The following is a 106354-nucleotide window of genomic DNA, read 5'->3' as shown; positions in this document are numbered from 1 at the left end:
AACCATGTACATGAGATGTTCCCAATGCACGATGAGATATGCATGTGAGGGGCACCTTTGGGGCGTGCTATGTGGGGCGCCGATGTGAACTCCCTTAAAACAGCTATCAAGTTGAACTAATCTGTTCTCCATGGTATGTCTGCACCTCTCTTGAACACAAATAACAGAGGAAAACAATATCATGAAAGGTGACTTCTTTTGGGCTTTGTTTCCACGTCCACAAATCCCTGTGTGGAAAATAAAGAGTTAGCATTTGGCACTAACATTTCTATGGTGGCATGCTATGATAGAAATCCTTGGTTTTGAGGGAACCGTTTTAAATCCCACATCCATTATGCAATAAACATGCGATTTGGTATTATTATTTACAAAATACTTTACATTGTATAGAGAAACATGCAACTTTTTTGTTTCTCACTTTCTCCTCTTTTGCAAAGAGAAATATATTTTATTTTTCCTTCGTTGCAGAGAGAAAAATATAACTATAGGTGAATAATCTCATCTTCTTAACAATTTGGTTAATCGTCGTCAGTGAAAACGGAAGAGTTTTTTCTTGTATTTTTTTCTCTTTTTTTAATCTATTTTAAAATAAGAAAAACAAAAATATGTAAGAACCTTCAACTCATATAAGGCTGACGTGGACATACTAAAATGTGAGCCTGCCCGAACACTGGCGTACTGTGAACTTGTGATTGATTACGTAGGTTTTTCTCTCAATTTTTTTTTCTTTTTTCGTTAAAGATCTGGAAAGATTGTCTGGTAAGGGATGACCGGGTAATCATTAATAATTGACCGTTGCTAATGGACAATTTAGTTCGTCCACGTCCTGTATTTTAGTTCGAGTAACATTTTGGTCTCTCACTTTAAAATGTGATAATTTATTTTTCTTATTTTTAAAACATGACAATGTTGTTGCTAATGGACCGTCATTTATGTATATCACATGATTTTATGTACGATTTATAATTTTTAAAAATATCAAAATTATTCTTAAAAATATCACACTGCTCATTATCTTCTTCCGCATAAAATGAAAAAACCCAAATTCTCTGTCACCAAGAGAGAGAAAAAAAAAATCCATCGAAAAACTAAATTGAGAGAAAGCTTTGGGGCATCAGCCCTGAAAGCCCAGTCTTGGATCAAATTGTCACTCGAGCCAAAAAAATTTTGCTTTCCAGGTTTTCCACTTGTATTACTATTACATCAAGGCAACCTCTGCAAGCGTGGGGCATCAGTCCTGAAAGCCCAGAAAGCAGAAAGCTTCCTAGCTAGTTCCCTCACGCTGATTGTCGATGGACAATAGCTTCAATGTGCGTATCGAGTGTCAACTTCACGTGGAGTCCCAAGTGGTCAGTACGTCATATGCAACATTTGCTGCTGCCCGAAATATTCTCTCATCTTTTGCAAATATTCTCTCATCTTTTGCACGGTTCAGCTGCAACAAGCAAGAAGCAAATGTGCTTAATTTCTTCACAGCTCCAGAGCTCTACTCTCCAATGTATCTCTCCCTGTATTTATGTGTCTCTGTCATTATCTCCCTTCAATTACTCTATTCTGTTCTAAAATGCAAAACCATTTTTTTTTATGAATTCAAACATCTTAACTGGGTTTCATCAGGTGACCTGTGTTTTCTTTTTAACTTCACTGGATGAATTCCAAGCTTAACACTTGGGAAGAGTTCATCTCTAATTCTAATGATGAAGAGAACTAATATAATGAAAATGCCATTAGCTTTTTTTCTCAGCAGTTTTTATAGTTTACACTCAACATGTACATGGCCTTTAAGAAAATATCAATTTTTATAAAAAGTTGTGAAGTGCAAGGAACGATCGGACTCTGTACAGTCTGCTTGAAAGTTGAATTTTAGCCCTTCTGGAGCCAGTTTTGTTTCCCCATTTTTTGTTTTGCTTCTTTCTGTAACATGATACATGGAATGGGTGGTTGTTGTCGTTGCAGTTATCCGCCTCTTCTTTCCTTACCATTAACTTTAACTTTTGAGATTCCTTCTTATTCAATTTGCTATTTGGTTGATTATCTCTTAAAGGAAAAATTATAAGAGATAAGAAATTTGATAATTGATTTTGATTCTAATGGATAATTGATAAAAAAATTAAATGATATATAAAAGATATTTGTATTTTTTCATATATCACTTAACGCTGGTTAACAATAAGTACCGAATCGTTGCATTTCGAAAAATAAAGTACTAGATTGTCGCATTTTTTAAATTCGAGGACCAAATTATAACTGGAGCCAAAATGCAGGATACATCGGAAACTTTTCCCATTTATTAGCAACAATTGTGTCGCACAGGGTAGTTGTATCCATCAACAGCACGTCTCATCCCCCCTCGATCGTGTGTATATAATAATTATGATGAACTTCACGAAATAAAGAGGTTTCCCTTGTATTATCTTCTCCTGTCTCTCGTGTATACTCCAGGAAGCAACAATGTCGAGCCCCAGCACGCTCAAATCCGCTACGCTACTGGAGCAGATGAAGCTCCATCTCGCCGCCGACGCCGGTAAAGAGCTTACCAAGAAGGTCGGCCTTGTTTATCAGATAAACATCGCTCCAAAGGTCCTTCTGCATTCTCTCTCTCTCTCTCTCTCTCTCTCTCTCTCTCTCTCTCTCTCTGATCTAAATTCTAACACAAGTAATTTTTGTGGTTCGTTTTAATTTTTTCCTGCGTCACTAGAAATTGGGAGTCGATGAAGAGATTTATATCGTTGACCTCAAGAAAGGGGAGGTTACCAAAGGTTAGGGCTTTTCTCTCTGTTCCTTTTTTCCTTCTAATTTGGTAAAAGTAATCGAACAAAAATTACAAAAGAAAGAGGCTTGATATTGACTCTCGTCTTTGTTATGTTGTTTTTGCCTTTTTGTTTGTTTTATTTAATCACTTAACTGGGACAATAGAATTGATTTTAGCCCCAATCATACGAACCCAATAAGAAAAGGGTAAATATTATTTTTTCTTTTAATCCATCTAGCTTGGATTCTGCTTACTTTTCTTTTTAAGATAAGATTTTGTATTAGTATTAGATCAGTCGATGTGAAAACAATATTGGTTTGGTTAAGTAATCAGATTCGGATATTCAAAGTTTGCATTTTTCTGCCTCTGTCAATCTTTTGTGCTTTAGGTTCGTACGAAGGGAAGCCCGATGCCACGTTTTCCTTCAAGGACGACGATTTTGTTAAGGTTGCCACTGGGAAAATGAACCCACAAATTGCTTTCATGAGGTAAAGATATTTCCTGAAATATCAATCCTTACTTGAGAGTTTCAATGAAGCTTGGTTATTCTATTTCATGTTTGCTCTTTGATGAATGCAGAGGCGCTATGAAGATTAAGGGTAGTTTGAGTGCAGCACAGAAGTTCACTCCTGACATTTTCCCGAAACCTTCAAAACTGTAGATAGAACCATAAGAAGAGATATTCCTGTTAGAACTATTTCCGTTGAATCTGTATCTCTAAAGATATATTCTTAGACTGAATTTTCTTTTTATTATGCAGAAAAGTAGTGGTAGGCCATAATTGCTAAACACCTCGTTTTTCCATATGTATTGTGACAACAAAAACAGTTCTTCCAGCCAAAAGCATATTGGAATATAAATTTAGGTGATCTTAAACATTGTCATCTCTCTCTGGTGGGTATGTGATTGTGTGTGTGTTTCTTTGGGTTTTTTTACCATCCATCTAGTCTTCCAATAAAAAAAAAAAAATCATACAAGGGAGAGATTGAGGAATGAAGATAATGTTGCCCATAGAACTATAGCAAGATGGGTAAATTGAGTGGTGCATCCATAAATATTATGTGATGGACAAATACCACTTAGATTAACCAAAAAATTTTATAAATTTGTCATAAAGTCAACTATGTTGTATGGTATAGAGTATTGGGCAGTTAAGAAACATGTCCAAAAATTGAGTGGTAGAAATGTGTGTGATAGGATGGATGAGTGGTAAAACTAGAGAGAAGAGGGTCAAAAAATTGATTCATCAAAAAAAAGGGTAAAAAATGGAGTATTTTTTTTTACCCCAAAGCAATATTCCTAGAGAAAATTTACGGATAATACATCAATCTCCTTTTGACCAAAGCATACAGATGTAGCCAGTTTATGGGCCATTTGATTGTTAGCTCTGCGTATATATTTAGTTATTTACGAAGTAGAAGCATGTAAAAAACGCAATATATTATTCATCTATGAAGCTTTGTTGAGACCATGATCCTTCTACTTTCCTATCTTGAAGCTTCAAAACTTGTTCCTTTGCATCAGAAACTGAATTAGCCTTTTAATACCACAATCAATTGCAGCCCATAAGCCTAGATTTATTGCCTAGAGTTCAGCTGAAAGACAGATTTTGAGCATTAGTCATTTGAATGAACCTAGGAATAACTCTAATAGGTGATAACATGAGAGGAAAGTAGACTAAGATGGTTCGATCACATTCATACAAGACCACCTATAGGCTACAACATCTTAAGAAGAAGTGATCCGTTACAAGTTGAAGGAGCTAGAAGGGCAATGGACAGGCCAAGGACATGGATCAAAGTAGTAAAAAATGATTTAATTGCCCATAATTTAACAATGAACATGGCAATAAACAGAGTAGAATGGATCCCATATGGTTGGAATAAGGCTTAGATGATGATGATAATATTCAGTTCAACATTTTACTCCTATGAAAAGAATTGGAGTGAGTAGAGTCAGCTTCTATGAAAAGAATTGCTATTTCCTGAACAATTGGGTAAAGAACAAATTAGGTGTATATTTGAAAACCAAAAAGTTCAGAGGAAGTAGTTACAGGCTTACAGCAAAAGTCTGTGGCTGATCTTGGATTCCAATTTGTCAGCACTATTCTTTTGTTTTTATATTTTGTTAATTTGAACCCATTATATCTAGATATGCTAAATCCACTTTTACATGATGTTCGGAAGCGTGGGTCTTTTTGACTGATTTCAACAATTTGAAGCTATTTCCGATGCCTCTAATCATTGGCTTTACCCAACCTTTTCGGCTAAGCTATTCATACATGATCCAAAGTTGTTAATTTCTGTTTTTGGAAATTATGGATTTTCTGCATTTTCTTGCTATGTTAAGCAAGCTTTTGAGTCTTGATATCTGGTCTTCCATCTTAGTGGATTTTATAGGATTTGGCTTTCACCATTTTATAGTGATGGACTAATGGGCTACCCTCCTGCACCATAGTTGGAGGGGTCATGGGGGGATGGGCTACCCCCATTGAATAGCCCTATGGAGCAAAAATAAATAAATACAATCATGTACTTTGCCTAGAAATAGTGAATAAGGGATGCTTTTGGGTTAAATTAGTAGTAACAGTAATTAACCCGAAAGACTTGCATCAGCCTATGGAGCAAAAATAAATAAATATAATCATGTGCTTTGCCTAGAAATAGTGAATAAGACTTAGTTTGGAAAGAGTACAAATTCAAATATGTACAGTGCAAATACATACAAAATATAAGGTCATGTTTGGTTTATTGCTCTAGGCCTCATTCTTTTAATTCTTGCTCATTTTAGGTAAGAATGGGCAAGAATAACATTAGAGTGTTTGGTTACAAAATTCTTGCCATGGGCTACATTTATTTTAGAATGAAAAGTCAGCCCCATAGCATAAAAATTGAGTAGCCTGCAGCATGAAAAATAGTCCTGCCCCATCTTGTTCATCTTCATTCTTTGAGGAAACTTTGCCTATAAAATTGTTGCCATAGATGTTTATTTTTGCGAAAGCACTTTTATGAAAGTATTTTTACAAAAGCATTTTATAGAAGTGTTTTTACAAAAGCACTTTTACGAAAGTAATTTTATAAAAGCATTTTACAAAAGTTCTTTTATTAAAGCACTTTACAAAAGTACTTTTATGAAAATACTTTTATAAAAGCATTTTTACAAAGGTACTTTTATAAAAACACTTTATGGAAGTAGTTTTACAAAAGCACTTTTATGAAAGTACTTTTATGAACATATTTTTACAAAAGCACTTTATGAAAAGTACTTGTATAAATGCACTTTTAATAAAGTACTTTTACAAAAACATCTACACCAACTTGTAAACATTGACAGTTTGAGACGTAGGCTTGTAGTTTATGAATTCTGGCAATCTTTTTTGAAGAATAAAAATGAGTAACATAGGACACTTGTTAGTCTGAAAAGAATTCATTTTTAAGAAAAAAGTGTTTGGTTCATAGCAATATTTTCTCATTTTGTCTATTTTTATTCATTTTTTGTCCATTTTAGAATTTCATCTTGGATAAGAATGAGAAAGAGTAAGAATTGAACCAAACATGACCTAAATTTTTGCATTCTACAAATTTGTATTTGTATTCCTTTCAAATTAAGCCTAAGGGATGCTTTCGGGTTAAATTGGTAGTAACTGTTGAGCAAGAGCAAGAGAAGAGATGAGAGAAGAGAGAAGAGAGGAGAGTCGAGTGGACTGAAAACCCTCCAGAATATTGGAGGCGAATGTAAGAGTTATTATTTATACTGGCCCAATCATACAATATAAACAAGAGATAAATTACAATAGTACCCTTGGTACTAAACAATACACACAACAACTGTCAACACTCCCCCTCAAGTTGGAGCATAGATATCAATCATGCCCAACTTGCCACAAAGATCATGATGTATGGAAAAGTTTAAACCCTTTGTAAAGATGTCTGCAATCTGGTTCTCAGAAGTGACAAGGAGTACACACTTCGCCTATGATAACTTTGTGTTTTGTTCTATCATGAAGCATCGGATTGGCAACAATGCTTATAGCTGCTTTGTTATCACAGAATAGAGTTATAGGTTTGGCCACTAGGAAACCCAACTCACCCAACGAATTCTTTATCCACATACCTTCAGCAACCCTATGGGCCATAGCACGATGTTCAGCTTCAGCACTGGATCTAGCCACCACATTTTGCATTTTACTCTTTCATGTAACAAGGTTCCCTCCTATAAAGGTGCAATAGCCACTGGTAGACTTTCTGTCACTTTGGGATTCAGCCCAATTTGCATTTGTATAAACTTCAACTTTCAAATGTCCGTGCTTTTGAAATAACAAGTTAGTACCCGGATACTTCTTTAGATATCGGAGGATTCTCTCTACTGCTTCAAGATGAGAGGACCTAGGATCATGCATGAACTGACTAAGGACACCAATAGCATATGCAATGTCTGGGCGAGTCATAGAAAAGTATAGCAATCTCCCCACAAGCCTCTGAAACTGTTTCACATCCTTGAGAGGTTCACCATGACTATCACCTAATTTATGTTTGGGGTCAATAGGAGAGTTAATTGACTTCACCCCCATCTTCCCAGTGTCTTGAAGTAAATCTATGATATATTTTCTTTGAGAAATGAAGATATACTTTTTGAGCGGGCGACTTCAATTCCAAGGAAGTACCTAATAGGTCCTAGATCCTTCACTTCAAACTGAGTGGCAAGAAAAAACTTCAACCTCTGAATCTCATCCTCCCAGTCACCAGTAACAATTATGTCATTCACATGTACAATTAGATCAGCAATTTTACCTTCTCTTTTCACAAACAGTGTGTGATCTGATTGACATTGCCTATATCCTTTCTGCTGAACTGCCACATGGAATTTGCTGAACCAAGCTCTTGGTGATGGTTTCAACCCGTATAAGGATTTCTTCAACTTGCACACTTTCTGTTCATTGCTTTGAGCCAAAAAACCAGGAGGTTGAATCATGTAAACTTCCTCTTCAAGGTCACCATTCAAGAATGCATTCTTGATGTCAAGCTGGTGTAAATCCCAAACCAGATTAGCCGCAAGAGAGAAAATGACTCTAATGGAGTTCATCTTGGCAACAGTGGCAAAAGTTTATACATAATCAACTCCATACATTTGAGTAATCCCTTTGCCACTAAGCGAGCTTTATACCTTTCCACTGTTCCATCAGCCTTATGCTTGACTTTAAACACCCATTTACATCCAACTGGAACCTTTCCCTTAGAAAAATCAACAAGTTTCCATGTGCCATTTTTGTGAAGGGCATTAATTTCTTTCTTCATGGCATTTGTCCATTCAGGAACTGAAAGAGCTTCTGCCACATTCTTAGGGATAGGGACACTGTCAATAGAGGTAAGGAAAGCACGAAATGAGGGTGAAATGTTCTCATAGGAGACAAAGTTGGAAATGGGATGTTTAGTGGTGCACAATCTAACACCCTTCCTGTGAGCAATAAGGTGGTCAAGATCATTAGCTGTAAATGAATCATTTTCAATAGATTCAAGGACATCATTGGGAGCCAAAATACCTGAGTGAGTTTGATCCTCCCCCGAGGAGTCTGGTGGCACTGGAGGTACAGCTTCCGAATTCTCTATAGCTCTTGAATTTGGTTGGCCTTTGCGACGACGAGAAAAAACTCGAAAAGGCAGAGGGTCGGGGAGAGAGGGAAGCTGAACCATTTTCTCCTCATGCCTACACTCCCCCTGAGGAGAAACGGGATAGAAAGGCTCATCTTCAAAGAAAGAAACATCCATGGAGACATAGAATTTACGAGAAACATGATCAAAACAACGGTATCCCTTTTGAGTGAAGGAGTAACCAAGAAATATGCAAGGGATAGCACGAGAATCCAATTTCCCACGAGTGGGAGACAAATTTTGGACAAAACATCGGCAACTAAGGACACGAGGAGGAATAGAAAGAAGAGCCTTAGGAAAGAGAAGTTGATGTGAGGCTTTGTACTCTAACCGACGAGAGGGCATACAATTTATAAGGTAAGTGGAACAAAGAACAGCTTCAAGCCAAAACCATTTGGGAACATTCATATGAAGTAGTAAACCTCGAGCCACTTCAAAGAGATATTGGTTCTTTCGTTCGGCCACACCATTTTGTTGTGGTGTGCGGGCACAAGAGCTACGGTGAAGGGAACCACGCAAAGCAAAAAACTCCATGAGGTCACTATGAAAAAATTCTTTTGTATTGTCAGATTGAAAAAGTTGGATTTCAGTTTGAAATTGAGAGACCATCCGCTGGAAATCTTGAATGATTTTTGGTACTTCTTCCCTGGTTCGCATCGGGTATACCCAAGTATATCTAGAATAATCATCAATGAGGGTAATGAAATACTTGTAGTCACTCTCAGATGGTAAAGTAACAGAGCCCCATACATCAGAATGAACAATGTGAAACGGAGATTCAAATTTACTATTTCTTTGAAGAAAATGAGTTCTATAATGCTTACTTAACTGACACGTTTGACAAGAAAAATCAGAAACAGACATTGACTTAAACAGTTCTGAGAATACAACTTTCAAAGACTTAAAAGGCAAACGACCAAGACGATAATGCCATAAATAGACTTTTTTCTTACAGGACTGACTCATAGACTCTATAACATGTAGACCAGCCTTATTCTCCAGCATATAAAGTCCATCAGCCATACGTCCCCTACCAATTGTCCTCCCCGAGGCTAGGTCCTGAATCACACAATGAGAAGGGAAAAAAGTCACTGAGCAATTCAAGGAATTAGTAACATTATTAACAGAGAACAAATTAATGGGAAATTTTGGAACATGAAAGACATCAAAAAGGGTAAGACCAAGAGGAAGAGAGAGAACTCCTTGACCAGCTATAGAAGTGTACAATCCATCGGCTAGTCTCACCTTATCTCTTCCAGAAAGAGGGTGATAGGTTTGAAAGTAAGAGGACGTACCAGTCATGTGTTTAAATGCTCCAGAATCAATGATCCATGGAGAGTCAAGGGTGTGAGAAGCAACATGGAAAGCAGTGGCAGGGTTACCTGACTTAGATGCAAAAGAGGTTGAGGGAGTAGCATCCATCTGACGAATTGCTCTACCATAGAGCTCTAAATGGTCACGAAAGGAATTCATAATATCCTCCCTCGGGTCAGGTCTAGTGAGATGTTTCTGAATCACAGTAGAAATGTGGGGCTGATTCTCCCGAGTAGCCATGTTGGCCGTATGATGTTTCTTTGTACCTTGCTGTCCGGACCTCTTATTTACCTCTGAACCTTGCTTCTTAGTCAGATCTTGAGCCCATTTTGGTTTCCCATGAAGATCCCAACAGGTATCTTTGGTGTGTCGGGGTTTCTGACAATGAGTGCACCACAACTTTTCTTTATCTTCTGTTTTTTTCTGGAGATCTCCTTTCCTAGAAGAAGATCCCACACCAGTAAAGACACCCCCTTTTGCAACCAATGCAACAGCATCCCCACTAGGGTTGTTCATCAAATTTCTTCTGCTTTCGTCAGACTATACAAGAGCATAGACTTCCTGAACAGATGGGAGATCCTTAGAGCTGAGAATCTGAACCCTGATAGATTCATACATAGGATTCAGACCATGTAAGAATGCAAACACCCTTTGTTGGGAGACAAGTTGCTTGTACTTTTTAGCATCCTCATCACACTTCCAATCCACACTCTGGTAATGATCCAACTCCTTCCAAACAGAGGTCAAGTCAGAGTAATAAACTGATAAGCATCTCTCCCCCTGTCTACAAGTAGATGATGTTGTCTGCAGTTGATAAATTTTGGCATAGTGTCGCAATTCCGAATATGTAGACCTTACTTGTTCCCAGATTTCATTTGCAGTTTCAGCCCACATGAAATTCTTCCTTATTTGAGGTTGCATGGAAACCAAGAGCCAAGACATAACAATATTATTCTCCTGATTCCATCTATCATATTCAGCACTCCCAAAGGATGGTTCTTTTATCCTCCCATTAACATAGCCTATCTTCTCCCTTGCAGTGATGTATAATTTGATCCCTCTTGACCACTCTAGGTAATTTAAACCATCAAGAGGGACAACAGCCATAGGAAAGGATAGATAACCCCCGCCTATTTCATTCAACATTGAGGAAACTCCAGATGTGACTGAATCCTCACTGCCTATGATATCAGAACACTACTGTTGCAGTACTAGAACAGGTCCTTCTGACCTACGGTTTCACTGAGAACAAAAATAAATATGAACACTGTTGTTGCAGTACTGAAACAGGTCCTTCTGACCTACGGTTTCACTGAGAACAAAGTCTGAACACTGCTGTTGCAGCACAAGAACAGGTCTGAATGACCTACGATTTTGTAGGAATCAAAAAAGAAACACTGCAGTTGCAGTACATAACTAGGTCTGAATGACCTAACTAGTAGGCCTGATAGCCAATCAGTCAATGAGATCAACAGGGTAGCCGAACAATCATTTAATGAGATTAATACAATATCAGCTTTAGGGCATCAACAGTCCATAATACCAAAAGCAAACAGCTGAATGCATTTACTCTTGTCAAGAAATACAATCAATCAACAGTTCTCAATCGGCTGAACAGACAATCAGTAGGGCAACCGAACAGGAAAAAAAATGACCAGTACCTCTTTTAGTTTCAGATGATAGCCTCTCTGTAAGCCAGAACTCCCTCTACGAACCTCAAACAATAGCTTCTCTACAGTCGAGTAGACAAGAGGTACAACTTCTGGGTTGGAAGATGAAAAGGCATTGTAACTTCTGGGTCGAACTAAGTACACCAGATCAGGAGTTCGATGGAGACAGCTTTGGGAGATGAAAAGTCACTACAACTTCTGGGTCGAACTAGATGCAACAGCTTAGCATTTCGAGAGATGCAGCTCTGGGAAATAGAGAGACCATCTGCAAGACATTGAACAGCAGGTTTGCTTGACACCATCCTTCAGGCCTGGACGACTTACTCTGATACCATGTTGAGCAAGAGCAAGAGAAGAGAGGAGAGGAGAAGAGAAAAGAGAGGAGAGTCGAGTGGACTGAAAACCCTCCAGAATACTGGAAGCGAGTGTAAGAGTTATTATTTATACTGGCCCAGTCATACAATATAAATAAGAGAGAAATTACAACAGTACCCTTGGTACTAAACAATACACACAACTGTCAACAGTAACATTTAATTAACCCGAAAGACTTGCTTTAGGGCCACACTTCAAACTTTTTAAGTGCATGATTGTAGTTTTCTTTTTTTCAACGCCAATCCAGCCCTTCAGGTAGTTTCTAGTATGTTAAGGTCCGATAATCCACTCCAGCGAATGCTGGTTTTTCTGTAAGATTTAACTTTTTTGTTTTTGTTTTCCTTTATATATATATATATATATATATATATATATGAGTAGTAGTGAATCTTAGACTTCCAAAATGTGACGACTTAGTGGCCATTTGGTGGTGTGTCATGATCCAGGTCGTACATGTATAATGATAATAAGATCATTTAACTTTTACCGGGATAGTGAGGCTGGCAAAGGCTGCAGATTGGTGGTAGAGCTGCAACAACAATTTCATCCAAATGCTTAGGTAACAAGATGTCATTGTCAAATTTGACACTGGTTCAATTCAAAATTAGATAGAAATCAGGCTGAACCTGTTGCAGCTGTGGTTTCAACCTTCAAATGGAGGCTGGGCCGGAGGCCCAAATTATTTCAGAGGGGTAGGAGACCAATCCAGCCCTTCAGGTAGTTTCCAGTATGTTAAGGTCCGATAATCCACTCCAGCGAATGCTGGTTTTTTTATAAGATTTAACTTTTTTGTTTTTCTTTTTCTTTTTTTTTTTATATATGAGGAGTAGTGAATCTTAGACTTCCAAAATGTGATGACTTAGTGGCCATTTGGTGGTGTGTCATGTTCCAGGTCGTACATGTATAATGATAATAAGATCTTTTGACTTTTACCCGGATAGTGAGACTGGCAAAGGCTGTAGATTGGTGGTGGAGCTGTAACAACAATTTCATCCAAATGTTTGGGTAACAGGATGTCATTATCAAATTTGACACTGGTTCAATTCAAAGTTAGATAGCAATCAGGCTGAACTTGTTGCCGCTGTGGTTTCAACCTTCAAATGGAGGCTGAACTTGTTGCCGCTGTGGTTTCAACCTCCAAATGGAGGCTGAGCCAGAGGCCCTAATTATTTCAGAGGGGTAGGAGACGAACAATGAGAACAATTGAAGGATACTATAATTTGGTAGAGACCCATTACAAGTTTACAACTACAATCACGTAAAGAGATTATTTCAGGCCTTTTGCATGAGTAATGCTTTATTGTGGTCGTGCATGGTGAGTGTGGAACATTTAGAACTACTGAAACTGGTTATCAGGAAAACATTGAGAAAGTGATTGAGGAAAAGAATGTTTGGTTGCTAAATAATTTCATGTAGAACGGCTATGATTTCATGGTGTCATTTTACAGAGAAAAAAAAAAAAAAAAAAGCATGTTGTGGACTTGAGAAGAGAGAAGAGTAGAGATGGTTCAGATTTCTCAAAAGAAGGGCATTTGGATGATTGATAAAAAAAATTAGATGACACCTGATCGGTATTTCTGTTATTTCACTTATCTATCGACGTCTGTGACCTATTAGATACATTCTGAAAGTTTGGGTATTTTGGAGACTGATTTGAGAGAATCCCGAAAGTTTAGGCCCTTTTTTTAACACTTTGGTAAATGCACCTGGGTTTTTTTGTCAGAAAATGCTAATAATTTTTTAGAAAAATCTTAATTTTTGTGTGTTGGTAAGGATATTTTAGTCTCATAATAGTTTGGGCAACTTTCCCCTTCCAAGAAATTGATCAATTCATCCGGAATAAAAGTAGCACTTATCTAATAAAATGACCAAAATTTTACACCAAAGGAAAAATGCACTTTGATAATGGAATATTTTTGACCAATTCGTGAGTGAGGATGAATGCCACTTGATTGATTACCATTTTAATGAGTTGCAAGATTTTTCCGGTATGATGCCTTCCAAGTATCATAATCGAAGCCTATTTTCAAACACATGATACAGATGCATTTCTCTCACACTTGTAAAATAACTTATATAATCTTTTTACGTTACTATAGATTATTTTATTAATAAGTGCTTAATACAAGGCGGAATAACATCAGTCCAAACTCCAAACTAACTTCTCCGGTCCACACAACTAACATGACACTCGACTAAATTATGAGGTAAGGCCATTGAAATGCATTAACATAAAGAAAATAAGCTTTATAGTGTAAAGATGTTATTTATGCCAATGTTTTAAAACCTGGTTTGGACGTTGAACCGTTTTTGCATATAAGTGAATGGGTTATGGTTCAACCATTTGAATAAATGGGATGTCATGATAATTAAAAAATTAAAAAAAATGCAAAATTTAGTAATCGGGTGAATGGGTTGTATGAATCAGTGTTTAGGAACCGTTGTTGACCTAGATGATCGGACCATTTGGCTCAGAAACATCCAGTCAACCGGTTTCATTTCACCCTAAACTTGTTCTTCGGCTAAAAATGTTGACTTGGCCCGACTCATTGACTGGGTGATTGAGCCATCTACCCATTCGACTCAAATAACGGTTTTGGCCTTTTTATTTTAATTATTTTTTTAAATTGGAATGGGCCATCCATGCAAATCAGATGATCGAACCACTGAACCAGAAACCGGTGGCCAAAATGGTTTTGGTTTCACGTCAATTTTTAAAACATTGGTATGAATCATTGGTTCAACCATTTAGTTCATTGGATGGATTGTTGAATTAGTCAATGGTTTTTGCAATATGAGGGGTTAGAAGTTGACTATACTTAGTGACTGGGTCAATGAATTGCTAGTCGAACCAGCCAAGTCAAGGATGGATTGAAAATATTGCTTTATAATGTTTTATAATGCTATTAACCTATTAATATGCACATTCATATTATAATTTATACATTATCCAACCACACTTTAAATTGTATACTTCTCCAACTGATGGTTTGATCTTTGCCACCTTAGATGTTAATGCTTCTCTTCAACGAGCTCAGATTTGCTAAGTACAGCCTAGGGGTGCAAGTCGGGTTGGCCTGACTTAACAGTGTAAATGGCTCAGGTTTTGGATTGAATCCATTGATATTTTGATAAAATCTCAACCTAACCCCCAAAAAAATGCACCCAAGGTTCAAAGTTTTGATACAGTCCGATATGCCAAATTGAATGTATCGGACTTTGTATGGACACTCTTATATATATATATTTCAAATTATGTTTAGGGGATCAGTTAAAGGCCTGGTTACCCCTGAAACAGGTCGTACCCCAAAACTCCTTACATTTTGCGTATTGGTAAATTTTGAACCTTGGTTGCACCCTAGTACAGCCAGGAACATATTCATGAGGAGATACTTCCCATTTGCAACCATAATGCTAGGCACAAGTCCCGATTGTCTTCCCATAAAGCACTCCCCACACCAATCCAATAGAACATTGCAGCTGCACATAACATATCCTATACTTGCATGGGGAGATGTTCCCACTGCTAGGATGCAATGTGCTATGAGGAGCCATTTGTCTTCAATACATGAGAAAATGCCTTTCTGCAGAGTCCGGCTTCAGTTAGGGCAAAGACCATTCCAACAGTCTTTACAGCCTTGCATTGAGAATTTCTCCTTACTTATATGATTTATTTCATGAAAGATATTTTCAATGCAAGATTGTAAGGGGCTATTCGAACAGTGCCAGTACCGACTTGCCCTGACAGAAGTCGAACTCCTTTCTGCAGCTCTGTGCATTCTGTTTTTTCCCCCTTCTCATGGGGCCACACAAGAGGGTAACTGTCCCCTGGAACACACAATCTCCCCTGTCCTTAGTGAAGGCGGGATCCAATCCCAGGTCTCCCCCTACAACCACCAGAGGGTTTACTAATGAGGTCAGAACCTTTAACTCATCTATTTTATATACTTAAAATGCAGCTGTTTGGATCAGTTTATTCTCTCTCATATTTCTTTCCAACTCCTTAGAATTTTGTGGTTATCTCGATTAAAAAGTAAAAAAGAAACTCAAATATGGGGATATTGAAATGAGTTGACATTCATTACAATAAATTCAAATACGGCATCAACTGCTTTTTTTCTATTTCAAGAACTGGTGTGTCTGCACTTAATAGGGGATGGCAAGGAAGTGCTAGGACAGATATGCAATTCAGATTTTGTCCTCACAGCCCTTACAGCCATGCATTCAGAACATCTCTGTGTTTGTATCTTTCTATTCATGGAGTTATTTTCCTTTTTGGTGGTGAGTTAACAATTCAACCTTTTGGGCCAAAATGTATTAACCCTATATGTCATAATTAAATAATAATGAAAATTAAAAAAGATTAAAACACATAAATGTAAAAAATACAAAAAAAAACATTGTAGAAAACATTTAAGCAAATCTCTAGTATTGTATATCCACCATGTTAAACAAAAAACATGTGTGACAAATATGAATAATTAATATAAACATAGAAATATAAAAAAATATATAGAAAATTTTGAAAATATATTATTCACTATCATCACCATGATTCTCACGTGCAAAGCACATGCACAAGTACTAGTAATTTTAAAGGTATATAAAACTATATTTTTTAATTTGACTTGGAAATGAAACCAATTTGTTTAGGTGGTGAGTAAGCAATTCAACCTTTTGGGTCAAACAAGTGAATCTCAACTCATGGAGCCATAATTAAATATAAAATTTTAAAATAGACAAAAACACAAATAAGAAAACAGAAATTTATAAAAAATTTTGGACACATCTCTAATATTATATATTCATCATATTAAATAAAAACGTAAGTATAATAAATAAGAAATATTTTTATTAATGATAGAAATAGAATACAAAATTTAAAACCGGCCTAGTAGTTAAATCATTTTTCTATTTGAGAAACAGGTTAATAGTTCAGAAATAAAATTATTTTTGTTAATGATGTACATGAATGCAAAATTTAAAACTGATCTAGAAATAAAATTGTTTCCTTGTCTAGGTGGAAGGTCAATGGTCCAACCTTTTATTAATGATGTACATGAATGCAAAATTTTTATTAAAAACTGATCATAAATAAAATTGTTTTTATTACACCTATTATTATTATTTAATATGATTAATATTTTATTAAAAACAATTATTTTTATTAATGATGTACATGAATGCAAAATTTAAAACTGATCTAGAAATAAAATTGTTTCCTTGTCTAGGTGGAAGGTCAATGGTCCAACCTTCTAGATTATTTTTTCTGAGGTAAATTGTTGAAACCTCTCTTGAAGTTTGGTAATTGCAATCACTTCCCTTAAACTTTCTAACACTACTGCAATTAGAACCCCTTTGTTAGAATCCTCTAACAAAATGCATGAAAATGTCCAAAATACCCATGCAGTTACTATTAAGGTTGATTTCTACAAGAAAAAAAACAATACAAACTTTATAAAACAACAAAAAAAAGAAAGTTTAAATTAGCAGATTTACCTTTGAGTGATTGATGTGAAGGACAAATTTAGAAAATAAATCAATTTTTAGAAAAGAGATTGGAAGGGTTTGGGGTAACAATTGATATGAAGAGAAATTTTCAAAAGTAAAAAATTTGGTCTAAAGCAATAACATGAGTATTTTGGACATTTTCATACATCTTTTCAGAGGATTCTAATAAAGGGGGACTACTTGCAATTGTGTTAGAAAGTTTAGGGGAGGTAATTGCAATTACCAAACTATAGGGGAGGTTTTAGAAACAGTCAGAAACTTTAGGGAATATTTCAGCAATTTATCTTTTTTTCTACATAGCGAGGGTAGCCCATTCAAGATGGCAATTTCTACCCTAGCCCCTACCTACCTCAATGGGGTAGGTTCTTTTGCTTGAAAAAATAGATTTTGGGGTAGGTTCGGGTTTTAGGACTTTATAACCCATATGGATTGGATACAGGTATAGTATTGTATTAAGATAAACCCAATCCTCTCCAACCTACATATTGTTGGAAGGCATGTGAATTTATGTATTAGGTGTTGAATTTTATATGAAGGATAATTGATAGGTTATGTGTTTTCTACATATTTTAATCAAATAATTAGAAATTTTGATGCTTGTTCATGTTATTTTACTTGTTTATAACTTGTATATAATAGGAAATTATATGTAGATTCTAAACACAGCCCATCAACCAGACCCATGTACTCTCAAATGTAGGGAGGGTAGGATTAGGGAAGATTTTGCATTCATGTGTTGGGAGGGTTTGGATTTTGAAAATCAAACCCACTATAGTTTTGGGAGGGTATGGTAAACGAGGTCTAGGGAGGCAAGTAGGGTCTAAAATTTACAAAACCTTCCCAAATCCGCCCAATTGCCATCCCTACCCATATTTTTAACCCCCCAACCTTGGTGATAATAGGATTTGATCCCAAGTCTTTGCTTTAATGAGTCAAAAATCCTAGCAATTAAGCCATGATTAGTTGGTGTCCAACCTTCTAAATCAAATGGATAAACCCATGATGTCACAATTAAATAAAAAATTTAAAAAAGATAGAAACACACAATACAAAAAAGTAAGTGTGAAAACAAAGTAAGTTGTAAAAATAAGCCATGATTAGTTGGTATTCATCATTTTAAAAAGTAAGTGTGAAAACAAAGGCGTGTTTTTTACTAATATGGAAATGAAACACAAAATTTAGAATTAACCCAAAAACATATTGAATTTTCCATCCATGTGGTGCATGAGTAGTTTAATTGTCTAGGTTAAATGGATTACTCCATGATGGCATAATTAAATTATAGAAATCTAAAAATATACAAAAAAAATAAGTTGTAAAAATATAAAAGTTTTGTAGAAAAATATGACCACACATCTAATATTATATGATGAAGGAAAATTTGGCCCTTCATTGACATCATGACACATGGCATCTTAGAACAATTGGACAACACCTCGGCATCACCTAGGTGATGACTTGCCTTAGCTAAAATGATGGAGTCCCAGCCGGCGACCTACCTGCCTCTGCCGTCAACCTAGCGACATGCCTCTACTGCCAACCTGGTGACCTCATCTACAATTCAGGCACCCTGACATGCACGACTAGCAGCACCTCGTCCAGGGCCGACCTGTGATACCTCATCAGTACTGATCAAAGTGACCTCGACGTGATGAGAGACCTACGAGACGTGCTCACCGACCAACTCTACATGCATCTTATCACTCTCGGGTCTCTCGGAAGTCAGCTCTCACACCAAATGTTTCAGAGGAAATCGAGTAAGGCGCAAAGATTGGCATACATGCACGACTACCTCCGAGGACTTCAAACTAGTTAAGCACGTCTTACCGGAGATCCCGAACGCGGTGCGTGATGCCCACACCAAACAATGCCTATATAAATGCCTTACCTCCAACCTCAGAAAGGTAGATGCATAATTTAGCTCTAGTAGCTCTCTAAAAAAATCTCCAGCTCATTGAATTAAGCATCAAAATGCCCACCCCGGGTAAAGCAACTCAAGCACTCTAACACTATTTCCTTGTAGGTCGCCCCAATAAGCTATACAGCTCGTCACCATTCAGCTAGGCATCCGAGCCACATTCCAGCTAGGAACCATTCAGCTAGGCGTCAAGCCACATTCCAACTAGGAACCATTCAGCTAGGCGTCCGAGCCACATTCCAAGTAAGGACTATTCAGCTAGGCATCCGAGCTACATTCCAGGTAGGGACTGTTCAGCTAGGCGTCCGAGCCACATTCCAGGTAGGGACTGTTCAACTAGGCATTCGAGCCATATTCCAAGTAGGGACTGTTCAGATAGGCATCTGAGTCACCTGCCAGGGTTAATCGTTGAGGCCCCATGCAGCACTCAAATGGGGCGAGTAAGCCTAGGCAACAAAGAAAACACACACAAAAAAGGCAACAAGATGGCACACAAATTAGCAAAAGGTTATTTGTATTGCATTAATAGATGGCAAGCACAAGCACATAGTTCAATGTCGAGGGGATCTCGTGCTTAACCTTTACATGCTATTGATTCACTCGACTACCTACCTCCCATCAAAGAGTATGTTAAGCTTTTGGGCGAGTGACAAAAAAAAACATCAAAAGAGTGGAAAATCATACTAAGTAATTACAATAACACCATTGGAGGTCCCCCCTTACAAGATACATACATAGCCCACCTAGTAGATGTGGGGCAAAATTGAACACGGCCTTGGGTCTTCTATTGGGCCCATCAGTTAGGGCATATGAGGCTTCTGCTGTGGATGTGGCTTCCGTTGATGTCGTTGCTGCTATAGCACTATCTTCTTGTTGGAGTTGGCACGATCGCATTTGGTGGTAGTGTCCTTGGTTGTTGCTGTCGAGTCCTTTGACGTCTCTTGATGTGTGGTTGGATGATGGATCTGAAGGACTGGGACTTGTTTCTTCTTGGTGTCAGCTAAAACAATCATTTCGACCATACAGGGTGATGACTCGTCCATGATTAGCAAGGTGTTTAGATGAGGTGTTGGTGCAACTCTTGCCTGTGTCAAAAAATCCATGCCCAGAACAACAATAAAGTCATCCATGGATACTACGGAGAGATCATTCTCCTTCTCCCATGTGCCGACTCGAAGTCTTACTCGACGAGCCATGCCTTCAATGGGTTTTGCACCTGTGTTAACAGCTTTGAGCCAGCCAGGCTCTTTTGAAATGGCCAAGTTAAGTCTCTTGGCCTCTGTAGTGGAGATAAAGTTGTGAGTGGCCCCTGTGTCAAATAGGGCCTTGGTTGGCCTCCCTCCAAGACATATGTCAACATACCTCAGTCCTCTCTTGACTGAGGCGGGTTGCTTCGAAGTAGCCCCCTTCTTCATCATAACATTGAAAAGTTGGAGGGCGCCCACTCTTGGCGCCTATGTACTCCATTCCCCATCACTTTGCTCATCATCACTTAGCTTGGCAATGAGGGCATTCAACTTCGCTTGCTTTGGGCAATTCCTGGTCAAGTGCTCCTCTCCACAAATGTAGCAAGTGGGAGGACGGCTGGGTCTCCCTTGATATCTGTTGTTGTAGTAGCTTCGACTTCCTTGTGGTGCTCAACTGGTTTGTGGTTGAAGGACTGCTTCTCCTTTGGGGGACTTGGTTATCTATCTCCCCCACTCGAATGTGTGGTACGCGGGCTGGCTGGTTTGCTTCCTTCATCATCCGATAGTCTCAGTTCACTAAGTTGTTCGGCCACAGCCATGACGAAGGCAAGGTCCTAAACATTACATCGTTGGAGCTTGAGCTCAGCCCAAGCTTTAGGCTATCCATGAAGTTGAACAATAAGTCATTGTCTGACATATCGGTGACTTCTAATGTGAGGGTTGAAAATTCTTTGACATATTCATGGAGCGAGTCACCATGCTTGAGAGTCTTCATCTTGCGACGAGCGAGGTACTCCACGTTCTCTAGGTAGAACTGTCTCTTCAGCTCTCGTTTAAAGTCAGCCTAGGTATGAATAACACACATACCATGTTTTATGTCAACACACCTTCTGCGCCACCACAACATAGCGACATCAATCAAATACATAGTAGCAGTACACACTTAAGTCGTTTCATCAGTCACATTGGTTGTGGCAAGGTACTGTTCCATTTGCCACAAGAAATTGTCAAGCACTCGTGCGTTGCAGGTACCTGAATAGGGTGTTGGCTCCCTAATCTTGATGTGGGATAGAGTATGTGCAAATGAGGTGTTGGCTCTCTTCAGGATTACACATTCAGCTTTGAGTTCCTCTAGTTGAGCTTGGATGTCGGAGGAGGCACATGCGTCTGACTTCATTGAGGCCCACTCCGCTTTCATTTCATCTAATTGGGCCTGGACATCCATTGATGTGGAGATGGTTCTTCTCCACGTTGCACAATCTTTCTTCATCTCATCGAGTTGGGCTTGAAAACTGTCAAGCTTGTCTTAGACCTGCGAGTTGGATGAGCTTGCTTCTTGTTGGCGCGCAGTGCTACAGATTTCCTTGAGTGTGCCATTGATTATGTCACGGACCTCGTCCACGACTCCACTCAGGCGACCTTCCATCTCGACCAGTGTACTATCCATGGTTTCCATGTTTTGATGCAGCTCGTCTATTGAGTCTTGTATCTCACCTACAGTGGCTTTGCAATGTAGCATGCGCAAGTCAATGGTTGCAAGCTTTGTGGAAGATTTCTCACATTTGTTGGGCTTCAGTGCCTTGTCCTTGCCAATGTCATCGATGGGTGCATCGTCGGGATCATGGGATGTGGAGAGTCCATGCTCAATCTCCTCCATGATGTCCTTGTTGTGCTTCATGTTGTCACTTGCATCACAGGTCGAATAGCTAGGAAATAACTTGGCTCTGATACCAACTATCACGGGGTTAATCATTGAGGCCTCGTGTGGCACTCGAATGGAACGAGTAAGCCTAAGCAACAAAGCAAACACACACAAAAAGGCAACAAGATGGCACACGAATTAGCAAAAGGCTATTTGTATTGCATTAATAGATGATAAGCACAAGCACACAGTTCAGTGTCGAGGGGATCTTGTGCTTAACCTTTATATGCCACTGATTCACTCGACTACCTACCTCTCCTCAAAGAGTACATTAAGATTTTGGGGGAGTGACAAAAGAAAACATCAAAAGAGTGGAAAATCATATTAACTAATTACAATAATGCCATTGGAGGTCCTCCCTTACAAGATACATACATAGCCCACCCATGACACACATGATGACACCATGAAGGCATGCTGTAGGCACTCTGATGGACGATGGTAGGTGCTTGATGGCGCGGTGAAGGAGTCACTTGTGACACTTGGGGATCGAGCCTTTCAAGGTTCCCATGTGAGTTGGCAAACTGCAGTTAGTAGAGCTTCCCCCGCAGGTTGAGCTCCCTATGGCTTATCGTAGGAGTAGACGACCAACAACTTCGAGGACTGATAGAGTGCAGTCGTGACACCAACCCGCTGTTTAAATTCCAACAGCGATGCACATATCACAAGGGGAAGCCAAACTGCTTTTAGCATTAATGACCCTAAGCCGACTTCGAAATATGTTGGTAACAGGCCAAAGGACCTACAGTGAAGCACAAAGCTACTCCCTTTGCTAAGATGACCTCAGCTCGGGAGTGGGGGGCAATTGATGAGGGCAGATTTGTCCCTCCACTGACATCATGACAAATGGCATCTCAGAATAGTTGGATGACACCCCGACATCACCTAGGCGATGGCTTTCTTTAGCCAAAATGATGGAGTCCCAGTTGGCGACCTACCTACCTCTGTTGTCAACCTGGTGAATTGCCTCCGCCAACCTAGCAACTTACCTTTGCCACCGAGCTGGTAACCTGCCTCTACTGCTGACCTGGCGACCTGCCTTTACTGCTGACCTGGCGACCTCGTCTACAACTCAAGCACCCTAACATGCACGACTAGCAGCACCTCGTCTAGGGCCAATTTGTAGTACCTCATCAGTACCGATCAAAGTGACCTCGACGTAAGGAGCGACCTCCCTTGAGGACTTGCCGACCTGATTGAGGTCCAGGTGACAACCTACGAGATGAGCTCACTCAAACTCTACATGCATCCTGTTACTCCCAAGTCTCTCAGAAGTTAACTCTCACACCAAAACCGAGTAAGGAGCAAAGATTGGCCTATGTGTACGACTACCTCCGAGGAATTCAGACTAGTTAGGCACGTCTTCCCAGAGATCCCAGATGCGGTGCGTGATGCCCATGCCAAACAATGCCTAAGGCCTTTACCTCCAGCCTCAGAAGGTAGATGCACAATTTTGCTCTCGTAACTCTTTATCTCGCTTTTAGCTCTCTCAAAAAATCCCTAGCTCGTTGACTTAAGCATCGAAGTGCCCACCCTGGGTAAAGCAACCTGGGCACTATAACATTATTTCCTTGCAGGTCACCCCGATAAGCTATATAACTCGCCACCATTCAGCTAGGCGTCTGAGCCACCTTCTAGCAAGGAACCATTCAGCCAGGTCCGAGCCACCTTCCAGCTAAGGACTGCTTAGCTAGGCGTCCGAGCCATATTCCAGGTATGGATTGTTCAGCTAGGTGTCTGAGCCACATTCTAGGTAGGAACTGTTCAGCTAGGCATTTGAGCCACATTCAAAGTAGGGACTATTCATCTAGGCATCCAAGTCACCTGCCAACTAGGAGCGCTGAAACGTGCATCATCATTATATATTCATTGTATTAAAAAAATAAATGTAATAAATAAAAATCATTTTTATTATTGATAGAAAAGAAATACCATAATTAAGAAATAATAGAATTAATGTTTGACATGTGACCCCACTATCGAGTCAATATGGTTCAATGGCTCAATATAAGTCACCTTGTTGTTAACTAGGGGGTGTTCTTTTTGTTGAATTCATGCTCCATGTTGTTCATAAGCACAACCAACATTTTTGTTTTTTTTTTTTTGTTGGTTATAAAACTAGTAAACCATGATTCCATAACTAACAAAATCCTCATTTTTTTTAACATTAGCTCAATCACATGTTCAAAAAAAGGCTGACATGGCCAAGTAATTTTGTGCATCTTAGGACATATTTCTATATTATATAAAATGAAATATACATGTTTTATATATGTGACAAAATATATAATTATATTTTTTTTAACACATTATATCTATTTTCAATTAGTTGATTATTTGACTATAAAGCCAAAAACATTATAAAAAAACAATGTTCTAAAAATTGATTGGAACCATATTTCTATCTTAGTAAAACAAGTTAACTTGTGATGTTGTTGATTAAATAATAAAAAAATGTATAAAAATATTATAAGTTTTATGAAAAAAGTTGGACATGTATTTAATATTATATATTTATCATACTAATGATGGAATGGATAGAATGAAAAAGAAAGAAAATTAATTTATCCATGACTTGACTTAGGTGGCGTTTGATAAATCTAAAATCTGAAATCTAAAAAGTTAAAAAGATATTAAAAGTGTCTGAAATCTGAAAAGAGCTATAGTTGCTTTTCGAATTTTTAGAGGCTCTAAATAAAGAAGGTTGTTTGAGTTGGATCAAACCTTTAGTATTTGAAATTCATTGATTTTACTATTTTGCCCCTAAAATAGTAAATTTTGGTATTTCTGAGTTCAATTTGCATTATTTTATAAAAATAATTTATTAAATTCAAAATAATATTGAAAAATATGAGTAAATTATAAAAAATAAAAAATAATTTATTAAAATGAGAATAAAATTGAAAAATACATATAAATTTGTAAGTGAAAAATAAATTATTAAGAGTTAAAACAATAATGAAAATAGTAACGAAGACCATGAAGCAATAAACTATTATTAATTATTAAATTAATATCTTTTAGTAAATTCATGCTTCCAAAACCATATAAACAATCAAAATAATTGAAGAGGAGATATATATTTATTTCCTTGCATTTCTCCTCTTCGAGGAACTAAAGTATCAGAATCACAAGTTCTCTGCTAAGAGAAGACATCTCTTTGTCCTTGGACAACAATCCCTACCAAACCAGAAACAATCAAAATAGGGCTGCCACTTTGAAAAATTCAGTCCTCTGAAACCAATCAACCGACCATCTCTACAACAGGCAGACCTGAGGCAAAAAGAAAACCAAATTAAATAAATAAAACAAAAAAGTGATGAGAGAAGAGAACGTGATTTATATACTTCTCTTCAATTGACTGAGAGAGAAAGACAGAGACCAGATCGGAATAAGATTTGGAGATGAAGAGCAGCACGATGACGACGATGAGCGGTCTCATTTCGTGAGTTTTTTCTTTGCACTTTCTCTCTCCTCAAGACGAAAACATATTTGCAGGGGGAAAGGTTTGACAAGGAGAAGAGAGAGATATATACTACAAAGCGAACAAACAAAACTAATGTTGAGATGAAGGTTCTGTCAAAGTCTCCGATGGAGGTGAATCTGTCAAAGTCAGATTTTGTTAATGTGTTTTAATGAGATGAATTTATAGTCTCCGATAACTCCTTCAATAACCTTCAATGGCTACAAATCTTTATATACAAGGGGAGTACAGGGAGGGGGATGGTCCTGTATTTCAATGAGTGAAATTTTTAGGCCTCTAAAGTACAAAAATTTAGGGATTCCTTGTCTTGATCTGCCTATTCACATGTCAGTCGATCTGCCTTCCTTTTCCCATAAGTTTGCAAAATCAATCTCATCGGAATTTGACTTCGCCTATCCGCCCTCAACAGATTCACCTCTCATTAAAACCTATAGAGCCCCCCATGCTCAGTAGTGGCAGTGGTGGGAAAGAAGAAGAAGAAGAAGAAGATCTAAAGACATTCTCTTTGGACAAATTTGTAGAAGAAGAAGAAGAAGAAAGACAAAGGAGATGAAGAACTTCCCAATGACGAATCTCTTTTCTCGAATGAGGGGAGGAGTTGAATGACCAAATTTTGGCTTATATGAAGGGCATTACAAGTCATTTTAAAATTTTTATGGGGCTCTTTTATCTTTTGCCCACATCTGAAATACCTCTTAGCGCATTAAGCACCTAAGGAGGCTCTTTTCTATTTAGATCTGAAATTAGGTTTTAGATCTGAAAATCAGACCCAACCCATACGAAATAGGCATCTAAAAAGCAACTATTTCAGACTTCAGACATCTGAACAATGCAATCAAACGCCACCTTAGTCAAATAAGTTAGTGGCTCAACCAATAAGGTCATTTAGTTGTTGGCCAAGTGTGTATGTGTGTGTGTGGAGAAGTCCACTAATAAACTGTTATTATATTATTATTATTATTATTATTATTATTATTATTATTATTATTATTATTATTATCATCATCATCATCATCATCATCATCATCATCATCATTCAAAATTATTACGTACAACGCACATGTATATTTACTACTAAGTGCTAAAAGGAAGAAAAGTAGATTGAGATAATTTGGTTAAGGTCCTCCACAATGCCACAAAACATTCATTCATTATTTTACTAATATTAAACTTTTTAAAAGTTGCAATCATTAATAGCCATCATACTATCTAATAATGTTAATTTGTAAAAACATAAGAATTTTGATCAAGATTTAAAAATTTGATACAATACACCTGATACGGGACATATTATATCATATCTTTGAAAAATAGATACGGGATATGCATGGAAATTGGGTGTCTCATCTTTTTTCATGCGTACCAGACCTGTATTGAGGGTGTATCAGGGGCGTATCAAGAGTGTATAAGGGCATATCAGGGGTGTATCGGTAGTATATAAACGAAAAAGGTTCAACAAAAAATTAAAAAAAAATACAAGGGGAAATCAAGCTTATTTTCCTTGAAATAAGACTTCTTTCACCCCCAAATGACATTAAAACTCCAAACCTCATTTCTAGAGTGCTAGGTTTGCAAAAATTTGCAAGAAACAAGTGTTAGTCGTTAATTTTTTAAGATTTTTCAAAATTTGAAAAAATAGGTAATTTTTTTCAATTTTTTATAATATCTTGTGATTTCTTTTTTCTTGAATGTTTAAATTTATGATAATCTACATTTCTTACATTCAAAATCACAATTTTTATTTTGTGTTATCAATAGATTTGTGGAAATTTCATGAAGATATTTGGGGAAAATATAAATTAACAAAAAAATTGAAAATATAATTTTTTTCTCTGCATATAAAGACTAAATATGTTTTAGATCTATGGATTTATCTATCATATCCATAGAGCAATTGAAATTACTTCTTTATTTTTTTGATTCTTTATATTTTTAGAATTAAAAATAAATAATAATTAGTTATATTTGATCATTTAATCACAACAACTGAATATATTATAATTCTATGAATGATCTATCATATCCACAAACCAATTGAAATTTCTTCTTTAATAATTATTTTTTACTTTAAATTTTTAGAATTAAAAAATAATGAATGAATGAATTAATTATATTTGATCATTTGATCACAATGATTGAATATATTATAAATCTATAGATGATCTATCATATCCACAAAGCAATTGAAATTTCTTCTTTAATAATTATTTTTTGAATATATTATATAATGTTTATTTGTTGTTTACAAATTTTGGAAATAAATAATAATTATTTAAATAATAAATAATTATTACTTTTATTTTCACTTAGAAGTTGTGCCAATGCATGTTTTATGGTTGGATAGGAGAGTTGGGTTTTTCCCATCCCATAAAATATTAAAACCTATGAATTATAATTTATAAATTATAGTTAAGCATAGGATTTTTAATGAAATTATAATTAACTAAAATATATTTCTTCATAAAATCATTAAAATATATTAATTTAATGTATATACATCTCATTGAAGTTTTATGTTTAGTGTTGTTGATGTATTTTTATGATTATTAAAGTATTTATAGTGTTTCCAAGCATATCTATGTGTATCTTAGTTTTTCTCCTATACACATGCATATCCAAGGCATATCCTGATATGTCTCTTAAAATTGCCTTTTCGATACACTTGGTGTTTCTAGTACTTTGAACATTGATTTTGATACAATCAACATTTTACTAATGGTAAAAATTAATGGAACACAAAATTTAAATTTAATCCAAAAGCATAACAAATTTTTAATTGGAGGGTGAGTAGTTTTAGGTCAAATGGGTTAATCCATGATGTCATAATTAAATAACAGAAATATAAATATAAAGATATACAAAAAACAACAAGTTGTGAAAAATAATAGTTCTATATAAAAATATGACCACATATCTAATGTTATATATTCATTGTACTAAAAAATAAATATAACAAATAAATTTATTTTAGATAGGCCACCATGTTATTGATTAGGGGGCTTCTTTTTTATAGTTTTGTTATTGTAAATGTGTTCTAGTCCATAGTGTTTTCAACCTGCCTTTGACCTGGCTAGTTGAACGGTTCAAACCATCATCTAGCCATGATTCTAGGTCTAGTTCTGTTAAAACCCATCATTTAAAATAACATTGACTTGGTAAAAAACCATCTGACCTAGGCAATTCAACCGTCAGCTCGTTCAACCTAGTCATTGGGTCGTGGGTTGCACACTCATTGTATATGCAAACTTTTGGAGCCCATAACTTTACACTCCAATGTCCGATTAGGGTGATCTATTTTTTGCTTTTGGGTAACTTTTTGAGATCTATGGATCCCATGGTGCCTTGCCCCACTACTATTGTGATCCCCCCTTTCTGGCCTCAAACCACAATTTTTAATATTTAAAAAAAATTGAATTTAAAGACAAATTAAATACAAAATAATATATATTATACACTATTTATTAACATATAAAAGGGCTAACATGGCACGGTCTGACCCATTCAACCCAGATAGTTAAACCGGTGATCTGCACCCTTGGAGGCAAAATTGACCGGCCTTTGGGTTGGTTTTTAAAACATTGGTGTTCCATTTGATTTATGGACACAACAATTGTTCTAAAGGTCATTTCCACTTTGTTATTGGTTTTAGAACCAACAAACCATAGTTCTAGATCTAACAAAATCTCTATTTTTTAACACTATAGAATAATAGTTTTGTGAATACAACCACATGGGTCAAAAAGAAGGCTTACATGCCAAGTGATTTTGTGCATTTTAGGCCATATTTATATATTATATAAAAAACTAGTATGAGGAAACCTATTATCCATATGTGTAAGTAAAGGTAAAGATATAAGTTAATGACATGCTATAAAATTTGATTTATATCCTACACAAAGCCTAAGGCAAGTGTTTGCTTTATAATAGTATAGATGAAATATATATTTGATATGTTTGACAGAATATATAACTATATATTTTTCACTTATTTTAACACATGATAAATAAAAGGCTTTACAATTAAAGTTGAATGATGATAGATGAATTTTTTCTATACATGTGAGCTACGACTGATGATGTGCTGAATCCTAAAAAAATTGAACCACAGATAGAATGGTGGTTATGGTTCTATGTAATTCAAAACACAACCACAACTATACATAGTAGAGTTCTTATGATGGTTCAAAACAATGTTTTCATTTTCAAAAAGATATGAAATGGTTCTAGAACATAATCACCATTTTTTTTAATCACAACCAAATACGAGGTCGGATCTGCTCCTCACACATGGTGCCTCACACCGACCTCACAAGCACATCCCACTCTGCATTGGGGGAGATTTTTGGGAGATTTTCTCAATGCATTGTGGGATGTGCTTGTGAGGTTGTTGTGAGGCACCTTGTGTGAGTAGCAGATCCCACCTCACCAAATACCACCAAAAATCCAAGTTGAGTGATGAAGTTAACCAATCAGATCAATTGATTTGGCTATAATAACATTATAAAAAACAACGTTTTCAAAATTGATTGGAACCACATTTCACAACAACAATAACAACATGATGATCATCATCATGATCATCATGATGATGATCATCATCATCACCATCATCATCATCATCATCATCATCATCATCATCATCATTATTATTATTATTATTATTATTATTATTATTTGAAATTATTCCTACAATGCACATGCACATTTTAGTTGATAAGAGGAGATAAAGTAAATTAAGATGATTTAGTTAAGGTTTAAAATGATAAATGCATCAGGGCATATCACATGGCATAAATCAATTTCAAGGTTCCCATTATGTGTTTCTTAAAATGGTAAACTATTTAAAAGTTTCAGTCATTAAGACTTTGCGTTCTATGCACCCATGGATGCATTGGACGAGTGCACCCACCAATGAGAGGCGAACACGTCATGTCATCAGTCTTAATCATGAATTAATGGAGACTTTCTCTGCTATCAGTGGTTTGGCTGGTTGAACCAGCCACAAAACACAAATTGGCCTTCCCTCTCATGTTAGAACTCAACTCAAACCCCCTTTGACTTCCGAACCTAGCCCTGTTACCAGATCATTGGCAACCAACATCAACCAACGTCGGTGGCAAAGGATCAACTGGTGATCAACGGTAAGCTGTTGCTCTTCCTCCTCCTTCCCTACAAATCTAGTAAAGAAGAGTGACTTATGATGCAACATATGAACTCCCAGTTGCAGACGAGCAGCCCTGCTGACATCCCTGCAATTGGTTTCTCCACCATGAAGTCCACATGGTTTATACCACTCTCTCCCATTTCAATATTTCAATGGTGATTCCCTGTGTCTGGCAAGGGCCAATGGCTATGGATGCGGGAGTAAGTTGCTTGGGACCCACACTATGCTCAGGAGTAGATATAGGAAAGTTATCAATGGCGTTAACAGCTTCAGCATTGGCAACCACCAAATCCACCGATTGTTTTTTTTTCATCGCACAAATCTCTTTCCTTTGGTTCCACACCCCTATCCCGCAATAACGAATTGTGGGAAACGTCTCATTCTTCTTGTTCTTCTTCGGTCATGTAGTCGAATCCATGATTGCTTCGTTGGATATGTGAAGAATGCAACGACGGGAGTTGGCTTGGTTGTTTGACACCTTGAACGTGTTACAAGTGGTGAGATTGTTAGGGACTAGGGGTCACTACACGATCGACTTGGACGTCGGGTCGGTGCGGGCTCATTGTTAGATTCTTTAGCCAACAAGTATGAAGAGGACAGAAAGAGGAGAAGAGCAACAACAACTCATCGGATCTTATTTTAATTTATTTAACCGATTCTTTTGCAGTAGAAAACTGTAAAGTGAAGGAGGGGGTTCATATGCAACATATGTTGTATCAGGTCCAAGCATGCAGAGCATATGAAAAGGAGGGAGAGGAAGAAGAAGAAGACGTATGGACGCTTGTTCGGACGATTTGTCCCTCACGGCTGGTGGCTTTGTCATTCATGGTGGTGCCGGATGGAGTGAAGGCACCGGTGAGCTTGGGGGTGCTAGGGTTTCAAAATGAAAAGAGGGAGGGGGAGTTCAAACTCGTGAAGACAGATGAATGGGTTTTGTTTTTTTTGCATCCAATTGAACCAAATAGAATCGATTAACGGACCTCCAAACTCGACCGTTACACATTCAATGCCAAGTTCGACATGGCCGAATGTGATTGGCGGTGCACTTGCCATGGGTGCACAGAATGTGGACTCGGTCATTAATAGCTATCATACTATCTTATATAGGCTTATTTTGGAAGGTGCAAATATATACAAAATAATACAAAATACAAGGTTTTACACTCCACAAATTTGCATTTATACTCCTTCCAAACTGAGCCATAGGGTAAATTACAAATACCCTCCTTTACTATGGGGTCTGTGAAAAAGACCCCCTATACTTTGGTCATGAAAGACCTTGCTCCGTTTGTCATCCGTCCAAAAAGATTATGATTCTGCCATTGCAACAAATTTTAATCCCCATACTATAATTATTCAGACAATTTTACCCCTCTTTTCATTTTTATATGTTGCGTTAACCTTTCTTTATTTCTCCCTCGCAATCAAGTTTTAGTGGCAAAGGCTTCCCCTTAGATATAGAGTGTGAGTTACGAGCAAGCAACCTCAACGTTTCTTTCTTCTCTCACTCACTCTCTCCGATCTCAGTTCAAGATGGATTCTTAGGTGATACTTGCCATCGTGGTGAAGGTAATGGGACGAACAAGGTCAAGGCTCAAGGGGGCAGGTGACTCAGGTTAGAGTCAAGTTTATGGATAACCAGAACAGGCTTATCATGAGGAACGTCAAGGGGCTTGTTAGGGAGGGTGATATCCTCACCTTTCTTGAATCCGAAAGGGAAGCCAGGAGGTTGCGTTGAGGCCATGGGCATATTCCCCTCTGAAAGAGTTTTTTTTTTTCAAGGTCTATCTCCATTTCAATGCAAATTTTGAATTTACACTAGTGCATTTCTTGTTCTCGTTCGAAATTGGATTGGAGTCTGATCTACTGGATTATTTATTTGGTTGAGCTTTAGAGAGTGAAGCGAGAGTTTGTTTAGAGCAAAAAAAGAAAAAGAAAAAAAGTTTCAGTGGCAAGGGATTCTTCATAGTGAAGCTAGCTAGCTACAATGGTGATCACTAAGGGGTGGCAATTTTTCACCCAACCCACTGAACCCACCCAACTCACCCAGAATCTAATCCGTCCAATCCGCCCATTTACTTGGCGAGTTGTGTTGACTAAATTTAGTTTTGTTTTGAATCAACACACTTTACCCAACATAAATTCAAATCAATTTCACCCAAGTCCGGTTCAGTTCAACGCAGTCTGACCCGATCCAACATATACCGATCTGGGTCAACTCGAATTTGAAATAGACCTCAAATAGGATGGCTTGGTATTGCTTGCTTTGCCCGGTTTGGGTTGTCCAGTCCAAACATTATTCACACAGCTCGGCCCGACGGTTTGAACCTAAGTGGTTCATCAAATCCAAAGCCCGAACATAGTTAAATGGCTTTGCTGCTTATGTAAAAGTAATGCATGTAATGTGATTTGAACCTTCACCACTTGTGTAAATAACAACTACTATTACCACTAAGCTATAACCAATTTATTTATTAGGATGGAGTTAATTTTTGGTTTTAAGTACATAAATATAAGATTAATGGGTTTGAACGGATTGGATTGAGTTAAAGCGGGTTTGAGTTGAACCCAACCCATTTAATTTTACATAATTGGGTCATAACAGGTTGGTGGGTTAAATGGATTGAGTTGAAACTCAAACCAAACCAAACCAAACCCAACCCTACCCGCCCAATTGCCACCACTACTGGGCAGAGGCCAGGCAAAGGTAACCATAATTACCATAATATGGATACTAAGCCATGGTTATCTCTTGCCGTTTCAAAACTTGTTCAATGAGACCCAATTGTTTTGGTTGATGCCCAAATTGCAGGAAAAAAGAAATTGATTGATCATTCTGAATGGTGATCTTTCTCTGTGAATTTTGAAAACCTGAGTACTGTATGTTTCCAAAAAGATATGTGGGATTCCAACAATTATCTACAAGAAATGAGATGTATCATATGTTCATTAACTGTCTACAAAAAATTTCAGCACTTAACCACTGCCTACAAAAAAAAATTCAACAACCTGACCCTATGTGCTTCTGTCGGATTGGGTGATATTCCAACCTGTATCATATGCTCATGAAAATAAACAAAGAAAAAGGGTTCAAATTGATCCATAAGTTCTTCCATCATTCCAACCCCATGAATATCAATGGCTACAACGTAGCTTCATTCAAATTCAATGATCCTTGTTCAAATTTTGATGAACTCTATAGAATGTTTCTTTGAGAAAAACTAATGTTAGGGAATGATTATATTTTCATATAACTCACCATATAGATCCAACTAACATGATGTACTGACAAATCATCTCACCTAAACTATAAAACAAATCAGTATATGATTTACTGACACATTAAACCTGATTATGAAAGGACCTAAAATACAAGTGGTTTGAATAACCTCACTATTTGAGAAACTTCAAAAGATCAGCCATAGAATTGTTTTTGTATTACTTTATTCATCAGGCTGAGTTTGGAAAGAGTACAAATGCAAATTTCAATAAGAAACTTCAGTTGATTATCAAACCATTATCAATGTTTGCTTGGGTTTTAGATGGTGCAACCATGTATAATTTCAATGAGTTAGATACTGTTCAATACCTCAATCTAGACATCTCATGACTCAACTGGTGCCCATGTCCAAAACAGGTCCGCTGCTATACATTGGGCTTGAGTGTTGAGGTTTGAATACAAAGGACTTTACACTGATTGTAAAGCCATGCTTAAGACAGTCAATATTCAATTAATGTTGGACTCAATTCATGTTTATGGTCTCGATTGGCTTGGTACTGGGGTCTTTGTCACAGACACCATAATATGTGAGGTTCTTTATAATTTTCCCTAATTATTAAAAAAGTACACCAATTTCGATGGTCCAAAAAAAATGTAACCATGTGTAAAGTAAAGAAACTAAAAAAGCTTCTATATGTTACAAGTAAAAGGGGCCAGAAGAAAGGCGAATGCAATTACAAAAAGACATGGATTACACTAATAGAAGAACAACTTGAGGACCCATAATTTATTTATTCTTTTATTTTTTTTTAGCAAATACCCCTAATTTATTTTATTTTATGCTTTTTTTCCATTACTTATTAGAGTGGACTTCAACAGACGTATGACTCGAGTTGACCTATACATGAAAAGCCGGTGATGACATGTTGTTTCAATTCATAATTTTTATACTTTAATACATGTCAAGGGCTTGTTTGTTGCTGAGCCTCAGCTGAATTGCTCCACTCATGACTCATGCATTACTTATTTCCTACCAAAAACAAAAGTAAATAAATAGAGGAGCAAGTTCTCAACCTCCCCCCTTTTCATCTTAGTTTCGGACTTCGGAGTCATTTTCTTTTCGTTGCATTTCGCTGCCTTTTTCTTTTTTTCTCTCCTTCCAACTGGCAACAGCCCCCACCCTTTGGCCTTGACCATCCCCTGTCCCTTCGCTCCCTTTCCTTCTCACTCAAATGCCGCTTAGGGTGGACAAGATCTCGTGCAATGCTCGTAGCTTCGAATGGAAGATCGGAACATACATCTTTGTAGGATATAATTATTGAGCTCGGACGCGATTGATCCACCAGTTGATGCTTCTCTCCCAATTCTGGCGCCATTTCTCCAATGGACTCGATCTGGAGTCACAATGGCGTGCCTGACGCTTGGCACTTCTTCATTGCTATCTACTTTGCCTTTGGTTTTGTTGCAGCTAGGTTCTTCTTGGACACCTTCATCTATCGCGTAAGAATCCACTGTCATTTCCTTGTTTTTCTTTTTTTCTACATCCCGTAGGTGTGCTGATGTAGGTTCTTAGTAACCTTTGTTTGATCTTTTTTGGGCTTTACGGATAAAGAATCACATTTTGGTTCAAAAGATGTGTTTTTTTTTTTTCTTCTGGTTCTTTGGTCGAGGAGGGACCAGTTCAAGACCTGATGATATCTGCCCAATTAACTTCAACCCAGAAGGTGCATGCTTGCTTTCTAATTGGGGTTCTTCAATTGTATATATCACATGCGACAAATGTGCTCGATTCAGAGAGTATAGTCAATCTTTCCACCAAAGGAAGAAGAAATGGGATGATACGAAAGAGAATGGTTCTGTTATTCAGTCGCTCTCCCTTTCAATCTAACATACTGCTTAGAACTATTTCACATAATGGCTATCTTTGGTTTTAATTATTCGCTCTTTTAAACTGATTTTACCGTGAAGGAAATCATCGCTAATGTCATTGGTAAGAGCTCCTGTCGGGGAGCTTTCTTGGTTGCTTTAGTTGCTTTCTATTTCATGTATGCTCTGATAAACTTGAGCTTGTTATTTCCGTTGCCATTCATGAAACTGCCACCTATAGGCCATATCTAGCTTTTTCTTGTTTGCTTTTACGACTTCCATTATGTGGTTGAACACGTCATTTACATTGTATTGATAGCTTGTCATTAGTGACTGTTGTTGCGTCCTTCCTTAACGGAGAATACAGATAAGGTCGAGCTTGCATGCATAAGGTATTTATAGCATCAAAAAAATTAAATATCCAACCGAATCAATTATAAGTTTACCATAAGAAAAATTACTTGTTCAAGAATCTCGACAGCAGTTCTTGTTATACTGTTAGGTTAGTAGGTCAAAGTGAAGCATGGAAGAAACCAAATCAATGGAGGTATTCTTCACCAAATGCTCCATGATACAAAACCAGAAGGGTGTCATTGGTCCACATGATTGGTATTACATCTCGAACAAACTCGACAAAATCTAATCCCAAAAATCTGGGAATTTTGTTTTTCCTGTCCTTCTAATTAAGGACCATAACCTGGTCAGTATAATCTTCCAAATTACTTTTGAGTTGCAAAATCATAAAATCAGCATTTAGCTCGGACAGCCATCCTTAACAGATGACTGACTATAGACAACTTGTGGAGAGGGAGTATTGGTGTAAATCTTTGTGTTCTGGGCTTGGAGTGCACTGAAACAGTCAATACATTTATTTCTTCACTGCAGACTATCAGAGCGGTTATGGGGATGTGGTAGAAACATCTTTTGGGTGGAAGGGTCTGCTCCTGAAATTTTGGAAGCTTTCTTCCGTAGCTGGAAGCTAAAAGACTTGAGTAGGGAAGGAAAATGCTATGGAAGTTAGCTCCTCCTGCGGTGGTTTGGACTTTGGAGTATTTGGACTGAATGAAACTCCAGAATTTTTTAAAATAAAGGAGAAATAGTGGATAGATTAGTTAGTAATTTAAAAGCATGGATGATTTCATGGGTGGGTGTGGAAAGCAATTTTAACTTTTTTTTTGACAAAGGCTTACTTTTAGAATAAGTAATTTTAGTTTCATGTACTTTGGAGTATATTCCAAGTGTACATGAGCTGCTGTATTGTTTCCTTTTCATTTGAATATACTTAATCTTAAAAAAAGAGAAAAAGAAAAACCCAAGGAGGATATTGTAGGCCATGCATCCATTGAGATATTTTGCATTTCTTTCTTTTTCTCTTGACTGCTTCCCAAATTTGTGATTATCCTCATTATAGGTTGGCCGGAGAGGATTAAATTTTAGTCCAAGAGGCTTACCATTTTTTTTTCTATTTCTAGCGAGTGTACCATTAGGATTAGTGAACAGAAGATACCAAAAAATTCATCATTGTTGCTACTTTGGTGAAGTACATCTCTGTTTTGTCCACCCTACTTTGATTTTATTGAAACTGAACTAAGATACCAACATTGATACCTTTGAAGAATCTATAAGCCATTAGTCCCATTTATTAAAATCACAGGCTATGTATTCTTAGTTATACTTATTCTGATATGTCCAGGATTTAACACTAACATATGGCTTTAAACCTCCTGTATTCAAGATATAAGCTCAAAGCTTATCTTTGTTGTTGGCCCAAAAGAACATGTGTTCCAAATAAGCTTTCTGTTCCAGGAAAATTTGAATTTAAAAAATGAAGAAAAAGTCATCGTTAATCTAACAAAGCTCTAATTCAAAGTTGGAATAGGGCTGTCCTGGACTATAGGAGTCAAGTAATACCAAAGGAGACTGTAGGAGTCAATGCAAGCCCAAATTAACGGTCATGTATTTCTTCAGTTTTATTCCCTTGGCACTCATTTTATTTTATTTTATTTTTATTTTTTTTGGGGGGGGGGGATCAGTAACTGTTAGCTTTTACTTATTGATGAAAATTGAAGGTTTCTATATCAGAGGTCTTGCAGCCACTAAGATAGCTAGCCTTCTTGCACCCACTTTTAATAAATGGGTTATTAAAAGATCGATAAGCCTAGGGCTGTCAATTCACTCTGAAAGATTGATACCCAATTCAACACTGAATCCGATTATCGTCCCAGATTTGGATATCAGACCTTGCATCTGATTAATAATTGGATTGGATGTAGATTTAACCCCATCTAATCCGATTAAAATCTGGGTCCAATTAAAAATATTATTTTATGTATATATGCAGTATAAATATGTATGTATATGTGTGCATGTCTATATATTATATGCAATTATATAAAGTTTAGAATTGATGAATTTAATATTTATATTTATATACATTTGTTAAACATGTATAAGTTAAAAGTAATTGGTCTTTTTAACTTTTTAAGCTTTTTGGTCATTTTAAGCACAATAAGTTGGATGTGGATTAAATCTGAATCTGGTCTGAAATTTAATATGTCAGACTTGGATTGGATGTGGATTCAAAGGTTTAATAATCGGGTTGGATGTGGATGTAGCTGGATCCGATCCGATTACAGCCCTACATAAGCCTATCTTGTTTTCATGTTGGCAAACTTCACCTAAGGTCACACTATGTATGGGCCAGTTGCATCTTCAGAATTTATCTCTTCTGGGATGTGTGCAGATTCCCTTCTGACTAGCTTTAGCATCGTGTTATTAGAAACATCAATGTCTTCAGAATTTATCTCTTCTGGGATGTGTGCAGATTCCCTTCTGACTAGCTTTAGCATCATGTTATTAGAAACATCAATGGTTTTGACTTTTGATGCTAATGGGTGCTACTAAGACCATAGTTGCCAAGGCGATGCCTAGGCAACAAGGCACCCTTTGAGGCTCGCCTCTCGCCAAACAGTTTTGTACTATGTATTATAAAATACTTTTTTATTCTTTATTTTTTGACATTATAATTATAAAATAGGCACTATTAAACTAAAATATTCATTTTGTGTGTTTATATACTAATTTCTTTTTATTATTTTCTTATTTGTTAGGGTTTAATCAATATAAACATTGCTAAATACTATATTGAACCCCCACAGACTACTACTACTACTACTACTACACATTTTCTAATCAACACATTTTCTTTTCTTCTTTTCCTATAATAGAAATTAGGGTTCAGCCCCTATATTTTTTGAATTTTCTTTTCCTTCTTCTTTTTCTTCTCATGAATATGTTGATTTTCTATACTTTAACATCAACTCTATACTTTTCTTATGAAAATTATGAATAATTCTTAAGGAGATATGGTTATGGTACCTAGGGAACTACCCTATCGCCTTGAAAAATGAAATGTTGAAAATTTGGCCAATATTATTTACCTTTTTCAAAAAAAAAAAAGGAAGCCAAAATTCTATACTGACTCATGGCTGCCAACCTGACACAAATCAAGTCGTGGAACATGAAATGCCAAGTAAAGATCAATGGTGGAGTCATAAAACCATTATCTTCTTGTGAGAAATTTCTATGAGGTTAACTTTAATATGAATGTGTAATTGATGCATCTTTATCTTCTCCTAATACTGCTTAGACGTGCACCAAAAATTAAAATTTCAACACCATTGTCCTTTTGTTTTGGGAAGAATATTTATTCTTGATTTAGCTGGCTCTGGAAAGTGTTACATTGCAATCTATTTTGCTACTCATGAATAATATTACATTTTATTCAGGTAATTTTTGCCATTTATATTTTGTTACTTGATTCCATTCCACTTTCTTATGACCGTACAAAGCATAGACAGCATTGTTTAAAGTAGTTTAGCAGCTTCATAAAACAGCATTGTTCAAAGCATAGCATATATACAACTCAACTAGACTCAACCTTAATCCTAACTATCAGGGGTCAGCTACATGAATCCTGTCCTGCTGTTGTGTTCCATATATACCTCAATATGAGCTACTCTGATTTTATAAACAAATTGATTTCTGCAATTGAAGAACATGTCAAGCTTTTCTTTGAGAGATGGTGTCAAATCCAAGAACCTAATAGTGCTTCTATTGATATGCCTGCATATCTTAACTTTTTAATCAACATAAATTCTGTCTTTTTTTATCACTCTAGTTTTATTGTGGTTACTTTACCCCTTTGGGTAATGTAATGTTTTCTTTAAACTTAGGTGCAACCCATGTAAGCACTTTCAATTTGTTTATCTATACTATTGGGTAGCCGAGGCTACTCTCTGCTGTAAATTCTGTTATTCTTTATTAATACAACACTCCTCTTTTTACTGATAAAAAAAAAGAAATTGTTTGTCTATACTACTGCTTTTGACTTTTGTAATTTGATACACCAAGAACTGATCCTTTAATCATAAATTTTGATAATACTTCCTTACAATATTCTTTATTTTCCCAGAGGCTGGCTATTTGGTTGTTAAATGATGGTGTTTCTCCAGTAAAGATTAATGAAGCTAAGCGGGCAAAGATTGCAAAGTGTTCAGAGTCTATGTGGAAGCTAACATACTATGCTACTGTCCAAGCATGTGTTCTTATGATTATCTACCATGAACCCTGGTTCAGGGACACAAAAGAATATTTCAGAGGCTGGCCAAATCAAGAGCTTAAGTAAGTGTAAATTTTCATGTTTTTTTTTTTTCTCCAAATGCTGGATAGACACATCTTATTTCTTGAGTCCATATGTAACTTTTAAATACTTGCTGTGTTATCCCATACAAATTTGGGTTTAGAATAATGGAGGTCACTGGCTCTGTGACATGTTAATACCATATGTTCTAACTATACTCTTGAATCATCAACTTCATATTCAAACAATCACAAAAATTGATTAATTTTGTGTTGCTCTATTTCTTCTGCCTGCAGTAATCATATCATCCACATACTGATTCTCACTTGTGTCATCAAAGTGTTAAAATTTTCTTTTACATTTATTGGGCTGTCTAGCAATATTTTGCCTGTGTAAAATGATCAATTTTTTAATTAAAAACCAAAAATACTCACTTGTTTAATTATCAATTCTAAGCAGAGCATATTGAAGTGACTGAGTTAGGGTGAATAAGAGGAAAAAGATAAGGCAGGAGAAGCTCATTGTATGTTAGGCGTTGAAGCATACTGTCATTCAGTGTGTGCTGTAAAGTCTAGCCTGTCTAGGAGCTGCTTGGGGATTGGTTTCCAATTCCAAACAGAGTATATTAGAGTGACGGAGTCGGGGTGAGAAGAGGTAAAAGATAAGACAGGGGAAATTCATTATATATTACGCATTGAAGCATATCATCATTCTATATCTGCTATAAATTCTAGGTGCTTCTTGGGGATTTGCTACCATGTGAATATATTAATCATCCCGAGTGAAAATAACAAAAGACTAGGTTCTAACAGTCAATTGTTTTGGAACCAGTTGCAAATACCCCTTGAGCTTGCTTCTTGTGTAGGGAGCTTCAACTTTTCATATCAATTGGTCCATATTTAAAACTAGAACCTTGGGTTTGATCTTCTCTAAGTAGAAATCACTAATTGCAGATTTAGTCGAGTTTTTTGTGAAAGGAAAGAGGGGGAAGATGAAGATTTCAGTAGTAGGGAAGAAAGGAGAAGAAGAAAAGAGTAGGAAGTCAACCAGGATTGTAAAATTAACCCCAGCCGCCTACCTCTCATTATATTTATACTTAACTTAAAGGATGAGATATTACAAGGATGCCCTTAGTAGGGCGGCTACTAATATAGCTGAACAGTCACGACTTAAAAAAAACATAAACTAATGGGCCTAAAGCCCAACAACTTCCTAACTAAATAAAAAACAAACCGGACCAACTCAACACTCCCCCTCAAGTTGGGAGTAAATGTCACACATTCCCAACTTGCGTAGATCATGCTCCAACTTGTTCTTTGCAACACCTTTTGTGAGAACATCAGCGAGCTGCAGATTAGAAGCAATGTATGGAAGACAAATTTCTCAAGAAGTTACCTTTTCTCTGATAAAATGTCTATCCACTTCAATGTGCTTAGTTCGGTCATGCTGGACTGGGTTATGGGCAATGTTAATTGCTGCCTGGTTATCACAGCATAGCATCATAGGTTCTTCTACCTGTACACCAATTTCTTCTAACAGGGAACGGATCCAGAGAAGTTTTGAAACTCCATGTGCCATGGCCCTGTATTCGGCTTCAACACGTGATCTTGCCACCACTGTTTGTTTCTTACTCTTCCATGAGACAAGGTTACCCCCAACAAGGGTGCACACTCCTGAAGTTGATCTCCTGTCATCAAGGCATCCTGCCCAATCTACATCTGTATAAGCCTCTAGTTTCAACTGTCCATGATCAGTAAACAATATGCCTCTGCCCCTGTGTCCCTTCAGATAAGCAAGAATCCTGTCAACTGCCTCCCAATGCTGAACTCATGGAGCATGCATGTATTGACTTACTATACTTACTGGATAGGAAATGTCTGGTCTTGTCATACACAAGTATAGCAGCCGACCCACAAGTCTCTGATATCTCCCAATGTCCTTTACTGGTTCACCTTCTGATGCATTGATTTTATGGTTTTGATCAATAGGGGTGTTGATTGCCTCTGTTCCAAGCTTCCCTGTCTCTTGAAGAAGATCCAAGACATATTTCCTTTGAGAGATAAAAATTCCATATTTTGATCTTGCAATTTCAATGCCTAAGAAGTATCTCAGTTCTTCAAGATCCTTAATTTCAAATTCTTTATGTAGGTTCTTTTTCAGATCATCAATCTCACTCAGATCATTCCCGGTGACAACAATATCATCCACATAAACAATTAGGATTGACACCAAAGATCCCCTTCGCTTCACAAACAAGGTGTGATCGGATTGAGTCTGAGTGTAGCCAAAAGCAATCAAGGCCTTTCTAAATTTGTCAAACCATGCTCTGGGAGATTATTTCAAGCCATAAAGTGACTTCTTAAGCCTACATACCTTTTTCTTTTCAGTATCATTGTAAAAGCCAACAGGAAGATCCATATACACTTCTTCTTGCAGATCCCCATTTAGGAAAGCATTATTCACATCAAGTTGAAACAAGGGCCAAGAGTATGAGGCAACAAGGGAAAGAAGTATTCGAACAGAGGTCATCTTTGCAACTGGTGCAAAGGTCTCTAAGTAATCAATGCCATAGGTCTGTGTGTACCCTTTTGCAACAAGTCTTGCCTTGTACCTTTCTATACTTCCATCTGCCTTATATTTTACTGTGTAAACCCATCTGCATCCAACTGTCTCCTTGCCTTCTGGTAGATCCACAATGTCCCATATCTGATTCTTAATCAAAGCTGCCATCTCTTCTTGCATAGCTGTCTTTCACTCAGGTTTGGAGAGAGCCTCACTAACACCCTTGGGATAGACACTGAATCAAGAGAGGAAAGAAAAACACGGTAGGAAGGAGAAAGTCCACTGTAGGATAAGTACTGTGAAATAAAATGAGTAGTATACTTTCTCTACCCTTTTCTGAGAGCAATAAGGAGATCAAGGTTATCTGTAACAGTGTTAGTAGGATCAATGGGAACTGAAATAGTAGCGGGACCAAGAGGAATACCTGAGTTCTGCTGTAGTGGAATCAACCTCCTTGTGAAGTCTCTGTCGTAAGTAATGTTGAGAAGCAAAACGCAAAGGAGGTGGCAAGGTAGGTGACACAGGGTGGTGGTCAAGCACAGGAGTAGACACAGGAACTGGAACTGGGAGATGAATAGATTGCTGACTCACTTCTCCAAAACACTCCCCCTGAGAAGGATTCTTTGAGAAGAAGTACGTGGATTCAAAAAAGGTGACATCCATGGTAACATACCAGCTTCCAAAGACTGGATCATAGCAGCAATACCCTTTTTGATTCTCTGCATATCCAAGGAAGATACACTTCTTTGCCTTGGGATCAAGCTTCGAGTGGTGAGGACCAAGGATATGTGCAAAGCAGACACACCTAAACACCTTGAGAGGAATATGAAACATCTCCCCTTGAGGAAAAAGGAGACTGAATGGGGTGCTGAATCCAAGTATACGAGAGGGCACCCTGTTAATCAGATATACTGTTGTGAGAATTGCATCACCCCAAAACCGAACTGGAACTGTAGATGTGATCATCATGCTTCTTGCAATCTCAACAATGTGTCTGTTCTTCCTTTCTACAACACCATTCTGCTGTAGACTGTAGGGACAACTGCTCTGATGGACAAAATCATATTCTAACAGATATGAGGCAAGGTATCTTTCAAAATATTCCCTGGCATTGTCGGATCTGAACACCTTTATTCTTGTTCCAAATTGTGTTATTACCATCTGATGAAATTGCCTCACCAAGGATGGTACTTCATCGCGGGATCTCATCAGGTAAATCCAAGAGTATTGTGAGAAAGCATCCACAAATAAGAGAAAATAACGATAGCCTCCCATAGAAGGAACATGGTAAGGGCCCCACACATCCGAATGAATAACATCAAAAGAATAACATCTTTTATTACTAGGTTTAAATGAATGCCTACAATGCTTTCAAAGTTGACAACCTTCACACTCCAGATTTGACAAACTAATAGACTCAAAAAGTTTTGGAAATAAAGAACTCAAAGAAGAAAAAGGTAAATGGCCCAAATGATTATGCTAAATCATAATTTGACCCACAGACCCCGACTCACTATCCCTGTTGACATGATGACTCTGATGAGGAGGAAGTACATCCAGGAGGTAGATTCCATTCACTTCAAGATCACTCCCAATCGTTCTCTTTGAATCCAGATCCTGCAAAATACAATGACCAGGAGAAAACATTACTGAGCAGTTCAGGTTTTTAGTCAAACTACTAACAGATAACAAATTAGTGCTCAATCTGGGAACATGAAGGACAGAGCGTAGAGAAATAGAATCACTAATCTTGACAGATCCCTTCCAAGCAATAGGAACATGGGATCCATCAGCTATGGAGACCCTATCTCTGCCAGAACAGAGCTGGTAAGTTGAAAAAATAGTAGAGCTCTGGGTCATGTGCTATGAGGCTCCAGAATCTATAATCCAAGGAGGTCCCTCCTTACCTGAAGTAGAAACATAATTTGCAGTGACGTGCGAACTACCTGTGTGAGCAAAGGAAGTAGAGTGGACTCCACCAGTGCCACCTGTACCTTGCTGTCCGCTTGCGGCTGAATTGAAACTGGCTGTGTCTTGCTGGTTCAGAAGTAACCCATACCTCTCAAGTTCGGCCCTTACTATAGCAGCTACAACAGACTCCAGAGTAGCTGTAGTAGGGCTGGAATGTCACTAGTAACTGCCATGTGTGCATTTCCCTTCTTATTTTTCAATCTAGTCGGCACAAGATGTGGGTCAAGCTTCCAACAAGTATCTCTTGTGTGTTTAGGCTCTTCTTATAGTAGTCACAGATCAAATCTCTTTTATCTTCTTGATTTCGCTGCCACCCCGATCTCCACTTTGTTTAGGTTTCACAACACTTACCATGGCAGACTGATCAGGAATAAGGTTTTTCATCATCACATCTCTCCTACACTCCTCCCCTGACACGAAGGCATATGCCTGGGAGAGAGCAACACTGTCCCTGGAAAGAAGGTGCTGTCGTGCAATATCATATTCAGGATTAATGCCAGCAAGAAATTCAAACACCCTATACTTCTCTAGATGTTTTTGATAGGTAGTTGCATCCTTAGTGGTTTCCCAAGCAAATGTCCCTAAATGGTCAATCTCCTGCCACAGGGTTTTAAGGGCTGAAAAATAGGCTGCAACAAATCTATCTCCCTGCCTTGTAGAAATAATCTGATTTCTCAACTGATAAGCCCTAGCAACATTTTCCCTCTGTGAATAGGTTTTTGCAACCCTATCCCATATTTCCTTAGCTGTATTTGCCCATAAAATATTTTTACTTATATGGGGCAACATGGAATTACACAACTAAGTCATCACCATATAATTCTCCTGTACCCATCGGGAGTTGCTAGTTTCGGGTTTCACCTCTTCACTAGTGATATACCCTAATTTCCCACGAGCACCAATGGCAATATTTGCAGATTGTGACCATTCTAAGTAATTTGCACCATCCAACCTAACTATAGTAATGGTCCCAACCCCAAAAGGGTCTCCAGCACCTCCTCCCACTGGTTCCATTTCACTTCCGGGCTTATTTTCAACTCCGTGGCCCTCCATGCTTCTCAAAAAATGTAAAGAAAATAACTGAAATTTGCAACGAGATCAAACAAAACACTTTTTGGAACCAACAACACCTTTCTGGTGTCCTAAACTTTCTTCCCACATAAGGTTCCTTTTCTGTGGGACGAGAGAAGAGAGAAGAGGTAGCCACTCTCTCTAGAAGCCTCCAAATTTGGCAGGACTTGAATCGCCCCTTACAAAAAACTCCAAGGAACCTTAAAAAATTAGAGCGCCACTTCCTAGGTCAAGATTGAAGAGTCCAACAGAAATAGGACTCTTCCCCTTTCTCCAGTTTTTCCTGATTTTGATGAGAAACCGTAGACCAGCTACAGGGCACACAGATCCACAAAAAGATCCAAATGTTAGACAGTTTTTGTATGCCCTTAGCTTCAATATGATTTGATGTATTTTTGTTATTTAGTGGAAATAATTAAAGTGCATGTTTGATTCATGTTATTTGGTTTAATTCTGTGTAAAACCCTAAAACTGGACATTTATAGAGACTCGTGTTAGTTTTAAATGTTCACAGCCGTTGGATAAGTCTGGGGAGATTTATCCTGCCAAGGCTGATACTGGTGTGCCACTAAGTGTTGGGATGGCCTGTCTCAGCCACCAGGGTAAGACCCGAGGCACATGCAGTATGGGATTACTTGAATCCTTGAACCGGACCAGATTTCCAATATTGCCCTGGACCTTGGAGATAGATGGGCAAAACTGGAAAGTTACACCTGACCCCTAGACTCGATTATGATACTTCACTAGGTGTTGGATCAGGCTACCTTTGATATGCCAATCAGTGAGATCCTTAGCAGGGATCAAAACCTGGGTATGTTGGGGCAGTTTGAGAATTCATCTAAGTGGGTGATCATAGTGAGAATCAGCCACTTTGTCGGACAAAGGGTAATGATCGGGAATGCACTCTCTCTGATGGAAACCAAACTGCCGGCAGTTGATTTCAATCGTTGGAATTTTGTTTTGCAAAATTAATATATTTATATATATATGTACGGTTTCAAATTGTTTGCAAATGGTTTTAATTCCCGGGATCCATGTGAGAGGAGAGTGCGGCACTGTTCCTTGCAGCCGAGGGAGATGTCCTCTCTTGTCGGGCAGTGCTTGATCATTAAGGGCTGAGAGGTTAAGTGTAAGACCATTGAGGATAATACCTGATGGGCTAATCTTGCACCTGCCCACAGTCCCTAGGTTTTTATAAGATGGCTTGGCCCAGGGACCACTTAATGTAAGTGTTGGGCCCATAGGGTCCATATGATGGATTCAAGGGGTTCATTGAGTTTTTCAGTGAATTCGGCTGGGCCTTGTATTAAAGGCTGGGCCGAACCCATGTGGCTGGTGTGTAGATCAATGCTTGGGTCCCACGCCATACAAAGAAGCCCAACTGGGCAGTAGATTGGAAAGTAATTAGACACTGAACACTTAATGGGCCAGAAGCCCATTTCGAGGTGGGCTGATATGATCACCCATCCTTGGGGCGAATTTGAGATTAATGTTAGTAAAAGGATTGGGCCTTTAGCCTTATCCACTCTTGGAGACCAAATTCAAATTAGATTTGAATCTGGTAACCTCCTGATAAGATCAGGAGTAAGCTAACTTTATCTGCAGATAGGATTAAGATTATCCCCTATCCAAATACTGATTTGGATTGGGATAACTCCTAATTAGGAGGTTTCTTAATCAAGAAGAAAGGAGGAGAAACCCTAACCAAAAAGGAGAGAAATACAACAGATTTCGAATCAAGAAAAATCGCAAGAAAGGTTCCTGCGAATTGAGATCAGATCTCATACTCCAGAAAAAGAAAAAAAAGGCAGTTCAGCCTTTTCGCCTTTAGAGTTCTCCTCCTGTAGCCGCCATCTCTTTTGCAAGATTAGATCTTTGTAGAAAAGAAAGTCAAGAAATCTGTTCTTGACATCAATCTTGCAAGAAAGACTGAAATAGATTCAGTGTTTAGTGCTTCCAGAGGATACTTGCGAAGGATCCAGTGTGTAGGACGCACCCTGCTGGTTCTGTTCCATCCACAGTTGTGTCATCTTCAACAGGAACGGATCTTGGAGCATTCTTTGGGCGTGAACACCAACTTTGGGAGATAGTGCTTCTCCGGATCAGGTATATTCCTCCCATTTGTCTTTTGGTACAGATCTGGTTTGAGTATGGTTCAAGTAGGATCCTTGAATATTGTATTCTAAATTTAGGGAATATGATTCCCAGTTGGGAGAAGGTAGGAAAATTTTTGAAATTCGCCCACCCATTCCGCAACCTTTATGGCGTCCATTAGATGGATCCTACCATTCTTTCACCAAAAACTAGGCTTACCTGAGAGCTTCGATCAACCTCTTAAATCACCATGCAGTCGGCCGATCTAGGGCTGCATGAGAGAACAACTTCAAGGAACCTTCGGCTCGCTCTGATACCAAGTAGAAATCACTAATTGCAGATTTAGTTGAGTTTCTTGTGAAAGGAAAGAGGGGGAAGTTGAAGATTTCAGCAGTAGAGAAGAAAGGAGAAGAAGAAAAGAGTAGGAAGTCAACCGGGATTGTAAAATTAACCCTAGCCGCCTACCTCTCATTATATTTATACTTAACTTAAAAGATGAGATATTACAAGGATGCCCTTAGTAGGGCGGCTACTAATATAGCTGAACAGTCACAACTTAGAAAAAAATAAACTAATGGACCTAAAGCCCAACAACTTCCTAACTAAATAAAAAACAAACCGGACCAATTCAACACTCTACATGCTCACATTTATGGTCGTCAAGGTTCAAAATTTTGACACGATTGTCCCATATTGGGTGTATCATATCGTATTAGTGGGGATCTGAAACAAGAAATACAGAGCTTTTGGCCTTTTAATCTATTTCAGGGGGTAGACAGGCCTAAGACCTACCTACCTACTAACCTATTTTTGAAAAAAAATCTAAAAAAAGCTTCCACTATGTATAAAGTACTGATACCCCCCTTCTGGTGAATTGGGGTGTATCGATACTTTGAACCTGAATTGTTGTTGGGCTCTTTGCCTGATGAATATTATAACCTTTCAGTTTTAGTTAATTGCAGACTTTACCCTTGCAGTAGTAGCAGCCAAGATGGGATTTGAATGTTATTGTCAGTTTCAAACCCCATAGCTTGCAAAAAAGAGAAAAAATAAAACCTAAGCAATCCATTCAGTTTTCCTTTGAGATTCTTCTTAGATTCTAAGTTGCATCATCCATGCAGTGAACCCTTTTTCTCTTTAAGCAAAATGACACCAAAGTGACCAAACATACGGCATTGCACAACAGTTTTGCTGTTGTAAAGGATTGCCAGAATTTTCCTAGGAAAGGAAAGAAGTCTCTCTGAAGTAAAGGATTGCACTCTGACAAGGGCAATTTTTTGGCTGAAAACATTAAACAGTTTTGCTGATTTTACTTTCAATGATCTGTGGAGGAACTGTCTAGTAGTGGCCAATACCTCTACTAGGAAGAACAGAAGGGTTGTAGACTGGACACCCCCTCCTGAGGGTGTCATTAAACTGAACTTTGATGGGAGGAGCCAGGTAACCCAGGGCCTTCTGGTATAGGAGGGGTCCTAAGGAATAAGGACAGCAATATTATTTCCTTATTTTCAGTACCAGTGGGAATGGGCGACTCCACAAGGGCAGAAGTGCTAGCTGCTATCCAAGGAATTCAGATTGCCAACTAGCTGGGGGTGGAGAACTTAATAATTGAAGGTGATTCTCAGGTGGTGGTGGGGTGGCTCTTGAACCCGGAGTCTGTCACATGGGGTTGTAGAGATTTGTTCAAAAAAGTGAAATGGCTAACCAGCAATATGAGAGCTAGTGTTCAGTGGGTGGGTAGATCGGCAAATGCTGTAGCTGATTCATTAGCCAAACAAGGGGCTTCTCAGGACTGTCTTTATTGGGCTAGTCCGTGACTTGTTCTAGTTGTAGTTGTTTTTATAATACTGTTTTTTCTTAGGAGAGGTTCCACCTTGTGCCTCTCCTTGGGATACTTGTAACTTTATATTTTCTGATTAATAAATCTCTTTACTCATTCATCAAAAAAAAAAAAAATACAGCATTGCCCAACATAATGAATGTAACCAAAGGCAAGTGACCTTAAAGAGAACTCCATTATCTCCAGCTGCAACTAGCAATCTTGTTTGTCAATCTTAGGGTCCATTTGGTTCATGGGAATTGGTGCTTGGAATCGGAACCAGAATGGCCTATTCCAATTTCAGCCAATTGGTTGGGGGCGGAATGGGGTTCCGCATCCGATTTCCATTCCTGGCAGATTGGCATTCTCCCATTTGAGGGAATGCCCATTCCAGCCTCCCCGCTTGGTAATGAGAATCTCATTCAAACCGGAAAAAGAAAAAAAGTGACTTAACACTCCCCCCAAAAGAAGAAAAAACTTTATCTATCTTTACCTGACACCAACCCTCATTGAGAGTCTTGAATATCTTATAGAATCTGATCTCGATTCCCATTTGAACCAAACAGGTCAGGGGAATAGGCGATTCTGATTTCAATTCTGACCACAAACCAAACAGACTACTAGTGTAGGGCTGTCACTCTGAATGCCAATGATCTAGACTCCCTGATAAAGTGGTATGACATCCGTGGTCCTTCACCTTTGCTGTATGAAGAGTTCAAGACCCAAACATTATGTTATTCCATTTATAAAAAAAAATTATGTTATTCTAAATTCTTAATAATCCTTCCATCTAACTTAGTCTTTCCTCTTAATGTCTTGGATCATGTAAAAGTTGAGAATTTTTCCTTTTTGTCTTTTTATCATTTTAGCTATTTCAATTTCTTTCTTTGTTGAATAATTTGCATCAAACAATTAATTCTACATTCTTTGGCTGATTTTCCACTATAGATGTTTTGTCTCAGATAGTTTATGTGAATTTAATTTCTAAGATCATTTTTTGACATAGTCTTCTAACATTGTCTTACCGAGTCTACCCATTTCCTTGTTTAGATTTCCCTTGAAGCTTTTATACATGTGCCAATGCGGGTTCTACCTCTACAGCATTGCAGCCCTTCTTACATGGGAGACTCGAAGAAAGGATTTCAGTATAATGATGTCTCATCATATAATTACTGTTATCCTGATTGGGTACTCATATCTTACAAGGTATCATCATATTCATGTAGTTGAATTTTTTGTGCAAAGGAATTCTGCTTATGCAGAATTGTTTTATCCCTTATCCTTTCTGTTTGGGATTCTAATGACACTCTGTTTTATTTGTATTCACATTTTAACTCATTAATGAAGTTGGTGATTTGTTATTGTTTAAAACAACTCTACATAAGCACTGGTTTTTCAATTACATTTTATAGTTGTAGTAGAAGATCAAGACTATAATCAGTCTTGAATCCGAATAGGTTTTAGGTTTACAAAGCAAAAGAAAAGTGAGAGAAAGGCGGAAGAATAGAAGAGAAATAGGAGAACACAAGGGGTTGAAAGGAGGGACAGATTCTAACAGATCTGCCGCCGCCACTCTCTTATTATTTATAGGTTATGTTCAATACATAATGGAAAGGACACATCTGCCCTTAGTACTTACATGATAAATAAAGTAAATAAAAGCTGAAATAAATAACAACTGAATTAACAAACTGACTCAAACTGACACTACTATAACTGAAACAAATAACTACACATGCTGTCCTACGAACACAGTGGGGACCACTGCAGTGGGGCCCACATCAGTGTTCTCTACACTCCCCCTCAAGTTGGGAGTAGATATCTATCATTCCCAACTTGGATACATCTGTCTCTAACTTCTTCCTTGGTACAACCTTGGTGAGGATATCCGCGAGCTGCATATTAGATGTGATGTACGGAAGACACACTTCTTGTGATGTGGCCTTCTCTTGCACAAAATGTCGATCAACTTCGATATGTTTAGTTCTGTCATGCTGCACTGGGTTGTGGGCTATATTAATAGCTGCTTGATTATCACAATACAACATTAGGGACCTTTCATAGTCAATACCCAACTCTTCAAGTAGTGACCTCAGCCATAAGATTTCAGCTACTCCATTAGCCATTGACCTGTATTCCGCTTCAGCACTGGAGCGGGAAACAACACTCTGCTTCTTACTCCTCCAAGAGACAAGGTTACCTTCCACAAGGGCACAATATCTTGAGGTAGACCTTCTGTCATCAACACTCCCAACCCAATCGGCATTTGTATAGACTTCCACCCTCATGTGATTATTGTTCTTGAGCAGTATACCTCTACCCGGACATCTCTTCAAGTATGCTAATATTCTCTCTGCCGCAAGAAGATGAGAAGTTCTAGGGGAGTGCATGTACTGGCTAACAACACTAACTACATAGCTGATATCTGGCCGAGTGAGGCGGAGATATAGGAGTTTTCCAACCAACCGTTGGAACATAACTTTGTCTTCAAGAGGCTCCCCGCCCTCTGCACTAATCTTGTGATTTTGTTCGATGGGTGTATCGGCTTAACACCCAACTTTCCAGTTTCCGCCAACAGATCTAGAACATATTTTCTTTGAGAGATAAAAATCCCCTGCTTGGACCTAGCAACCTCAATACCCAAAAAGTACCGTAGTGCACCAAGATCTTTCACCTCAAACTCTTGATGAAGGAGCTGTTTGAGGGACTCAATCTCATGGCTGTCATTTCCTGTCACCACAATATCATCAACATATACTGCAAGTAGTGTCAGAGAGGACTCCACCCTCTTGATGAATAGTGTATGATCTGACTGGGCCTGTACATAACCAAACTTTCCAAGGGCTAATCTGAATCTATCAAACCAAGCTCTAGGTGACTGCTTCAAACCATACAATGCCTTGTTCAATCAGCAAACCTTCTTACATGTCTCTGTATCATAGAATCCAGGAGGCAACTGCATGTAGACCTCTTCCTGTAAGTCTCCATCAGAAAGGCATTTTTAACATCCATCTGAAACAAGGGCCAAGAGTGATTTGCTGCAAGGGATAACAGAACTCGGTTGGTGGTCATCTTGGCTACTGGGGTAAAGGTCTCCAAGTAGTCTATACTATAAGTCTGAGTGAACCCCTTTGCAACCAGCCGGGTTTGTACCTTTCAATAGAGCCATCAGTATTATGCTTCACAGTGAACACCCATCTGCATCCCACCGGTTTCTTTCCTTTTGGTGGGTCAACCGGTGCCCAAGTGTTATTCTTCAACAGGGCATCCATTTCGACTTGCATTGCATCTTTCCATTATGGAACTGATAAGGTTTCTTGCATTGTTCTTGGAATAGGGACATCGGCAATGGAAGTGAGATAGGACCGGTAAGATGGAGATAGATGACCATAGGATAAGAACTGTGAGATGCTGTGAGCTGTAGAAGTGGTGCAATGTCATTTCCCTTTGCGAATGGCAATAGGGAGGTCAAGGTCATCCGCAAGAGGGGAAGTAGCAATAGTGGGAGGTGTCTCAGTAGGTTCTGGATCTGGAGCTGGCCGGGACTGTCGATGACTAGGATCAACCTGCCTGCATTGCTTGTGATAGACTCTCAACTCCGGCTCCCTCTGACCACCCTCACCACTACAACCTTCATTACCTAGTGGAATAAGTAAAGGAATAACCCCACTTCTACCAGCCCCACTTCCACTCTCACTGCTCTCCCCCTTAGGAAAGAAACTCAAAACAACCCCACTCTCACTGCTCTCCCCTTGAGGAGAAATCCTAGGATAATAGGGTGTCTCCTCAAAGAAGGTGACATCCATGGAGACAAATCGTTTCCCTGAAACCGGATCATAGCAGTAATAACCCTTTTGAGTTTGTGCATAACCGAGGAAAATGCATTTGGAGGCCTTAGGTTCAAACTTGGAATGATGAGGCCCGAGAAGCTGAACGAAACAGGTACAACCAAAGGTTTTAAGGGGAACAATGAACAACTCCTCGTCTGGATATAGAAGGGAAAAAAGGGTTCTCATATTAAGAACCCGGGAAGGAACTCGATTAATGAGATAGACTGCTGTGAGGATAGCATCACCCCATAAGCGAATAGGTACATTGGAGGTAAACATAATGCTTCTAGCCACCTCCAAGATATGCCTATTCTTCCTTTCGGCAACGCCGTTTTGCTGTGGTGTATAAGGGTAAGTGCTCTGGTGAATAACTCCATGGCTAAGAAGGTAGGAGGTCAATGGTTGAGCAAAGTATTCCTTTGCATTATCAGATCTAAGGACTTTGATTTTGGCCCCAAACTGAGTGATTGGGTTAGAGTAGGAACCTCATCCCGAGAACGCATAAGATAGACCCAAGAAAAGCGGGTATGGTCATCAACAAACAGTAGAAAATATCTGTACCCACCCATAGAAGAGATATGATATGGCCCCCAAACATCAGTATGCACAATATCAAAAGAGGATTTACTCGTTTTATTACTTAAAGAATAAGAGGTTCTACAATGTTTGGCAAACTCACAACTCTCACACCTCAACTTTGATAACTTAACAGACTCAAATAAAGTAGGAAACAGACTCTTCAAAGACTTAAAAGACAAATGACCTAATCGGTTATGCCAAAGCATAACCGAATTCACAGACTGGGAAACAAAAGACTTCTTATCCACTGACTCCTCCCTACGAGAACTCTCTCCAAGCAGATAGATCCCGTTTGTCTCACGGCCAGTCCCAATCACCTTCCTCGTCTCCAAATCTTGAAAAACACATCGGTCAGGGAAAAATGTTACTAAACAGTTCATGTGTTTGGTAATACTACTAACTGAAAGCAGGTTAGTATCAAGCTTAGGAACATGCAAGACAGAAGATAAAGAGATAGTATCCGATAGCTTGATGTCCTCTTTTCCCGAAATGGGAACAAGAGAGCTATCAACAATGGATACTCTATTTCGGCTAGAGGACAAGTGATAAGAAGTGAACAATGATGGCAAGCTAGTCATATGGTTGGTTGCACCTGAATCTATTACCCAATAGTGGTCAGTATTACCTGGAGCTGAAGCATGGTAAGCCGAGGCTCGAGTACTTGAATGTGCAAATGCAGATGTGACAGGAGCTGATGGTGACTGAGATGGCTGAGTTGAACTCCCAACTTCCTTTTCCAACTGTATGAGGGCAGCCCGAACAACAGCTAAAGTCTCTAGGGATGTGCCTGATGAGGATGCTGAATCAGTGTTCACGGCCACATGAGCATTACCCTTCTTATTTCTTAGTTTTGCTGGGACCAAGTGAGGATGTAGCTTCCAACAAGTATCTTTTGTGTGCTTGGGTTTCTTGCAATGTTCACATACCAGATCCTGTTTATCATCTTTCTTCCGGTCCCTTTCTGAATCACCCCCTGGCTTAGGTTTAATAGCTGTCAAGGCTGGGAAAGAGGGCTGAGGCTGCATCATGACTTTCCTCCTGGTCTCTTCACTATGCACCAGGGAGTATGCTTGAGAAAGGGTCACACTATCTCTTGTCAATATCTGTTGTCGCACAATGCCATATTTTGAATTCAAACCAGCCAGAAACTCAAATACCCTATTCGTCTCGACTTGCTTTTTGTGAGTCTGTGCATCTTTGGGACTCTCCCACTCAAGGGTCTTTAGATGGTCAATTTCATGCCACAAGGATTTCAAGGTAGAGAAGTAGACAAAAACTGGCTTCTCTCCTTGTTTAAGGTTGTTCACCTCACACTTCAGTTCATAGGCTCTGGCAACATTAAGGGGTTGGGAATAGGTTTCCTTCACAGCATCCCATATCTCTTTGGCTGTCTTTGCCCACAAGTAATTTTGGCTGATATGTGGCTGCATAGAATTACACAGCCATGCCATAACCAAATAGTTCTCTTGAACCCACTTGGTGTATGTTGGGTCCTCCTTGGAAAGTTCTTTCACATCTCCCAAGAGGTAACCCAGTTTTCCCCTTCCTCCAATAGCCATCATGGCTGATTGAGCCCACTCCAAGTAATTTGACCCATCAAATCTCAAAGTTGTAATCTGAAACCCGGTTTCAGATACGCCACCATTACTGTTGTTTCCAAAACTACTTTCTCCCTGATCTTTAAACTCCATCTTTGATCAAGAATCAATGGCTACAAACTGTTAGGGCCACTATACCAGAAAACAGAGTAAAACAAGCAGGTCTGAAATCTGATTTGAAATCAACACAAATCTGATCTGATCCGAAATCTGATCTGAAAACAACCCAAATCTGATCTGAAATCAATCGCCTATCACAGTATATGCAAGAAATCAACTCAAATCTGATCTGAAATCAATCGGCATGCACAATACCAGGCAGCTTGTCAATCTGAGATGCTATTTTCTGAAATCACTACTGTGGGGTCCACTGCTGCGAGAGCAAAATTAGGGTTTCAACTGTAGGTCTGAAATAAGTGCTCAGCTGCACTCTCCAAGCAGTTCGCACAAGTGGGACTTGTCGTAGGGCAATATGAAACCCTAAAAACTAATCACCTCTAAGAGAGGGGGGGGGGTTCGGCCCAACAGTCAAACCCTAGAAACAAACTAAAAAACAGTTCGGATAGGTCCAACCTATCTCGACTGATTGCATTCTTTGAAACTCAATAAAAAACTTATGGATTTCGGTTTACTGCCTTCCAGGGATACCTGAACCCTAACCTTCACTGCTTCTTCCTGTACCAACTCTCTGCAAGCCATGGCAAGTCTTCAACTGCTGCGAACCTCTATTGGTAATCTCCAAGATTCAGCCACCGAATACTTCTTCATAAGCTTCCAGCCCTAGCTAGTCCTCATGTGGTCGGCTGGACTAGGCTCTGATACCAAGTAGAAGATCAAGACTGTAATCAGTCTTGAATCCAAATAGGTTTTAGGTTTACAAAACAAAAGAAAAGTGAGAGAAAGGAGGAAGAGTAGAAGAGAAACAAGAGAACACAAGGGGTTGAAAGGAGGGACAGATTCTAACAGATCTGCCGCCGCCACTCTCTTATTATTTATAGGTTATGTTCAGTACATAATGGAAAGGACACATCTGCCCTTAGTACTTACATGATAAATAAAGTAAATAAAAGCTGAAATAAATAACAACTGAATTAACAAACTGACACTACTATAACTAAAACAAATAACTACACATGCTGTCCTACGAATACAGTGGGGACCACTGCAGTGGGGCCCACATCAATGTTCTCTACAGTTGTTTTTTTCTTCTAACATATTTCAATTGGGCTGCATGTTACATTTCACTGATCCCCTATGGGTAATTTTGTTTGACAAATGTTTCTGTCAATTATAGCCTACAATATTTTCCTAGTTTCTGCTGATGTGGAAATAATAGGGACCATTGCTTGGTGTAATGGTAAAATCTTAGTCTGGCAAAGCATGAGGACACAGCTTCAAGTCGGAGAATGACCACTATATGAAAAAAAGGAAAAAAAGAACAAAGAAGTCAAAGGTTAGGCTGTATCCAATCGACCCCTCCCAAGAGCCCAGATAGCTGGGAGCCTGGGCCCAACATTGGGTAATGGCCCTTAAACTAAGATGTTTGGCTGTGTACAGCAAAAGTGAGATGTTTGTGCATGCCCTAAACTTGTTTAGCTGGGAGAATTAGGTCTGTATCCAGCAAAGCTGAGATGTTTGGCAATGCACATAGATGACCAATGGTTGCACCAGTCTGAAGGTTTTTTTTTTTGAAAAGGTATCGTATTGTATTACTATCAAAATTATAAGGTCCTATACAAAGAGAAGCTATACAAGTATGACCAGTATTAGGACCCCCCAAAAAAGTCCAACCTCAGACTTCATCTTTAAAATACATCAGACAAGATCAACCAGCTCCTAAGCTCTTCCACCATAAAGTTGATTACCCCAGCCTCAGACTTAGCTTTCTGCTCAAGGACCCTATTGTTTTTTTCCAACCAAATAGCCTACAAAACTGCAGACAGAATAACATATCACACTTGTTTTCCTTTTTTAGACATGCATGGAACTCTCCACCCAGTTAACAAGAGACTAACTCCTAGGGGTGCTCATAAAAAAACAAAAAAACTTAAAAACTGAACCAAACTGAGAAAACTGGGCCAATCAGTTTGGTAATTTTGGAAAACCAAATGACCGTTTTGGTTTTTGGTTAATCTAGAAAAAAACGGCTGTTAACCAAACTGACCAGTATATATATTTAATATATGTCACATATTGTCTATATATTATATATAAATTATATATGCATTATATATTATATTTTAATTATCTATTTATAATATATACTAGTATATTTATTTATAATATATGTTATAAATATAAAAAACTGAAGAACCAAACTGGTCAGCTGGTTAACTGGTGGTACTGGTTCGGTTTTGGATTGGGGTGTTGCAAAAACCAGTAGTACTGGTGTGGTTAACCCAACCTTGAGCACCTCTACTGGCTCTGACCAGCACCAGCTTAGATTAATTGCCATGAGAAAATGCTGCCAAACCACTGTCATGAAGTTATAATGAATGAAAAGGTGATTTGAAGACTCAATTTCCATATTGCACAAAGGAGTGAAGGACAAAGCAAGTCTGGTATAGTAAAACATCTTCTCAGTAACGTCTCCTTGGTAAGGCACTTCTCCTTAGCAACCACCCAAGAGAAAAACTTGACTCTTAGAGGAGCTGCTACTCTCCAAATGGCCTCGGAGGGGAAAGGCTGCTCTACATCTCTGAGGAGACCCAAGTAGCAAGTTTGGACTGAGAAGCTACCAGATTTTGCCCACTTCCATCATCTAGAGTCCTCAAACTGCAAATCTGGGTGCTGATTCTGCAGCAAAGAAAAGAGTTCTACCATCTGGTTCTACTCCCAAAAAACATTGAAATTTCTCCTGAAAACAGGAGATCAGACTAAACTGTCACCCTCCTGTACAAAGTAATCAGCAACAGAAGTCAGAGATCTTCGGTCACAGTAGACAAGGAAGGATACCTTTCTTTTAAAGCAGTATCACCACGCCAAGGGTCCAGCCAAAACCTCAGCCTTCTTTGTTCTTCCATTTCCAACTTTATAAGAAATTACCCTTGATGAAATGGGAATAAGCCATAAGCCCTGTAAATGCCTTTCCAAATGCTGCACCCATAAGACAAAAGTGAACCACCTGTGTCCCACCCATTACTGAAACCATATTTTTCTCCAGAATTCCCATGGTTCATTAGAAAATCTCCAGAACCAGCTCCCTAAAAGTGCTAAATTAAACAATTTCACCTTCCAGAACCAGCTTTTCTTTTAAAGCAGTCTGAAGGTTTGAAAAACTAGATTTGATGATTCATAAAAAAAAAAAGAAGAAAAGCTAGACTTGATGAGAGTGATACCCCTCCTCTTCACACCATAGAAATATTTGACATGCAAATTCAAGCACTAAAGTATAAGGCTGTATTTTCTCCATTAGTAATGAATGGTTCTAACAAAGTTTTGGTGGACTTTAGGACAATATTAAAATAGTGAATCATTGAAATTTGTAAAACTTGAGTATTTAGTTTTGGATATTTGTTCCCAACTTAAGAATTCTCTAAACAACTGAGGTGAAGAGCAATCCGCCCATATCCATTAATTGCCTGCTTACATAGCATACGAATATGTCTAACCAATCCAACATGATTGAGGTAACCCTCTACCTTGTTGTTCACTTGATTTCTCTCATTATAGCTGTAGAGAGACTGGGCCGAATGGGCCCTAGTATCTTTTCTTGTAGTATGTTTTTTATTTTTTTGAGTAGTCGATCAAGACTACAATCAGTCTTGAATCCAAAAGTAAAAAGGGTTTCAGATGGAGAAAAGAAGAAGAAGAAAAGGAGAAAAGAGGGAGAAGCAGAAGCACACAAGGGTTTTAGAAAAGGAGAGAGAGGGTCGGATTCACTAATCTGCCGACCCACTCTTAATATTTATATGTTTACTAATTGTAGAAAAAGGCAGAATTGCCCTTAATGCTTACATGGCAAATAAACTAATAATAACAAGCTGTAACAACCAAACTGAAGTAACTACCAACTAACACTGACATAACTAACAAAGAATACATGCTGTGCTGCCATACGGACACAGTGGGGACCACAGCCGTGGTGTCCACATCAGTGTTCTCTACATTTTGTTAGCTAATAGGCCTATCTTTATGGGCTTGCTATTTCTTTTTTGTTAGTTCTCTTTATGTTACTGCCTAGCCAGCTGCCCACTTAAGGGCATACTTGTAATTAACCTAAGATTGAATTTTAGTAAAAGGATTAGAAAAGGGAGGGAAGAGATATTTGAACTCTTCTTCTTCCTCTTCTTTTCTCCATCTTCTTCTTTTGTGCTGCTGTTCTCTATTTCTCTTCTTCTCTTCTCTCTAAATTTTACCAAGTTTATATCAGTTTTAGAGGACTGATTTACATCTTGGTATTGGAGCAGGTTTCTTCTTCCTTCTTTTTCTTTTTTCTCTTTTCCCATACACCCTTCGATTAAGAGAGTGTATGGAGAGATGGGTTGTCTATAGTTCAGAGGACTTTTTGCCTAGTTGGCTAAGGGTTTGGAGAGTTGAATTCTGGCCAGAAACTGCTAAGAAGTGATGCTGTATTGTTTTTGCCCAAAACCCTAGCCGACTAGAGATTTTCAAAGTTATAGGTAAAAGTGAAGCTTTGGGTGTGGCGCTTTGTGCTTGGGAGGTGCCTTTTGACTTCTAAAAGAGGGTGGTCCAGTTTTGGAAGAGATTGGGAAGCTCTGGTAGGAGCGGCTGCATCTTCTCTCTTTCTCCTCGACAGCCGGATGTAGTGAAACCCTAGTTTTCAAACATCTGGTACTGGTTTGACTTCAAGTAAGTTTATAAAGACCAAATTTTTGGTTTTTTTATTTTCGTTTGATTAATGGAGCAATATGGAAGTGAGTTCAAGCAAGTGTCGGTTTCCGGGCTTAGCTTGGTAGATTTCGTTTTGATTGGTATGACCACAATTAAGCTAGATGGAACAAACAATCTTGCTTGAGCACATTCTATAAGGATTTATGTTTGTAGTAGTGGTTTTGGGGTGATTGGTGATTGTTCTCAGTCGGTTTCTGGGTTTTGCTGGTCCAAATGTTTCATTATTTTCCTCTCAAGAAATTTGCTGGTGGGAAGGGGAGGTGGGAAGAAAGTAACTGGTATCGAATAGAGGAGAAAGATGCGAGGACAAGGCCCAATTTTTCCTATAGTAAAGTGGTGTCGACAGGAGCTTGGCCTGGTTTTGGGTTGACGGAGGTTAAAAAGTATGAAGATAAATGGGTTGTTGTCACAGAGTCACAGGCGGTGGAAGCAAGAAGAGAGTTTTTGCGAAACTGTTTGGTTGGATGATTTCGGTGGGGGTGGGGATTGGTGAAGTGGAGACATGGGTGAGTAGATTGTGGAGAGAGGTGGGGGGAATTAGAGTAAAGAAAATGGTAGATGACATTTTCTTGTTCATCTACCCTTCGAGAGCCGAAGCGGAGTGGGTCTTACGTAATGGACCTTGGCATATGGGAAGGAATTCGCTCTTGTTAGATTGGTGGAGTGCGAGTGTGGGATGCCTCTACCCGGATCCTTTCTCTGAAGGTGGGGATATGGATTTGATATGGGTTAGGGCGTTTGGTCTTCCCCTTCTTCTTTGGTGTCCAAGTGTGATAAAAGCCATCAGAGACGTTTGTGGGGGATTCATTGAGACGGACGATTCGCCTCCAGACGTTGCTACTTGTGAGTGGGTTAGAATAAAGGTGCATAGGGGGGATTCCATTCCGAACAAGGTCGAAGTTGCAGCGGGGGAAGCTTTGTTTTCCGTCCAAATCTGGTCGGAAATATTGCCGATAGTTTGTAGATGTAGAGGGGGAGATGGGGGGGGTTGGGAGATTCCAGAAAGAGGGGAAAGTGGTTCGTGGACTATTCTAAAATGTTGGTCTTGGAAGATGTCGGTGAAAGTGTCTAACCCCGGACCACCGCAGGGGAGTTGGATCAGGAATTTTGTGCTCTATCGAGTTCTTCAGCGGCCGTTGTATGAGAAGATGGTGACAGGCTCAACTCTAACCCGAGTCGTCCGATCTTGGATGGTGTGGAGGGTCCAGATGAGTTGACTGAAGAATTTGGAGTGGGTGGGTTTCAAAATTCAAAATTTGGGGCAAGTGGGCAGATTTTGGGAGTTGAAGAAATAAAAAGTTTGATTAAACAATGCCTGTCGAGATGCACGTGGCACCCATGGAGGATTCTTCGCCAAAAAGCTAGAGGGTAGACCGACAGACTCCTAGCTCGAGAAGTGCTTGGCACAGGAGAATCTATTAGAAGTTAATGGGCCTATTCCTTCACTCCCAGCCTAGTCAAGGTGCTCCCCCTATTTCGGTTTGTGGGCCTAGGTCCAAAGCTAACAGTGAGCCCAAGCATCCACTTAGTCGAAGGAAGCCCAGTAGTTCGAGATATAGGGACCTTATGGGGTCCAGCCAACCTCCAAAAAGTTCAAGGGTCAGCCAAGGAATGCAAAATTAGTGCTTGTTTCCTCTGTGGGTGGAGTTGAGGGCTTGCGAGGGAGTTTTGGCTTTCCAACCTTGTTCTCCGAATTCTTTGTCTCCGCCAGCTGCTTCTCTTGGGGAAGAAATTCAATCGGAAGTTCATCACCTAGCCTTGTCAAGAGTGGAAGGTACCCTGACAGAGGCTGATCTGATTGCGGTGGTGGATTTAGGTTTACAGTCCAAAGACGGGGGAGAGGATCAAGGCCATCATAGTGCTCAGGAGGAAGTGAGAAGAGGCATTAAACTAACTGAGGGTGTTGGATTAGTAGAGCAACCGAATATGAATGGTGGAAAGGTGATGAACCAATCGCTTCAGAGAGGCAAGCAACCAGTTAATTCTAGTGCTTATTGGGTATCGTCAAAACTTTTGGGTTTGGGTAAGTATTTGGGGATTTCAATAGAGGGGATGGAGGAGACAATCAAATTTCTGGAGGGAGTTGAGCAAAGAATTCTCCTGGAGAGAGGGAAGGTAGTAGCAAAGAAAGGGGGGAATAATTCTAAGAGAAGCAGAGAAATGATGAGGCTAACATAGGGTTTAAATGACAAGGCAGGCAGCAGTGAAGGGGGTTTGGGGGGGGGGTAGAAAAGTTTAAGAAGCTAATTTGTATTTTGTGTCTATGATTTGTAATGGAGGAAAAATTTTTATATTGGAATGTAAGGGGCTTGGGTTCAGGTAGAAGAAGACTTGTAGTGTGTGTTCCTGAAGAAGTCGAGGTCAAAGGTCATTCTGTTGCAAGAAACTAAGTTGGACAATGTGTGAGGCTGCAGTAGTTAGAAGCATTTGGGGGGAGAGTGAGGTCAGATGGAAAACTATATTGGCAGTAGGGAGTGCAGGGGGGGCTGTTGAGTATGTGGGATCCTTCTGTTTGTAGCTTGATCTCCTCTCACATTGGAAACTTTTCGGTTTCCCTAGTTCTTAAATTTGTAGATGGAAATATTTGTCAAGTCACAAATGTATATGGTCCTACTGATCGAAATCTACGGGAGAAGTTCTGGGAGGAACTGGTTGAGGTGAGGGGAAATCTGTCTTATCCTTGGGTTATTGGTGGTGATTTTAATGTCACTTTGTCTAATGAAGAGAAAAATTCCAGAGGGAGAAGATCTAGGGAAATGGCTCAGTTTGCTGATTTCATCAACATGTTTGAATTGATTGATTTACCTCTCCATGGTAGTCGGTTTACTTGGACTAATAATCAAGATATCCCCACTCTTGTGAGACTGGATAGGTTTTTGGTTACCTCTAATTGGGAAGAGCTTTTTTCTGACTTCAAGCAGATTGCCCTTTCTAGGCTAGTTTCATATCATATTCCAATTTAGTTAGTCTGTGGTGCCAGAGATAGAGTCAGAGCCCCATTTAAATTTGAGAATGCCTGGTTTGAAGATGTTAACCTTGTCCCCTTGTTGAAGACAATGTGGAAAGATTTGCAGGTAATGGGAATCATCTCATTCATTCTGGAAAAAAAGTTGGGTGCCATTAAAGCGAGATTAAAAATCTGGAAAGTGGAGAAAAACATGAATTTAGAAACGGAAAAGAAAGCTCTTTTGAGTACCATAAAGGAGATTGATTCAACAGAAGAATTGGGTCCTTCATCAAAGGAGTGCAGATTGAAAATATCTCAGGCGAAGTCGAAGTATGATAAATTGGTTGTGATTGATGAAATCAAATAGAGACAAAGAGCTAAAGTGGTTTGGCTAAAAGAGGTGGACAAAAACACACATTTCTTCCATAAAATGGAAAATGCAAGAGGCAGAGCTTTTGTAATCACTAGGTTGGAAAGGGAGGGTAGGGTGGGGGAATCTGAGATGGAAATGAAGATGGTGGCAACAAGTTTTTATAAAAAGCTTTACAAAGAATCTTGGATCTTCAGACCATTTCCTAGGTCCCTTCCCTTCAAACAGCTGAGTGAAGTTCAATCCACCTTCATTGAAAGACCCTTCACGGAGGAGGAAATAAAAGCAGCAATTAAGATGTCGGCTGATGATAAATCTCTAGGGCCAGATGGTCTCACCAATCTTTTCTACATTAAATGCTGGGACTTTGTGAAAGAAGATATTCTGAATGTCTTCCAAGGCTTTTATGAGAGAGATTCATTGCAAAGGAGTTTAAACACTACTTTTATTACCCTTATTCCAAAGATTGAAGGTGTAGTGAACATTAAAGATTTTAGGCCGATTAGTCTTCTGCATAGCTTCTATAAAATCTTAGCCGAAGTCCTTGCCGAGAGAATGAAAGGGGTTTTAGGTAGTGTTATCTCAAACAATCAAAGTGCCTTTGTTCTGAGTAGACAGATGCTTGATTCAGTTCTTATTGCTAATGAGTTGATTCAATCAAGAAGAAGAGAGGGTTCCCTAGGGCTGATTTGTAAACTTGATATTGAAAAGGCTTATGATCATGTCAATTGGAGATGTGTTGATCTTGTGTTGCAGCACATGAATTTTGGGCAGAAATGGAGGAACTGGATTCAAGTATGTGTCACCTCTCCAAAATTTTTTGTTTTGACTAATGGGCAATCTGTAGGCTTCTTTGATAGTTCCAGGGGTCTTAGACAGGGTGATCCCCTGTCCCCATTACTCTTTATATGTGTAATGGAGATCCTTACTCTTTTTTGTAAAAAGGCTACTGAATCTGGTGAGTGGGAAGGTTTTGCAATTGCTCCGGAGGGGGGGAAGGTTAACATTCTCCAATTTGCAGATGATACATTATGTTTTGTGGATGTTTCTCCCCTCTCAGGTGGACCTAGTTCTTGGATCTTAACTTGGTTTGAGGTGGTCTCTCGTCTTAAAGTTAATTGGAACAAAAGTCAAATCATTCTAGTGGGTTAGGTTTCCAACTTAGCTGATTGTGCAGAGATTTTGTCTTGTCAGATTGATTCCCTTCAAGTTAAATATTTGGGTCTTCCTCTGGGGGCGAGTTGTGGGCTGTCTTCAATTTGGAACCCGATTATTGAGAGAATGAAGAGAAAGGCAAAATCTCTCTCTTTTGGGGGTAGGCTGACTTTGATTAAGAGCACATTATCCAATTTACCTACCTATTTCCTCTCCCTTTTCCCTATCCTAAATAAAGTTGCAAGAAGGCTTGAAAAACTTAAAAGGAATTTTCTCTAGAGGGGTTGGGAAGAGGAGAAAAAAATTCATCTTGTTAGTTGGGATCAAGTCTGTCTCCCCAAGGATGAAGGTGGTTTAGGCATAAGGAAGTTGAAAACTTTTAATTCTGCCCTTCTTTGTAAGTGGATTTGGAGATTTGCGGCTGAAAAAGATGCTTAGCGGAGATCCCTCATTGCTAGTAAGTATGGGGTGGAGTGGGGCAACTGGAGAACTAGGGATCCTCCTCCCAGTTGGGGAAACTTTCTGTGGAAAGGAATAATGAAGATCTTCTCTGTTCTAGCTGATGGGATCTCACTTAAGGTCGGCAATGGTAGTAGAACCAAGTTTTGGAAGGATCCCTGGTGCTTGGATGGTTCTCTTGCTGAATCTTTTCCTCTCCTTTTTCAGTGTGCATCTAACCAAGAGGCTTCTATTGCTGAGTGTTGCAGCTTGTCTGGAGATTCAATTATTTGGTCCCATACCTTTAGAAGGAATCTTTTCGACTAGGAGCTTGAAGAAATAATGAATATGTTGACTATTCTTCAGACTTAAAGGGTTGATTTCTGCTCAGAAGATAAGTGGTATTGGAAGTGGAATCCAGATGGTGTTTTCTCTATCAATTCTTTGGCCTCCAAACTTTGTAGAAAGGGTGCCACTGATTTCCCATGTTCTCAGGTGTGGAATCCTATTAGCCCATCTAAATCCAACTTCCTGGTCCGGACTATGGTTCTGAATAAATGTCTATCTAGAGCTAATCTTGTGAGAAGGGGCATTCAACTTTTGGACCTTTTGTGCAGTCTGTGTGGGAACAATTCTGAATCTACTGACCATCTATGCATTCATTTCTCAGTTGTGGAACCACTTTTTCAGCTCCATGAACTTAAGATGGACTATGCCAAGATTGGTGAAAGAACTTTTGTGTTGCTGGAGCATCAAAGGTCTTAACAAGAAAAGGAAGATAGTGTGGAAGACTTTTTCTAGTGCTGTCTTATGGTCAATCTGGTTTGAGAGGAATAGTAGGCTTTTCTGTAATAAGGCCTCAAGTCTAGAAGATTTAATCCATAAAGCTATGGGCAAGTTAATCTCTTGGGTGTTAGTTTCTGAGAGTTTAGAAATTGTAATTTGTCTGTTGGTTTTCGTTCTAGTTCTTGGTGGAGTATGTATTTGCTGTGTTGATCAATCTGCCTTTCTGGGACTGATCTTAGCTTGTATGTGCTGCTTTTGATTAAATAAATATTAGGGCTACCTTTTTCCAAAAAAAAAAAGGGTATCTCATAGGTAGTAAGGTGAAACCCGAAGAGGCAGACCTGTAATTTGAGAAATGGATGCAGGAGAACTATACAGTCATAGGATGGTTGGTCAACTCTATGCAGCCCCATATAAGTCAGCACTATCTCTAGATGTCTTCAGCCATGGAGATCTAGGACAATGTTATTGAAACCTATTCATAGAAGTAGAATGTGGCAAGAGCCTACAAGCTGAAAAGTGATGTGAAGAACCTGAGACGGGGAGAAGAGTGGCAATCTATTATTCTATGCTGAAATCCCTATGGCAAGAAATTGATGTTATGGAGACAGTTGTGTGGAAGAGTACGAAGGATGCAAAAACTTTTAGGAAGTTGGTGGAATGAAACCGCGTCTTTGAGTTTCTTATAGGACTCAACCTTGAGTTTGACATCATTAGGTAGAATATTCTAGCCAAGGATGAGGTAACTCTTGCCCAGGCATATGCTATGGTAAGCAGTGAAGAGAGTAGGTGGTAGGTTAAGTTACAGAGTCCACCTATGGAACACTTTGCACATGTTGGGATAAAACCGAAGGGTCCAACTGAAAAGGAGCAGGTATGTGAATATTGCAAGAAACCGAGGCATACTAAGGACATTTGCTGGAAGCTTCATCCTGATCTCCTACCTGATTGGTTTAAGAATAACAATTTTAAGAAGACCGGTTAGATAGGAAAGCCTAAGACAGCTAATGTTGCTACAGTACCCGAAGGAGGAAGTAAGGAGAGTGAAGAGAAGTCAACCATGGAACAGTTGGCAGCAATGAAGGCAGATTTTGAAAAGTATGGAAGGTTATTAAATCATTTGGAAGCTACTGTCTCTACATCTCACTCTTCAAGCAACACATCATGATCATCAGCATTTGCTCACTCGGGTATTCGTGCTTCTGTAAACCATGTTTTTGTTTCAGGTAATCGTAAAATCCCTTGGATCATTGATTATGGTGCATTAGACCATATGACCAGCTTGTCTAATCTCTTTTATTCATACCACATTCATTATGGAAAAGAGAAAATCTCCCCTGTTGATGGGTCTCTTGCTCCCATTTTTGACAAGGGGGATATCAAGACCTTTGACACCCTTTATTTATTCTGTCCTTCATGTCCCTAAACTCAATACAAATCTTTTATCTGTTAGCAGCTTAACTAAATCCATGAACTATAGCATAACATTCTTTCCCACTCATTGTGTTTTTCAGAATCTGCAGTATTAGAGGATGATTGGGAGTGGCCATGAGGCGAATGGAATATACTTGTTGGACACACCTAATAGAGTTCTTGGACCACCTCATGGAGTTGCCTTGGAGTCAGTTTTGTGTGAGTCTGTTGACAAAGTCATGTTATGTCACTTTCGGTTTGATCATTTGTCTTTTTTTGCTTTGAGTCATTTGTTCCCAGATATGTTTAAGGGAGTGTCTTTATCTAGTTTTCATTGTGAGTCGTGTAATTGGCAAAGCATTGTAGACAATCTTATTCAGTAAGCAATAAAAAATCTATTTTTCCTTTTCATATTGTTCACTTTGATGTGTGGGGACCATATCATTTGCCTATCAATGTTTTAAAATGCGGAGGTGTGATGCAAGACGTTCCACTACTTAGAGGCGTGAGGCGTAAGCCTCCCGAACACAAGGAGGCGTAAGCCTCCTTAAGAGGAGGGAGGTTAGGAGGAGGATGAAGAGGAAGGGGGGATCTCACTTTTTCTTTATTTTTAATAAAAATCTTTTATATTAAGAAGAATAAAGATGCATAACATTAGTTGTAAGGGGGGGTCTTGTCAAAGGGGGGATCTCATTTTCTTCCCCTCCCTTTCCTTTTCTTTTACGTAGAGAACACTGATGTGGGCCCCACAGCTGTGGTCCCACTCTGTTCGTAGGGTAGAATGTACCTAGTCTTCCTAGGGTTAGCTGCTATTATTCTAGTTGCTGCTGTTATTCTAGTTGTTACTTATTTTTCAGTTTTACATTATTATGTGTTATGTAAATTCCAAGGACAGATGTGTCCTTTCATGTAACTAGCATAATCTATAAATATTAAATAGAAGTGGCGGCGGCAGAATGATTGAGATTTTGTCCTTCCTTCCAAAGCTTGTGTTCTACTGCTCTCTCACTACTCTTTCTCCTCTTCCCTCTATACTTTCTCTCGTCTTTAAACCTGAAATTTATTAGTGCTCAAGATTGATAGCAGTCTTGAACAACTACATGGTATCAGAGCCAAGTTAGGGTTTCTCATGTGAGTCTAGTACCAACTGACCACATGAGAATCTCCTAGGACTGGAAGCTGAAAAAGTGGAGTTCGCAGACTGATTCTTGGAGATCGCCAGAAGGGCTAGCAGTCGTTGAAGGCTTGTCACGGTTGCAGAGTGTTGGTGGTCAGGAAGGATCAGAGAAGACTAGGTTCGGGTAACCTTGGAAGGCAGCGAACACTTTTTCCTTGTAAGTTCTTTATTTTCTAAGAGAAGTTCTATCAGAGAAGATAGATTGGACCTATCTGGAGAGGGCAGCCGGACCATTCTAGGGTTTTCTCCCTTCGATTCTCTAGGGTTTTATAGCAAACCCTACAGTTGGGTCGAACTGCCCTAGTTTTGTTTCTCTCTGCTCTAGGGTTAGAAAGTGAACCTGGGATCTACCTGGAGCTGTCCCCAAGTTTGTTGTTAGCATTGATCAGATTCTAGGGTTTCATATTAACCCTATTGCAAGTCTACCTATACGGTACTGATTGGATTGTACAACTGAATTGTGAACTTTAAGGACTGGTTAAAACCCTAATTCTGTCAAGCATATCAGACTTCCAAGTTTTTTTTAGAGTTTTTTGGGGTTTTCGAACTCTCTTAAGGGGTGGGAACCCTACGGATAGCTGCTGCTGTGCTTGCTAGTTGGTTTTAGATCAGAGTTATCCCAGTTTTGTGCACATACACTGTGAATACAGATCGGTTCTGCACTATTTTTTATTGTGATTGGTAGTCCAAGTGCTGTTTTTGAGACTTGACCGAGATGGAGTTTAAAAATCAGGTAGAAGGCAGCTTTGGGAACATCAGTTATGGTGGTGTTTCTGAGACGGGTGTTCAGATTACAATCGTAAAGTTCGATGGATCAAACAATTTGGAATGGGCCCAATCAGTTGTGATGGCTATTGGGAGAAGAGGTAAATTAGGGTACCTCTTGGGAGATGTGAAAGAACCCCCTAAGGGAGACCCTACATATACCAAGTGGATCCAAGAAAACTACTTGGTTATGACATGGTTGTGTAATTCTATGCAGCCTCATATTAGCCGCAATTACTTGTGGGCAAAGACAGCTAAGGAGATATGGGATGTGATGAAAGAAACTTATTCCCAACTCCTTAATGTTGCCAGAGCATATGAATTGAAATGTGAAGTGAAAAATCTTAAACAATGAGAGAAATCAGTTTTAGTATTTCTCTACCTTGCAGTCCCTGTGGCGTGAAATTGATCACTTAGAGACTCTTGAGTGGGAGAGTCCCAAAGATGCACAGATATATAGAAAACAGGTCGAGACAAACCGGGTGTTTGAGTTTCTAGCGGGCCTAAATTTAGAGTATGATATTGTGCGGCAACAGATTTTGACTAGAGACAGTGTGACTCTCTCAGGCATACTCATTCATACACAGTGAGGAGACCAGAAGGAAAGTTATGATGCAACCTCAGCCCCTCACATCAACCTTTGTAGCGGTCACACCCAAATCAGGAGGTGATTAAGAGAAGGACAAGAGGAAGGAAGACAAGAAGGATGTGGTATGTGAACATTGTAAGAAACCCAAACATACAAAAGAAACATGTTGGAAACTGCATCCTCACTTGGTTCCTGCGAAGTTGAGAAGCAAGAAGGGCACTGCTCATGTGGCCGTGAACACTGATTCAGCATCGTCATCTGGCACAAGAGGAACACCTTTAGAGACCTTAGCTGTAGTTCGGGCTGCCCTAATACAGTTAGAAAAGGAATTTGGAAATTCAGCTCAGCCACCACAATCACCATCAGCTCCTCCCATATCTGCCTTCGCACATTCAGGTACTCGAGCTTCAGCCTACCATGCCTCAGCTCCAGGTACTATTGAACCTTGTTGGGTAATAGATTCAGGTGCATCCGACCACATGACTAGCTTGCCTTCATTGTTTACCACTTACCATTTGTCTTCTGGTAGGGATAAAGTATCTATTGCTAATGGCTCCCTAGTTCCCATTTCTGGGAAGGGTGACATCAAGTTATCAGATACTATCTCCCTGTCATCTGTTTTGCATGTTCCTAAGCTTGACACTAACCTTCTTTCAGTCAGTAGTATTACCAAGCATATGAACTGCTCAGTAACCTTCTTCCCTGACCAATGTGTTTTTTGAGGACTTGGAGACGAAGGAGGTGATTTGGACTGGCCGTGAGACGAATGTGATCTATCTGCTCGGGGAGAGGTTTCGTCAGGAAGAGTCAGTAGAGAAGATGTCTTTTTTTTCTCAAAGTGTGAGTCCGGTTATGCTTTGTCTTTTCGATCTCTAAAGAGTTTGTCTTTTCGATCTCTAAAGAGTTTGTTTCCAGCTTTATTTGAGTCTATTGAGTTGTCTCAATTGCAGTGTGAAAGTTGTGAGTTTGCTAAGCATTGTAGAAAGCCTTATTTATTGAGCAATAAAAGGAGTAATAATTTTTTTGATATTGTGCATACTGATGTTTGGGGGCCTTATCACATTCCTTCCATGGGTGGGTACAAATATTTCTTGTTATTTGTTGATGACCATACCCGTTTTTCTTGGGTTTATCTCATGCGTTCACGAGATGAGGTACCTGCCCTGACCCAAAACTTTCACCAAATGATCCTAACCCAATTTGATGCCAAGATGAAAGTTCTTAGATCTGATAACGCAAAGGAATACTTTGCTAGACCATTGCCATCTTACCTTCTCAACCTTGGGGTTCTCCACCAGAGCTCTTGCCCTCATACACCTTAGCAGAATGGAGTTGCAGAAAGGAAGAATAGGCACATCTTGGAAGTGGCTAGAAGTCTCATGTTTACTTCCAATGTTCCTATTCGCTTCTGGGGTGATGCTATCCTCACGGCGGTATATCTTATTAATCGGGTCCCTTCCCGGGTCTTTGATATGAGATCTCCTTGGTTATGCACAAACTCAAAAGGGTTATTGTTGCTATGATCCTGTCTCAGGGAGGAAGTTTGTCTCCATGGATGTCACTTTCTTTGAGGAGACGCCCTATTATCCTCGGGTTTCTCCTCAGGGGGAGAGCAGTGAGAGTGGGGGTTTGAGTCCTTGTCTTCAGGGGGAGAGCAGTGAGAGTGGGGCAGTTCCTTTACCATTGGGTGATGAGAGCTATAATGGTGAGGGCGGTCAGAGGGATCAGGAGTTGAGGGAAAGCTGCAATGGTGAAGGTGGTCAGGGGAATCAGGAGTTGAGGGTCTATCACAGGCGGTGCAGGCAGGTTGATCCTGATCATCAGTAGTCTAGGCCAGCTCCAATCTCATATGCAGCTCCAAGTCCAGGTATTACAGTCCCAGGGCCCACAGAGACTTCCTCTATTGTTGCCATTTCACCTCCTACAGATGACCTTGACCTTCCGATTGCCGTCCGTAAAGGGAAACGACATTGTACCACATCTACAACCCACTGTATTTCCTAGTTTTTATCCTATGATCGCATATCTCCTACCTACAGGTCCTATCTTAGTTCCATTTCCAATGTCCCTACTCCAAGAACAGTGCAAGAAGCCCTATCTGTCCCAGAGTGGAAAGATGTAATGCAGGTTGAGATGGATGCCCTGTTGAAAAATAACACTTGGGAGGTAGTTGATCTGCCCAAATGAAAGAAACCAGTTGGATGCATATGGGTATTTACGGTGAAGCATAATGCAGATGGATCCATTGAGAGGTATAAGGCTCGGTTAGTTGCAAAAGGGTTCACACAGACTTATGGCATAGATTACTTGGAGACCTTTGCTCTGGTAGCCAAGATGACTACCATTCAGGTCCTATTATCCCTTGCAGCAAGTCACACTTGGCCTTTATACCAAATGGACGTGAAAAATGTTTTTCTGAATGGAGACCTACAGGAAGAGGTTTACATGCGTTTGTCTCCTAGATTCTATGATGCAGAAACAAGTAAGAAGGTCTGCCGGCTCAACAAGGCTTTATATGGTTTGAAGCAGTCACTTAGGGCTTTGTTTGATAGATTCAGACTAGCCCTTGTGAAGTTTGGTTACGTACAGGCCAAGTCAGATCATACTCTATTCATCAAGAGAGTAGAGTCCTCCTTGACACTATTGGCAGTATATGTTGATGATATTGTGGTGACAGGGAATGATAGCCATGAGATTGAGTCCCTTAAACAACTCCTTCATCAATAATTTGAGGTGAATGACCTTGGTGTACTCCGGTATATTTTGGGTATTAAAGTTGTTAGATCCAAACAGGGGATCTTTATCTCTCAGAGGAAATATGTCCTAGACCTATTAGCAGAAACTGGAAAGTTAGGTGTCAAGCCTGTAGATACACCCATTGAACAGAACCACAAGATTAGTGCTGAGAGTGGGGAGCTTCTTGAAGACAAGGTTATGTTCCACTGATTGGTAGGAAAGCTCCTATATCTCTGCCTCACTCAACCAGATATTACTTATGCTGTTAGTGTTGTCAGCTAGTACATGCATTCTCCTAGAACCACACATCTTCTTGCGGTAGAAAGAATTTTAGCCTACTTGAAGAGATGCTCGGATAGGGGTTGTTCAAGAACAATAACCACAAGAAGGTGGAGGTCTATACGAATGCCGATTGGGCTGGGAATGTTGATGACAGAAGGTCTACCTCAGGATATTGTGCCCTTGTGGGAGGTAACCTTGTCTCCTGGAGAAGTAAGAAACAAATTGTTGTCTCCCGGTCTAGTGCTGAAGCAGAATACAGGTCAATGGCTAACGGAGTGGCTGAAATCCTATGGCTAAGATCTCTACTTGAGAAGTTGGGCATTGAGTATGAGAAGCCTCTTATGTTGTATTGTGATAATCAAGCAGCGATTAACATAGCACATAATCCAGTGCAGCATGACAGAACCAAACACATTGAGGTTGACCGACATTTTTTACGAGAGAGGGTCTCATCTCAAGAAGTTTGCCTCCCTTACATCACATCTAGTATGCAACTAGCAAATATCCTCACTAAAGCCGTATCAAGAAAGAAGCTAGAGGCAGATTTGTCCAAGTTGGGAATGATAAACAATTACTCCCAACTTGAGGGAGAGTGTAGAGAACACTAATGTGGGCCCCACAACTGTGGTCCCACTCTGTCCGTAGGGTAGAATGTACCTAGTCTTCCTAGGGTTAGCTGCTGTTATTCTAGTTGTTACTTATTTTTCAGTTTTACATTATTGTGTTATGTAAATTCCAAGGGCAGATGTGTCCTTTCATGTAACTAGCATAATCTATAAATATTAAATAGAAGTGGTGGCGGCAGAATGATTGAGATTCTGTCATTCCTTCCAAAGCTTGTGTTCTATTGCTCTCTCACTATTCTTTCTCCTCTTCCCTCTATACTTTCTCTCCTCTCCAAACTTGAAATTTATTAGTGCTCAAGATTGATAGCAGTCTTGAACAACTACATTTTCTTTCCTTTTCTCTTTTTTTCTTTTCTTTCTTTTTCTTTTCCTTTCCTTTCCTTTCCTTTCCTTTTTTTTTTCTTTTTTTTTGTCTTTTTATATCAAATGTGCATGAGGCGTATGAGGCATACGCCTCTAGCACACCTCATGAAAAAAGCGCAAGAGGCGTACACCTCTTGCACCTGAGGCGTACGCCTCAGAGGTGTTAGCGCCTCTGGCATATGCCTTAGGGTGTTTTGGGAGCGCCTCGCTTGGAGGCGTGCCTCCCATGCCTTTTAAAACACTGTTGCCTACTATGGGGGGTTACGGGTACTTTATCCTTTTTATTGATGATTACTCCCATTACACTTGGATTTATCTCATGAAATCCCGAGATGAAGTACCAACTATTGTGCAAAAATTTCATGAACTCATTCTTACCCAGTTTAACACCTAGATCAAAATATTTTGTTCTGATAATGCTAAGGAGTATTTTGAGAAAACCCTCTCAACCTATCTTGAAACTTTTGGGGTTATTCATCAGAGTTCTTGTTCCTACACTCCACAACAGAATGGAGTGGTGTAAAGGAAGAACCGACATGTGGTTGAAGTTGCCAGATCCCTCCTTTTTGCATCCCATGTTCCTATAAAATTTTGGGGTGATGCCGTCCTTACTGCTACCTTTTTTATTAACCGTATGCCTTCCTGTGTTCTTAGTTTCAAAACCCCCTTTAGCCTTCTCTTTATGGATGAGGATCTCTTCTCTCTTCCTCTTCGTGTTTTTGGGTGCACCTGCTATGTACATGTTCACAATCATCAAAGGCACAAATTTGAACCTAAGGCTCGTAAATGTGTTTTTCTGGGACATGCCTCCACACAGAAGGGATATTGCTGTTTTGATCCGGTTAGTGGCACCCTTTTTGTATCTCGAGATGTCACATTTGTTGAGTCTAGTCCTTACTTTAGCATTCCTCCTGAGGGGGAGAAATCTGAGGAACCCTTTGCTATGTCTTCAATAGTTCCTCTTCCTATTCCTTTTGTGTCATCTGATGAGGTGTCCACTTCTTCCACTAGGCCTACCTCTAGTATTCTTGCTCCTCCATCTCATCCTCCTATAATTCCTCCCCATCCTATTATCCAAAGGTGATACCAAAGAAATAGATTCAGACATGGACAAGTTGTTTCCACTCCTACAGAAGAGCCTCTTGCTCCTCCCATCATTACTGAGGTAACAGGTTAGCCTTCCTCTGACCCATCTACTTATTTCCCAGACCTTGATATTCCTATTGTTCTTCGCAAGGGCAAGTGGAAGTGTACAACCCATTGTATCTCTAAACACCTGCCCTATAACCTTTCTATCTCCTACCTACTATTCTTTTCTTGCTTCTGTTTCTTCCCATGTGATACCCAAGTCTGTACCAGAAGCCCTATCTAAACCTGAATGGAGAGATGCTGTGATGGCTGAACTAGATGCTTTGCATAAGAACCATACATGGGATATTGTTGACTTGCCAAAAGGGAAGGAACCAGTGGGTTGTAAATAGGTATTTGCCATTAAATATCGTTCTAATGGCTCTATTAAGAGGTTTAAGGCCGACTGGTTGCTAAAGACTACACTCAAATGTATGGTATTGACTATCTTGAGACCTTTGCTCCTATGGCTAAGATGACCTCAGTTTGGGTTTTGTTGTCCCTAGCTGCTACTTTTGAATGGCCTCTCCATCAATTTGATGTTAAAAATGCCTTCTTGAATGGAGATCTACATGAAGAGGTCTATATGTCTTTTCCTCCGGGAGTGTATGGAAAGGAAATGCAAGGGAAACCGTGTAAACTGTAGAAATCCATTTATGGTCTCAAATAGTCTCCTCAGACTTGGTTTGAGAGATTCAAGGCTGCTCTTGTCTCGTTTGGTTACACACAAACTCAATCTGACTATACCTTGTTCTTGAAAAGTTCTCTGGTGACCTTTCTAATAGTTTATGTTGATATTGTGGTCATGGGTAATGACACCCAAGAGGTCAATCTGACCATACCTTGTTCTATTAGCTAACCCAACATTCCAACTAGTACCAGTCCAGTCATAAATGTGCTACTAATAGTGTTGTGCCACAACTGGTTCAACTTTAGATGGAATCTCCATAACCATTTGCCAAAGAGAGTTGAATTCCTATGCACCAATCTCTCCACCCCTAGTTCCCATAAAATCTCTTATTAGCTTTTCTATTCTTTTTGCTACCAAGATTAGGATCCTAAAAATTGACAAGAAGATGTGTAAATTAGCTAATATGGATTTGATTAGGTTAATTCTATCGCCTAGTGAAATGTAATTTCTTTTCCAAGCAAATAGTTACCCTATCAATCTTTGGATTCTAAAAGTTATTGGTTTTAGGATTTCCACCAAAAGGAAGACCTTAGTATTTCAACCATGATGGCTTAGGGGGTGTTCTGTAGTGTGGATGAGAAATTGGTGGGTGTGGACTGGTCCACACCACACCCTGTGGGAGGGACCAATCCACACCACACCACAGTCCACAACTGTTCTACATTGTGGACAAACTGTGTGGACATGACTAGTCCACACCCGTAGTGGTGTTCTATAGTGTGGTGTGGACCAGTCCACACCAAACTTTTTTGATTCCATGTATCTCATGTACATGGAATTAATGATATACACAGTTAATCATAAATATGTAATTTTTGCATTTTGTATGATAAATATTTAAAAACAATGCATCAATGAATTAATATTAACCAAAAAATATCAGTTTTTTATAAAACAATAGTAAAATAATTAAAAAATATATAAAATATATATTAAATATTTTAAAATATATTATTTCATTGATAAAAACATTAAAAAATATAAAAATTAAAGAATTAAGTAAGACAATTAATATTTTATTGACAAAAATATTAAAAATAATATTTAAACAATTGATATGAGAAATATTTTGCAAGAGGTGGTGGAGCACGCAGAGGCGGTGGCGGTGGAGCACAACAGCAGAGGTTTGGCGGAGGAGACCTTGAACAAGATGTAGTGTTATAGATATTGTTCGTGAAACACATTATCAAAGGCAACCTGTGGAAGAAATCCATCCACGAGAAGAAGCCGTTGCTGAGAAATTAGGGTGTGGACAGGACTGGTCCACGAGATAATGTGGACCGGTCCCGTCCACAGTGAACCGAACGCTACTTTCATCTCGTGGTGTGGACCGAAACGGTCCATTCAGGAGATTTTAACAGTACCGAACAGCACCTTAGTAACGCAACACCCCAGTGATCTTCTCCACCTCTTCTTTCATATTTATGCTTGTCAAGAAATGCATGTATGTATTTAAAATCATTTCAAAACACTTAATTGAGAGTTGAAGCTTCCTTGCCCCTTTTACACCATTATCCTCACAAAGAATCATTTGTGACCACTTCTATTCTTTTCCCTACCAAGATTGGGATCCTAAAAATTGACAAGAAGATGTGTAAATTAGCTAATACGAATTTGATTAGGTTATTTCTACCGCCTAGTGAAATGTAATTTCTTTTCCAAGCAGCTAATATCTTGGTTACCCTATCAATCTTTGGATTCTAAAAGTTATTGGTTTTAGGATTTCCACCCAAAGGAAGACCTTAGTATTTCATCAACCATGATGGCTTAGTAACTCAACACCCCAGTGATCTTTTTCCACCTCCTCCTTCATATTTATGCCTGTCAAGAAATGCATGTATGCATTTAAAATCATTTCAAAACACTTAATTGAGAGTTGAAGCTTCTTTGCCCCTTTTACACCATTATCCTCACAAAGAATCATTTGTGACCACTTCTCTTCCGACCTTCCATCCCTTAATTGGATGAGACCTGTTCGGCCTATAAATTGAACCAATCCAACCCACTTAATCACATTTAGATTTAAAAGTTAGATTGTGAGAGATGTCATTTAACTATAATCTGAAAGGGCATTTAAATTTTAGTCAACACAATAGGTACTCTTTACCCAAATCAGCCCATTTAGATTGACACAATGGGTGACTCGATCCATTTTGAACCTCCTACATGAAACAAGTAGGGTTGAGTGGGTTATAAGCAGGTAAGCAGGTTGGTTTTATTCACAAATTGACACCCCTAGTCTGGGGCATCTATACAGTTGATGGTGGTACTTTCTCTAATTACACACCAATTTGTTGAAGTTTATTTTTAAGAAGAAAGTAGATATCTTGTTAAGTAAAAGAGGAAAAAGATGTTTCTCATGATAGGATGCAGACATGAATACAAAATGAACAGTTGCAGCTTCATCATTGAACAAAATACTGAGGGAGAAGAAGAGCTGTTACCATATACTATCCAAAAAAAAAGAAAGAAAAGAGAGCTGTCCTCTACTTGATTAATCATCATGTTCACTCGTTAATGGTCACATGGCTGGGTTCACAAACTTGTGTTCTCAGCAGATCCCATGTGCAAAAAAAGACCCTTCCCACACACCTCTTAGCTAATCTATCGGCAACTAAATTAATATCCTTAGGAATCCATCGGAGAACTGTTGGAAAGGAGTTTCATTCAGGTAGCTGCATAGTTTCCTAGTCGCGTAGGAAAAGAAGAAATGTGTTGATTGGGCAAAATTTTAAGTTCTTCCCTTGTTGGTTCAGATTTTGAAGTCATTGAGGATTCAATACAGCAGTTAGGAGCGTGCATAAAGGGAGAGGCCTCCAGAAAGGGAGAGGCTTTGGCATACATCATTACTAGGTAAATGGCTGTGGAGGTGGCCTTTGGAAAGGGAGAGGCTTTGGCATAAAGTAGTAAGGAGCGTGCATGGTGTGGCAGACAATGGATGGGATGCTGGTGTATCTTGGCGTGCTACGCTGAAATCCCCATGGAAGGCTATTCATAGTATTCTTTCCGTTTTCCTGAACCTGATTAGGTATGATGCTAGTACTGGAGATAGGGTTTTGTTTTGGGAGGATGTTTGGATTGGTGACTGTGCCCTCAATGACCTCTTTCCCTCCTTGTATTTCATCTCGTGTTTTAAAAACAAGCCAATTCAAAGGTTTGTATCCTCTTCCTTTTCTTCTGGCATAAACTGGAACCTGGGCCTTAGAAGAGACTTGAGAGATTCTGAGCTTGACCAGGTTCCTTTGCTCCTTAAAACCATTGATTCCATTTGCTTGGACCCTCCTTCTGTAGATTCCCGTATTTGGAAGCATTTACCTTCGGGATCCTTTTCTTGTGCTTCCTTGTGCTCCTCTCCATTGCCTCAACCTTTTCATAGCAAGGAAGTTTCCAAACCTGTCCCTCTTAAAGTTAGAGCCCTTTGCTGGGAAGTCTCCCTTGGGAAAATCAACAATTTGGATGTTTTGCAAAAAAGAAGATCTAGTCTTTGTATCTTTCCTAACTGGTGCACCCTTTGCAAAGAAAACGAGGAAAGTTGCTACCATTTACTAATCACTTGCCTTTTTGTTGTAGGCCTTTGGGAAAAGCTTTTTGATCTTTTTGGGTGCAGGTGGACATAACCCATGCAGATTTGCAATCTTTTTTATCCTACAACTTTCAGGTGGCCAAAGAGAAGAGGAAGAGTTTTGTGGAGGTGTGTGAGATCTGCTTTGGTGTGGACTGTGTGGGAGGAACGATATGCTAGAATCTTTAATGACTAGGAGAGGGATCAAAATTTTGTGTTAGAAGGTATCTTATGTAGGGCCATAATTTGAGCAAAATCCTTGTATCTGTTCTCCTCCTACACTTTTGATGACATAAGGAGAAATTGGGAACAACTAGCTAAAAGTTCTGCAGCCAGAACTTTAGAAATTGGGCAACCCGGGGCCTTCTGGAATAGGGGGAGTCTTTAGAAATGATGAGGGTCAGACTGTAGCTCTATTTTCTGGTTCTATGGGGTGGGGAGACTCCGTAAATGCAGAATTCCAAGCTGTGTTACAAGGAGCAGAATATGCAAGAGAGTTGGCAGTGGAGCATTTAATGATTGAAAGTGATTCCAAATTGGTTGTTGGATGACTAAAAGAACCAGAGACGGCAGCCTGGCCATACAGGGGGGCTTTGAGAAGATTTAAGTGGCTGACTTCAAATATTTCAGTCACAGTTCAATGGGAAAGAATTCCATTGAACTTTTGGGCTATGGGGTGGGGAGACTCAGTAAATGCAGAATTCCAAGCTGTGTTACAAGGAGTACATAGGAATCAGCCCTTTTGGGCTCAATTGTAAGCTTTATGATGTAGCTTGGAGGCTGCACCTTGTGCCTCTTAGTGGGGAATTGTATGATGTATACTTAGTTCTTTAATTAATAAAATTACCATTATCATTATCTATCAAAAAAAAAATTACAGCAGTTAGCAATGTTTGTGTTGATTAAACCCTAACAAATAAGAAAATAATAAAAAGAAATTAGTTTATTATAAACACAAAAAATGAATATGTTTCTTTGATAATGTCTATTTTACAATTATAATTTCAAAAAAATAACAATATAAAAGTATTTTATTACAGTATGCAAAACTGCTTGGCGACTGGGCGAGGCGAGCCTGCAAGGGCACCTTGTCACCTAGGTGTTGCCTTGACAACTATGGTAGTGTAGCCTCCATGGACCTCTGCCAGCTCTGCTAGCCCACCTAATTTCTCAGGTCCTCAATTAATTGGTCCCAATTTATTCGAGTAGGTATTTCCTGTTCACAGCTGCTGATATGCTGATGCTGTTGAACAAAGAAAAAAGAAGTAAAAAGATATGCACCAGGCATGAGTCCATTATCTAAGAATTCCCTTATACCTTCTTCAATGAAATGGCTGTGCTTCTCTTGATCTCTCTCCGTAACAAGCAACCATGGGTGGAGCAGTGTAACATTCCTTTTTGTTGAGCATGATATATCTTCCTTTAGGGCATTCTTCTTTTGTTAATGTTTTAATGTGGAATAAGCTAATACAAAGCATAGCGTTTGAGCGTTGTAGCAGCAGCTTACAACCCATCTGTTTTCTTAAATTTTTGGTTTATCCTCAATGTTTCCGTTGGAAATGGTATTATGCAGAAAATCTGTCTTGTGCCTTTTGTTCTTCTATTTATTGTATGTGGACTAGTCATGAAGCCATTACCTCATAATTCAAGTATTTTAGTACATGGATAATACCCATTTGAGGAAACTATTGAACTATTATGCAAACCATTTTGATTTTCAAAAATTTAATGGGAATTTCCATTGATAAAAGTGATAAAGAACCCATCTTGTAGGTTTTTCTGTATTGGATCAATCATTCTTGCCTTGCATGATGCAAGTGACGTGTTTCTGGAAGCTGCTAAAGTACTCAAATATTCTGAAAAGGAGCTTGCAGCTAGCTTGTGCTTTGGATTCTTTGCCATCTCATGGCTCATACTACGGCTAATATTTTTTCCATTTTGGGTGATCAGGACTTCAAGGTTTGTAATACAGTAGGTATTCTGATTTCATTACAATGGGCTTTATTATTTTTCTACTTATGCTGTTATGGTGTATGATGTTTTCCAGCTATGATGTACGTGAATTCTTGGATCTCTCAGAGGGCTACCAAAAGTCATTGTACTATGTTTTCAATACAATGCTATTGGTGTTATTCATCTTCCACATATACTGGTGGATTCTCATATGCTCAATGATCTTGAGACAACTGAAAAATAGAGGAAAAGTAGGAGAAGATATCCGATCAGGTTAGACAATTGTGAACCTCTCCAGATTGCTTTAAGATTTATTCTAGTCGAAAGAATCAAATGACAAGCTCTCTAAGTTCGTGGATTTCCCAAGCAGACAGAGTTGTTGGATCCTTTTTTTTTTCTTTGTTAATCCATTTTTCATTTTCTTTATTAAGATAGTAGTGTACCATCGGCCATTCTCATGTGTTTGAACTAGCAATTTTTTTTTCTCCTTCAACTAATATCCTATCCTTAAACGCATCTTTCACATTTAGGTATGAAACATGTTTTTTTTAAGTAGGTATTTGTCACCTTAGCATGCATAGAGCTTTTTTATTGGCTACCAGTTACAATTCTTCAATGCAAAGACTGAAGGTTTTTTGTTTTGGTATATGGTGCCTTGCACCATTGATAACTTCCCCTTACCCCCCTTTTTCCCCAAAGTGCTGGTTGCGGGATTCGATTCCGCATCAACGCTAGAACAAACCAGCTAAAACACCAACGAGCCAGCCCTCAGTTGGTTAACACTGGAAGTCTAAGCTAACTATAACTATTATCTAGGTGTTGCTTTGTGTGCAATTCTAGAAATAGGTGAAAAACTAAGTTCTTTTTCCCTTATTTTCTCAATATCTTCTATTCTCAATATTTTCAAGAAAAGGAAAAATGATCATATGAGCACCCTGTTGGTGTCAAGGAAAATGCCTCATTTTGCTATTGGAAAAAAAATACCCTTCATTTCTTATTTCTAGATATATAAAAGTTTATCCAGCTTCGAGTTCATTAAATTGCTTCAGAAAGGAAAATGAGAAAAAGCAATCAAGCATGTACGCTAGTCCTTTGTTTTTTCATCGTGATTGAATTGTTTTTAACACGAGTCTTATGGTTTCTGATACAGATTCAGAGGATGAAAAATAATTCGAAGAGCTTTTGATCAAATTGTTCTGCTGGTGTAGATGTTAGTCTTCAACAGATAATTTCATCTGGTTCATGGTCCAAATATGTTTTCAATTGGTTTTCACTGGTGAAATTAATTGGGACCATCAAGTATTTTTTGGCTTGATCACCTTTGTGTATATTAGGTTTTTCTTTGTATAATTCTCTCTCTGGACAGTTAATGTTTTGAGATGATTCTTTGCATGAAAAATGTAAGTGCTGTAACAATCTCTCTTTTCAACTTCTACTTCCTACTAGTCTTTTTTAATGGGAAGGACAAATACATTCCAATGATACTGGGCTGTATTAAGAATAGAAGATGTATTTGTTTTCTGATCAGTGGTAAGTGGGTCGGGCAAAACCTAATTGGGTTTACCAACTGCCAACTCGTCTACTTCCTGTCTACACTTGGACTCGTTTTCAGGGGTCCCTTGATTCCAAATGTGAACCCCGACAAGGGTTGGGGTCGGGCTGCAAAACTCCAAAGTCTCCAATCAGAAGAACCTCTAGGAGACAATCTGTTGTTGTTTATTCTTGGTGGCGTCGTATGGTATGGACATGGTTTATGGGTTACGGCTAGGAGCCGGGTAACTATGCAAAGGCACCCCTATCCTGTAATGCGCTGATACAAAAACAACCTCAATCAGGTTCATCTTTGTCATTTTGTGATCACTGCTCCTTGCTGCAGCTTAGTGGACATTCTCTATTCTCCTCGCATCTTTGTCGTTATATGGTTACTGCTCTCCTCTTGCATTCCTCTTTTCCTACTTAATAGAGGGCAACCAGAAGTCCCCGTTCCTCGATGTATCTCGGTTTCAGAGCTGAACACCATCAACACCAAGTCTGTCCTTTCACTATTTGAAAGACCCAGCAGCCATGGTTAATGGTAACATGCCGTGGGCATGCATAGGTTCTTGAATCAGGATAATAGATTTGATCCAGCTTCTTGACGCCTAAATTGTTCCTGTCCTTGAAGGAGAGAAGGGGAGGACCGAACATTCCTAGGTCTTCTTGAATTCCGGCTTTCAGCACCCTGACAGAAGCTGTTACTATGACATGATCAATAGATCATGTTGTCACGGTCTAACATAGGTTTAATCTACCTAATCTTGGTGGTCTGTATTGAGTGGCACTATCGTAAATTCTGCCAGTATGATTTTTCAGGAAAATGATGTTATTTTTCGGCAAACTTCCAAAAGCTTAACATCCTCTTTGAGGAGGGGTGGCTGATCTCCTTGGGTGTGGAGTGCCTATCCTTGGCACTCCCAAAATCAATATCCCTTATAGGGCGACCCTAGTTAATGGCTAGCATGGCTACTGAGATTCCTCATGAGCACACAATCGCTCATGGGAACAGTGCATGGATTGGCAGTGCACAACACACATGAAGGGGAGGTTTTACACATGGGTCTGGCCTAAGCATGTCCCTACACCTTGCTAGCCCTGTGTCTAAGCTGATCAAACTACCCCATTGTTCAAGCACACGAGTGTGTTCACAAGGCCCATTGATTGCCTCACACACATCATCGGCATAGTCCCCCCTTTGGCACGTAAGTGGCACTTCTCATAGACCGACAAGAGTCACAAATGAGCCCTAACCATGCATAATGAGGTCATGATCCAGTGCATTAACCTTGGTGGAGTCATTCAACGGATTGACACATGACTCATACACACAAAAGGTTTGTCCTGACTGCACAGGTAGGGGTGTCAATTGGACTGGATTTTGTCCAATCCGGTCCAATCCAATGTGAATCCATTATAAATGGATCAGGTCCAATGTCTGGACCGTCCAATCTGTTTAAATTCATTTTGATTTAGATTGTTTCAACCCAAAACCAATCCATTGACACATATTCTCATCTTATATCAATGGACCAGATATTGGCTTAATCCAACCTAATCATATAAATTTGTTACGGATTAAGCCAATAAATATTTTTGACCAGATTGGTCCAATTCAATATGTCCTGTTCGTTCGTTCAATCCGTTCAAATTGATTTTAGACTGGATGGAGTTCAATTCAAAACCGGTCCATTGACACTCTTACGCACAGGCCCAGACACAGCATGAGTTTCTTCTGCTGCCAAAATCTAACATTGTAACAACGTGGTAACCATGAGTTTCTTCACAGGCTTATTGTCACAACCCGTCCTTCCATTTGATCTTCTTAACTTTTCTACCCAATTTGATCACTCTAGCGTGTAGGACATAAGCTAAGGATTTGATAATATTCAAATATCCCTTAGCAATTGTGATCTTTCATCTGGGAACATACTCTCTGCATTAAAGTCGAGATTTAACAAATCACCAGACAAAGTACTCTTTCATTCATTGCATAGTTGGCTTCCTCAAGAAGACATCGTGTTCTTCGCATTCACCTCAACCTACAAATACCCCGGTGGTGCTTTGGTTCTCTCGGAATTTCATGGACAAGCCTCTGAAATGGGTAAGGTTGGTAGTGAAGGACTGAAGGAAAAACACAAAACTAGATTTTCAAAGATTAAAAGTGTCATGTGATGGCACATGTAAATAGAATGTGACGGACAACTAGCAGAAGGATAGTATGTGTCATATTTACGAAAATGTAGGTTTAAAACTTTAAGGGTACATCAAGTAATTAATCCATATTTAAATAGTATTTCCCAATGTTTTAAAAATCAATCCGGAGGCTTAATCGTTTTTGCCTCCAGCTCATGGGTCATCAGTTTAACTGGCCAGGTCGAACAGCTTAGACCATGCTATGTCAACGCATATATATGTGAGTGTGTAAATATATATTTTAGTAATAAATAATGTATAAAAATGTTTTAGATATGTTAAGGTTTTTTTTTAAGAAAATAGCGGGGCAACCTACGAAAATAATGATGCCTTGGGATGTATAGATCTCGAAAAATTATCTAAAACCAAAAAGAAAAAAAAAATCATACCAATTGGACATCAGAGTGCAAAGTTATGGCCTCTGAAAGTTCGTATGCATTGAATATGCAATTCGCGACATGACCATCAAGTCAAACTGACCGGATCGAATGATTCTTAACCAAGTCAACAGTTTTTAATCGTTTGGTGGGTCTTTGACTGAACTGGACCCAGTTATGTGATGATTTGAATGGTTCGACTGGCTGAATCAATAACAAGTCGAAAACATTAGTATTTCCTTAAAAAATCACTTTTACTTAAAAATGCAAAACTAGCCAAATAAGGTTTTGATTTGGCAAGGTGAAAATGCTTATATGATATTTATATGACGGAGAAATGGCTTTGAAACACCACCACCTTTATCTAACATAAAAAAGAAATAAAAAACAATGATGGCAAAGGAATAAAACCTCTGTTGTATTATTTTATCCTGCTCCCTAAACTTTTCCCATCTAAGACATCAGCGTCGTCTCCCGTGAATCAGAAGAGGGATGTTCCAATGCGCGGCGAAGGATATGAGGAGTCTGTGGATAGGAGATCCGACATCAATTTCATGGTCAACCATATGATGAATCTAAACCTTGGAGTTGGGATGATATTTTTGCAATGCTCCGTTATCCGTAGGAACGGAGCAGGATAAAGGAATTGACCGGACCAAAAAGGTGAGCCGCATGACAAAATCAAAATTGTTAGACTCCGGATATATTAATTGGACGGTGCATACAAATATTTGAATTGGGATCACACAGGGCGTTTCACAACGACCTCACAGGAACATCCTAACGTGACTTAGGAGCATCTTCAATATAGGATAAGTAACGGAGATGCTTCCGATCTACGGTGAAATGAGCCTTTGAGGTCGGTGTGAGGCGCCACGTATAAGGAGCAAATCCAGTCTCGTCCCCACGTCTCCAAGTATGTAGAAATCAGAAGTCTTCTGGTGTAATGTAAAGTAGATGGGACCCGCACCAGCAGGAGGCCAAGAGCATAAGATGACGTAAGATTTGTCAGTGTCCGTGGAGTTGGCTTCCGAGTGCTCTCAAGTTTCACCACTCACCCCTGGTCCCTAGACGGCTTTAGATAGAGTAGAACGGGCAAAAGAGACGACGCACGCACGCACGCACGCACACTATCTATCTGACTATCACACGACACGGTCCTTAAAACAGCGGCATGACGTCACTTGCTTCACTTTGTTATGCCAACTGTTTCTTTCTTCATTGAATGGGACGTTGTCCCGTCTCCGTGTGTAAACAGTGTTGACTCGAATTGACTCACTTCCCCCCCCCGCCCCCTATAAAAACCTTCTTGCCCTGCCCGCCCTTCTCAATTCGACACCCACACAAATAACAAACTAAATTCACCAACTCAACACCCATCTCGGCATGGTAGGATTCCATCCTTCTCCTTCGCTACGTCTCTCCCACGAACAGGAGATCTCTATTATGGTCTCCGCTCTCACTCACGTTCTCTCAGACGGCAACGCCACCGACTTCGCCCATGGATTGCAGCTTTCGCTGCCCACTTCCACCGCCGCAGCAACAGAAGCAACATCCAAAGTCTTGCCACTCCCTGAAGCTGAATCGTGTCATCTCTGCCGTATTGACGGCTGTCTGGGTTGTAATTTTTTCGATACTTCGTCTTCGTCGTCGTCCGCTAGACAGGCCGCGGCGACTGACAAAAAGGGAAAGAAGAGGAGGAAGGACAGCAAGAACTACAGGGGTGTCCGACAGAGGCCATGGGGCAAATGGGCTGCAGAGATCAGGGACCCTCGCAGAGCTGCTCGCGTCTGGCTCGGAACCTTCAACACGGCGGAAGAGGCCGCCCGTGCGTACGACAAGGCCGCCATCGACTTCCGCGGCGCTCGCGCCAAACTCAATTTCCCATTCCCAGATGACATTCACAACACTAGCAGTAGCAGCAGTAGCGCACAGAATCAAAACAACTTTGATACGCAAGGACAGCAGCAGCAACGGGAAATAAAGCCAGTTGTGGAAACCCCCCACTACGATCACCAGCCGTCCTTTTTATCGCAGACGGAGACAGTAGTAGTGGCACCTGAAAATCAAATGAATAGGCAAGAGAATGACGATTTCTGGGATATAGTGGTGGAGGACCACCTTGAAGATTTGGTGCTACTGGATTTCTCCGGTGAAGAAGCACCCACTTCCAGTGCGTCTGGAGGGACCGGGACGTTCGATGGTTCTCAATGGGACTAAACAAACAAACGTAACAGAGCGGTTTTCAGCAATTGAGATTTTGAGCTTCGTGGCGCCAATTGGAACCTTATTGTTCATTATTGTATACAAAATGTATTTGCTTAGGATTTCTGTAAACGAATTAATTCTCACTTTTTTCACTATTTTTGATGGGAAGAAAGTGATTTCAATAAAGATGATGACGATGATGATGATACGGTAATACTTACTAGACAAGCAGAATCAGGAGCAAGAGGATCCATAAATTGCCACGTGTCTTGCCCTAACCGCCAAAGTCTCGAAAATTCCTAAGGACCTCCCGCCAATATTATTAATATTAATATATCAAAATTTCTTATTTTAACAAAATTCGATCAATTAAAAGGTGACAGCCATTTTCGACACGTGGCCAGATGTCACCTGTCGGGTTAAAAGTTCGGATGTACTGTGGGAGTGTGAAGTGAAAGAGTTCCAGATTTACAGACTTTACAATTTACAATCCAGCCACGCGGGACGGCGGGAGCCTCTCACTCGTTCAGAATTCAATGCGTTTGGATTCGGAGGGATTTATCATACGAGTTCATTTATTTTGCCTTGAGACGTCAACACTTTATTAGAGATACCTTTTATGTGTGGTAGACGAAAGATGAGTTTCAGTTCAGAGTCCCACCGCGCACCCAAAATCAAAAAATCAAAAGGTGATTATTATATCATCCCCTAGTGGAGAAAATAAAGGAAATCCGACTCAGGTCATTCCAAATCACATTCTCTCTTCAAAGTATCGACACATATCGACCCATATCGGTCGATATGTATCGCTTTGGGACCCTTTGGATATGCCTCTATAGTGGGTATATTGGGGTCTGACCAGTTCAGGGGTGAAGGAGTCCTAAATCATGCCTTGAACCGGTTTCAAAAAAAAAGTAAAAAAAAAAAATATCGATTTACTCGATACACCCCTACTAGCATATTGTGTGTATCGATATTTTGAACCTTGATCCTCTCTACTCTTGCTATAAAAACTTTTCTATATCAAATCAATAATAATTTGTCATAACATTTAGAAAAAAATTATTTTAATTTTGAAATCAAATGATATACTCGTGTGACATATTGCTATTGATTTGATTTAGAAAATTTTATGTATCAAAGGTATAGAGGATGTGAGTTCAGGTAATTTGTCTTTAAATTTTGCCAAGGTGAAGATAAAAAGACGTTGGAGATCTTGTTTGGTAAGGTGTCATCTTAATCTCGTAGAATCATCTCAATTCAGTACCTTGACCGTTAAGAAAAACTTGCAGCCAGAAGGCTCCGAAGTGATATCCTAGGGACATGGATTTCAACGGCTAAGTCATTAACGCCAAGGGAAGAGAAGATGAGTTGGAGAGCTCAGTGAGACATGTTATAAGATGATGTGAGGTGAGATGTGTGCCAAGATGTTTAGAGTGTGTAGTATCGAGTGTAATGTTGTATGGTGCAACTCTCATGTTGTGTACACATTGTGTGCATGTGGTGGGTAATGGGTCAACATAGAATGCACTAACATTGATGTTTTGATCAGCTTGGCCATATATATTTATTTGGATGTCCATGTGTTGCTTATGCATGTTATGATCTAATACTAGCTTAGCTTAACGAGATCAAGTCAACTCAACAAGATTAGGTCAACTCGGCTAGGTTAGGCTAGCTCAGTAAGATTAGGTCAACTCGGCCAGGTTAGGCCAACTCAACAAGATAAGGTCAACTTGGCTAGGTTAGGTCAGCTCGTCCAGGTCATGTCAACTTGGCCCAATCAAGTCAGCTCATCCAGGTCAGGTCAACTTGACTAGATCAGCCTACTATAGATCAAGTCAGCCTACCCTAGATAAGCTTGGTCAATTAACAACTCTGCCCATCAATCTACTGTCACTTAGACCCCATTCGCTTTTTGGTAAGTTATTTGCCTAAGTAAATGCAGTTACCTAGGCAAGGAAACACTTACCTAGGTAAGTGCATTTACCCATGTTCTTTTATTTCTTATGTAAATAAGGCAATGACCATTTTAGCCATAAAAATCCATTATTAAAAGGGGCATTTTTGTCCCATTCAAGTGTTGGAAACTTTCCCCTTACGTGGGGAAGTTATTTACCCACCTAGGAAATGATTATCATTTAGCTGAGTAAGTGATACACAGGGAAATAAACTTTCATTGGTCCCCACATAAATCTGAAGAAAGAATATGGGATTCTTGGTCAATGGAAACCAAAATCCCATTGACCAACTTTCCTCCCTCTCAAAATCTGAAAAAAATGCCCTCTTAGTGATTTCTAGTTGGCATTCAATTTTGGCTATATCACTATCAATTGAGTATATGTTATTACAACTAGGGGTATAAATGAGTTAAGCTATTCATTAGTTATTCGAACTTATTCATGGAAATTTTGAATTCAGCATGTAAATAATCAATTTTGCAATGAACTTGAATAGTTAATCAAGTTGAGATTCAAGTTTCATAATACTCCGATTAAACAATTTGTGAACCTAATCAAGTATTTAATAAAATATTAAGGATATTAGTTTTAAATTGATAAAAAAAAACTGAATAATGATTGTTGAGAATCTTGAAATTATATAACTATGCTATGATAACAAATGATATTTAACAAGAAATAGTCTTTTTCATTAATTAAAATAAAATAGTATGAGACAAGTTTCCAGCTCAATTTTGTCTTAATGGTAATTGTGTCGACATTCAAGTATGTCTAAGTATCTCATCAAGTTGAGTTTAAGTAGGAAAAAAAAGCTCATTTTGAGTAACTAGTTTTTTAGTTGAGTCAAGCTTGAATAGTGCAATGATTGACTCAACTCAGTTTAATTATAACCCTAATTAGTCCATGTTTGGGAGTATTTATGTTAAAAATAAGTGTTTATTTGAATGAATACTTATTTGCATTTGGTGTCCAACTTTTTCAAGTGCTTATTTAGAAAAAAAATCACTTATTTCATATTGGGAGTTTGGTGGTCTTTTCTCTAAAAAGCACTTAAATAAGAACATGTGACTCTTTTACCCTTTATTTTCTTTCAAAATTTCAAAATATACCCTGTGGGTGGTGGGCTCTCTCCCTCTCACACACACACATTTCAATTGAGAAATGAGACTTATCCAACTGTGACCACTTCTTGAATATATCCTTACACAACTCTATATTGAAAATACACCAAAACAAAACCGTTAGAAACCTCCTTGCAAATAGGGGCGGAGCCGGGGGTGGGGGAGCCATGGTGCCCCTGCCTTCAAAATTTTCATAAAATCTATTTAAGTTCCGCTTATATTTTAACCCTCTTACACATGCTTCTTAGCTTTTGCACCCTTATCCATGTTTTTGAGGTTTTGGCCACCTAAATAAAAAATTCTAACTCCACTCCTTGCAAAGATTAAGCAAACAAAAGCTATGACTCCATAAGTAACAAACAATAATCGAATATAGAGAAGTATATATATGAATAATAAAAGAGGAAGGGCAAAATTTTTGGAAGAGTAGTGCGAAATCCAAGTAAAATCTACCTTAATCTCTAGTAATGAAAGAGGATTAGGCGAGAAAAGCCGAGAGCTGGGGAAGAGCTTAGGCTCTGAGGTTTGGCATCAGCTAACATAATCGAAACGATGGAACTATGAAAATCAGTGGGAGAGTGGAGAAGAGAAGAATCATGGGGAGGAAGAGCTTAGGCTCTGAGGTTTGGCATCAGCTAACATAATCGAAACGATGGAACTATAAAAATCAGTGGGAGAGTGGAGAAGAGAAGAATCATGGGGAGGAAGAGCGAAGCATGGAGGCAACGGTGGTGTTGGTGATGAGTTTATTGAGGAGAAGAATGGGTGTGGTACATATACCTCTGCATCAAGACCGACCAAGACCTCCTTTCTAGTAGGAAGTTCACCGTAACCATGTCGGAGACTACGCCTGTGAAATTGACAAAGCTGCAGCTAAATGTCATGATATAGAGGAGCCTAGGCGTCATACAGAGGAGCCTAAGCACAGGATCACAAACACTTGTGCATGCTGATGGTCAAAGACGGAGCTAGATGTATTGGGTTGCGTAGAGAGGTCAAGGAAGACATTGAAAGGGTATAATTAGTATTCTAAAAATTAACTAAAGATAAATCTGAGAGAAAAAAATTGAATAAGTAGTTATTGTATGAACATTTAAAAAAAGCTAAAAGTTTGGGTTTAAAAAAATAAACTCTTATTTTAGATTTATTTTCCAAGCACTGATAAGTGTTTAATGATATGGCCCTAGTCCAAATAAACACTTATTTCGAATAAGCGTTAAAAATTTAAGCACTCCCAACCATGACCTTAGAATGACCTTAGAAGAATAAGCTTCAAACCCCTTCCCCCTAAAGGTGGCACTTCACTTCACTACCTAATCTATCAAAAATTGTAAAAGAGTGAGGTTGGAAGTTGGAACCTGTGACTAAAACATCTATTATATTATTGACAATAGGTTGGTCCGAGGTGACCAACTATATCCATATCTTTATGGTCTCTCTAGTAGATTCAATGATGATATTCTCTTAATGCTGCCGGTCCATCAATTTATGGTATGACAAGGTGAAACCTACGAGGGAAAGATATATATGAATGATTCGTAGGATGGACACTAGATCTTTACTATCTAGTTAATTCAAAAATAAGAGACCAGTGAAGATGTTTTTGAGTTAGCTGTTTGATTGGTAGAGTTAATTTAGAAAGGAAATTAATAGGCTTGAAAATGTTGGATTTTTATCTCATTAGATGTTAAATTCAATCGGTTTGATTGGTTAATTACATGAGAAATTGTACACTCCTTAGATAGAGAGGAGAGTATGGTGGCTTGCTACCATGCAATACGTGCATGCGCACAGTGCAATGTTTGAAATTGTGACTGTTTAAGGTACCTTTTCTGAATCAACACCTTTATGACTCTTTAGAGATTATTTAATGAGCATGAATCAAACACTTGAAAACACAACATTTTCAAAAATCACTTTCTCTCTCAATCCGGTTTACTACAGTCTCACAAAAGGTTTCTTCGAAAACTCTTCAACTTTGCTAGTTGTAGATTCTCGCCCAAGGCTCTGTTGTATCCTGAGAACAGATTTACCTGTAACCCAACAACAAACTCAGTGAAATTAAGTGGGGGCAAATAACGTTCTAAAGACGGTGTCTTTAGACGCGCCTTAGAGCTTCTCCTCTAAGTTTCAGTGACCCCATTTCCCAACATAAAATGTTTGACACGATCTGTGAATACAACTCAAATATAATACGAAGTTAGTGGATTTGGATTTATTTTAATCATATTCGTGTCAACCTATTTAATACGATTAAAAATAATGTATCAATTTTGGGTTGATCCACTTAACTCGAAAATGACTTATTTATTATTTTAAGTTTCAAATATTAAATCATGTATGCATATTTGGATGAAGTACTATGTTAGTCATATTAATTTATGTTACACGGGTCGTGCCATTTTACACATGTAATAAACATGTTGTGGTTGTGTTTGAAAATTTGACACAATTAATTAATCATGCCATGCTCGTGTTTAGTCCAATGTCCGAATATTTCTATCTCGACACAACACGAGAACATGAATTGCCAACCTTAAATGTTAAAGATGGACTGAATCTAAGATGAATTATAGGGAAGATGACAGTTAGAAGTATGGGTTGTTTGTAGTGCCATAAAAGGATCAAATTCGAATCAAATTAATCAATATCTAAATTTGAATTTGATTAAAAAATTGATATTTGAATTCAATTTGATATCTAACAGATATTGAAAATTAATATTTGAATATTTAATTCAATTGGACGAATGATTAATTATTTTAAGTAATTGATATCATAATTTATTTATATAAAATATATAAATAACTTAAAACACTTAAGTGTTTTATATATTATATATAAGAATTATATAATCGAATTCGGGTATTTATAGAATTAAATCAAGGCATATCTGGATTCGATGAATTGTGATATTCAATTATATAATCGCAAGTCTTATGCTTAAAAACATAACTCACAAAGAAAAAACATACAATTCAAAGTTGTTGAAAATGACAAGGTCTTACAAAAAGACCCACAAACCGAATACGAGTACCGTTATCATGGCATTTTTTGTAAAAACAGTAGAATAATTAAAAAGTTAAAACCCTTTACCCTAACTTATCCTCAGCTGTAAAAGACTTGCGATCTTCTTTCACCTCTCCGACTCCATCTCACCTCCCCTGTTGCGGTGTTGACGTCCTACCTCCAGCGGCTCCAGTCTCCCCTAAATGGGTGACTACAAACCACGGTGCAAGTGTGGAACTCAATAAATGCCATATGGGACAGTTTTCACTCTTCTCCTTCAGCTGCCCACCAATAACCCGCCTCCTAGGTTGTTCACAAATAATGTCAAATCATCTAAAATCTGCCTGATTTAATTTGATTTGGTCGTTTTTTTTTTTTTTATTACCGGTCGGTTCGGGTTATGAAGAGGGATAAGCTGATAATTTGGTTTAGTTTCGATTTTATGTGTGAAAATCGAAATCGAATCGAACTAAACCGAGTTAATTTTTAATTTCCTAGTTTTTCCCTAATTAGATAATCCTTATCCTGATTTATTCTTTTTAATTAGTTATTTATTTTTTACATTAAAGAACAATAAAAACATTAATTAAATGAGAATTATTAGAAATATTTTCCTTTTTCCCTTCATGTTTGAATCGGTTTTGTTTAATATCCGACCAAGTTGAATTGGAGTCTTTTACAACTTCTGATGGTTTAGGTAGTGAAACGACAAATTCCCCATAATTTAGGCGTTTAAGCCAAATTATAAATCCAATCCGGGCAGGAAGAGACAAAAACCTTGCTCTAAAAGGAAGCCCTTTCCTTACAATTTACTAAAGCGTGAGACCGAGTTAAACTTCCTGTTCACAAATGGCAAGACAGGAAGAGATGGAGAAACTTAGGTTGATTGATTGACTGGACATGACGTACGGTAGGACAGACAGGTAACGATTGAATTGATTTTGATTTTCTTGTAGGTGATTATGACAGTTGCTCTATTATCACGTGCTTACTTTATCCAAAACCAGCGTGGCAACTGACTGTCCAACGCGGACTCGTACCCCGATTTCTCACTTGCATCGCAACTTCGCTATTCGCAAGGAGTGGTACTGTACGTGAAGATTAATAAATTTCACACACGACTCCCACATGCCGAATAAAGAGGGAGTGCGGATATTGATTTGCTTGGTTCAAGCATCTGAGTGGGTGCTGGTGTGGTGCATCAACTATCAACGCGGTCTCACGTAAGTGGTGGGATCCGGAATAGCAACTTAGCAAGCAATGGTTGTTAATTATCGTCACCTATTATTGACCTATGATTAATTAGGCTCCGTTTGTTTGCACTGCGAATTTCATTTGCACTTCTCTAAATGTGTAGGAGTGCAGATAGATTGTATAAATCCTCGCTTATTTTTGCTTTAGAATTGACCTTGTTAGTTTGTAACAAGTCCAATAGGAGTTAAAATGATGTGGTCCCCAATTTATATGCAAGAAAATGGAAGTAAATTGATTTGGTACCCGTTTATATATATGAAACAGAATTAAGATAGGAGGAAGTGTAACAAATTTTGCATCAATTTTTTTAGATACAAATTTTGCACTTTTAATCAGTGCAAATAAGACAATGCAAATTTTGCATCAGTTAAGAATGCAAATCATAACCACAAACAAACAGATGCAAAACTGGGACAGTTGCAATATTTGTTTTTAGTTCAGATTTATTTGTATTGTGAACAAACAGAGCCTTAGGAAAGGGAAATGCATTGTTTGTGATTTGTTATTTTATATATATATAATATATATATATATATATATATATATATATATATATATATATATCAAACAAAATATTTTTTGGGTTAAATACTTGAACTTTCCATCTAGTATTGACAAAAATCAAAACCTCCTCTCTATTTTGACATACGGTCTTCTACGAACAAATTTAGATTAACTGAACAAGTTAGCTGTGTAGTAGGCTGTGGAACCAACGGTAATGCCCAATGCCAATGAAAAAAAAAAAAAAAACATACATGGAACCCACACCACCCTGAGAGGTTGAATGGTTGTGAACCCTATGTATTTTATAACTGATGTGGAGTGTTATGTTTTCCACAACTTGCTAATCAGCTATCGCGTTCAACTAATCCTATCTCATTACAAACATTGGCATGTGAACTAGAATATGTAACCAATCACAAGTGAAAACATCAATATTTTTTACACATGGGACCCAAAAGTGGTATAAGTCCCTCGTATATAGTACATTGGAATGTTCACTCATAATTGCTTACATGGCCCAGCTAGTTCACATACCTTTGCAACATATTGTTGTTCCTCTGTTTTTATTTTAAGAAATGACTATGATGGTGTTCGGAAGTATGGGCGTTTTTTGGGGCAGATTTTCAAAAAAAAAAAAACACCCATGCTTCCAAGACCCATTTTTCACAAAAAAACGCTTTGATTTTGTTTGGGAGTCTTTCTATCACGTATGCAGTGAACAACACTATGCTGTTTGGTAAGGTCATTTTCATCACCGTTTTTATATATCCGCTGACAGGTAAGCACCACATAGGATACACATAATCACCAATCAATCAATCATTGGGGGCAACGGTTCACCAATGCATGAGACGTTAAATTTACAAGGCATGCCCATGGGTCAAGCATTTTTTTCAAAAAATGCTTGAACTAAACAATCATATATATGGGCGTTTGTTGAAACACCCTATGTAGATCCAACATGACACTGTTTTTCAGAAAAGTGGCCACGGTTCCAAACATCCCCTGTATCATTGGATATATATTACCCTTTAGTAAACTCTCCATCACATTCCATTTGCATTCGCATGTGATATCACATTACATATATAATGTTTTCATAACCCAAATATGCCCTTTTATAACCCAATATATCCTCTTTCAACCAAAAAACTTTTACCAATTAAAAAGTAGGGACTATAGCATTGTATGGTGGATTTCAACAAGGGGAAAGAGTCGAGATAGGTTGTAAGTGTGGACGAAGATGAAGAAGATAATGGGAGAGGGAGAACAGGAGTGGTCATGGAGATGGGTGGTGATGGTCAACGACTATAATAGTGGATGGTGGCAATGGTGCTTACATATTGCTGCTACTATTGCCACTCCGATCTATAACAAGGATGAACTAAAAGATGATTGGAGGAACTAGAGGTTGTTGGCAACTTGTAAGTGCAACAATGGTCAGAGGCCTTGGGGTAATTTTCTAGGGAGCACTTATCCGTGCTTGGATTGGACAAAATGGAACATCTTCGTACATATAGATTTTGTTGAGCAAGATTTTGTCAAGAACATCAGAGTGGCTACCAAGGTCCTTGAGGAAGCACTGAATTATTTATTGTAGAAGCTAAAAAAGTTTCGAATGTTGAGTTTGATTTTGGGAGTTTAGAGGATTTTGAATACAACAAACAAAGAAAACCAATGTACTCCAATCATTTACCTCATTATCATGTTTTGTACATTGTGATGTCTAGATATGCTAATGTTGTCGAGGGTTAAATTGCGGTGGTCATGGGTTACCCGGTTATGATTCCCAAGGATCCTAAGTTTTTTTATTTAAATAGATTTCGACCAAATTTTGTTTTGGAGAGAGGCAACGAGAGAACACTATTTGGGTTCCAATCACTAGACCTTGGCCTTTCGCCTAGTGGGGCATGGATATCTTTCGTGCTTTCCCTCCTACAACTGGGCAAAAGCAATTCCTCATTGTAGTTGTTGACTACTTAACATAAAGGTTCAAGATTAAGACCATACCATCCATCACAACCCGAGCATAGATCCAAATGGTGGAGTACCAACAAAGAATGGCCAAGTATTGTGACACTTGAGTCCAATGCAGGTAGTTCAATCTAGAGGACCTCGTCCTCCGTAAAGTTAATCTTTGGGAACCCAATGTGGGGAAGTTTAGACCAATTTGGGAAGGACCTTATAAAGGAAGCAAAGTGTTAGGGTTTAGCTCCTACAAGATGAATTGTGGTTGAACCTTTTATAATTCTTTGATTGAAGCAATAAAGTCATTTCCGCAGAAGAAGAAAATGACCACATCCCGTGGCACTACACACACCGAGCACAATTTTCCCAAACGTGGCCGAGCACTTAGCCCAACTTGAGTTGGGCACGACGGAACATCCTTGTAGATATAAATTTTGTTGAGCAGGATTTGTCAAAGCCATCAACAATGGCAATCAACATGCTCAAGGAAGAATTGAATTATCTATTGTATAAGGCCAAAAATGTTTTGAATTCTATGTGAGATTCTAGGAGTGAAAAGGATTATAAAGCATACTCAAAGATTCTAGAGAGAGAGAGAGAGAACATTGCTCGGGTTTCGATCATTATTTCTTGGCCTTTTTCCGAGTGGGACATGGACATCCTCGATGCTCTCCATCCTACAACAGGGCAAAAGAATTTCCTCTTTGTATCTATCGACTACTTACAGAGTGGGTCAAAGCTAAGAGCCCTTGTTGTGCATCACAACCAGAACACCCAAGGTTTCTTGTTGAGATTTATCATTTGTCACTTTGAGATTCCTTGTTCTTTACAAACAAGAAGTTCGTGGAGTATTGTGTCGAGCTTAGAGTATATCATTGCACAACCGCAACCCACCATTAGAAGAGTAATGGCTAGACCGAGGTAATAATCCTCACCCTATTACACGACCTAAAAATGCGACTGGCCAAATCCAAAGGAAGGTGGGTAGAAACAGCTACCCAACATCCTTTGGACCTACCAAACCACACCAAGAACAATGATTGGAAAGACATCATTTATCCTTGCATTTAGAGACGAAGTAGTGATCCTGACAAAGATCGGGTCTCCCACACTCCGAACCATACTCTACAGTGAAGCGACCAGTACTAAGGACCTTTTGGTCAAACTGGATCTCCTAGAAGAAACCAGAAACCGAGCATAGATCTATATGGTGGTGTACCAACAAAGAATGTCCAAGTATTGCGACGTTCTAATCCACTACAGGTAGTTCAAGGTAGGAGACCTCGTCCTCCGTAAAGTTATTCTACGGGAACCCGGTATGAGAAAGATCGGACCTAATTGGGAAAAGACCATACAAAGTAAGAAAATTGTTGGGGCTGAGCTCCTACAACCTAGAGGACCTTGATGACAACTTCACACTGAAAAGTTAGAACTCTGGTAATTTGAGAATGTCTTACTAGTGAGCGATGCCAAGAGGAATGTTGGCCAAACCTTTTGTAATTCTTTAATTGAAGCAAGAAAGTTATTTTTTCATAAGAGAGCAAGCGACCACATCTCGGTGCACTACAAAAACAAAGCATAATTATCCCAAAGTTGGTTAACCACAAATGATTGAGGCCAAGCACTTAGCCCAACTTGAGTTGGGCACGACCGAACAATTTCATAGATATAGATTTTGTTTGGAAAGATTTTTTCAAGAACATCAATAATTGCTATCGAGGTCCTCAAGGAAGAATTGAATTATCTATTTAGAAAGCTAAAAAAGTTCAAATGTTGAATTTGATTCTAGTAGAGGAAAGGATTTTAAATTATACTTGATGAAGGGTGATTTGGCCCTCCAATGACGTTGTGACACGTGGCATGACAGGACTACCACATGACACTTCAGCACTACACGAACAACTATAGATCTCACTAAGTCAAGGAGGCGCACCCCAGAACTAGTCTGAGCACCTCGTACACAGCTTAGGCACCTCGAGATAAAGGCTAGCAACACCTCGTCCAGGGCTGACATGTGGTACCTCGTCATTACTGGTCCAAGGGACCTTGACACCAGAGGTCGCTCTTGTTTTGGCTAAAGAGCCGAGCTGAATGGATCTACTCATTGACTATTTGTGCCACAGGACCCTACCTATAGAGCAAAATGCAGCTCGAAGGGTAAAGTGGCAGTTAGTTCACTGTGTAATCATAAGCGAACAACTGTATTGCAAGTCATTCACGCTCCCCTCCCTACATTGTTTGCGCCTAACCGAAGTGGACCAAGTGCTATGAGAGATCCATGGACTCTACGGTAGACACTTGGGGGCAGAGCGCTAGCCCCAAAAGTACTGTGACAAGGATACTACTGGCCAACGATGAAGGCGACACCACCCAACTTGTGCAGAAATGTGATAGGTATTAGTGGCATGCCAACATACCACAAAAGCCTGCTGCCAACTTGAGGTACCTGACCAGCCCGTGGCCATTTGCGCAGTGAGGGATTGACATACTCGGTCCCTTTCCGCCGACAATTGGGAAGAGAAGCTTTTTGGTCGTTACGGTAGATTACTTAACCAAGTGGGTAGAGGCCGAGCCGCTAGTCTCTATCATAGCTTGGAATGTGCAAAACTTCTTCTAGAGAAACATCATCCGCCACTTCAGATTGCAACACATGCTGATCTCATACAATGGAAAGCAGATCAAAGATATCAAGTTGAAGAATTGGTGCACCAAGATGGGGATTCAGAAAAATTTCACCTCAATAGCTCACCTTCAAGCTAACATGCAGGCTGAAGTGATCAATGGAGCCCTCTTTCAAGCCCTCAAAACTCGGCGAAGGCACGTACAAGCTTGAAACCTTAGAGGGGAGGAAGGTATCCCATGCATGGAACATCAACAATCTACGAAGATATTACATCTAAGGCTCAAGTGCAACCTCGACCACCTGCTTCGGAGACTAAGATGAAGCCAACCTACGCTATAAGCACTTCAGCTAGAAAGATTAAAAGGGGAAGCTAAACTGCTTTTAGTTTTTAGGCCCCCTCAAGCCGACCTCAAGACACGTCGACCGATCTATGAAAGTCAGCCCCCATCTAACTAGTTTGATAGCGTTTTGAGTTTGTCGTTACTCTAATTGGACAGTTTGCTTTATAGGACCATGACCTAAGTGTACTTCGGCTCAATGGAAGACCAGTTCACTCTCAACACCTCGAAAGACATGCAAACTTGGCCAACTTCTTCATAGTTTCCCTCCACCTCAGTTTCAGACTCCACATTCACTGTGTCAGCTACTCCTTCGTGGTCCAGATTGAGGGACATTGCGTTGAAGTCTATGTAAGTGGAGCAACCTAAGGAGGCAATCACGCAGTTTGAAGCCCCCCTTGAGGATGACATGATGAACTCCACTCCTGAGATGTTTGGTCGTATTGAAGAACTCCATGACGGTTACATCTGCCTCTCCTTTAGCAGATGAGTTCGCTCCTGTGCCCCAAAAATCAAGATGGCAAAGCCCTGTGTAATGTTGCATTCAAACCTTACTCTTCCAAATTGAAGAGCAAACTGGACCGATGCCTACAAATTGATCGAACTAGTCATTTTAGGCCAAGGCCCATAGTGAGTTGCTCCCTTCACTAAACCAACCTTGTCTTGGGAGTGGGGGACAAATGATTAAGGGTGACTTGGCTCTCCAATGACATTGTGGCACATGGCATGATAGGATTACCGCATGACACTTCAATGCCACACGTATAGCTACGAATCTCACCAAGTCAAGGAGAAGCACCTTGGAACTAGTCCAAGCACCTCGTACACATCTCAAGCACCTCAAGAGAGAGGCTACAACACCTCGTCCAAGGCCAACCTATGGTACCTCATTAGTACTAGTCCAAGGGACCTCAGCGTGAGGAAGGACCTCCCCTGAAGTACTTACCAACCTGACTGAGGTCTAGGTGGTGACCCATGAGACATGCACACCGAACTCCTTTGCGTGTGTCTTATCACTCTTGGGTCCTCCGAAAGTCATCTCCCGCATCAATCATTCCGAAGGCAACCGGCTAAGGCACGAAAGCCTAGTCTGTGTGCAAAACTACCTCCGGGGACTTCAGACCGGTAAGTCTCGTCCTCTCGGGGATCTCGTATGCGATGCATGAAGCTCATTTTCTAAGAAAGGTACACATGATTTAGCATTCAAGCTCTCGAGTTCTCTCTTGCTTTCTAGCTATCAAAAAACTCCAGTTCGCTAACTTAAGCATCGGAGTACCCACACCAAGTAAAGTAGCATAGGTACTCTAATCTTCTCTCTCTTTCCTTTTAACTCGACCAAGCGACCTATCTAGTTCAGCGTCTGAGCTATTGTCCAGCAGGGAGCTACTAGATTGCACCCCATCAATACTCGAGGATTTCTGAGTGCAATGAATAGGGAAAACCAATTGACTTCCAGCACTTACCTCAATATTTAATTGGGTATGTTGTGACTTCCATTGATGCTAGAGTTGTTGGAGGTTAAATTGTGGTGATTGTGGGTTTTCAGTTCTGATTACTTGGGATCTTGAGGTTTTTTTGGTTTACATAGATTTTGAGAGAATTTTGTGTTAGAGAGGGAGAGAGAGAGAACACTACTCAAGTTCCTATCACTAGTTCTTGGCCTTTCGGCCAATGGAACATGGGCATCCTTTGCGTTTTATATCCTGCAACCTAACAGAAGAAATACCTTCTTATAGTTGTCAACTACTTTACCAAGTGGGTCAAGGTCGAGCCCTTGTCATGGATCATAACCAGAATGCCCAAGCTTTATTATCGAGATCTATCATCTACCACTTTGAGATTCCTCGGTATTGATCACCGACAACAACACTCAGTTCACAAATAGGAAGTTCGAGTAGAACTGTATCAATCACAAATAGACCTGTTCATGGGCCAGGTGGCCCGAAGGGCTGGCCCGGCCGCTTGACGGGCTTGAACATGTTTATAGGCCCACAGGCTTAAACTCGAGCCAAAAATCCCGGCTCATAATAAATTCAAGCCGGGCTTGGGTTTTTCAAAATAGCCCGGCCCGAGCCCAATCCGAGCTCGACCCGACCCGACCTAAAATTAGACTTAAAATGGGTTATGTGATTATGTCCATTTGAATAAATTTTTTTATTTAAGAATGTAAAACTGTGTTTTAAAATGTAAAAGAAAAGGAAAAAAATCATCTTGTAGGCCCATTGTTCATTTAAATAAGAAAAAAGAAAAACCATATGAATTTTTAATTCTATTTGAATAGGGAAAATTGTATTTTTTTTATTAGGTCGGGCTTCGGGCTTTTTATCAGGGTCGGGCTCGGGCCCAAGTTATAGGCCCGTTGGTCGAGTCGGGCTCGTGCTCGGGCCTAGCGTATTTCCATTAGTGATGAGTAAAAGCCCGACCCGAGCCCGACCCATGAACATGTCTAATCACAAAGTATATCTTGACACCACCGTAATCCATCATCCACAGAGTAATGGCAGAGGTCATGATCCACACCCTTCTACACGGCTTGAATGTGCGGTTGTACAGATCCAAAGGAAGATGGATAGAATAGCTCCTCGACATCCTCTAGGCCTATCGGACCACACGGAGAACAATGACCTAAGAAACTTCATTCGGCCTTACATTCGTAGCAGAAGTAGTGATCCCGATAAAAATTGGATCCCCCACACTCTGAACAGAACTGTACAATGAAGCAACCGGTAATGAAGATCTTCTGGCCGAATTGGATCTCCTAGAAGAAAGTAGAGACCCAACACATATCCGGATGATGGTGTACCAAGAAAGAATGACCAAGTAATGTGATGCTCGAATCTACTACAAGTAGTTCAAGGCAGAATTCTTCGTCCTGCATAAAGTAAATCTCTGAGAACTCGGTGTGGGAAAGCTTGTACCAAATTTGGAATGACCGTACAAAGGAAGCAAAGTGTTGGAGCTGAGCTCATACCAAGTAGAGGACCTTGACGACAACCTTATACCAAGAAGTTGGAACTCTGATAATCTAAGAATGTTTTATCAGTGAAGCTGAACCTTTTGTAATTCATTGATTGAAGCAGTAAAATTATTTGCACAATTCTCCTAGAATTGGCTGACCACAAATGGCTAAAGCCGAGCATTTAGCATAGCTTGAGTTGGGCACAACGAAACATCTTCGTAGATATAGATTTTGTTGAGCAAGATTTTGTAAAAAACATTAACAATGGCTATCTATGTCCTCGAGGAAGAATTGAATTATCTATTATAGAGGTTAAAAAGTTTCGAATGTTGAGTTTGATTCTAGGAGTGGAAAGGATTTTAAAACATACTAGATGTTTTTTGAGTACAACGAATGAAGAAAACAAATTTACTCCCACCAATTACTTTAGTATTTTATTGGGCATGTTGCGACTTTGGAAGATGATAGTGCTATTAGGGGTTAAATTATGGTGGTCATGGTTTACCCAATTCTGATTACCTGGGATCTTGAGTTTTCGTTGGTTTGCATAGCTTTGAGAGAATTTTGTGTTAGAGAGGGAGAGATACAACACTACCCGGGTTCCAATCACTAGTACTTGGCCTCTTGCCAAGTGGAACATGGACATCCTCAATGCTTTCTATCTTGTAGTTGGATAAATGAAATACCTCCTTATAGTATTGACTACTTTACCAAGTGGGTCAAGGCCGAACCTCTATCGTGCATCACAACTAGAATGCCCAAGGTGTATTGTTGAGATCTATCATCCGCCACTTTCGGATTCCCCAGGTATTGATCAGTGACAACAACACTCAATTCATATACAAGAAGTTCGAGGAGAACTATGTCAAGCACATATAGATTATCGCACCATCGCATTCCACCATCTACAGAGAAATGGTCAAATAGAGGTCACCATCTACACGACTTGAATGCATGGTTGGATAGATCCAAAAGAAGGTGGATAGAATAGCTACCCAACATCCTCTAGGCCTATCGGACCACACCAAGAATAGTGATTGGAGAGACTTTCATTCAACCTTTCTTTCGGAGTAGTAGTGATCCCAACAGAGATCGGGTCCCCCACACTCCAAACTAAACTCTACAATGAAGACAAGTAATGAAGACCTTCTGGCCAAACTGAATCTCTTAGAAGAAACTAGAGACCTAGCACAGATCTGGATAGTGGTGTACTAGCAAAGAATGGGCAAGTATTGCGACACTCAAGTCAACTACAAGCAGTTCAAGGCAGGAGAACTCATCCTCCGTAGAGTTAATCTTCGGGAACCTAGTGTGGTGAAGCTCAGACCAAATTGGAAACGACCGTACAAAGGAAGCAAAGTTTTGGGGTCGAGCTCTAACAAGCTAGAGGACCTTGACATCAACCTTATACCAAGAAGTGGGAACTCCGATAACTTGAGAATGTCTTATTAGTGAACAACAAAAGAATGAATGTTGGTCAAACCTTTTGTAATTCTTTGGTTGAAGCAATAAAGTTAATTCCACATAAGAAGCAAGCGACCACATCTTGTGGCACTTCACATACTGAGCACAATTTGCACAAACATGGTTAACCACCAACGGACGAGGCCAAGAGCTTAATGCAACTTAATTTGGACACGACAAAACATCTTCGTAGATATAGATTTTGTTGAGTAGTGTCAAGAACATCAACAATGGTTATCAACGTTGTTGAGGAAGAATTCAACTATCTTTTTGTAGGCACTAAAAAAGTTTTGAATGTTGAGTTTGATTTTGGAAGTGGAAAGGATTTTAAAGCATAGTAGAGGATTTTTAAGTACAACGAATAGAGAAAACCAATTTACTCCCACCATTTGCCTCAGTATTTTATTGGGTATGTTGTGACTTTCAAAGATAATAGTACGTTTGGGGGTTAAATTGTAATGGTCATGAGTTACTCGGTTCTAATCAAGGTTCAAAGTATTGGAAATGCAAGATGTATCGGAAAGACAATTTTAAGAAACGTATTGGGATACATTTTGGATACGCATGGATACAGATGAAAAATCAAGATACGCATAAATATGTTAAGAAATGCAAATATATCATAAAAAATATATTATTAACAATACTTACAAGTTTTATATGGTTGTAAATAAGTCATTTAAATGTAAAAAACCATATAACTTTTATATAAAATGTGATATATCGAGATATAATTAGTAGCCATTGAAAAATTATGGAATAACTAAAATGTGAAGAAAAAAAACTAAAATATGAATGTATATACATCAATTTTCAAATAAGCAATATAATTATCTTAATATTTATTAATATATAAATTTTAATAACTAATTTCAGCATTTATTAATAAGCACCACTAAGAAAAGAAAATTTGACTTAAAACTAAAACTGCATATAATTACAACAAACAAATTAGAGTGTTTTAGTGACAAAATTATATGCATTAAAATTTGGGGACAAGGGTTCAAGTCTTGCTATTGTTAATATT

The 106354-nt window shown here is 39.0% G+C and overlaps 3 protein-coding genes, 1 long non-coding RNA gene and 1 pseudogene across 4 annotated transcripts; all 5 read left to right on the top strand.

Moving 5' to 3' along the window:
* Positions 1-1396: 1396 nt before the first annotated feature.
* Positions 1397-3630, top strand: LOC148877147 (sterol carrier protein 2-like). Its single transcript, XM_088981839.1, has 5 exons — positions 1397-1498; positions 2265-2580; positions 2699-2759; positions 3141-3240; positions 3332-3630. The coding sequence occupies exons 2-5, from the start codon at positions 2452-2454 to the stop codon at positions 3411-3413; spliced, it is 372 nt and encodes a 123-aa protein (XP_088837965.1). The 5' UTR covers positions 1397-1498; positions 2265-2451; the 3' UTR covers positions 3414-3630.
* Positions 3631-12205: 8575 nt separating this feature from the next.
* On the top strand, positions 12206-12786 carry LOC148877146 (uncharacterized). The gene is made up of 2 exons (XR_016112160.1): positions 12206-12318; positions 12652-12786. It is a non-coding gene; the product is annotated as an uncharacterized LOC148877146 (long non-coding RNA).
* A 19472-nt stretch (positions 12787-32258) lies between these two features.
* Positions 32259-32474, top strand: LOC148877145 (small ribosomal subunit protein eS28 pseudogene; annotated as a pseudogene).
* Positions 32475-34835: 2361 nt separating this feature from the next.
* Positions 34836-83339, top strand: LOC148877144 (ceramide synthase LOH2-like). Its single transcript, XM_088981830.1, has 6 exons — positions 34836-35445; positions 40286-40494; positions 51021-51176; positions 81633-81818; positions 81907-82085; positions 82963-83339. Exons 1-6 carry the CDS (start codon positions 35329-35331, stop codon positions 82980-82982), a joined length of 867 nt encoding a protein of 288 aa, XP_088837956.1. The 5' UTR covers positions 34836-35328; the 3' UTR covers positions 82983-83339.
* A 3908-nt stretch (positions 83340-87247) lies between these two features.
* LOC148877143 (ethylene-responsive transcription factor ERF109-like) lies at positions 87248-88340 on the top strand. The gene has a single exon (XM_088981821.1). It carries the CDS (start codon positions 87305-87307, stop codon positions 88136-88138), a length of 834 nt encoding a protein of 277 aa, XP_088837947.1. The 5' UTR covers positions 87248-87304; the 3' UTR covers positions 88139-88340.
* The last annotated feature ends 18014 nt before the right edge of the window (positions 88341-106354 follow it).

The sequence above is a fragment of the Nelumbo lutea genome, chromosome 1 (assembly GCF_056320005.1).
Source record: "Nelumbo lutea isolate HS-2025 chromosome 1, American lotus-T2T, whole genome shotgun sequence".
Lineage (NCBI taxonomy): Eukaryota > Viridiplantae > Streptophyta > Magnoliopsida > Proteales > Nelumbonaceae > Nelumbo > Nelumbo lutea.
The sequence above is the reverse complement of the archived record's forward strand: the minus strand, read 5'-3'. Positions and strand labels throughout refer to the sequence as shown.

Coding starts and splice junctions, on each gene's coding strand:
- LOC148877143 (XM_088981821.1), top strand. CDS start 87,305: ATGGTAGGATTCCATCCTTCTCCTTCGCTACGTCTCTCCCACGAACAG.
- LOC148877147 (XM_088981839.1), top strand. CDS start 2,452: ATGTCGAGCCCCAGCACGCTCAAATCCGCTACGCTACTGGAGCAGATG. Junction 2,581..2,698: donor AGATAAACATCGCTCCAAAG/GTCCTTCTGCAT, acceptor CTGCGTCACTAG/AAATTGGGAGTCGATGAAGA. Junction 2,760..3,140: donor GAAAGGGGAGGTTACCAAAG/GTTAGGGCTTTT, acceptor TTTGTGCTTTAG/GTTCGTACGAAGGGAAGCCC.
- LOC148877144 (XM_088981830.1), top strand. CDS start 35,329: ATGGACTCGATCTGGAGTCACAATGGCGTGCCTGACGCTTGGCACTTC. Junction 35,446..40,285: donor TGGACACCTTCATCTATCGC/GTAAGAATCCAC, acceptor TTATTTTCCCAG/AGGCTGGCTATTTGGTTGTT. Junction 51,177..81,632: donor GGGTACTCATATCTTACAAG/GTATCATCATAT, acceptor CCCATCTTGTAG/GTTTTTCTGTATTGGATCAA.